Consider the following 144,179-nt stretch of genomic DNA (forward strand, 5'->3'; position numbering starts at 1 on the left):
ACACTTCACTAGACAATCCCATATAGAATTTAAATACTACAACGTTTATCTTACCGTCCACCCGAGTAATTGTGCAAGAGGTGGTAGTGCCATAATTGTAAAGAAAAACATTGATTAATACGAAGAACCCAATATAAGTGCTGATATTTTTCAAACTACCACTATCACAATTAAAACAAAAAACCAGCCTCTCTCAATCACTGCTATATACTGCCCCCCGAGATACTCTATCTCCTCAGGCAAATTTAAAGAACTTATAAATATGCATAAATTTAAGTTTATAATGGGTGGAGACTTCAACGCGAAAAATACCATCTGGGGGTCGCGTTTAACTACGACAAAAGGACGGGAACTATATAAAGCAGCACAAGAAACGGGCTGTGAGTTTCTATCAACAGCTAAACCAACCTACTGGCCGACAGATGTCAACAAAACCCCAGACTTGATCGACTTTTTCTTAGTAATTAAAAAAAAATATCACACAACTATGTTCAAATCAGTGAGGGAACTGATCTTAACTCAGATCATTCCCCAATATATCTAACAATCAGCGAAGCAATTGTCGAAAAAGACCAACCACCAACTCTATACAATAAACACACAAATTGGAAATTCTTTAAAAAAGTCATCCAAGGCAATACATACAATAATTCCTCGATCACAACAGAGGAACAACTAGAAGTAGAAGTTTTCAAGTTTACACAAGATATCCAACGAGCAGCGTGGAGTAGCACACCTCTTTTAAAAAAGAAAGTAATCGGATCCAACTATCCCAAAGAAATAAAGCAACTCATAGCAAGGAAAAGACAACTCCGGCGAAAATGGCAACACACACGATTCCCTGGAGATAAGGCCACTCTTAACAAAGCTTCTCAGGAACTAAGACGAGAAATAAATAATTTAAAAAACGAGTCAATGAGTTGATATTTATCTGAGTTGACAACTGATAAAAGAAATGACTACTCTCTTTAGAAATGCACAAAATATTTAAAAAGACCAAACTGTCACGTTCCGCCAGTAAAAAATGCAAATGACACCTGGATGAGAAGTGATAAAGATAAAGCTATAACATTTGCAAACCATCTATCCAACACCTTTCAACCGAACGAGAGCCAATCCGATGACTTATATCCCTCCTTAGATCAAGAAACAACTCTAATCCCACATATAACTGTGAGCGAACTGAAAAGAGAAATCAAGCAACTAAAAGACAAAAAGGCACCTGGATTTGATTTAATCACAGCGGAAGTATTAAAGCAACTACCCAACAAAAGTCTAGTAAAATTAGCCAATCTATTTAATTCGTCGATCCGACTCCAGTATGTTCCAAGCCTGTGGAAAGTTGCAGAGATGATTATGATTGCCAAACCAGGAAAGGATCCACATATTGTTTCTTTATACCGCCCAATCTCCTTGTTGCCACAAATTTCTAAACTACTAGAAAAGCTCATTCTAAATCGCTTAAAACCAATAATTGAATTTCGCAACTTGATACCTTCACACCAGTTTGGATTCCGCTGTAGATCAGGTGCACAGAATTACAGCTGAAATAGAAAAATCGTTCGAAGAGAAAAACATATGCTCAGCAGTCTTCCTGGACGTCGCACAAGCATTTGACAAGGTTTGGCATGAAGGCCTTATCAACAAATTGAACTCATGCTTGCTTCAATATAGTGCATTTATGAAATCGTATATAACTGAACGGTATTTTCGCGTAAAACAAGGGAATGAGTATTCCAAATTGCAGAAAATAAACGCTGGCGTGCCGCAAGGAAGTATCCTTGGACCCCTTCTTTACCTTATATATACGAAAGATATACCAATACCTCCAAGCACTATAATCGCCACCTTTGCTGACGACACAGCAATCCTCGCAACAGGAAAAACCGCCGAAGTAGCTGCAACTAAACTTCAAACTGCTATAAACGCAGTAGAAAAATGGACGAAAATTTGGCAAATAAAATTAAATAGTAACAAATCAATTCATGTGACCTTTACCAATAAAAAAGTAAACCATCACCCAATAAAGCTACTAGGCGCTCCAATTCCATACGCAAATACTGCCAAATATCTTGGTATAACCCTCGATGCTAAGCTACGTTGGAAGGAGCATATAAAAATAAAACGAAGCGAACTTAATTTGAAAATATTAAAAATGAACTGGCTCATTGGACGGAATTCAAAACTCTCCATATATAACAAAATAATGATATACAATCAAATTATCAAACCCGTGTGGTCTTATGGCGCTCAAATTTGGGGCTGTGCCAGTCAAAGTAATATTAACATAATTCAACGATTTCAAAATAAAATTATCAAAAATATTGTCAACGCACCTTGGTACGTTCGCACTGCAGATATTCATCGTGACCTCTGCATTCCTACGGTCGCTGAAGTTATTAAAATACAAGCAGAAGCCCACTCTATGAGGCTCCAGAGGCACATTAACGAGGAAGCCAGCAAACTTCTCAACACCGCAGGCCTAACCCGACGACTCCAGCGAAAAAAACCATATGATCTTATCGGTAGTTAATGTAAAGAAGAGATTTTAAAATTCTCTTCATAAAAACCCCACATAATTGTTAAAATCGTACTGCTTGTTAGTTTCCCTTAAACTAGTTGTAGTGTCAAGAAACATTGTATACCTATATATAGTTAAATGTTTGTAATCAAAAAAAAAAAAAAAAAAAAATTACATTGGCGTCTTCAACTCGGCTCTAAGAGACAAGTGTAAGTGGTCCGTCAAAACACAACCTAGATGTTCCTACTGGCCCACGTTTGGGCATTATTTCATCTGTAAAATAGATAGATATTGAAGCTTAACACAGGATCATATAGATTACGACACAACCGTTGGGGTGCACTTTGAGATATAACAGATCTGTGCAGACACGCGGCTACGTTTAGTTGGTTTCGAAGTCGATTAGCAATGCCTTTTTTCCTCTAAAACTAACAGGGTCGTCATATTTCGCAATCGGCTACACTTACCACAGTGATGTGTGAGCTTGTGGAAAAATCTGCACAACGACTGAGATTTCCGACAAGCGCAGCGACGGATTCTGCTATTTAGGTGGATCCACCAACTTGATGGCAAATCCAGTCTTCTGAAAAAAAAGCGTTGCCAAAATCGAACAGTTGCACTTGAATAGCATCAAAATTCACAACGCGTTTACAAAAAAACATTAATGCACCGCTTCAAAAGTGATTCCGCATTTCAATTAACGAATTTTGTTTGCATAATAAAATGTAAGTGAAATGCAATTAACTTTCTAATGGAACCTATTAACAGTTTGCCATTTATTTACTCAGCAAGGTTACGTGCAACCGCACATTTCCAGCTAATTAAGTTTTATTAGATATTTTGAATAGATTTTCATTGAATAGAAATCTAATTTGATTTATTCAATGCAAAACATTTACATGCATGCATGCGTATTGCTTATCACAGGATTTGCTATGTAGTTGGAATATTCTAATGTGCCATAGGCTGCCGCAGTGCTCCTCTGAAGGTGGCAAGAGACAATGCGCACAGGTCGCCTGCAGCGACGTGATGAGTGGAAGTGATAGTAACACAAATCAAAATACGTATATTGAAAAAGTTGCAGCTAGTGTGAAAAAGTAAAAATACATATATAGGCATAGACGCAGAGCTATTGAGAAAAGGCAGAATTAAGTATCGATTTTCATGAAAATGTCGCACAGAAGTTTGATCAATTCCAATGGATCGGAGTCCCATTCCAATTCAGCTGTATTTTTACCCGCCAGGTTAGTCAGAGTAGTACACCTCAGGGGTCCCCTCAAGGTCGTGTGTTATCACCGCTCTTATGGCTACTAGTGTTTAATGAGGTACTAAGGTTTAAAAATCGATTTTTTTTTGCATTTTATTGTAGTAAAACATTTCAAAAATACCGTGTTAAAATTTTAAGTCAATCCGAGCAAAACTTTTTAAGTTATAGAGCATAAAGCCGAGCCGCCTCAAACATCTGCCGAGACGCAACAGTTGCGCGCGTAGTCCGTTACAAACTTTAAACGCGGTTTTCTCGAACCTTTTTTTTTTTTAAGTGCGTAGTCATTGGCATTTGAAAACTACTCAACCGATCCTTTTGAAATTTTGCACACGTATTTTACATATAAAAATCCTCCCCCCAACGTTTTTTTTTGCCATTTTTTTTTTATATTAAGGTGGTTTTACACCTACAAAATGGCGGCATTTTTTCGTCAAAAATCACTTTTTACTTCAAACGACTACCAAATGGCTGAAAATGAAAATAAATCATCAAAATAAACGTTGGGAGGAAGTTTAACTCATACTTTATCTAAATTATTCGATTTTTTTGATTTCAGATGATTCTACGCTGAGATATGCTGACTACTGCAAAATGTATTTTTGAAAAGACGTCTACGTAAATGTGCTCTCATTCGCTCATTTTGCAATATTTTTACATGAAAATTTTATCAAATATTCTTGAAATGTTACTTTATAATATGCAACAACTTTTAATAAACTGACTTGAACCGTTTCGCTACAATAAATTCATGAAAAAAGTGTTTTTTTTAGCGTTTATCCCTTACCCCCCACCTTAACTTTTATAGGGATGGTTTCTAAATGACTATTGGAATAGGCGCTGGCATAAACTGTCCAGAGTTAAACCCAAGTAAGAGTCAGAAAGGCAGCAGACCTAGCCTGTGTTACTACTGGGACCAGCTTCAAGACTATCTTTTACAGACATCCAATATCCTTAGATAGTATAACGTGCAAGATCGAGGCAGCGAATTGTAAGCTACATTTCTATTAAGTTCCAGGCCATAAGGGCATTGAAGGGGGCGAAATTGTGGACGATATAGTAAAAAACTGAGTGTCTCTATCTTCGGATCTTGTTAATAAAATTCCAAAGTAAATACGAATATAATGCAACGAAGTAGACGAAAACTTGATCGGAAAATTCAAGACAAGATGGCAGATTCTGCCCACTTGTATGAATGCAAAAGTCATGTGTAAACAAGGCGATCACCGTCGTACTTCATTTATACTATCACTAACACGACGAGATTGTAAATTTATGATAAAAGTGCTGATGGGACGTAGCCCAGTAGCTGTGTATGCTTAGAAGAGAGAAATCTCGGACAGCGATGAATGCAGCAAATGTAGATAGCGAGGCTCAAGCGAAGCTGAAGAGAAACTTCTCTGCGGATGTCCTACGTTGTTTGAAACACGTTTAAAATATTTGGGAGCACCACAGTTTGACGTATTGGAAGGCATCAGTGGGTTGGAAATGTCTGCTTACATTGCTAATGGAAACAGGCACCATGCTGATGGACTACTTCCAACCAATAATGAACTGCATATATCTGATATCACTATGGGTCGAGCCAATGCATGCAAGTCAACCAGGTCAACCTAACCTAACTTTTTAGGCAAGATGGAACTCCGGATGGTACGATAGATAGACAGCAAGACTAATACCCGATCTAAAAAAAGTGGGTGGGAAGAAAGCACGGTGAGATTAACTATTACCTCACACAGTTTGCGTCCGGACATGGGTTCTTTCGCAAGTATTTGTGGCAAATGCGAAAAGTGAGCCTACCAAACTGCATATATGGAGATACTCAGTATGATGATGCGGAGTACACCTTGAAATGCGAGAGGTTGAACATAGAGAGAACAGGCCTGCAATGAGCCATTGGTGTATTTACACCTGTAGAAATAATCGAGAAAATGATGATAGTTGAAGAAAAATGCAATGCCGTCGCAAATTTCGTGGAGGATATTATCCGAAAAAAGAAGCGTGCATTGGAAATTTATGCTGAATAGCATTGATCATAGCCGTCTAGGCCCTCTACCTCGAATCAATGCGGAAGCAGTCCCGGGGTGGAGGGAAAAATCCAAAAGAAGAGGAGAGATATTTTTAGTGGAATCAGCACGCACGTAGTAGAGACGGTTACTATATGGTGCGAAGGCATTTTTAACCCAATCTCAGCGCCAAAAAAAAACCTAACTTTTTTACTAGTTATGAGGGAGCAACATAAATATTGTTGAAAAATCTGTTTATGTTTTTGGCGCAATGTATGACAAAATGTTCTCCTACAACTTTGCAAATTCTTTTTCCGTTTACTACATTTAACTGGTATGAAACAGGGTTTTTTTTGCAGTTGCAGTAATACAGGTTACAAATCAATTTAAAAAATAAATGGGATTAGTTTTATTAACTCTAACACCGATTTGAGAAATTATGATCAGAAAAGCAAACTCAAAACTCTCATGGATTAGACTGCTACATTTATTAATAAATAATAATAATATTAATATATATATACCTAACTGACGCTTACACCCTTTTTAAGTGTTTGTGCGTCTTGATGTTGTTCCCCAACTGGAAGAAATTACAGCTTTAAGCCGACTCCGAACGGCAGATATTTTTTTATGAGGACCTTCTTCATGACAGAAACGCACTCGGAGGTTTGTGATTGCCTGCCGCTACTAGAAAACACTTTTTCTTCATTTCGGTGTTTCACGGAGTCTCGAGCCTACGAACTCCGAATTGTAATCTCGCACCAACTCATTCGGCTACGGCGGCCGCCGTAATACTATTATAAATTAAAAATAATTGAAATAATAAATAAATGTGTCTTCTTTGGAAGGCACTCGCCAAATAATTAGTTAATACAAAAAAAAAAAAGAAAGGAATATCTGTCTTAATCAATATTAAGCATTAATACTAAAGATTTCCTAGGCACAGCGTGTTTTCCACAGCTAATTAAGATGCCAGCTTTAACTTGATTTAGCAGGCAACTCAGGGATGATAGATTACAACAGGATTGGCAGAATGCAGAGATGTGGCTGTTAACCAGCTCTCAGCGATTTTGAAGAAATCATCTGATTTGTTGACTTAACCGGTAATGTGACAGCGTTTTGTTTATGACAAAACTGAGCTGGTGCTGGTGATATACGAAAAAAAATCAAAGCAGTTAATCCCCATATCATAGCGTTGTCAACTGAACAACGATTGACTGGATGAGTGTGTGAATACATGTGAAATGAGCGGGCAGACTTCTACTGTCGAATTCTCGATGACGTGGCAGCCGAATTTACTCTCACAATTTTCTTCGGATGGCCGAACCTAGCATTCAATCATCCTTGCCATTCGTGCCATATAAAGGGTGGTTAAGTTTCAAGGGCCGGTATTGATTTTGAATAAAATATAATTTTTTTAAGAAATTATTGTCATTTCTCTTTATTATGATAATATTGATATAGCTCGCGGCCTCGGCGGCACACCTCCATCCGATGGTTCAAATTTTCGATGACGCTGAGGCATAATTGGGGTTCTATGCCGTTAATGTGCCGAATTATCTCATCCTTTAGCTCTTGAATTGTTGCTGGCTTATCCACGTACACCTTTTCTTTCAAATAACCCTAAAGAAAGAAGTCCAACGGTGTCGTTGACGTTTAGGTGTGGTTCACATTCAACATCGGCCCTTGAAATTTAACCACTCTTATTAACCCATCTTCTGAACTTGGTTGGATGGCTGAAAGCGGGAACTGTGTTAAGCAGCTATGACTCAAAAAAACGTTTGTCCGGTGTGATCTACGGCCAGAGTAAAGATAATTCGAAAGTGAAGAGTCAAACAACTTTCAAATTCAATTCAAATTTTGTCATTTAATAATTTTTCGGAAAGTCACTCACACCTTATTTGCTGCTGATTTTTTGTAAAGAGTTCTATATTGCACGACAGTTTCACCTATTCACCTACCCTATTTCATTTCTCAACATAAAATACAGAAAAGTGTCCACTCATTTTATTGTAACTCAAAAATAAAAGCAAAAACATACAAGTGCGGCGTGAGTTCTCTGTATGACTTTGTTGTAATGAATGGACTTCTGTATTTAATGTTGAAAAATAAAATAAAACAAAATAAATAAAATCTCTGTTTTTCCATATCACAAACTATTATGAAATATAGAACAGATGCTGCTCTATGAAACGTAAACTAAATCTAACCTTAGTAGCTTCGACGTGCATTGGGGTTGAAAAAGCACCTCCAACTCTTTTTTTATTATTAATATGGGAATATAATAACGTTACTTAAGGTTTATATTTTTATGAATGATGAAGTTGAAGAACGAGATGGATATTACTAAAATCTATTACAGCAATACTGAAATCCAACGTAGAATCTCTCTTGCTAACAAGTGCTACTCTGGACTAAGTAGACAATTGAGTAGTAAAGTCCTCTCTCGACGAACAAAATTAACACTCTACAAGACTCTCATCATGCCCGTCCTAACATATGACGCAGAAGAGGGGACGATGACAATATCCGATGAAGCGACGCTTGGAGTGTTCGAGAGAAAGATTCTGGGTAAGATTTTTGGACCTTTGCATGTTGGCAACGGCGAATATCGCAGGCGATGGAACGATGAGCTGTATGACCTCCTCTGCGTTGGAAAGATCAGGAGGAGAAGTACTTAGCTTCACTTGGCGCCGGTTAGCACGAGAAAGAAACGACTGGCGCGCTTTGGTAAACTCGGCCAAAATCGCGTAAGCGTTTATCGCGCCAATTAAGAAGAAGAATACTGAGTCGGTATACACAATTCTAAAAACACTTATTCCGTTCACGGGAACTAAAAATCGCGCCAATCTCTCCATCTTGACCTTCACTATTTCAAGAGAAATCCGTTATGACTGGAAAATCGGCTGCTCGCTGTCATATCGTACAAAATGTTGAGGTCCTTACTTAAGGGGTTAGGTGGGTTTGAAAATTTCAAAAAATCGATTTTTTTTTTGTCTTATTAAATAGTATAATATGTTTAAAATATTCTCCTAAAATTTCAAATTGATCCGAGTAAAGTTCTACGAGATAGACCCTTCAGAAGTTCCGCCCATCAGGCCATGTCAGTGCAGCGTTTCGCAGGTATACGCGTTTATCTCAAAACTCGATTTTTTAAGTCGGTGGACACGATTTCTCGAAAAGTTATGAAGCGATTTTGTTCAAATTTTGCACACATCTTTGGAATAACATTATCAAGTTATTGAACGAAGGATTTTTTTTATTTTTATTACAACTAATTTTTTCGAGCCAACACATGACGAAAATTTGACCAAAACATGTGTTTTTTTGTTCAAAGTCTGTCAAAAATTCAAATTAAATTTTATTTTTTTTTCCTTCGTCCAGTAACGAGATTTATCCATGTACTAACGAAATATTTTTGGTTTTTTGATTTTAAATGAACCAATAATGAGTTATGCTGTCCACGGCAAGAGCATTTTTTTGTGAGACGTTAAGGGAGATGAGGTACCAACGGCTGAGTTTTCGGAATTTTTAAATAAAAATTTCACAAAATACTCTTTAAATACGTATCTTTGATATGCTGAATTGCTTAAATAAAATATATGATTGTATATATTAAAAAAAAAATAGTAAAAATACCCTTTTTTTGAACCTCTGTAACCCACCTAACCCCTTAAACTTGACATCTGACCAGCAGCAGGAGCGGAATTTCAGCTCGATCTGTATTTTATTTCAGGCTAAATTGATACGTTGCTATTGGAAAACCCATTAAATATGCAGTTCTTTGTTGCACATTATTAAAACTCGAAATATGAGTGTGCAATGTAATTTTATTTTTGCTTTCGCAAAATCGCAAAGTTGTTCAATGAGATGTGATAAAAAAATGCAAGAAAAAAATGAAATATCCGCAATTGAGTCATAGAAACGCTCGTCTGAGAATGTAAAGCAAATTTCAACTTCCTAACAATGCGCAATATTTCGCAATTCTGAACTTTTATCCAACTGTCAGCCGCAAATCTGTATCATTATTTTAATAGGAAGCAGATCATAAAAGCCACAGGAACATGAATTCCAGTTTTCTAGGCATAAATTACAAATTTAAAAGCTACAAACTTTTTGCAACATTTTAAGCCGTGAGCGGAAAACTTAATGTGGATGACAAGCGTTTATCTTTATTTTTGAAATAGCAATCCATCAGAAGTTATTTAAATTAAAGTAGACGAGTCAAACCACGTCAAGTGGGCCCCGAATTTTCCATCAAATTCCCGATTTTAAAATCAAATGCATTTTTGGATAGAGAATTTGTCACATAATAATTGCTGTGAATAGTTTTTTTTTATTTCGCTTTTTGTTTATGTTATTAACAATTGAATTTTTTTGCATGATATTCTTGTAAAATCAATATCTCAGAAACTACAACTGATAATTTGATGAAATTTATTTCGGTTGCCGAAAAATGTTTACTCTACCGATTTAAAGTTCAAAGACTGTGTATTTGTAGAAACAATAATTTTTAACAATAATTTTTATGAAAAATCGCAATTATTTTTGCGTTCTTCACGCTCTAAATGGACAATATTACAGTCAGATTAAGCGCACAATGCTCACCTTTAATAATCTGTAAAAAAAACTTTGTTCATCCAATCCGTTCTGAAGATATCGAATTTTTTGTCAGTCGAGGCACTACGCACGAAAACAAACTTGCATGAATATGGCTTTGCAGAGTCGTATCCGTTCTGAAGATATCGAATTTTTTGTGCACCGCGACGCGCTTCATAGTCTTGCATTGTCCCATGGGATCATACGCTAAAACGTATAGCACTTAAAAAAGACATAAAAAAGGATTAAGGATTCAAAAATGAGGTGTTTCATTACTAGAATTTTTATTACATAAACCCATATCTACATGAAAACATTCAAAATTTAATTAGTAATAATAGTCTCGAAACAAGACGTGTCCTCGGAGAAGACTTTACTTCGAATCTTTTTGTTACTTGCAGGTTCGAAGTGATGAAATTGCCGCGTTTTTTTGATAGCTATTGCCTCATTGAAGCGTTTGGAAATTCTTGCTCTTTTTGCGAACAAAAAACAAAATCTATCGATTTAAACGCACCTTTGGCCCACTCGAAAAGAGCTTTAGCATCGCGAATATAATTTCCAGCAACACGCTGCATACTTGCTTTTCGGGCTAGTCTTTTAACTGCTCCGCCGACCCCATCGCAAGCTTCCTTCCCATGGGAAGTCGCGAAGAAATTTCATTCAGCTTCGATTCCGAAATCTTTTTTGTGGTAATATAGGTTCAAAAAGTTAGATTTATTCTTGTACTGCGATGCAGCTCCATCAGAAAAATAAGAGAACTTTTTTATATTTTTGAATACAAATTTGCTTTTAAGATATTTAACAAGTCTTGTGTTGAATAAGTGAACCGAACTTGTGTCGTGGGCTAGTTTTTCAGAAATGATGACAAGGCTTAAATGATGCTGTTTACCATCGATACAATAGTAAATTACATACGGGTGAATGGTCACTTGGGTATTTGACCAGTGATGAGCTTGGATCGCATCTTCGAATTGTGTAGTTTTCTGTAAAATGTAACGTGACAAATTTTGAGAACTAATTGACTTTATTTGCCTAAATAATAACTATTCAATGCACAATATATGTATATAAATATCAAGATTATATCCACTGTGGACTTGGACGTATATACGCTGCACTTTCAGTAACACTTCCATCTCTATATATCTTCATACGACATGATTTGCAAATGTATTTACCGATATATTGTTTGAATTTTACATCCCAGTGAGCGGTTATTTGGAATAAATTATGACGTACGCAATTATGACCTTTTTTCCCCAACGGATTGCAACACTCATCATGTTGAACCATTTTCATAACAATACAAATAATTTTTTTCTAACCTCAAAGCATAGACAACATACTAGGAATCACAACACAATGACACTAGAAGTTGCGGCGACTGTACGACTCGGCAAAGCCATGTTCATGCAAGTTCGTTTTCGTGCGTAGTGCCTCGACTGACAAAAAATTCGATATCTTCAGAACGGATTGGATGAACAAAGTTTTTTTTACAGATTATTAAAGGTGAGCATTGTGCGCTTAATCTGACTGTAATATTGTCCATTTAGAGCGTGAAGAACGCAAAAATAATTGCGATTTTTCATAAAAATTATTGTTAAAAATTATTGTTTCAACAAATACACAGTCTTTGAACTTTAAATCGGTAGAGTAAACATTTTTCGGTAACCGAAATAAATTTCATCAAATTATCAGTTGTAGTTTCTGAGATATTGATTTTACAAGAATATCATGCAAAAAAATTCAATTGTTAATAACATAAACAAAAAGCGAAATAAAAAAAAACTATTCACAGCAATTATTATGTGACAAATTCTCTATCCAAAAATGCATTTGATTTTAAAATCGGGAATTTGATGGAAAATTCGGGGCCCACTTCACGTGGTTTGACTCAGACCACAGTTAGCTTAAATATCTTCTTTGATCAACACACGCGCATACACACATACAACTACTAAGATTCTAAACATCCGCTGTGAGTGATTGCAACTTCCTCAGATTAAAGTTTAAAGACCTGCTTGATTGAAATACTCACGGACAGACAAGTGGGATGTAAACTACTCACTTCCTTTCAGCTACGTATGTACTCGTACATATACTCGTACACCTACGAAGGATTAAGTTAAAGCTCCTTCCTACGACCGACCACAGAGCTTTTACGCATTTGTTTACATCTGCTCAAAATTCATTCATAAATGCGAGCACGCCACAAAAGTTACCAACAATTTTGGTTGAGCAAAAATGCAATGTATCAAGCAAACGCCAGTCAGTCCTGTCGGTTATTTCGTGCGAAACGGTCGCAAAGCGCTGCTGTCGGAAGCAATCGGCCGGAGACATAGGAAGTTTTTGTTTTTATAAGAAAGCGATAGGCACGCGAATGTGTTGAACAAAATTTATACGAGTGATTTATTGGATGTTTGCGACGACAAAGCCAATTTGTGATGTTGCTGTGCTATGATAATGTTTTTGTTATTGCCTTTTTTTTGGGATATGTGACACAAAAACGCGCTGAAAACAGTTAAAAATATCGTGTTTATGCCACGCATTCCAAATAAATATGTCGAAAAAAGAAAACCAGATAAATCATAAGTAACATAATTGTGTACATACGAATTAAGATATTGCACTTAGGTGTGGAATTTAAGCAAGAAATATGGTTTATAATCCCTGCTGTGCAATTTAGCACGCAAATAGAAAAATTTGTGGCTTAACAAAGAGCTTGAAAAATGTGCCAAATATCATTGCGAAATGAAACACAGCAGCATTACGGTAATGGTGAATTGTTTTTGCTGTCGAAAACATTTTGTTACTTAATACTTGTTTTAGAGCTTATGTAGGATTTTTCTTCTTTTTTATTCTATTTTTTTATTATTTATTGGGATACTATTTTTGTGTTCGCTCTAGTAATACCAGGTAGATACCTATGAAATGAGCCTTTCTTGAATTTCAAACGTTTATTCACAAAAAATGGTTACAGATTTAATCTTCAAAATAATAGCCATCGTTAGCGACACATTTTTCCCATCTCTCAGGCAATTTGTGGATTCCACGCCAAAAAAATTGGTCGTCTTTGGCCGCAAACCAATCATCGAGCCATTTTTTGTCTTCTTGGTATACTGGAGATTTGAAGGTGTATACTTATGTGAGGTCTCGATCGCAGTAGTTGGCTTTCGTTTGAAGCGTAAAGATCCTTTACCTGACGTCAAAAATGTCTACGTTCGTCCCGAAAAAAAAAAGTATTTGCGGGAAGTCAGGCTTCATTATTACCTTTTAAAGAAAAGTGAAGCTGGAACGACCAAATTTGAAGATACTCAACTACAACAATTATTGGATGGAGACGCATGTCGAACACTTGATGATATGTCTAAAGAGTTGGATTTTGACAGATTAACCGTCAATAAACGTTTGTACGCGATGGGAATGGTTCAGAAATCAAGTACAGGGTGGCTGATGAATTTTGCTACATTACGAAACTCAAATAACTTTTTTTTTAGTGTATGGAACTCATTTATTTTTTTTCAAGTTGAAGGTCATTAAATTTTATTAAATGTAGCTTAACTAGTTTTAAAAATAATTGAATTTAAATGCCCCCCATGCTCGTTGACACAAGTGCGGCATCTTAGTAAAAAGTTGTTCATTGCTGCTTTGAGAGTTGCGACAGGAATAGCCGCAATTGTTGCCCGAATGGATTGCTTTAGTTCATCCAAATTTGTTGGCTTTGTTTTATAAACTTCTTGTTTACATAAACCCCACAAGAAAAAGTCAGGTGCAGTAAGGTCAGGCGACCTGGGGGGCCAACGAAATTCGGAGTTTCTTGAAATCAGTTTATTGGGAAATTTTCGTCGCAACTCTGTCATAACAGTCTGGGCTATGTGAGACGTTGCCCCATCTTGTTGAAACCACACAGAGTTGAAAGGAATTCTCTTTCGGCGTAGTTCTGGATAGAAAAATTCTTTCAGCATTTTCAAATAACGGTCTCCAGTAACCGTAACGGTGTGACCATTTTCTTCAAAAAAATAAGGCCCGACAATACAGCGTGAAGAAACCGCACACCACACTGTCACGCGAAGAGGATGCAATTCCGTCTCGTGGAGTATCTGTGGGTTAGAAGTACTCCATATTCGACAATTTTGTTTGTTCACATTGCCGTTTAAATCGAAATGGGCCTCATCAGACATGAAAAGGCAGTTTAACATGTTTTGGTCTTCTTCCACCATTTGCAGGATCTTCTAGCAAAATTCCAAGCGAATCGGCAAGTCTGCTGCATTCAGTTTGTTAACCATTTGAATTTTGTAGGGAAATAAGTCTAAATCTTTGTGCATTATTCTTTGCAAAGACTCTCGGCTGACACCAAGTTGAGCAGATAAGCTTCTTGTTGAAACCCTTGGATTGCTTTGTATAGCTGCAGCTACAGCAGCGATCGTTTCCTCCGTCCGAACTGGTGGGTTTCGATGATAAGGCCTTCTTGCGACTGTTCCTTGCTCAGCAAAATTATTCACCAGTCTCATTATGGTCCATCTGCTCGGGGCATCGCCGCCAAACATCCGCCTGTACTCTCTCTGTACCAAAACTACGGACTCCAGTGCGTGATAGCGGCGGACTATCCAAATTCTTGTTTGCGTGTCCCAGTTATCCATTTTAATAAATTTTAAAGATCAATCTGCAAATTAAAACAAAAATGGAACAGATAACTTAAAAAGAAAAAAAGTTATTCAATTTTTTTTTGGTAGCGGCTTTCATCAGCCACCCTGTACCACATCAATTGAAGGAGAGGGATGTCGAGAGATGTTTGGTGACATGTGAGATGTTTCTTAAACGGTAAAGAAAGAAAAGAAAAGGTTTTCTGCATCGCATCGTCACTGGCGATGAAAAATGGATATAATAATGATAAGTCTAAGCGTCGAAAATGTTGGAGCCTGCCCTGTGAACCAGGTCCATCGACAGCGAAAAAAATAATTCCTGCTTCAAAGGTTATGTTGTGCATCTGGTGGGATAAGAAAGGTGTCATCTATTATGAACTCTTTAAATCATCCGAAACCTTCACTAACGATCGTTACCGACTGCAGCTAATGCATTTGAATCGAGCTCTTAAGGAAAAGCGGCCGGAATGGGACGGTACACATGACAAACTGATTTTGTGGCATGACAACGCCAGGCCACACGTTGCTAAATTGGTCCAGAAATATTTAGAGGAACTGAGTTGGGAAATCTTGCTCCACCCGTCGTATTCCTGAGACATTGCTTCTTATGATTACCATCTGTTCCGATCAATGCATCAGCCCTTTTTGGAGAGCGGTTTATTTCTTACGAGAGCATATGAAATTGGTTAATGAATGGATCAAGTCAAAATAACTCGAATTTTTCTTCAGAGGAATCCGTACGCTGCCTGAAAGATGGTCCTTAGTGGTTCCAGATGGAGCTAGACCTTTACGTTTCTCTATAGTAGACATCTTTTAATAATTCTGCGTCTTTTGCGAATCTAAGTAAACTCTGAAGCTCTAACGCCGAGATACATTCGAGCTTCTCATATCGTAGAGCTACTAAGCAATTCATTTGTGTTCTAATGCAGGGCATGAACATAGAAGAAATTCTAAAGCTTTCCTCTCTTCCAGTTCATTGCAAAATCTGCTGTTATCATTGTAATTCCTATTTTGTATGCAAGTGACGCTAGCAAATTGTGGCCTATCAGTATACCTACGATAGTTCTGCTTTTTTTCTAGATAGAGTTGGCACGAATCTGGCGTATTTATCTGCATTCTGTGTACACCTAATTTTCGCAGTTTTGCAACAGGCTAGGCTGTTCCACTTCCTGCCTATCCGTCTTTTCATGTCCGCGGCGATACCATTGTTGATCGTCTTTACTCGTCAACTCAGGTTACTATTGACAGTTATGATTACAAGGTCGTAAAAAACTTCGATTATCTAGCCTGGCATGGCTATAAGACAATAATAGTGCCAATGATCACCAAAGTGGCCAAAAGTTCTAATGCTAAGACTAAGACTCAGATAACACTTAACAACGTATACAGAATAGCCTATCTGAGCGTAACGGGAGCAATGCGAAATTGCCCCACAGCGGCTTTAGGAATGGTCACTGGACTCATTCCACTATATCTTTTAGCCAAAGGGACGGCAATCAGTGCGTGCAGCTCTAAGGTTTCCTAATTTATTCCATCTCAAAGAAAGTAATCTTACAGGACATGTAAGGTTTCTGGGGTCAATCCTGAACTCTCCGTGCCTGACAGTTCACGACAAGATGGAAAGGAAACTAGAATTCTCCAAGAAATTAGTGACCGCTCAGCGTGGAGGAACAATGAAATATTCTTAAAACAGGGCGCACAGGTGTGGTTTACTGATGGGTCTAAAATGGAAGACGGTAGAGCCGGGCCTGGAATTGTCGGACCACATCTCAAAAATGCAATTGCAATCGGAAAAACCACTTCCATTTTCCAGGCGGAGGGTCACACCTTAGAGATGTGTGCCAGAGAATGTCTACGGAGAGGCACGCGCGATGCCAATATTAACATTCTCTCTGACAGTAAAGCAGCTCTAAAATCGCTGGATAGCTTCTCATTCCAATTAAGGTTGGTCTGAATGTTTTAAAATCCTCAACACCCTAGCATCAAGAAACTTTGTTACTTTGATGTGGGTTCCGAGACAGGAGGGGCACGAAGGGAATGAAATTGCTGGCACTTTAGCGAAAAAGGGGGCAAACAAACCCTTCATAAGTCCTGAACCTTTTTGCGGGGTAAATATCAGCTTCAAAAGTGCCTTTCTGCGTAAGCAGTAACAACTAGGCCTAATCGATTACTGGGGAGCTCAATCGGGCATGCGGCAGTCGAAGAGACTCGTAGTTCCAGAACGAATAAAGGCAGAAGCAGTTCTTAACCTAAGCAGAAAGGACGTAAAACCTTACACTTAACTACTAACAGGACACTGTAAACTTAATTATCACATGACAAAGATAGGTGCGATAGAAAACGTTTTTCTGTAGACTCTGCAAAGAGGCACAAGAAACAGCTGAACACGTTCTATACGACTGTCCAGCAGTGACACGACGCAGACTAAATTACCAGGTAGAAATTAAGCCTACAGCAATTTTAGGATTTATTAACAGCCTAAAACTGTTTGAGTAGGCTACATGGCTGCACAATAGATCTATTCAGGTCGCAGTGCAACAACAGCCAATCAATAAGAATAATCTAGCCTTGAAATCCACTTGCCAACAAGTGCTACTTTGGACTAAGTAGGCAATTGAGTAGTAAAGTCCTCTCTCGACGAACAAATCTAAAACTCCATAGGGCTCTTGTCATGCCCGTCCTACCGTATGGCGCAGAAGCTTAGACGATGACACCATCCAATGAGGCGTCCCTTAGAGTCTTTGAGAGAAAGTTTCTGCGGAAGATTTTTTGCACGTTTGGCGATGGCAAGCATCGTAGGCGATAAGCTTAACGACGATATAGACAGAGCGCGGGAATAAAGAACCAGCAGCTTGGTTTGCAAGGTCATGCCAAGCAAATGGTTACAAACGCCCCAGTGCTGAAAGTCTTTGATACGAAACCAGCTGGCGGCCGCCATAGCCGAATGGGTTGGTGCGTGATTACCATTCGGAATATACAGAGAGAACGTTGGTTCGAATCTCGGTGAAAACAAAATTAATAAAAAAACATTTTTCTAATAGCGGTCGCCCCTCGACAGGCAATGGCAAACCTCCGAGTGTACTTCTGCCATGAAAAAGCTCCTCATAAATCTGCCGTTCGGAGTCGGCTTGAAACTGTAGGTCCCTCCATTTGTGGGACAACATCAAGACGCACACCACAAATAGGAGGAGGAGCTCGGCCAAACACCCAAAAAGGGTGTACGCGCCAATTATATATACCTATATATATATTGTTTACGAGCCAATTTTTAGAAAAAGTTGTATTATAGTTTTGTTGTATTTATTGTTTATGAGTAAATTTTTAGAAAAAGCTTTATTATGATTACTTTATTTATTTATTTAGTTTTTTTTATATATATCTAAGTAAAGTTCAGCCCATAAATATTGGCAATCAGTGTCAAAGTTGAACTGCAAAATTGGCTAATTAATTCTTACATTCTCATTCAATCTGTAATTAGCGCTGTTTTATCGGAAACACTAAAGATAAATCAATATGGAATATAAATAACTAATGAACCTGCTTTCTTGAAGCTTATTAATTCATTTCGTTTTCCCAACTAGCCAATAATATCTGAAACGCCAAAGTTGGAAATTCATTTGATTACAAATTCCACTTACAATATTGGTGATATTCAAAGCAATGAGCCTACCTTTGCTCAGTAAAACGTATACATCCATGTGAACCCTTTTGTTACTGCTACATTTATTTATTAGACATACCCGGAAGTGCTTACATCCGTTTTTTGTCAAGTGTGCTAAGCGTAGTAAAAAAGACATCCACACACGAAGATGGCGATATTACAGTCTTGTTGTTTTTGGAAGACAGTACACAAAGGCAGTATGGCAAGTGCGACGTATACTTTGGTGAGTATTTATTTACATTCATAAGTATATGCTCGTGTACCTATCGATATAAGTGAAATCTTGTACTGTATAGTAACAGCAAAGAGCGATTAAACATTTTTCTTTTGATGCTGGGGCTGTGAATGAAAACTTTTACAAAATACATATTTTTATTTTTTTGCTTCTGAGAATTCTTAATATATTTTCGGGAGAATTTTAATTACTAATTTATAGTTGCCGAAGTTCATTAAGAACTATTTAAGATGCCACACTACGACAAAAAAATATGTCAAAAAAAATTGTTTTTGTATACTATCATATTTGATGTCAATAATAACATACTATAAAATCAAAACGATCGCATTTTATTTTTTTTTTTTTAAACCCTAAAAAATATCTATAAAAAATGAGTATTTGACCAGACTACTAATATACATTAACATAAAATCCCGATTAAACATTTTTTTTATGCTGGGTCCGCGAATGAAAACTTTTACTAAATAATTTTTTTTTATTTTTTTGCTTCTGAGAATTTTTAACATATTTTCATAGTTGCCAAAGTTCGTTAAGAATTATTTAATACTGTATGAATAAGTTCGTGCGGTTTTTTTTCGAAATTTGAAACTTTATTGACGTAAAATGGTTACAAATTTAATATTCAAAGTATTGTCCATCGCTTACTACTACTTTTTCCCATCTTTCTGGCAATTCACGGATTCCCTTTGTGAAAAATTCGGTCGGTTTTGCCGCAATCCACGAATCGATCCATTTTTTGACTTCATCGTAATTACGGAAGTGCTGGTCAGCCAGGCCATGTTGCATCGATCGGAAGAGATAGTAATCGGATGGCGCAAGGTCTGGACTATACGGCGGGTGGGGTAGGACATCCCATTTGAGCGTTTCTAAGTATGTTTTGACCACTTGTGCAACATGTGGCCGAGCATTGTCATGTTGCAAAATAACTTTGTCGTGTCTATCGGCGTATTGCGGCCGTTTTTCTCGCAGTGCTCGGCTCAAACGCATCAATTGTCGTCGGTAGACATCCCCCGTAATCGTTTCATTCGGTTTCAGTAGCTCATAATACACAACACCCAGCTGGTCCCACCAGATACACAGCATAACCTTCAGGCCATGAATATTCTGCGCCGACGTCGATGTTGAAGCATGGCCAGGGTATCCATACGTTGCCCGACGTTTTGGATTGTCGTAATGGACCCACTTTTCATCGCCAGTCACAATTCGATGCAAAAAACCCTTTCTTTTGTGGCGTTGAAGCAGTTGTTCGCATGCCATAAAACGGCGTTCAACGTCTCTTGGCTTCAATTCATACGGCACCCAATGGCCTACCTTTCGGATCATTCCCATGGCTTTTAAACGTTTGGAAATGGTTGATTGATCAACTCCCAAAGTTTTTGCAACCTCTTCTTGCGTTTGAGCCGGATCTTGATCGAGCAATTCCTCCAATTCGGTATCCATGAACTTTGGCGGCGCACCCTCGCGTTCTTCGTCTTCCAAGCCAAAATCACCACTTTTAAAGCATGCAAACCACTTCTGGCACGTTCGCTCAGCTAGAGCATGCTCACCATAAACTTCCACCAAGATACGATGACTTTCGGCTGCTTTTTTCTTCATATTAAAAAATTCCCCGCAAAAACACATTATTTGGTACGAAATTCGACATTTTCAAGTGTGGTAAAAATATTGTTGTTTACGCTTCAAATAAAAAACTTATACTGACGTTTGTGCCTTACGACAGTAGCTCTCCAATGAATGTTTGGAAATGTGGATCGATGGAATAATAACCAAGTTACGCCATCTGTTGTAAAACCGCACGAACTTATTCATTACTATTGTAATGTAGAGATCTCGGGTGGAAATATAGTTTTTACTGAATGAAAAAAAAAACAAATAATTTTGAGTGAGGCGCATCTTTATTTCGACTTTAGCACGCTCTGTTTGTATGTGCTAAATATGATTGACGTATGACGCAATTCACAAAAATTACAGATCTTTCGATGGGGTAATTAATGTTGCGCCACCTTTTGAAAGAAAAAGTGGTCCACGCTAATATTTTCACATTTATATTATAGCTATTTACATGCATATACACACATACATACATGAAAAATTTGATGTGCGTGTTGATGTTTTCCCACAAATGGTTATTTACAGTTACTTACATACACACAATAACTGAAAATTAATATATTTTTTACCAAAAGTCCAATTTTGTCTTCCGAAGGCCCATACTCGAATTCGGTTGCTAACTTTGAAAAACTGAAAAATTCCATTTTGACTTAGGATTAATTTTCTTCTAAAAAAATTCGTTTGATCCATTTGCTGAAATGAAAATAGATTTATTATACCACATGGGCTAAAAAGTCCTAAAGGCCTAACAAAGAAAACAAATTTTTTTGTTCACAATTAGCTATATTCATCAACGTTATTTCCATCAAGAATAACGCAATCAAGCCCCGCTGTAACATTTCAATATCACTTTTGTAGAACGATTTATCTCTTGCCTCAAAATAGACCTCGGTTTCAGCGATAACCTCTTCATTCGAGCGAAATTTCTTACCGGCGAGCATTTCTTGTAGGTCCGCGAGCAGCCATCAGTCGCTGGCAGCCAAATCTGGCGAATGCGGTGGATGTGGGGGCAATTCGAAGTTCAATTCATGTATTTTTCTCATTTTTTTGATTGACTTGTGAAACGGTGCGTTGCCTTGAAAGTGAGAAAATGCCGCACTCACTTTGAACAGAGCTTTCTCTTAGTCAAATGCTCATGTAACATAAAGCCAGAACGTGTAATTTTGTACCGCTGGATGGCACGTAGACACCAGCGCCGGCAGCGTGCTCGGTCCTGGAGCCATCCGTGAAAATGTGAAAACAGTATTTGCCTGACTCATTTTCAGAGTTTGACATCAATTGAGCCTCTGGCAGCACCCCACTGTATCTCTTTTCAAGTACGACTCCTGATGGCATGGAATCAAGGAGCATAGAGAATATCGTTGAATCGAAGTCCATGACTTCTCTGTTGTCCAATGCCGGACAGAGGCCGTGCCAATTCCCATTGGATTTCAACCTTCAAGACCTCTCTTTGGATGAAAACATCAAGTTGTGGTAGACCAATCAGCGCATCTAATTCCGGGCCTGAAGCAGTCCGAAAAGCTCCGGCACAACAAATGACAACAGTGAGTTGTAGTCTCGATAAGGCTCTACTGACTCCCACGAGAGAGAGCCTACTCATTCAGACTACTGATACGTAGGTGATAATAGGTCTTATCAGAGCTGTGTAGATCCATAGGACCTTGTTTGGAGAAAGACCCCACGTTTTCCCAAAGACACTTTCGCGCAGTCACGGACTGTGTGCCTTCCTGCAGCATGACAGGATATATGTCATCTGGTTCGGGCGACTTGTAGCCGCCAAAAGATTTGATGGCAAATCGAATAACAACAGATCTGGCAACGTACCAGCCATGCCGAGACGGTGTCGCAGCTCTGACAACAGCCTCTTTCAATAAGGACTGTTGCTGGCCAACGTTTATCTGATTATGGCCACCTATAGTAAATTAGTTATGCCTAAGCCAATAAGCCATTGAGTGAAGTTTTACTTTCAACCGTCAACCAACTGATTGGATCCTATCAGTGTGGCTTTAGACCTGGAAAGTCTACCATCGACCAAATATTCTCAATACGCCAAATCTTGGAAAAGACCCATGAAAGGAGAATCGACACACACCATCTTTTCGTCGACTTCAAAGCTGCAGTCGAGAGTACGGAAAGGAGTTACCTGTATGCCGCTATGTCTGAATTTGGTATCCCCGCAAAACTAATACGGCTATGCAAGACGACGTTGCTCAACACCAGCAGCGCCATCAGAATTGGGAAGGACCTCTCCGAGCCGTTTGATACCAAACGAGGTTTCAGACAGGGTGACTCGCTGTCGTGTGACTCTCAGGCACAATATTTTATAAGAGCGTACAATTGTTGGCGTATGCCGATGATATCGATATCATCGGTGTTAACAACCGCGCTGTTAGTTCTGCCTTCTCCAAACTGGATAAAGAGGCAAAGCGAATGGGTCTGGTGGTAAACGAGGACAAAACGAAGTACCTCCTGTCTTCTAAAAAACAGTCGGCACACTCGCGAATGGGCACCCACGTCACTGTAGACAGTTATAATTTCGAGGTTGTAAAAGATTTCGTTTATTTAGAAACCAGCATTAACACCGATAACAATGTCACCCTTGAAATCCAACGTAGAATCTCTCTTACCAACAAGTGCTTCTTTGAACGAAGTAGATAATTGGGTACTAAAGTCCTCTCTCGACGAACAAAACTAACACTCTACAAGGCTCTCATAATGCCGTACGGAACGTATGACGCAGAATAGTGGACGATGACAATATCCGATGAAGCGACGCTTGGAGTGTTTGAGAGAAAGATTCTGGGTAAGATTTTTGGACTTTTGCATGTTGGCAACGGCGAATATCGCAGACGATGGAACGATGAGCTGTATGAACTTTACGACGACATAGACATAGCGCAGCGAATAAAGAACCAGCGGCTACGTTGGCTGGGTCATGTCGTCCGAATGGATACAAACGCACCGGCTCTGAAAGTATTCGATGTGGTACCAGCTGGTGGTAGTAGAGGAAGAGGAAAGCCTCCTCTGCGTTGGAGAGATTAGGTGGAGAAGGACTTGGCTTCACTTGGTGTGTTCAACTGGCGCCGGGTAGCCGGTTGTTAAACTCGGCCAAAATCGCGTAAGCGGTTATAGCGCCAATTAAGAAGAAGTTTTACTTTCACATTAGCCGATAGGCCTGATAGCTAGTGCGTTTACATTAGACGAATCTATAATTTTATAAATATTATATTTTAATAAATAAATAATAATAATACTTTCATATCGATTAAACACCTTGTGAGCACCTCATATCGCTAAAGTCGTAATAAATGAATTCTCGAGTATTGGTAAATTTATGCGTTAAACGCATCTGTGGCATTTGACTAAAGCACTCACATACACTCGTATATCGCTATGAAAAATAAAAAAAACCAATTTATATGCACTTTGCATATGTTCCCCTGAGTTATGTGCTTATTTTACGACTCATGGGTTTGCTTCGATTTTGATTTAGTATACTAAAGGGTCTTTCGAAAGACACGACTAGATGTTATTTTAAAATAAAATATATAAGAATTTAGATTCTTTCAGGTTTCACTATTTTTATTTAATATACAAAACCTAACAATTGCATGTAAAAAATGACATTATTTAAAACTCCACTACCACGCACGTTTACAGGAAAAATCCTCCAATCAGTCGATTCATGAGTGCTTAATTATTGAGAACGTCGAGATATCGATGTTGAAGATTGTTTTGCAATACTTTGCCCTACAGCAGCAATAATTTCAACATAACGTTCAGTTTTTGGTTTGCCAGCTTTTTTTCTATCCTTGACAGAACCAGCTTCTTAGAACTTTTTCATCAACCATTGAATTGTCGACTCATTCGGACGATTATTTCTACCAAAAAGGCACGAATTTTGCGATCTGTTGTTCTTAAATATTGATTATTTTTAGAACAAGTTTCCATAATTTTAATGCGTTGTGCTATCGTGCCTCTGTCTACCTGACAAATGTCAAGAGTGACATCAAAAATAGGTACCGTCTAGAAATTATTCACTAATGACTTCTAGGCGCGCCTTTTGAAAGACCCTTTATATGCTAGATGCATACACGTGTTCATTGCGCTTATGTTTCAGAAGAAATCAGCACAGCCCTCTGATAATCAAATGGCGTATAATCACAAAATTTTGCAGCGTCATCAAATACCCCTAAGGTGTATGTGTGTATTTATAGCAGTTACTGTTGCCACACCGATTGTTGATTTGAATTTTCACTCGTTTGCTGTTTTTAGCATGCGGCTCCTATTGGTTTTTTGATGTCTACTATTATCAAAAATAAACAGTTTTGATATGGCGAAAATTTACACTGCTCCTAAAAACAGACGAGTTTTGCTAAAATTATCTCGCGCGTTGTGGGGAAAAACCTCGGCAACAGACGTAAAAGCAATTCAACAAGATCCTATTTCACCGATCAACGAAGCGAAAATTTTCAATTTTACAATAGTATTGTGGCTAGGGAATCAATAAAGTGGATTTTCTGCAAAGATTCATCACTACGGATGAGATGTGAGTCTACCACCATGATTCCAAATCAAAAGAAGAGGCGAAAGAGTGGTGTGAACCTGGTGCTTTCGCTTCGAAACTAGTTCGTGTGAGTTCCCTGCGATACGAAAGGAATTTTTTTACGGATTACTTGCAAACTGGTAAAATAATAAATTCTAAATATTATTGTAAATAATCTTTCAGACCAGCTGAAGAAAAAAGTTGGTGAAAAAGACCCAGTTTGCAAAAAAAAAAAATATTTTTTATCAAGCCCCTAGCGACTTCCATCTGTGTCCAGACCTAAAGGAAGGCATGCATGGATAGCATTTTTCATCAAATGATGAGGTCCTAACAGCTGTGGAAGTGATGGATCATTTCCGGGATGGAATTCATAAATTGGAATCTCGTTGGAAAAAGTGCATTGATGCTCAGGGAGATACTGAAGAATAAATTGTATTTCAAGACCTAAAATTGTGTTTTTCTTATGAAACCGCAAAACTTATTGAACTACCTAGTATAAAGTGCGTACATGTCACATATATATATATATATAATTGGCGCGTACACCCTTTTTGGGTGTTTGGCCGAGCTCCTCCTCCTATTTGTGGTGTGCGTTTTGATGTTGTTCCACAAATGGAGGGACCTACAGTTTCAAGCTGACTCCGAACGGCAGATATTTTTATGAGGAGCTTTTTCATGGCAGAAATACGCTCGGAGGTTTGCCATTGCCTCACATAAGCACCTAAAAAATATAGCTTCAATCACATTTTAAGTTCATTGCTCATTGGCATTAAAGCAAGAGCATTTGCTTAATTTTATTAGGTCCTGAGTACTTAAAAAGCCTTCTAACTTTTCATTATTCAAACGATATTTCATTCCTATTCTTCTTCTTCTTCACCTTAATTGGCGCGATAGCCGCTTGCTCGATTTTGGCCGAGTTTAACAAAGCATGCCAGTCGTTTCTTTCTCGTGCCATATGGGCACACCAAACGAAGTCAAGTCCTTTTTCACTTGATCTTTCCAACGCAGAGGAGGCTTTCCTCTTCCTCTAATACCAGCAACTGGTACTGCATCGAACATTTTTATAGCCGGAGTGCTTGTACCCATTCGAACGATTTGACCCAGCCAACGTAATCGCTGCATCCTTATTCGCTGCGCTATGTATATGTCGTCGTAAAACTCATACAGTTCATTATTCCACCGCCTGCAATATTCGCCGTTGCCAACGTGCAAAGGTCCAAAAATTTTACGCAGATTCTTTCTCTCAATTTCATTGCCTAGTTTTATTCAAATATATATCCTTTGACGTAAGTTGAACTATCCGGTTCCCACATTATTGTGGAAAAAATCTCCAAAGAACCCGATGCGTCTCGCTCTACTTCGCACTTGAAATTTATTTCGCAAACCTTCCCATGGAAAATGGTTGCATTTTGTCAAAATTTTAAGGACATAAGCAATAAATGACAAAATTTAAAGTAGTATTGCCTAGTGTGCTCAAATGAGAGTAAGTACACTGCAACCAAATAACACGCTAAGTAGTTAAACTTTCGCAATTCATTGAATAGTTTGTGCATTGAGACAAATCAGTTGGAAGGTAAAAATATAATTTTTGATCCAAAAAACCTCCAAACGTCAGCAGTGTACAAAAACGTCCGTGCCTGAACATCCAACAACCTCAACTCGTCATCGTTCTCAAGAATTGAACATTTCACGCACTTCTTTGAGGAGAATTTTGCATAAAGACCTCGGTATGAAGGCGTACAAAGTTCAATTGGTGCAAGAACTGAAGCCTAATGACCATCCAATGCGTTTTCGGTTCGCTCAATGGGCAGAAAATCGTTTGACCGAAGATGAGCATTTTTACCGAAAAATCATATTTTCTGATGAAGCTCATTTTCACATCGGTGGCTACGTCAATAAGCAAAATTGTCGGATTTGGGGCTCAGAAAATCCACACGTTACTGTAGAGAAGCAAATGCATCCTCAACGAGTCACTGTTTGGTGCGGTTTTTTGTCTGGCGGCATCATCGGGTCATTTTTTTTTCGAAAATTAGCGAGGAGCTGCGACATGCTCAACGAGTTTTTGTTTCCAAAAGTTGAAGAGGATGTCATGGACGACATTTGGTTTCAACAGGACGGTGCAACTTGTCACACTGCCAAAGTTACACTCGAACTTTTAACTACCGTTTTTGAATTCCGATATCAATGCCTCGGACCTGTGATTTAAGCTCGTTGGACTATTTTTTGTGGGGAGCCGTTAAGAACAAATGCTAAGCGAACCATCCCGAGACGATTGATGCTTTAAAACATGAAATCGAAGTTGCCATTCATGAAATTGGAGCCCAAACAATCGAAAATGTGCTTAAAAATTGGGTTGATCGAATGGCCTACTGTAAAGCCAGTTTGAAAAAATATTGATTCGTTTTTTTTTTATAGCCGATTCAAAAAGCAAATTTTACTTGGCCCACCGTATATAAGCCTCTTGCACCTCCTCTTCAGTTGTCTGTTATTTTTCTACAAAGCAGATGGAGAGCATCTCAGTATTTCGAAATGCCTGCATATGCGGCTATTTTTGTACATGTGCGTGTACTTAATTCGCCCCCTAAGCACATTTTGTTTAAAAATCATAGATACTCAGACTTCGCCTAAAGCGCTGTTTGCCTAAGGGTGCGTGCATGTCAGAGATGCGATAAGCGATAAGAGCATCGATAAGAGCAGCGACAAAAGCATAGCGTCGAGCTTTAGTTTTGTGTGGGGTATAAAACAGAGCTGCGATAAGAGCGTTAGTTGCATTTGCATTTTAAGTTTTTGAAAAGTGAAGAGCTATAATATTTATATTAATGAGTGATTCAGAGGAAGAAAATATGTTGTTGTTGACGCCTACTGCTGCATATTATCATCTACATAATACTGTAAGGGAAAAACGTCAGTTTTCGACGCATCCTATAAACCAAGCAAGACTAGAACTCGGAGAATTTCACCATCTCTATAATAGTTTGAGACAAGATCCAAAAAAGTTTTTCGAATATATGAGAATGACAAGCGATACATTCGATTATATTCTGTCTCAAATTTCGGATCGACTGCAGCATAATTGGCAAAACTGCCACAACAGACCAATCTTGCAAGAGGAGCGATTGATGCTTACAATAGACAGAATATTGTGAATCTAAATCGGATATTCATTGTTTTGTGCATTGTCATCACATCTAGCCGTGGTGTTTTCAGTGTTACATTCAATATAAATAGGTATTGATTTATTAACCAGTTCATGTGTCAGCTGCAATACTTTGCCACAATTTATCCAAAATGAACCTGTTGTGGTGATTTGGATCTTTTTGATCCCAAATTGCAAGTTTTAAAAATACTGCACTTATAAAATCTTGTGTGTCCATCATCGATAATAGCGAAGAAATTACTAGCCTACAATTTCTACGCTCTTATCGATGATAGCGAGCGAAGAGTGAGTTAGCGCGCTGCTCCGACATGCACACTTCTATTAAAATGCATGCATTAATATTCTACGCTTCGCTCTTATCGACGCTCTTATCGCTTATCACAGCTCTGACATGCACGCACCCTAAGTAAAATCAGATCACTCATACGCCATGCGCACCGGCAGCATCAAAGCATGAAGTTTTGAATATATGTAAATAATACAGATGTGAGCTTGTTGTATTTGCATCAAACGGCACATTCAGCACGCTTTATGCAAGCTAAATATTTGCTTTCGTGGAAATTAGCAACATTCAAGATATTTTCATATGTACACATGAAATGCATACTCGGGCTTTAGGCATTGTCTGTCGACGCGTGACCGTTATGAGTAAATAATACTCATATAAGTACATCCCAGCCAGTTATTCGATGCTGCATATCTTCCCAGTAGGCTTTGAATTGAAACTCACTCGTGAACCGGTGGTCGATATGTAATTTCCTCTTATGAATATATAAATGTGGGAATTTTTAAATTTGTAGTTCAAACACCCATGAGCAGTTCATCCGATTGCAATGAGTTTAATGAGTTGTTGCGGCCGTGCCTGGTGCTAATATGTTTAAAGAAATTGTATTTGCCGCTCGTTTTGGTTCATACTCGGAATGTATTTATATTGACTTAAAGCAAGGCGAGACATTTTTGCACTCCTACTCTCTCTTCAGTACGAGTCGTAGCAGCTCAAATACGAATGTTCGTTTTCTTCTTCACCATCTTTATTTATTTATTATGCTGTTTCTAGCGAAAGCTTATGAACGATGCAATACAAAAGTGATCGGATGTTGATGCCGATGTCTAGCACTCCTTCCATCTCTTTGGTCGTCTTAATCGCGGGCGTGTAGTGTTCGGTTTTCCGGTCATCAGCAGTTTTGCCAAGTGGCCAATCCTACGGACACGTTGCTTCCAACCTCGTGGTTGTAGCAGCTTACTAAACACTGTCAGCGCAGTGTAGTTACCGGTCGTCTTCGTCTAATTCCTCTAAATGTAGGAACAGCAAACATGCTGTTCCGACAACTTGGGTCCAGACGGAAAGAGATGTTAGATGAGTGGGTTTGTTGCGACATTTTAAAAGGTGGTTAGTGTCGTGCGGGGGCCTTCACATGCTGGATATGTATTTGGTATGTCGGGGTCAATTCTGGATAGGTATGAATTTAGTCTGTTACAGTATCCAGAACGTAATCGTGCCAAGGTTACGCGGGTCTCTCGGGGTAGCTGGAGCTCTTCACCTGTTGTGGGTGGTGGTTGGACTCCGATTACGGCATTCGAGGGTCGGGAGTTTAGGAAGGTGCTAAGTGTTTTCCGATATATGTCGTTGTGTGTATGTCCAAACAATGTCCGATCCAGTAGTTGGCGCTTGGTTTTGTCCTGCATCTCGTCGGAGTAGTTGAAGAGAATCTTCTGACGTGCCTAGGAGGCGGCTCTGGGTCAAGCAACCTATGAAAGCACCCAAGTAAAAACTGTTTGCTGAGCAGTTTGTTGTGCTCTTTGACAGGGACCATCTGCGCCTTATTATGTAAGTGTTGCAAAGGGGACAACGGGAGGCATACCGTGGCTGTCTTAACAGCAGTGCTTTGGCATGTCCGGAGCTTTATCCACTACATAACACTAGTGCAAGGGTATCAGACAGAGGCAGCGTAAATAAGCCCTGACGAGTGCACCGTACCTTTAATTCTCGCCTTCTTTTGTGGTTCCATTTTACTATATCGAGTATTTCGCACAATTTCTCTAATGTTATTACCACTAGAAATTTAGTGCATAGTAAAATGTTTGTAAAATATTTATTACACCTATCTTCGATTTTCTGCTTCAGTAAGGTTTACATTATCAAAAAAATTGTTAGCTCTACAGCCCGGTCCGCGTCTGGACTGATTTATCATTTGTCTCCAGTTCGATTTATTCCTCGTTTAAGGTTTCTAACAACTTGCCAGCATCGGTTCATAGCAAGTATTATTTGATCAATTTCTGTCGTTATGTTGTCTTTTTTTTTTGCAATTTTGATTCCGAGATATTTCAACACCTGAACGATTTCGAAAATATATTGACCTATTTTACGGCTTAGGCCGCTCTGCACTGCTTGCAAATGTGGTGACTACATCATTGCCCGAAGTGATAATTCCTTTTTTTCCCGTTTAAAAATTGTTATAAAGGTTTCTTTAAAGTGAACATGGCAAGTCATCCGCTTATGCCAGGATTTGTAGCGTTTTGAAGAATATATTTAGTTTCCCGTCTATGATTACGCCAGCTTCCCTTATTACTGTTTCAAGGGCGAGATTAAACAGCAAGCATGAAATACCATCAGTTTGCAGTTTACAGTGTAGAATAATCTTGAGGTACTTCACTTTGGTAGCAAGTGCAAATCTCACAATCTTTAATGGGGGCCTGGAAAGCCACTTTTTCTTATTTGTTTGAATATCACAATTTTGGTCTTTGTGGGGTTGATATTCAGTCCACTCAGCCTAGCAGCCTCGTGCGTATCGTATTAAAAACGTTAAACTCGTTTTTATCGAAAATATTTATCGTTGAATTATTTTGCATTCGACATGCAAAAGGAATATCCAAAATTGTTTTTTTTTTCATTTACTTACAGCTGCTCTATTGTGTTTTATTTTATGTGTGCAAGTTTACATACCACGACGGTAAGCAGCAAACACAATCTAAACCTAAGCTTAAGTAACTCAGACTAAGAACGGGGGCGCATGCAGCAAAGCCAAACACAAGCAGTCCAAAAGCGTGGGAATCGCTGATCGAGCTAAGTGGAGCCACACGACAGTCCGCGTGTGACGTTGGCAGTTAGGAAGTCAGGTATTCAGGTGCAGACACTGGTACAAACGGTTGTCTTAGCTCGCTCAGCATTAACAGCTGCGCTTGCAAGGGAAATAAAGTTTAGTAAAAAGAAAGCTGTGCGAGGTTTTTACAATTTTTGGCTTGTAATAAAAATATAAGAAAATAAGCGAAACAACAACAAGAAAGTACATCACTTTATCATTGCAAAAAAAAAAAGAAATTAGCTTTTCTACTGCTATCACCAAGTATAGATGTGCCTTGGTTTTATATTTTAAACAGAATTGTAGCAGTCAGCGGGTAACGCTCTGGCGGGTACCCGCTGTAAAAATCAGAACACATTTAAACGCTGGAAATTGTACAGAACTGTGGCGGGTACGGTTTTCTTGTCATCGGTTATTTTTACGGTGGTGAAATATTTAGATTCAATTCAATTTTCTCCGACGGATTGAAGACTCAGGGCTGGTTGTCTGATCACTTGCTGATAATTTAATTGCTTACAAGCAACGGCAGGCAAATAACAAGCAAATAATATTTATTGGGCAGGACGGCCCACAAAATATCAATAATATAGAAAAAAGTTCTTTTTTGGAATAATGAGCTACAATGAGTTGCTTCACAAATATAGCAAATGAAAAAAGGTCACTACAAAATTAATTTTATGGTAACCACAAATTGTCAGCATAAAATCGCCTCTGTCGGGTTTGTCCTCCCAAATTTTCCGACGGAAGTAGATCAGCTGTTCACCACCCGTGAAACCGTTACCCGCTCTCCGCGCTGCCATTCTGTTCCGGGCATTATGTATGTAGCCAGCAGTTTGACATTTAGCTGGAATATTCCAATTACTTTTCAGCGGAAAATTTACAGTACTTTTTCTTTTTGTACCTTACAACACTTTGCCCCAGCTCTGTACATATATCGACTTAAGTAAGATATTTTGTGTTGTTGCTTTCCACGTAATCGCGTGTTTCCTACAGGTCGGATGCAAGAAGTGAAGTGAAGAAGTGAGGCAGACCGAACTCATAACTCGCAAAAATATCGGCTGACATATCACAATTGTATTGTGCATGGAAGTGAGAATGATTTTTTTCATTTCTTTTTAGCGATAAATCGAAATAACGAAAAAATTATGCGTACTTCTGTAGATATTCACATGTACATCTGCATAACTGCATATACAGCCATGGACAGATAAATAGCACAAATGCGAACCTTATATGTTAAGTTAAGTTTTTAGTACGAACTCTGCTTTGATCAAATAAATTTGTTGGTTTACATTTATTACCGTTATTAAGCTTACATTTATGCGAGGAATTTACCGTTTTTTTTATGGAATTTTTGGCGTTCTATTTTATTTATGCTTATTGCTGTTTTGAAGTGGACACAAAAATAGCACATTTTAACTTGTGCAGCGGAGAGTAAAACTTTAATATTGTTTCAGCGATTTTTAGTATAATTTTTTGTTTATTAAATAAATTTTTAAAGTAATTACTAAAAATGGGACGTGGAAAATATTGCACGCCGGAGAAAAGAGCTCTTATATACCGTATGAGTGAAAACGGGAAAAGCCTATGCAGAAATAGCTTAAATGCTGATGTGCTCTCGGAAAATGGCTTATAATGCTCTTAATGCAAGAGCAAAGCAGATCCTTTTAAGTGGGCACGGCAAATCATGTTTGAAATAAACCAAGATTCTGGTCTACAGGTATCCAGAAAGCTTGTAGGAAGGCGACTTAACGAAGCTCAGCTGTTTGGCCGCATAAGCAGAAAAAAACCACTCCTCTCAAAAAGATATATCGAACACCGACTTGCCGTTGCAAAAGCCCACAAAGACAAATCTATTCAGTTTTGGAAAAACGTACTTTGGACCGACGAAACCAAAATAAATAGGATGGGACCAGATGGCAAAACTACTCGTATTGTACGTCGTCCAAAAAATCAAGCGCTAAATCCTAGGCTCACAAAAAATACGATTAAACACGGCGGCGAAAGCATCATGGTTTGGGGAGCTTTTTTCTGGCATGGTGTTGGGCCGAATGTTCGCGTGGTTGGTAAAATGGATATATTTCAGTATCTGCATATACCCCAGAATAAAATGAAGCCATTTGTGATTGAGTTTATGCCATTAAATTGGACAATGATCCAAAGCCTACTGCAAAGACAGTGAAGCAATGGCTGAGAAAAGAGAAAAAATTAATGTACTGGATTGGCCGGCGCAGAGCCCTGATCTCAATCCAATAGACAATTTGTGGAATGACGTTAAGATCAAAATCACTGACAAAAATTTTAAAAACTTTGATGATTTGTGGGCCGCAGTTGAGGAGGCTTGGTACTCGATTTCAAAGGAAAGATGCCACAAGCTTGTAGGAGGCATGGAGCGAAGGCTTGAAGAAGTAATCCAAAACGGTGGATTTAGTACAAAATACTAATCTGGTAAAACAATATTATTACTTAACTATCTGATTTGTTTACTATTATTGCTTATATTTGGAATTTTTTGGGATGTGCTATTTATGTGTCCAGGAGGTTTCGTGAGTTATCAACGTTCTCGTAAATTAAATCAGAACTGAAATTCTTTTTGAACATTTTTTTGTTTTAAAGTGTTTAAAAAATAATTATTTAAAAACATATTCAACTCTTTGCTTTCAAAGTCTAAATGTGCTATTTATATGACCAGGGCTGTACATATTCACATGTACATCGAAAAAAACCTTTCCTTCACCGTAGAGAAATAGTCTGTTTACTGGCCCACAAAGTTTCATGTACACAACAGTAGCAGTGCGACTTATTGCAAAGTGTTCACTAGTTATTGAATTTTTATTTAACTCTTATTATTTATGCTTTTATACAGGAATATAAGGCAAAGTTTCGAACTCTTTACAAAATTTCAAGAATTTTGACGTGATAACGTCTTATAATTCGATTTAACAGGCTGCACGCACGAAAAAATGTGCCGTTACCTTGCTCATTGCCGTTACTTTGCTAATTAGTGTTACCTTGCTCATTGCCGTTACCTTGCTCATTTGTCGTTACCTTGCTCATTGCCGTTACCTTGAATGAACTGCAAGCGAAAGCGCGGAGCGAACGACAAAGCAAACGAACGGCAACGTTCGACATCTTGCTCTCTCCTACTTAAGTGAGCGTATATGTGTATGTATATGCGCATATGTACATATATAAATTCACGTATTTGTATTTGCATATGCCTTCTTATTGATTATTATTAATTTGATTTACTTGAAGAATTTAAAATAAAACCAAGTTTGTTAATAATACCTGTTGTTTTAATGTTATTATTATTATTTGACGTGATAACGTCTTATAATTCTATGTAGCCGGCTGCATGCACCAAAAAATGCGTCGTTATCTTGCTTGAACAGCATGTTATGTTATGTTATGATATGTTATGTTATGTTATGTTATGTTATGTTATGTTATGTTATGTTATGTTATGTTATGTTATGTTATGTTATGTTATGTTATGTTATGTTATGTTATGTTATGTTATGTTATGTTATGTTATGTTATGTTATGTTATGTTATGTTATGTTATGTTATGTTATGTTATGTTATGTTATGTTATGTTATGTTATGTTATGTTATGTTATGTTATGTTATGTTATGTTATGTTATGTTATGTTATGTTATGTTATGTTATGTTATGTTATGTTATGTTATGTTATGTTATGTTATGTTATGTTATGTTATGTTATGTTATGTTATGTTATGTTATGTTATGTTAAAGTATATTATGTTATGTTAATGTTAACTCATTCTCTATATCCATACAAAATATCTATCAAACAAATAAAATTAAAATTTTCTTTGCAACCATTCAATCAGTATTTTCTTATGACGTTATCACGTTAAACTATCGTCAGTAAACCGACTTTACAGACAACTTCTTTTTTTTATCAAAATTTCAAACTTTTAATCGGAGTTTTTAGAAAAATATCCAATATCCGGTTTAAAGCCTAAGGAATTATGGTTACATTAATGCTCATTGACGCTCTTGCGCACTTTCTGTATATAAAAAAAAAATTCGAGCTTTCGTTATATGGAAAAATACTTTTGTACAAAATTTGAAGCTAATCTGGTACTGTGTAAAAAATTAGAAGACTTTGGTCGCAATTATTATTACAAAATTAAGGTGGATAAATATTATATTATAATAGGCGACCGCCATAGCCGACTGGGTTGGTGCCTGATTACCATTCGGGCATGAAACACCAATTGAGTGTCCAGTATATTTCTGCTATGAAAAAGCTCCTCATTAAAAGCCCTCTGCCGCTCGAAGTCGGCTTAAAACCGTAAGTCTCTCCACTTGTGGAAAAACATCAAGACTCACGCGATTAATAGGAGGATCTCAGCCAAACAGCCATCAAAGGATGTGCGCGCCAATTATTTATATTTATTTATATAAAAATAATATAATACCAAGAAATATAACAAACAAATCAAATATCGGTAAAACAAATATTTACTGCAACATTCGCGCCGGTGCAGGAAGTTTTAATTCAACTTAAACTTAAAAAAAAAAAATAAAGAAAAGCTAACATTTATACTTTTATTCATCCGTAACACTTCACACATTAAGGGGCGAAACCTGTTTAGGAGGCCGAAATTTTGATATTTTTCATGAATTTTTTGAACAAGGAAGGAATAATCAGAAATTGTTTAAACTTGGCTGGTATTTTATTCATGTTTCTAAGTACACTTTTAAATTTTTTCAAGCCATTTCCGCCGGAAATAGTGGCGTTAGAGCGTGCTGTCCATAGACGATCGCCATCCGAGTATCTTGCTGGTGAAAATTCCTGAAGATGCAATTTTTCGCTGTAATCAACAACATTTTTTCTTCATTAACAACATGTTTCCTAAGAATATGAACCTAATTGTGATAAAACAATCTTGAAAATTGCATGCTTTTGAGGCGCTTGAACACAATGCCACTTTTTCGTACCATATTTTTCATCTATTTTTCTTCAAAAAATATATTTGAAATGATAATAATATATAATCCCAGAATTAGGTTCATATGAATTAAAACTAAATAAAGAATACTCAGAAAAATTTTCATAACGATTGGTCGATAACTTTTTGAGCTAGAGTGCTCACCAGTTGAAAAATAGTCGTTTCGAGAAAAACGCTCCGTTCTAACTACCGCGCGCTACAGTGCCGAACCGACGGGCGGTCTCTTAAATGCTCATAGAATCGGAAATAATGCGAACTTCGCTTTAAAATTTTTTCCACTTATTCTTAAGTACCTATACGAGCAATTTCTTCTTCTTAATTGGCGCGATAACCGCTTATGCAATTTACTAGCGATTTATGCAATAAAAAAAGTCGTGTTTTTGATTAGTTCAAACTGGTTTCACCCCTTAAGCTTTCTCCTATAACTTTCGCACTTTCACTTCTCTTGGCTCTTTGCGTTGCTGCATTTAAAAATAGTTTAAAGCTTCCAAGTCGTGAAAACGTTAAATTTATTAATTTGCACTTTAATTGCTCTGTAAATATGTACAGGTGTACTTTGGTTTCTCCACTCTGGTAATGCTTATTTCCATTTACGATGAGCAAGAATTTCTGGCTGGCAGTAGAGATCAACCTGTAGGAGAAAGCATACTGGCCAAAGGGGAGATAACACCCGGTAAGTTTTGCACGCGCAGCCTGAACAAAGCAAACTGGCATGCAACTGTTATTAATCTTGTATTACAATTGTTTCTTTACAGCTATTGTTATTTTCAATATTCTCTTTTTCATATGCTCAGTGTTCATAGTTATATCATCGTTACTGGTGTTCGTGGGACTGAGGCATGTAAGTGAGAGTTTGCAAATACGCACATACACACGTATTGTTTGTTCTATTTTAACTACAACAATACTCCAAGCATACATGATTGCACTAAAGCTAATGCTTTTATTTTCTAGAATCGTAGTGAGCTTCTGCTGCCTTGGATTGTATTTATGCTCTGCGATGTCCTGATTGAGCTATTTCATTTGGGCTATTTATCAGTAACGCAAATGGTCAACTTCGATCCCGTAGTGGGCTTTATATTCACCATCGATTTTTTTATTATGTGCCTGAATGTGAGTATTTGAAAATTTTCCCCTTTACTCTATAATAGGCATATCTATGTATGACTGCTTATGTGAAGTACAAAAATTGAAGCTCATTAAAGTCGCTTTTTTATTTTGATACCGTTAATTTTGGTTTTCAGCTGTATATCACTTTTTAAAATTTTTATACAGACATATTTTTTGAAAAGGTTTAAAGCTACAAGTAATTTTTTGAAATCAACCGAATACAAAACTGTTTCCCATATCCAGTATTTTCAAGTAAAAAACAATTGACTTAAAAAACGTGAATAAAATCAGAAGTAAGGAAATGTAGAAATATTTGTCAGATTTACTTAAAATTTTTAATGCGAAGGATTTCAAAATCGTTTTTTTGAATCTGCTATTTTTTCCAATTTCGCGGCCGATGTAGCCGAATGGGTTGGTGCGTGACTACGATTCGGAATTCACAGAGAGAACGTCGGTTCGACTCTCGGTGAAACACCAAAATTAAGAAAAACAGTTTTCTAATGGCGCTCGCCCCTCTGCAGGCAGTGGCAAACCTCCGACTGTATTTCTGCCATGAAAAAGCTCTTCATAAAAATATCTGGCGTTCGGAGTCGGCTTGAAACTGAAGGTCCCTTCATTTGTGGAACAACATCAAGAGGCACACCAAAAAAAGGAGGAGGAGCTCGGCCAAACACCAAAAAAAAGGGTGTAAGCGCCAATTATATATACATATATTTGATTTCCAAAATTCAAAATGGTGGGTCGATTTCGAGTTCGAAACTTGTTGTTAAAGGTTTTTCAAGAACGCCAACTTCTAAGCCACTTTTATTGATCAAAAAAGCTTTCAATTATTCTAGTGCTATTCCTCCTTGAGGCCATCGAACTTTGAGATTATACGAGGTTCGTTTGAAAAGTTTGAGCAAAAATAAAAACTACTTAATTGTTTGGGGTAAACCTTTTTTTAATTTTCGAGCAAAAATAAAAACTACTTAATTGTTTGGGGTAAACCATTTCTTAATTTTCGACTTGGTCTCCTTTTAGGCTTCTACGAGGGGGGTTCTAAAAGTACCCGTGTTAGAAATGAAGACACCATTTTTTAAAAAAATTGTTTGTATTTTAGAAAGATACACTTCTCCCAACGTTCCTCCAAATATTTGGATTTGTCGAACTCTTCGAAATATGACTCCATCTTGGCGATGACTTCCTTTTTGAACAAAACTTTTTTCCCGTGAGCCATTTCTTCATGTTAGTCGCAGGAAGCAAGATCGGGTGAATACGGAGGGTGCGGCAGCAATTCATAATGCAATTCTTGGCGGCGGCAACTCCGGATGAATGTGCTGGTGGTTATCGCGGTGGAACAGCAGCCGTGTCTCCTTCAATTTGTTGTGAAGGCGGTCCAATAACTCACTGTAGTAGTAGTAGTCCAGTGATCGTTTTTCCTTTTTCTAAAAAATCCATGAGGTTGACGCCGTTTCCATACCAAAAAATGTGTCGCCATGACCTTTCCAGTCAATGGGGCTGTCTTCGCCTTTCTTTCATTATTCATTAATCATTGCACAATTCATTAATCATTCGTGTTTCATTAACGTTGACAATTCGATGCAAAAATTCCTTCAGATCTCCACCTTGTCCCACACTGTTCTAGTTTGTTGATCCCTTCTGAATAATAGGATTTGTCTAAATCGGAAAAATAGCCATTAGTTTCTGCAATCCCCTGCTCGTTTGAACAAAATCCTTTTCCCGCCAGCCACTTCTTCAAATAGTAGACCGAGGGATCCGAGAGAGCCAAGTCTGGAGAATAGGAGGAGTTAAAATCGGCTTGAAACCTCATTTCCATTAGTTTGCGCCCATAATTGCTGCGCCGTGAGCTGGTACGTCGTCGTGATGGAAGAGGAAAAGCACTTCCTCCATTCAAACGAATGCCAAACACAAAGAAATATATCGGCCTGGCTGAAACTTGGCGCGTGTGCTTCCAAGAGATGCTGCTGACTAAACACAAGCTCGATGCGCGCCAGTAGTGGCATCTATTTGACTTTGCACGGACCTATCAAACAACCCTCGCACAAGTTAAATAAGATGGATAATCGTAGGAATCAGACAATGTAGGAACATCGCTCGTTCGGGTCATCATGACTAATTTTTTCTTATATGAACAAATTAAATGAGAGCAAATTATTATTGACGTTTATTTACTTTTAAAGAATTATGAGAATCGCTTACTGAGACGCTGTCCATTGAAAATCTATTGGAATATTTTATGGTGCTGCAATAGGCATGACTCTGAATTTCTTTTAGCTGGGTATATATTTGAATTCCGTTGTTAGGTTCTCCATATGTTGTTGCTGTTCAAGTGGTTGAGAATTCCTATTGAAATAATCCTAATTAGCGTACATGTAGTTTGGCGTCCTCCATATATTGTATAATAGTTTGGCCAAAGTTTCCAGCATCTATGCAATGAACTCCTCGGGGTGCGGTATATTTTTGTTAGCGCCATAAATATCCTTCTTTTTCTTAATTTTAATCATTTAAAATGGCGGATGTACCGTCAATTCTTGCAGGAAGGTCGCAGCGGGGCTTTTCAATCGGCGGGCATTGTAGCATCGGCGTCAGTGACCTGAATACAAAAAACCACAAAAATACCAAAAAAAAAAAAAAATTAAAAAAATCGCGGAATAAAATGCTTAAAAAAAATTGAATTTTGGGGCAAATTTTCCTACTATTTTTGCTTTGAAAAAAATTATTTTTTCGAAAAATTTTCGAAAACTTGTAAATTCACATAGAAAGTAATGTCATAAAAACGATGCACGCAAAATTTTAGGGAGATCAATAACTTTTCGCCAATTCGCAAAATATAGTCTTGAGAAAAACGCGTCTAAAGTTTGAATACAACGTAACTGTACCTCCCCCAGCGCTCGAACGCAAAGAATGACTGTCTACATATAATAAAGGGTAGTTAAGTTTCAAGGGTCGCTGTTGATTTTGCTTAAAATACAATTTTTTGTGGAAATTATTGTCATTTATCTTTATTATGATAATATTGGTATGGCTCAATTACGTACTGAATAAAATATCGGCCAAGTGGCCACCGCGGCCTCGGCGGCACACCTCCATCCGATGGTCCAAATTTCCGATGACGCTGAGGCATAATTGAGGTTCTATGCCGTTAATATGCCGAATTATCTCATCCTTTAGCTCTTGAATTGTTGCTGTCTTATCGACGTACACTTTTTCTTTCAAATAACTCCAAAGAAAGAAGTCCAACGGTGTCAAATCACATGATCTTGGCGGCCAATTGACATCGCTGCGACGTGAGATAATTCGGCCATCAAATTTTTCGCGCAAAAGAGCCATTGTTTCGTTAGTTGTGTGACAAGTGGCACCGTCTTGTTGAAACCACATATCGTCCACATCCATATCTTCCAATTCAGGCTATAAAAAGTTCGTTATCATCTCTCGATAGCGAACACTATTCACAGTAACTGCCTGACCGGCCTCATTTTGGAAAAAATACGGCCTGATGATGTCGCCGGCCCATAAACCGCACCAAACAGTCACTCTTTGTGGATGCATTGGTTTTTCGGCAATCACTCTTGGATTATCATTCGCCCAAATGCGGCAATTCTGCTTATTGACGAATCCATTGAGGTGGAAATGTGCCTCATCACTGAAGATGATTTTCTTCGAAAATTGGTCATTCACTGTTGTCCGTTTTCATAATAAGCCTGAATAACTTTAACGCGTTGTTTGATTATGTATCTTTCTATGATTCAAATTGAGTTAGTCTGAGATTGAAAAAATGTCAAATGAAATGTAAAAAAAAGCTTGATGTTTAGGTGTGGTTCATATTCAACATCGGCCCTAAAAATTTAACCAGCCTTTATAAGAAATACTTAAATTTACGTTCTAAAAATTTTTTGACATATTTTTAAGGGATTATATTAACATTTTATGAAAAAACAAACAAAATTTTTTGAAATTTTACAGGTATCTGTCTCCTTAAAATAATTGCTAATACACGGTGAATATGAATATGAATAAATATGAATATTTATTTACACTTTCTCAGATTCTATCAATGCTTTTTTTCTTTTTTTATTGAATTCTTCTACTTTTTATAGCTTTTATTGAAATATGCCCCATTGTAAATCGAAGTAGCATTTGTTCTGATAATTGTTCAGGGAATAATGTTGATGAATCATGAAGTTTTTTCTCCGATTGTTTATTTAAAGTTTAAAATTTGAACACTCTTTTGACACCAGGCAGTAGAACAAACTCGAAATTTAAATAAAAAATTGCGTAAGCTAAGATTAATGGAATTATTCTCCTATTTGGTATTCTACACTGTTAAGGTTGTCAATCGCATGATGTTCTGAGGTAACAGTAAAAAAAGCCAATGAGCGAAAAGAGTACGAAAAAATAATGTGTATGTGAGTTCGTTATCTCGCAACAACAATGCAATACTAAGCGAAAGTGGGGAGATAATAGGGATAAGTAAGCGCGAGCTCCAAAAAAAAAAATACTGAAGATATCGTTGATTAATAGCAACAATACTGCAGTGTTGCATACATTTGTGCGAAAATAGCAAAAAGTTCCGCTCTAAGTAAACTGAATTGAGTCCGGTTTGTTTTATGCTAAATTGCCTCAACTGTGATTAACATTCTTATTGAAATTTTATCGTCATTGCCAGACATTAGTAAAAGTTACGCCGTCTTGAGTAAATCTACATCTGTACCTATGTGTTTTTGAGTTTTTTACAGTTTAAAAACTGGACATGAATTTGTTTCTATTAAAATTTCTTGCATTAGAAAAAATGAATTCACGACAATATCACTTTTCCGGAATAAACTTGTAGCTTGAATTTTCTTATTATATATTCTGGGAACCGTAGCCGAATGGGTTGGTGCGTGATCACCATTCGGAATTCACTGAGAGGTCGTTGGTTCGAATCTCGGTGAAAGCAAAATTAATAAAAACATTTTTCTAATAGCGGTCGCCCCTCGGCAGGCAATGGCAAACCTCCGAGTGTATTTCTGCCATGAAAAAGCTCCTCATAAAAATATCTGACGTTCGGAGTCGGCTTGAAACTGTAGGTCCCTCCATTTGTGGAACAACACCAAGACGCACACCACAAATAGGAGGAGGAGCTCGGCCAAACACCTAACAGAAGTGTACGCGCCAATTATTTATTTTTTTTTTTTTTATATTCTGGGAACAAATTAGGCAATTAATATTACAGTAGTTGCATTGGAAGTGCAGACGTAGCGATGATGCTAAGGTAACAGGCGTGAACAAATATTGAAAATGAAGCAAAGATGGGAGATACTCACAATAATTAAAATAGATATACTATTGTTTAGATTTACTGTTAAAGCAGAGATGAGAAACCAGTTCCTTTCCATGCATGTTTAGTACATTTTTCAATTATCATAAAATGACATCAAAGAAAAATTTCTCATAGCAACGCAGTTATTGTTAGGGTAAAAAATATATTAGGTACTAAGAAAATATTTGCTTCTGTAACCTTTCACTTACGAAATATATTAAAAAAAATATGTACATACTTACATACATATGTATATTAAAAAGACAGACGCTATTTTGTTTACGCAAATATTTTATGTACACTAGAGAGTAGGCACGAGTAGGAGCAATTTCGCAGCTGATACCTAATAAAGTTTTTTTTATTATTGCATACATATACATATACAGCCATGGGCAGATAAATAGCACAAATGTGAACCTTATATGTTAAGTTAAGTTTTTAGTACGAACTCTGCTTTGATCAAATAAATTTGTTGGTTTACATTTATTACCGTTATTAAGCTTACTTTTTTTTATATTTGTTTATTTATTATCAATTAATATTATTAAGTACTACAATAAACAATAGTATTAGTATATTAATGATGTGTCGTACAATGTCTCTAGACGAGCTCTCAAGACTATGAATAAGTTCGTGCGGTTTTTTTTCGAAATTTGAAACTTTATTGACGTAAAATGGTTACAAATTTAATATTCAAAGTATTGTCCATCGCTTACTACTACTTTTTCCCATCTTTCTGGCAATTCACGGATTCCCTTTGTGAAAAATTCGGTCGGTTTTGCCGCAATCCACGAATCGATCCATTTTTTGACTTCATCGTAATTACGGAAGTGCTGGTCAGCCAGGCCATGTTGCATCGATCGGAAGAGATAGTAATCGGATGGCGCAAGGTCTGGACTATACGGCGGGTGGGGTAGGACATCCCATTTGAGCGTTTCTAAGTATGTTTTGACCACTTGTGCAACATGTGGCCGAGCATTGTCATGTTGCAAAATAACTTTGTCGTGTCTATCGGCGTATTGCGGCCGTTTTTCTCGCAGTGCTCGGCTCAAACGCATCAATTGTCGTCGGTAGACATCCCCCGTAATCGTTTCATTCGGTTTCAGTAGCTCATAATACACAACACCCAGCTGGTCCCACCAGATACACAGCATAACCTTCAGGCCATGAATATTCTGCGCCGACGTCGATGTTGAAGCATGGCCAGGGTATCCATACGTTGCCCGACGTTTTGGATTGTCGTAATGGACCCACTTTTCATCGCCAGTCACAATTCGATGCAAAAAACCCTTTCTTTTGTGCCGTTGAAGCAGTTGTTCGCATGCCATAAAACGGCGTTCAACGTCTCTTGTCTTCAATTCATACGGCACCCAATGGCCTACCTTTCGGATCATTCCCATGGCTTTTAAACGTTTGGAAATGGTTGATTGATCAACTCCCAAAGTTTTTGCAACCTCTTCTTGCGTTTGAGCCGGATCTTGATCGAGCAATTCCTCCAATTCGGTATCCATGAACTTTGGCGGCGCACCCTCGCGTTCTTCGTCTTCCAAGCCAAAATCACCACTTTTAAAGCGTGCAAACCACTTCTGGCACGTTCGCTCAGCTAGAGCATGCTCACCATAAACTTCCACCAAGATACGATGACTTTCGGCTGCATTTTTCTTCATATTAAAATAATGAAGAAGAATTCCCCGCAAAAACACATTATTTGGCACGAAATTCGACATTTTCAAGTGTGGTAAAAATATTGTTGTTTACGCTTCAAATAAAAAACTTATACTGACGTTTGTGCCTTACGACAGTAGCTCTCCAATGAATGTTTGGAAATGTGGATCGATGGAATAATAATCAAGTTACGCCATCTGTTGTAAGACCGCACGAACTTATTCATAGTCCTATTATATTATCTGATGTCTAGTAACTTTTCCTTAGTATTGAAATTAATTTTGTTTTAACACACAAGTTATTAAATATTTTGTATCTTTGATGCAGGGAAAAAGGGAACAAAAACGATGCATAGATTATTGTTTATAATAAAAGGCTTAAAAGTAGTAAAAGAAGGTAGTCAGACTAGAAAGGTGGTATGAATTAGTGTTGCGTGTCATTTGTTAACCACCAACAGTTTTTAATAGTAAGGGTGGATTCGATTTTGTCGCAGCTTGAAATATATGTATCAAAACGTTTATTATTTGCATTAAGTGTTTTTGATGTGATTATTTTATTGTTCGCTCTTATGAATATGTGATATATTATTGGCGTGTGGTTTTCGTTTTGTATAAAGCCATTTTTGTCGAGGTATAAGAAGGATTCGGCAGGTGCAAATCCATTAGAATTAGCTAGTGAGAAATAATCGTCGCTTTCGTAGTAAAACGCTCTTATTAATATGTTTTTGGTATTGTGTAGGCAACGCTGGATATGTTTTCTTATTAAATTAATAATATGACAATCAATTCTGGGCACTTTCGCTGTGTTATAAAGCTTTGAGTTCGGTATGTATGTGGTGTAGTTACTATTTTGTGATCTATATAAGGAAGTACATGATCGTAGTATTCTTCTCTCGAGCTTCCTTAGTCGTTCCATATATGAGGGTGAAATGTTGTACCAAATTGAGCAGCCATATGTGAGTATCGGTCTTACCAGGGTTTGATACATTAATATTTTGACTTTCTTGTGTAGTAATTTCGATGAAAACATTTTTTTATAGATATGGAAGGCTCTTGCGGTCTTCTCGACTTGGAGGTTAGTGTGATCGTTATAGTATAAAAATTTACATTTATGCGAGGAATCTACCGTTTTTTTCGATGGAATTTTTTGCGTTCTATTTTATTTATGCTTATTGCTGTTTTGAAGTGGACACAAAAATAGAACATTTTAATTTGTGCAACGGAGAGTAAAGCTTTAATATTGTTTCAGCGATTTTTAGTGTAATTTTTTGTTTCTTAAATAAAATTTTAAAGTAATTATTAAAAACGGGAATTGGAAAACATTGCACGCCGGAGAAAAGAGCTCTTATATACCGTATGAGTCCAAACGGAAAAAGCTATGCAGAAATAGCTGAAATGCTGATGTGCTCTCGGAAAATGGCTTATAATGCCCTTAATTTAGTTAAGAAAGAGTGATCCTATCTAAGCAAAAAACGGAAAGAAAACCAAAACCGCGGAAAACTGATGCTAATGTGGATCGAGCTCTAATACGTAAGAGCAAAGCAGATCCTTTTAAGTGGGCACGGCAAATAATGTTTGAAATAAACCAAGAATCTGGTCTACAGGTATCCAGAAAGGCGATTTAACGAAGCCCAGCTGTTTGGCCGCATAAGCAGAAAAAAACCCACTCCTCTCAATAAGACATATCAAACACCGACTTGCCGTTGCAAAAGCCCACAAAGACAAATCTATTCAGTTTTGGAAAAACGTACTTTGGACCGACGAAACCAAAATAAATAGGATGGGACCAGATGGCAAAACTACTCGTATTGTACGTCGTCCAAAAAATCAAGCGCTAAATCCTAGGCTCACAAAAAAAAAAAAACGATTAAACACGGCGGCGAAAGCATCATGGTTTGGAGAGCTTTTTCCTGGCATGGTGTTGGGCCGATTGTTCGCGTGGTTGGTAAAATAGATAGATTTCAGTATCTGGATTTACTTCAGAATAAAATGGAGCCATTTGTGTTTGAGTTTATCCAATAAATTAGACATTTATTCAGGGCAATGAACCAAAGCAATGGCTCAAAAGAGAAAAAAATAATGTACTCGATTGGCCGGGGCAGAGCCTTGATCTCAATCTAATAGACAATTTGTGGAATGACGTTAAGATCAAAATCGCTAACAAAAATTTTAAAATTTGATGGTGATTTTTGGGCCGCAGTTGAGGAGGCTTGGTACTCGATTCCAAAGGAAAGATGCCACAAGCTTGTAGGAGGCATGGAGCGAAGGCTTGAAGAAGTAATCAAAAAGATAGAGGATAGAGTACAAAATATTAATCTGGTAAAACAATATTATTACTTAACTATCTGATTTGTTTACTATTTTTGCTTATATTTGAAATTTTTTGGGATGTGCTATTTATGTGTCCAGGAGGTTTCGTGAGTTATCAACGTTCTCGTAAATTAAATCAGAAGTGAAATTCTTTTTGTCCATTTTTTTGTTTTAAAGTGAAAGTAAATAAGTTTTTTATTTTTTACGTTGTTTTTTCCCCAATAAAAAATAATTATTTAAAAAAATATTCAAATCTTTGCTATCAAAGTCTAAATGTGCTATTTATATGACCATGGCTGTACATATGTAAATTCGCAAATATACATCACGTACTAAAACGATAGCAACTCAATATTTGAACTAGTTTGGACTGTTCTGTTGTTTTTTTAATTGTTCAGTATTATTATTTTTTTGTTTTTGAAAGTATAGCTCAGTATACAACAAAAATTAATTTTCTTCGTTTAAAAAAATGTATGCATTTGTTAAAAGGAGTGAATACGCAAGACGGCCAAGGAAAAAAATTTAGAAAATCGACAGGTTTTTTCAACTTCAAACGTGCACATTCTTATAAAGAAGAGGTATCGGATTTTGAACTGAAATAAAACAACGAAAATTCAAATTCTTTGGGCAGTCGTTGATATTTTTGGTGTAGAGCCATTCATTACATTTATTTTTTAAAGATAATCTCTTTCAAATGTTGGCGGTAAATGCGCTATAATTCGGTCATACGTAAGTAAATACGTAAATTTTGAATGAGGAGTACTTCGGTCGGCATCTCGTGAATAACTTTAGTAATGTTTGCTTCCCATGCCCCAATCGAAGATGATTTATCCACAATGCATTTAGATTTTACACACCGCCACAAATAAAAGTCCAAAGGTGAGATATCACATGATCTTGGTGGCCAATCCATTGATCTGAGACGAGAGATAAATTGCTCACCGAAATGACGACACAGTAAATCCATTGTTTCACGAGATCTATGGGAAGTAGTACAGGGTGCGCCATATAGCGTTTGCTTTTTGAACCACCTATTTTTTTAAGAATGGTAACACAAATGACATGTCAAATGTGTTCATAATTTACTTAAAGGTTTGACATTTACGAAATGGGACGCTATACGCTTGAACAAAATAGGGAAATAGTGAAAACCTATTTCCAAAGAGGTGAGTCTTCTTCTTCTTCCACGGTTACAGTAAATGGTGAGCGTTACCGTGACATGCTCAACGAGTTTTTGTTTCCAAAAATTGAAGAGGATGACATGGACGACATTTGGTTTCAACAGGACGGCGCATCTTGTCACACTGCCAAAGTTACACTCGACCTTTTGGCTACCGTTTTTGAATTCCGATATCAATTGGCCGCCTCGAAGCAGTGATTTAAGCCCGTTGGACTATTTTTTGTGGGGAGCTGTGGCAGTCATTTGAACGATATTATTTTTTATTCATAAATGACAATATTCAATCTTCAAAATAAAAAAAAAAGTTTGAAAAAATATTGATTACTTTTGTTTTATAGTCGTTTCAAAAAGCAAATTTTACATGGCCCACCCTATAGAAATCACGGGCTTCAATTTCCGACATCAAAACGCCATTTATTATAGCGCGAAATCGTTCGCCATTCATCGTTATATTGGCGTCAACCTATTATTCGAAGAAATATGTATGGGCCGATGATTTCTCCAGCCCATAGGCCGCACCAAACGGTTGTTTTCAATAGCTGTAATGTCTGTTCTTAAATGGCTACAGGTTGCTCTTTAGCCCAAATACGGCAATTTTTCTTATTGGCGTAGCTATTGAGCCAAAAATGGGCCTCATCGCTGATCGAAATTCGGGTGCCAAAATGCAGATCTTCGGCGAGTTTTTCAAGAAAAGATCAAATTTTTGAAAGATCGATCAAATTCAAATCTTGGACTAGCTGCAGTTTATATGGTTTCAAGCTAAAATCTTTGCGTAAAATCGCCCAAGTAGAGCCATAAGATAGGTTAAGTTTTTGAGATCAACGCTGAATCTATTCTTCCGGGTATTCAGCAAAACTCTCATTTTGAGCCCCGATATTGTCTTCACTTCGGGTTGTACTTGGTCTAGTCGGTCGAGCATCATCTAATTAAATTTAAAATTGTACTCAATTTTGCCGATGGTTTTCCGAATAGGCGTTCGGTAGGACGATTACAGGTATGTGTACCCAAAAGTTGGTTTGAGCAAGGGATGAACACTTTTCATAGAGCCTCGATTTTCGTAATATAATGGTATGATTTGTAAACGTAAGTCTTTCTGTGATAAAATTTCAATGAATACAGAAAAAATTATGTATTTAGTTTGACAGTAGTCTCACGAGATCTGTCAATAAAACCCTTTTGGAAAAAGTACATACAATCTGATAGCCTTTACTAAAATTTAATAATCTATAAAACTGAATAGCGATTTTGTTTTCTAAAAATTCTTAATAAATCCTGTGGAATTGTATTAAAAAGTTTGTATTACATTATTAAATTTTAAATTGTAGAGTTTTGCACTAATTTTTGTAAAAAAGTTTAGCTTGCATTTACATATATAGTTGTTGATCCTTCCTTGAATAAATTTAGAATCTTCACAATAACTCTAACAAGGCATTGTATGTAGATTAAATTATCCTCTTACTACTTGCAAGTTCTGTAGGGCGAAAGTTGAAATCGCTAAACATGAGCTGGTATCGTGCCAAGCAGTGACAAATAAGCTGCACAAAATATGGTACTAAATTTTATTGAGTAGTTTTGGGCTCAGAGAAATACTCTGACTTCTTGAACAGCCACAATAGATCTTTCAGGTCGTCATGCTGAATCCCCTCATGATAATTAAAGTAGTTTTTGATACACCGTGAGCTATGTGTTTACAAAATAAATATTTAACATTAAAAACCCAGAAAAAACAAATTCTGAAAAGCTGAAAAATAGCAAAAACTGGTCCAATTTTGATGTGCTATCGTTTTGCGTGGCCTGCAGGCATACATTTATGGCCACTCCCCTTACCTTATTGCCTTTTCTTATATTCTATACATACACATTTACTTACATAACATATTGTTTGTTCTTTTATTTCTGCTTAGTCCTACTGTCTACTGTGCGTCATATCGCAATATCAAAATTACCAGCAGGGACGTGGCTACGGAGATCAACAGATGCGGGTAAGAATTGCCAACAATAGCACATTATTCGGCTCTCATTCCAATGCGAGTATGTGAGTGTGCTGTGCTGAAAAATTCGCATACTCATATACCAGGGGTATGGCGTTTAAATTTTGTGGGGGAAAAAGTAAATAGGTACATCATGTTTCAATGAGATTATATTAGATATGCTGAAAAATTACCCACTTTTTATCAACCTTTTTATAAGCCTAACCCAGGCTACATTGAATTTGTAGTTGCATATATTTATAAGTATTTGTGTAGGGTAGAGTAACAGTTCTCAGCGCTTTAAACAGGCGTGCAAAGAGAGAATTGTGCACTAACAAATACAATTTTATTTTTGGAAATAAACTAAAATAACAAAATGAACAAATACAATAACAAAATAATAAATGCTTACCGTTTTTATTTTCATTAGAAAGAGCAAATATTCCTATATAAACAAACTTGTATTCATGAGGTTACCTTGCAGCGGCTCATCCTGACAACACAATTTACTAAAAAATGTTTCATGGCTACTGCCTGTACGCCAAGAACGGCTTGAATGATATTAGCCTTAAGGGGTTAGGTGGGTTTTAGAGGTTGAAAAAAAGAAGATTTTGACTATTTTTTTTAGTACATAAAATCATTTATTTTATTTAAGCAATACACTATATATTCGGCCGCCGTAGCCGAATGGGTTGGTGCGTGACTACCATTCGTAATTCCACCAAAATTAAGAAAAAAAAAACCACGTTTTCCTAATAGCGGTCGCCCCTCAGCAGTCAATGGCACACCTCCGAGTGTATTTCTGCCATGAAAAAGCTCCTCATAAAAATATATGCCGTTCGGAGTCGGCTTAAAACTGTAGGTCCCTCCATTTGTGGAACAACATCAAGACGTACACCACAAATAGGAGGAGGAGCTCGGCCAAACACCCAAAATGGGGGTACGCGCCAATTATATATAATATATATATATATATATATCTCAGATACATATGTAAACAGTATTTTGTGATATTTTTATTTAAAAATTTCGAAAACTCACCGTAGGTACCTCATCTCCCTTGACGTCTCAAAAAAAAAAGCTCTTGCCGTGGACAGCATAACTCGTTATTGGTTCATCTAAAATCAAAAAACCATAGGGATTTCGTTAGTACATGGATAAATCTCGTTGTTGCACGAAGGAAAAAAAATCAAAATTTGAATTTCTGACAGGCTTTGAACCAAAAACTACATTTTTTAGTGAAATTTTCGACATACATTGGCTCAAAAAAAAAAAATTGTAATTAAAAAAAAAAAACCTTCGTTCAATAACTAGATAGTATTATTTCAAAGATTTGTACAAAATTTGAACTAAATCACTTCATAACTTTTCGAGATATCGTGTCCACCGACTTCAAAAATGGAGTTTTGAGATGAACACGTATACCTGCGAAGCGCTCAACTGACGTGACCTAATGGGCGGAACTTCTGAAGGGTCTATCTCTTAGAATTTTACTCGGATCGAGTAAATTGAGACAAAATAAAAAATTCGATGTTTTGAAATTTTCAAACCCACCTAACCCCTTAAGAATCTGCCTCTCTTATAAGTAGCTTCTGAAAAGTAGACTTAGAGTAAAAAAAAAAAGAATAGAAAAAATCTAGGGATTGAGTTAGTGTTCTCCAAGTAAATTCAGCTGGCGTTCTCCTCAAAGGAGCACTCATGCCATAGACAGTTTTAGCAATACCCACCAAAAACTATGCATTACAATGGAAAATGCATAGGGGAACATTAAAATTAATTTTATTGAACAGATGCCGCAATCTATTGAGCCCTCACAAATATCAAATCTAAGAGAGACATGAGATTTATTCGTAAGCAGCGAGAGCGATAGAACGGGATAGAATCAACGAATTTCATTGAGCGCAAAGCAAAGCGCACAAAAGCTCTCTGAACAACGTCTAATCTATAAATTTGGACTGCGTGAAACGGGCTGCAAACGAGTACCGCGTATTCTAATCTGGACCGATCTTAAGACGAGAGGATTTTACCAATATACATGCGAAATGTGCCAAATTGTGCAAAGTGGCTTCTCGTTGAAATTTTGTACTAAAAAAAATCTGGGTGCACTACTTTAAGATTATAAATGGAGCTTAGATTTGAAAATAACGTTGTCGGACATGAATTACTTTGCTGGAACTGAAATCGACATAGAATAATACAAAAAAAATCTGAAATATAAGAAAAAGGCCAACATCTAAATGAAAATACGCCTTGTCTAAAAATATGATTTTCCGTAAAAATTCGTCGTACAATTCAAGCTGTTCTAAGATTTGAAGTAAATTCAATCGTACAACTAAATATAGATAGCTTGCATGCTTTTTGGGTGCTTAGCCGAGTCACTCCTCCTATTTGTTTTATGGTGTACGTCTTGATGTTTTCCGCAAATGGAGGCACCTACAGTTTCACGCCATCTCCGAACGGTAGATGAGTTTTTAAGAGAAGCTTTTTGCATTTAATTTTTCCATTGCCTACCGCGGGGCGACCGCTATTAGAAAAAACTTTCTATCATTTGTTGTTTCATTTACGGAGACGCGAACTTACGAACTTCCTAATGGTAGTCATTCACCAACGCATTCGCCTACGGCGCACAGTGATTCAGGTATATGGGCTAATCGGACAAAAATCACTACTCCTGTATTACTTTACCGATTTTAATTTAATAAAAGCAGTTGTGTAGCTCATGTATAGAGTTACAACTGTAGCATGAAAAAAAAGTTCTGGGCTAAGTTAGGAGGCAGGAAGTATAAACGAAAAATTTTAGAATATTAAACATTGAACTTTTAATAATATTAATTTATTTAAAACATTAATTTTTGCTATACATTTCAAAAAATCAAAATTATGTTTCCTCTTTAATTAGCTAGGAATATTTTTAACGTATTCGCCAACTTTATATAATAAACTTTAAATAATAAAAAAAAAATATTTTTCAGTAGTATCTACAAAAAAATATACTTAAAATAGGAAAGGAAGAAAAAGAAAAATTATTTAGTTAGTCACTATCTGAAATATTTTCTAAATCAAATTGATTTACATTTTCCTCTAAAACATAGGTTTTAATATCCGAAAAAGTAAAAGAATGCGAAGTGGTAGTCTTTCTCAGAGAAGATATAAAGGGGTCTGATGTTACTAGTAAATATGTCGTAATATCTTTATTAGTGTTTATTCTAGAATTTTTTCGTGTATGATAAAGACGACTATTTCGTACCTCCTTATGCCTAGTTTCAAGTGCGTCTTCTGCCAGTTTCCCTATTGGTAAATCAAAATGTTTAATGATCTCTTCGCCATGAACTAATAATTTATGGCCACCCTTCTTGCCGTATTCCCATCATTAGTGGACCCGTAACCTGGCTTAGGTTTATCCAAAATGAAGCCTAATTTGTCATATATATTTAAGAGTTCAGCCATTTGCTTTCTTTGGCTAAAAACTGTTCTTTTCTGCGAAAATTTTTTTGCCATTTAATATTTATTTTTCCACAAAAAATGCCAACAGATTTTTCAAATTCCCGCTTAGTTGCTTTCGTGACAGTCTGAAGTCTCATTAGGTTTAGAACCTTTTCAACTAACTTATTTTTCCTTTGTTTTTTGGGCAATGAAATCCATGTATCCACCAAATCTTTATTTTTTATATTTGACAAAGTACCTAAAAAATAAAAATTCGAAATAAAGTACAACTTTGCGCAAAAAAAGACCTATACCTTTAAAAACAGAACAGTTTAAAATATCAAATAACAACAAATTTGGAAAGGCGCCTTTTGGGACCTTTTACCAAAAATAGAGTTTTCTAAAAATAATGACTACTTTACAAAAAAAATTAAGAAAAATACCAAACATATATTAAAATATTTACATAACTTGCTGAATATTTGCCATAATAAACGAGTCAAACTATAAAATATCGAGTCATACTATAAAATATCAGAACGAACTACCATACAATAATAAATGTTGATCAAATCTAAAAAAAACAAAATAGGATTTTATTTAGGTAGACTTTATCATAATTTTACTCATAAGGAAACAAAAAATAAAAATAAACTTAAGGTGATTTTATTTGAGCAATATAATGATTTTATTTCCATTTTAGTTTTTCTAAAATATTGCTTTTCATTTTTTGATTTTTGTCTATTGTTTAAATCACTGTGCGGCGGCTCTGCCCTTAACTAAGTACTTAAGCGAATAATTCGAAAAATTGCTGCAATGGAATGGATGGCGTGTTGATATTCCGTAACTGAGCGGCATATGCCGCCTCCATGAGTGACCTCCAACAACGCGAACAGGCAAAGTGGGTGCTGCATTTTGAACACAATTTCTTTTCATTACACGCACTATAGGGCAGCTAGCACTCACTCTAAAAATAGCTTTGAGTTATTTTCCAACTTTATTAATTTCGCTGCATGATGGTTTGACACCTCTCGATAATTACGAAGCTGAAAAAGAAAGAGCTCTCAGTAGTGTTAAAGCAACTTTTTACAACTAAAGAGACTTGTTTGTTGCTTGGAAGCAGTTGCAAAATACTTTTTAAAATTTTTGGACCAAGAAAATTATATTGATGAAAAATGTAGGATTAAATTTCATTTTTCTCTAGTTTTAGTGTTGGAAACAATTTGGTTCACTTAAAAATATACGACAAATACAATGCCTCCCTTTTTGATTATTTCGAACTAAAACTTCATAATTTCATTCAAATAAATTTTGCAAAATCAACTGCTTTTTATTTACATAAATAGATTTTATCATACTTTACTTTAAACCTAAATACAAATCTGAAAAGGCACTCAAATAGTTAAATCGCCGCGACTGTTTAAACATCGTTTGAGAACATGAAAATATATTTATCGGCAATATAAGGGGAGCTTTAAGGTAAAATATGTGAGTTGAAAGATACTGTTTTACATGCCTTTATTTAAATTTTAAATCATAAGCTCTATTGATGTCACAGAATGAAATTAAAGACAAAGACCTGCCCATACATTTTTAATAGTGTCTTACTTGGGGAAAAGCAATCATTCCAAAGTGTTAACGAATTTTATTCCCGTTCTGCAAATTCTCCTTCCGCAGTAATACATACGCACTTATATAGGATTATTATGAGAAGATTAGGTTAATCAGAAAAAAGTCATAATCTTGCGTGCAAAAACATTTACCTATGCATGGATATAAAACCGTGTTGATGTGTATAAAATGCAAGGAAATCATTTGGCAGCTAATTCACTAGAGCCATAGGAATTCAAACAGCAATTGGCAGCAATTGAATACAATAAAGATTATTATGTAAATAATGGTCATGGAGGGGAATAGCAAAAGTAGCGATACCAAAACTGGAGAATGTGTGAAGAAAAGGTAAAGGAGATATGCTGTTGGTATCCAAGACACTCAGTCTCTAATCGTGATTGGTTGTCATGTACAATGCCTTTATTTACCGTTACTATCAGGTCAGCCCATAAGATCGTGCGTTTTTAAAGGTGGCTTTAAAATTAATAAAAAAGATGTTTAAAGTATTTATTAATCAATAATATACTTTCCTTCATTATATACAATGTCTTCCCAACGTTTGGGCAAATTTTTAATTCCCTGCTAAAAAAATTGTTTGTCCTTGGAGCCAAAATACGCTTCGATATCCCTTTTTATAGCTTCTTTTGAGGAGTAGTTCTTGTTACTCATATAGAATTGAAGTCCACGGAAAAGGTGATAATCACTAGGTGCAATGTCCGGAGAGTATGGTGGATGCGGCATTAGCTCCCATCCGAGCCCGTTCAGCTTGCCTAATGTTTGCCTTGCGGTATTAGGTCTTGCGTTGTCGTGGTGAAACAAAACTTTGCGTCGATTTTCGTTTTTCAGGTTTGATAGCTGATGGGAATAATAATCAGCAGTTATCGTCTGGTTTGGTTCCAGAAGTTCATAATAAACAATACCGGCCGTATTCTACCAAGTAGACAGGATAATCTTCTTGGGGCGAAGGCCACCTCTAGGGATCGGTTCTGGTGTTTCACCTTTATCTGACCATTGGCGTTGTGAACAGGATTATTGTAAAGGACCCATTTTTCATCACCAGGAACGATACGGTTCAAAAATCTTTCATTTTCAAGCCGTTGCAGCAGCTGAGAACACACATTCACTCTCTGCTGAAGGTTGGCGACGGCAAGTCTATTCGGAACCCATTTTCCCAGCTTTGAAACCTTTCCCAACTGAACCAGGTGCCTGTGAACTGTTCCATGCGATGAATTTAACCTCTGAGCTATCATATCGACTGTCAAATTTGGCTCAGCTTCCACGAGTTCGAGCAAGACGTCGGAGTTAAAGACTTCAGACGACCAGCGCGCGGGGCATCCTCCACGTCGCAATTACCACTTCGGAATTTTGAAAACCACTTTTGCGCAGTCCTTACGCTCACGTGAACAGTGTTTATTTCTGCAGCAGCAGTTGTTGCATTTTTACCACTTTTATAAAAAAAAACACAAAATATGCCTCTTATACGTGCTTCTATCCGCGATTAAAATCACTTGTTGAATGCACAATATATCAAAGAAAATATAAATAGTTCCGTTATAATCCGCGAATAATTTTTTGTATGCAAAAATCGTACAAAAGTGAAATTATGGGTAAAATACGCACGAACTTATGGACTGACCTGATATTTCCGACTATGCAACTGAAATATCTTAGATATTTTATTATATAATTATTTGATTTCTTTTCACCTCAGACCACCGTAGTGATAGAATCGGCTGATGGTGGGCCTATACAGAAACAAAGTTATCTGAGGGCAACGGCAGCGAAGCAGTACAGCAGTCGTAATATAGCAAGCCCTTACGTTACGACGAATCCGAACACTCACATTTCTACGATACAGGAAGAGGCGGACCAAAGCCAAAAAATCCACATAAGCTCAGGTAATTAATTTTATTTTTTTTTGTATTGTAAAACGGGGAAATACCTAATGAAGTGTTTATGTAAGCAAGAGTGCAGCTTTTATTTAACTTGCTCTGTAGTAGTAGTAGTAACAGGTGGCGCAAAATTAATCAATTATGGAAAGATTTATAATATTTGCAAATATCGTCCTACGGCAATCATATTTGACACTTGTGAGCTAGACAGCTGCGGCATACAAACAGACAAGCAATGGAGCACGTAAGGGTCAAAATAAAGATTTCCGTCATTCAAAATAATTGTTTTTTTTTAGTAAAAAGTTGAATGGTTAATTTTGCGCCACCCTATATTTATTGCGAATAAAAGTAAAATATACAAAATTTGAAATTTATGTACTTATTCTAATAATAAGAAAAAAAAAGTTTACAATAATTAACGACAATGGCATGAGCCGTCTGTCGATTTATTTTTCGTGCAAGCAATTATTAGGTTTACGGTTTTTAAAACCAGTTAAACTCTTTTATTAAGTAATCTCAGTATCTAAAGGCATATTTAACAAAACGCAAAACTTTATCACAATGATCATTTTCCCCATTGAGGATCTCAATCTGTTGTAAATCATTTAAGATAAATTTTCCGAAAAAGATTTTTCTATATTTTCTTAATATTGGGCAGCGTGCCAGGAAACGTGCTATGTTTTCAAGCTCTCCTAAATTAACACATTGAGCAAGTTTTATTTTCTGTGTCAAATCTGTTGTTATTTAAAATTACTATGCCACTTCTAGCCCTCATTACCCACATGCTTGATTCTAAGTCATATTTTTTTTTAAATAAACCAGACCTTTTGACCAATCTAATTCCCAATATATCCTAATAGTACTTAATGCTTTTTGTACGTACACATTCATCATTGTCTGATTGTTGTTTGTTAAAAGCAATTTTGCATCTTCTATCCAGCTTTTTGATTTTATGTTATCATGACATCGTTTTTATTAAACAAGTTGTTTAAATCTCTAATCCACAAGATTCTGTTTTTATAACAATTTTGGACAGATAATGTGGCAGCCGTTTTTCGTTTTACAAAATACTTTTGCAATATATCAACTTCTTCAAATCACCCAAAACCCCACACCTCTGCTGCGTATGATTGTATTGAACGACAAACTTCAAGAAAAAGTTGCCATGTAGCTTGAATTGAAGTTAAATTAATTTTAAAAGACAAGTCCACGAAGCATTAATACCAGTTTTTGCTGCAGCTGTTCTGTTTTCAACATACACATATTTTTTAAAATTCATCTGAAATGTTACTTCCACTCCTAAGTAAGTATATCGAGATACAGTCCGTATTTCTTTCCTACTATAATACCACTTCTTCTCTTTACTAAGTTTTCCACCGTTTTTGAACATCATTATTTGTGACATTGAGCGGTTTATTCAAGGTTCCATAGGTTGCTGTAACTTTCAAGGTTGTGAAATTTGAAAGCACCGTATTTATAGTATGACTTGCTTCATATTTGGAGTTTTTTGTATTTATAAAAACAAAAAAAAAAAAAAAAATATACGAGGTGTGTCCGAAAAATAAGGTGAATTTTCAAATTTCACGGGATAACAGCAAATCGCCGAACACGCAAAGCACTTGTGATCTGAAATTGTGAAATTTTATAACTTACAAATTAGTCGACTTTAATGAAAGGGGGAGTTGAATAACAAAATTAGAACAGCGGGTAGCTTAATACAAATCAAGTCTTTATTCAACGATATCAACTTTAAAACTACACTCTGTACAACTGAAATTTAAAGTTTATCATCTATTGTTTGAGAGTATCACCACACCTAACAGCACAGTTCCATTGGCGTTCCGCTACCCAACAATACTTTAAAGGAGAATACTACTTTGCTGCTAGTTAAACAAACTAACGAGTACATATGAAAATTATATGAGTATTGCCTTAACATTAACATTGTTATTTTTACATACAGGGTTGCCCATATTCGACGAACCCATGTGGTTTTTTTAAATCAAAGAAAAACACAATTTTTTTGATGTTGACGATAATAATCATTTTATTTGGTTCAACTAGATTTGTTGACATCACTTTTTGAATATGATATCTCTCAAATTTTTTTTTTTTTTTTTTTTTTTTTTTTTATTGAAACGTTATAAAATTTGTATACATTTCATGGTATTACGCCTAGCATAAGCTAACAAGTAACATTATTCTATCCTTAACATTGAAATTTAAAAACAATTATAAATATTTTAAAAACAATTATTCAGCGTTGGCGACTAAATCTCTTGGCTTAGTTCTTCGAAGTCTTCTTGTGCAGACTGTTTTGGTAAGCTCTGCGGCCTCCGGGTTTATGTGCTCTTTCAGCCTGGTTTCATGGTTACTTGCAAGAATTTGGATTATATCAGCGACTTTTTTCACCGACAGATCCTTGTGCAGATCGTGATTTCGCACATACCAAGGTGCGTTGACCACGTCTCTGAGAATCTTATTCTGCAGGCGTTGTATAGCTTCAATGTTTGTTTTAGTGGTACATCCCCATAATTGAATGCCGTATGTCCATACCGGCTTAACTACTTGGTTGTATATTAATAATTTATTCTGTATTGACAATGTAGACTTTCTGCCAATTAACCATTTCATTTTTTTAATTTTTAAGTTGATTTCAGTTGCTTTAATTTTGACATGTTCTTTCCATTTGAGCTTTGCATCCAAAGTCATACCCAAGTATTTTGCTGTATTACTATATGGAACAGTAGCAGATGATATTTTCACTGGGTTATAGGCTATTTTCTTGTTTGTAAAGTCTACGTGAACAGATTTGCTTTCATTTAGTTTGATTCTCCAGTTTTCAGTCCATGCGACAACTTCGTCTATCGATGCCTGTAACTTTCTAGTTGATTCATTTGCGTTATTTCCATAGGCTAAGATACACGTGTCATCAGCAAAAGTGGCTATCTTACTTGTATTTGACACAGGTAGATCTGCAGTATATAGCAAATACAGTACTGGCCCAAGAATGCTGCCTTGTGGTACACCAGCTTCAATTTTTTTAATATTTGAGTATGCTTGTCTTTGTTTCACTCTAAAATATCTGTCTGTGAGATATGATTCCAATAGCAAAGTATATTGATATGGGAGCATCGCTCTGAGCTTACGGATTAGACCTTCGTGCCACACTTTATCAAACGCCTGTGCGATATCAAGGAATATTGCTGAACACACTTGATTGTTTTCTATGGCCTCTTCTATGATGTGTACTATACGATGTATCTGATCTATCGTTGAATGTTTTTCTCGAAATCCAAATTGGTGAGATGGTATTAATTGTTTATTAGAAATTATATCCTTTAATCGTTTGGAAAATAGTTTTTCAAATAGCTTTCCGATGGCTGGGAGTAATGCTATTGGGCGGTAAGATGTGACTTCGTTGGGATTTTTCCCTGGCTTTGGGATCATTTTAATTTCAGAAATTTTCCAGTGCATTGGTATGTATTTAAATTCAATGCATGCATTCATTATTAAAGTGAGTTTGATTAGCGCTTTGTAAGATAAGTTCTTTAGTACTTCGGCTGTGATTAAGTCAAATCCTGGACTTTTCTTTTGTTTTAGTTTGGAGATTTCATTTGCTACCTCATCAGTGGTAAAACTTGTAATTTCAACAGATTCTTGCACAGTATGGGGAAACAAAGTGTAATTTATCGTTTCAAATGGCTTAAAAATTTTTTGGAGGTGATGTGCAAATAACTCAGCTTTTTCCGAATCGGTTTTTGCCCAAGGTTGGTTGCTATTTGGCTGTTTAATTGGGGGATTATGTTGAATTGGTCTTTTCATATGTGCCGTAGTCCGCCATAGAGAGTAATCAGAGGTTTTATCTGGAGATAGGTTTTGTAGCTTTATATTTAAAGTTCTGTTTTTATTTTCTTGAATAGCATATTTCACTGTTTTGGTGAGGTTGTTTAATTGTGTTTTAAGTGATGGAGACCTAATCGACTGCCACTTTTTTCTGATTTTTCTTTTTTCCTTTATGAGTTCAATTATATTCGAAGGATATCTTTGGCGATTAATTTTTTGGACTCTTACAGGTGTACTTAACCAAGCAGCTTTTTGTATCTGTGCTGACAGCTTTATTGTTTCCTTCTCAATTTCGTCAACATTATCGATTTCATTTGTCGTGTTTACATATGTGTCTAGTTTAGTCTTGAAGTATTGCCAATCTGTATATTTATTTGAAAGGAGCAGGTTCCTTTCATTGATTTTTGGTTCACCATCAAGAATCATGAATATAGGTGAATGATCTGAATTAAGATCTAAACCATCCTCCAGAGTTATGATGTTGTATGGTAGTTGTTTGACTACGAAAAAATCAATCAAATCTGGAGTCTTATTAATGTCTGTTGGCCAGTATGTTGGATTGCCAGTTGAGAATATTTCACAACCACATTGTTGTGCCGCTTTCCACAGTTCGCGACCTTTAGTTGTCGTTAGGCGAGATCCCCAGTTAATGTGCTTTGCATTGAAATCGCCTCCCATAACGAATCTTCCTTTATGTTTTTTTAAAAGTTGTGTGTATTCTGTAGACTTTATGTTATGTCTCGGCGGACTATATACTGCTGTTACCGACAGTTGGTAATTGCAAAACTTGATTCCAACTGTTGTCGCTTGAAACTCAGTAGAGCTGATCTTTTCTTCTTCGAAATGTTCAATCGAATTCTTAATAATAATTGCGCTACCTCCTCTTGCGTTGTTTAGAGGATGATTTGAGCAATACATTGTAAATCCGTTGAATGTAGAGTACATTTGGGTGGTCAAATGAGTTTCAGATACTAAACAAATATCAATTCTTTTTTGATTAAGTACAAGCTCAAGTTCATTTTTGTGCTTTAAGATTCCATTCGCGTTCCATGCCATTATCTTTAAACTTTTTCTTATTGTGTTTTTAGACATTTATAATTTGCTCAAGTTTTTCAACGCGATTCAGTAGATCCTGGTTTAAGGTTAACTGCTTTTCAATTTTAAATAAAATTTGTGTCAATATATCTTTATCTGTCGTATTTTCCTTTTGGGCTGCTACGTCTGCATATGTTTGTTTACCCGGTATTAGTGTTGGTTTCTTAGTAGTTCTTGGTTCTACAGAGTGTTTTGGCATAGCTAATGCTTGACGTATTGCTGTTGGGGGTTTTTTGCCAGTTTCTTCTTTGTGTTTAACTCCGCTTTTGTTACGGAGCTTTTGCAACTCCTTGGCAACATGACATCCTCTGTAGCTTGCTGGGTGGTTTTGCCCGCAGTTGCAGCATTTTGGTGGTTCTTTGTCTGGTTTCTTGCATTCAAGAGTTGAATGATTACCAGCGCACTTAACACATTTTGGAGGCTTGCAACAATAGTTCTTGGTGTGCATAAAACCCTGGCAGGACTTGCATTGGGGAATTAAGCTAGATAATTTTAATGGCTCAATTTTTACGATTGTGTTGAGTATGTTTTTAATCTCATAGACCTTTTTTATGTCTTCATTTGGGTCAAAACAGAGGGTAAACATGTTTAAGGGCTCTTTGGTTTTCCATTTCAATTTTCTATATGCGTTTGTAGCCTTTAAACCTTGTCTTTGCAGATCTTCAATGATATCCTCAGGTTGACATGTGTGATGTAGGTCTTTAACCACTACCCTTATCTGCCTTGTTTGCTTGTTTTCGTATGAGTGCCATGGGAACATTAGCTCAGTAAATATTTTTGTAATTTTTCTGTAATCGCTTCCATTCTGGACATTGATTTTATATATATCTTTGCCAATCAGCTTGATTATAAAATCACTATTTATGTTATCTTTCAGTTTTTTTTGAAGTTGTTGGTGATTTATTTTTGGATTTGTTAATATTATTGGCGGTGGTCGTAGCTCTGGCAATTTAACCTGCTCCTTTTGAGTAGGTGGATCGATTTCTGGGGATGATTCCATTTTTCTTTTTTTATTTGCTCTTTTGGACAGGTTGTGTACCCATTTGGTTTCTCTTTCAAGCTGTTCTTCATCAGTATGATATTCTACTTCCGTTAGTATTGGTGTAGTTGACCTTTCAGTTGTAGTTTTTATACTATTCAATTCGCTTTTAAGAACTTTATTTTCTTCTTGCAGAGAAAAGCACAATTTTTCTAGTTCTTGTAATTTAACTAATAATTTTTGAGTTTCAGAATGTTTGCCTCCCCCTGGAGGTGGCGTTTGTTGCGCCATCTAGCGGCCAGTAGCTTGTTAATTTTCGTGTTGAAGAATGTGGCAACTCTACTTTTGCTTACTAGTTTGGCAGAACAGAGCAGCTGATGTAGTTTGTTTACCGATATGATCAATTTGTGTGATTTTCTCTTTAAGCTTTCCAGTCAAAATCCTTTTGCAGTTTTTGTTTTTTCTAATAAAAATATAAATAAATATAACTTTACCAAAAGTGTAAAATTCGGATTGTCAGCAACGAGTCCGCAGAAGGGTCCCAGGTTCCGTCGACTTTCACCCAGTTTACAATTTTTGGCGTTCGCTAAAGATGTCTTTTTGGTGTTTTTCTGGAGCACTTCAATTTCGTACGTGTTTATGAAAACTCACTCGTGTACCGTATGTGTACCAAATGGCCGCCTTGAGCCTGTACGGCGTATTGTGCCCGTTTTGCAGTATTTTCCATAGTTTTAGCTAACATTTCGGCTGGAATAGCGGCTATTTCCTCACGGATTTTGTTCTTGAGCTCTTCTATGGTCTTTGGCTTATTAATATAAACCTTTGATTTTAAATATCCCCACAAGAAGAAGTCAGGTGGCGTTAAATCGGACGAAAGCGGTGGCCAGTCAAATTCGCCATTTTTCGACATCAAACGACAAGGAAACAATTTCTTCAAAAAATCGATTGTGGTGCGAGCTGTGTGTGGTGAAGCGCCGTCTTGTTGAAACCAGAACTGCCTTATACGCTTTCGACGAATAATTGGCATCACAAAAGTGGTTATCATATCGCGATAACGCTCCTGATTGACGGTAACAGTTTGACCATCTTCATTTTCAAAGAAAAACGTCTCAATAATCGTTTTCGCACTAACGTCGCACCAAACAGTGATTTTTTCGTCGCAAAGAGGTACCTCTTGAATTTCGGGAGGATTTTCAGTGGCGTAAATACGGCAATTTTGCTTGTATACCGTCCCATTCAATAAGAAATGAGCCTCATCGGACATGATGATTTTGTTCTTCTTCTTTTGACTTCTTTTATTGAATGTAAATTTCAACAATTTGGGAGCGCGTTTGCGTGGCGTGTACTGTTTCATGGTAAAAATCTGCTTCGACTGACGCTTCCAACGCGGTATGTCATTAAGCGGTCTGACGTCTCTGTCAAAAGATACAGGGTTGCCAGATGAGTCCATCGAATATGGGCACCCCTGTACTTACTTACACTTGCATATGTGAGCACTTGTACATAACGCGTGCACCACTGATTCTAAGAGCAAGGGAAAATGCTCTTCCTAGCTGATTAGCTGATTTCAAGAGCATAGAGAATTATTCACACTTGGTTCTAATGGGAGATCCATTTCTTCGTTTTCTGATCCCTATACTCCATTTGTGGAACAACATCAAGACGCACACCACAAATAGAAGGAGGAGCTCGGCCAAACACCCAAAAAGGGTGTACGCGCCAATTATATACAGCTGTTGACAGCTAATTAGAAACGACACTTATTTCAAAATAAATTTTCCATTTTCTTTTTAAACACGTATTTTCATAACTTTTTGCCAATTTTATTTAAACATATGATAAACTTAAAAACTAGTGGAAAACAATTTAATCGCAATTCTTTATTAAATATATATGGGACATTCTTCGCCAACCGGACACCCCCATCTGCCCAGAACAGTTTTTATAAAAAAAATTTTTCCCTATGCCGAAATAAAAGCTTATGTCATGTACTTTAATTTGTCATGTGGCACTTTTTAAATACTAAAAAGCCATTCCTTCCAAATCTCAAACAAAAAGGAAGTGATTATTAAAAGATTTTCCAATTCTCCAGAAGAAAAAAAAAGTTTTACTGTGAATTCTCCTCAAACATGATGCTCGGGGGTTTCTGGGTTCGCTGCTGAATATAAATATTGAAGGAAATTGCTGAAATTGGAATTTTTTTTCATAATACAGGATTTTTTTCACAGTAAAACTTTTTTTTCTTCTGGAGAATTGGAAAATCTTTTAATAATCAGTTCCTTTTTGTTTGAGATTTGGAAGGAATGGCTTTTTAGTATTTAAAAAGTGCCACATGACAAATTAAAGTACATGACATAAGCTTTTATTTCGGCATAGGGAAAAATTTTTTTTATAAAAACTGTTCTGGGCAGATGGGGGTGTCCGGTTGGCGAAGAATGCCCCATATATATTTTTTTAAAGCATGGGAAATGCACGATTTGGATAGGGCAACTAATTAGAAACAGTAATGTATTATCAGATCTACATAAAGATTATGTTAGTATTTGGTTCCATAACCCTTTTGCTTCAACACTGCCTCACATCGATTGCGCATTGATGTAATGAGATTCTGACAGCGCGCCACAGGTATTGCTTGCCATGCCGTTTTTACTTCGGCAAAAAGGACATCCATATTTGGGATTTTTTGGCACTCACGGCTTTTTTAACGTCACCCCAGAGATGCTCTATTGGGTTTAAGTCCGGACTGGATGATGTCCATTCCAAAACATTGATGGAATTTTCGTCGAAAAACTGTTTCGTCAACTTTGCCGTGTGCTTTGGATCATTATCCTCTTGAAACTTCCATATAACAGCTCCTCAGCCCACGGCAACATTACATTTTTTAGTATATCGACGTATTTCTCCTTATTTAAAATTCCATCAGTCCTATGGATTGGGCCAACACCATTCCACCAGAAACATCCCCACACCATGATTGATCCTCCACAATGCTTCACTACCCGTAAAACGTAGCGAGAATTGAATTCTTTGCGATTTTCTATGCGATTTATCTTGGTTTCATCGCTCCAAACGATATATTTCCATTGATTTGGAGTCCATGACCAATGGGATCTCGCAAAGACTACTCGTCGTCTCCTTTTTGTCTTGGTTAGAAGGGGCTTCTTGCGTGCTGCTCTGCCATGCAGTCCAGATTCGACCAGACGCCGAGCAATTGTCCTCTTGGATATTTCGAAATTATATTGATCCTTAATTTCCCGTTGGATGTCAGTGGAAGTCTTTTTTGGGTCTCTTTTGGAGATGATTGCTATATTGCGGTCAATTTCTGCTGAAGTTTTCCGGGGCCTTTTCTTACGTGGAACATTGTCAACAGTCTTAAAAAGTTGGATATGCTTTAAGGCGTTAAAAACCATTTTTTTGAGCATTTGACTTGTTTAGAAATTTCACTGTACGACTTTGCAGCTTTACGAAGGTCAAAAATGGAGCTGCGCAGGGCAGGTGTACATCTGCTGCTTTTTCCCATTACACATCTTGAAGACGAATATTTTAGTTGCTTTTAAACAACCAATTTAAAATATATACACACCAAAAAGTCGATTATATTACTATTAAAATAACGCAACTTGCCGAATATGCTTCCATTGAACAACTGTTTCTAATTACTCGTCTCAGTTTATTTACCTTGAACTAAGTAACCCATGCACTGCGTTGGATAATATTAACGGTACTTCAATTTCACAACTACAAAACTAGGCGCATTGGGTAGTAAATAGAGTAACAAAAGCAATGCAAATGATTTTAAGAGAAAAAATAACGGTAAATTTAAACAGTTTAATATTATGCTCATCAAGCGTTTATCAAAAGGGAGTGTTTCTAATTAGCTGACAACATCTATATATATATATATATATATATATACTCTCAAACTGTTGTACTGTAACTGTTGATGTGTTTTGTCTTTGATATTTGTGCGGGCTCAATAGATTGTCCGTATCTTCTCAATAAAATTAATTTTAATGCTCCCTCAGACATTTTTCGTTGTAATGAACTGTTTTTTGTGGGTATTGCTAAAACTGTTTATGGGATGAGTGCTCCTTTTAGAAGAACGCTAGCTCAATTTAATCCTTATTCTTCTTCTTTAGTCTTTGATTTCTCTTACTCTAAGTTTACTTTTAAGAAGTTACTTATGAGAATCTTGTCATAAGGTCTTAATTTGTATCCACCTATGTAATAGTCTGTAAACCTCTTGTTTGTTGATTAAATAAATAAATACATTTATTTCTTTGCTCCGATTACGTAGACATTTTTCAAACTTTGGTTAGGTAACCAATGTTGGCAGTGTTTAGATTTAAATCCATGTTATTTAGATGCATAGAAGCAAATCAAGTGTAAGCTGGTTATTCTATCAATTTATAAACTTTAATAAGAAAGTAAGCAATTAAATCGTAGGGTCAGATTTTGCTCAGAACTCCTTTCCATTAACTCACATTCTTATGTACATACGCGTAGGCTAAAAAAGAAATGGTGCACAGCAACTACTTTGAAGGTACAAATAATTTATAACCACAAAGTGTTTTGTTGCTGTCATCTATCAAATTAAATTTAAGCTATTCGACCCCAACTCCCATAATTGAATTACGTTGATAAAATGACTCGTTAATCAAATCATAAGGTGACCCAAGAGTAAAAAAGTTAAAGGAGCAACAACAATATACACTGCTGACATGTACAGGGTGCGTACGGTGTTTGAGGACAACTTGAGAGTAAAACTTGTATACCATGTCGAAACTCTGTAATCGTTGGCCTTTAACTCTTGCGTTGGTGTGTATCGAATAAATCAATTTGCTGAAGATATATAGGGTGATCAATCATGAGGTGCTTTTTTCAATAGTTAAAAAAAACAAAAATGTAAATTATGTTCAAAACCTTTATTTATCATTTGAAAGGACCTTCTTTAACATTTACTTTTTGAATATGACTTCATTCAAATGTTGGCCGCAACTACGCTTAAGGTGATCCATTCTGAAGGTCCAATTTTCAATCACTTGTTCGAGCATTTCGACTGGTATGTCGTGAATAACACGCGTAATGTTGGCTTCCAGAGCTTCAATCGTAGCTGGTTTATCAGCATAGACCTTGGACTTCACGAATCCCCAAAGAAAAAAGTCCAAAGGTGTGATATCACAAGATCTTAGTGGCCAACTCACAGGTCCTAAACGTGAAATCAGCTGCTCTCCTAAATGACTTCTCAATAAAGTCATTGTTTCACGAGCTGTATGGCAACAGAACGCTGATTTTCATAATACAGTTGAACAATTTGTAGACGTTGTTGCGGTGTGAGTCTTTCCATGATGAAATGCCAAACGTTGTTCAACAAATCCACGATGACAGTTTGCCACAACTCGCGCGCGATCTGTAAAAAAAACGCAAATGAAAAAAACTCCTCTTAATTGATCACCCTATAGTAGGTGACTATTAATGCGGCTCACGACGTAACAGATCCACTATTGATTTGCTAGAATTTTGAAACAATTCGATTGATTTGCACTGTCTTTCTATAGATTGTCAACAAGCATTTGATAGCCTGAGCCGCACCAAAATTAAACCGACGCTTACAAGGAGTGGCATTCCAGAAAAGTTGGTTGACTTGGTAAAAACAATGAGCAAAATACTTGTTCAAGACGACCCGTCAGACTCATTTCAAGTAATCTCGGGAATTGAACAAGGCGACGCATTGCTATCCTTGGTTTTCAATTTCATGCTGAATGAAGTAATTTATCATTTGGATGCCCGGACGGACGTCTCCAACAACAGTCTACAATAAGTGCGCACGCAGATGGCATGGTCATAGCTACAAGAGACGCTACAATACCAAAAGAAGCATTCAATGATCTATAAAATAAAGCTCTGCAGTTTGGACTAAAAATCAACCACGATAAAACCTGGTATATATTCTGTCAAAAAAATATCGGGAATTGTTCATTTAAAAAGCGCGCGTTACAAATATGTCTACATTTTTTTTTTGCTGAAATGTTGGTACAACTGTCCTCTAAGGGTCGCGTGTATGGTCTGCGATTTTCACAATGGATAAAAATATCGAGCGATGAATTTGTTTTAAATTTTTACGTTAAGTTTTGAACGGGATTTAGTATGCCGAATCGTTGAAAATGTTGCAGAAAGCCTATAGCGAGGGTGCTTTATCAAAAACACGGGTCCACGAGTGGTATAAGGATTTTGCAATTTTGCAGAAGGCCGAGAAGTCGTGGAAGATTTGCCCCGATCGGGTCGCCCATCAACATCTTCAACAGATGAAAACGTCAACAAAGTCAAATAAGTGGCGCTGGAAAACCATCATTTAAGTTTGAGGAGGTAGCTCGTGACCGTAGCGTGTCTCACGAATCAATTTGCAACATTTTACACCATCAATTGGGTATTAGACATGTGGCTGCTCGACTCGTTCCAAGAGAGTTGAATTTCTTTCAAAAAATACATCGGAAGAAGGTGGCTGAAGACATGCTTGAGCAAGTGAGTTCGGACCCATCATTTATCCAGCGCATCATGACATGTGATGAGAGGTGGGTATATGAGTCTGACATGTAAACTAGTCAGCTAGTCAACAGGCGTCTGAATGGCGCTATCCACATGAGCCAAAACCCAAAAAACCACGTCAAAGTCGGTCAAAAGTGAAAGTCATGCGACCCGTTTTCTTTAATTTTCTTGATGTTGTGCACTCTGAATTCATTCCAAATGGTTCTACTGTAAATAAAGAATTTTAATAAAGAATTTGGAAGTTATACGATGTTTGAGAGGAAATGTGCGTAGCGAAACGGCCCAATTTGCCCAATTTGTGGAAAGAAAACTCATGTATCTTGCACCGTCTCACAAGGCTCATATTGTGAACACTTTTTTGACGAAGAATTCGACAAATATCATCGAAAAACCACCGTATTCACCGAACTTAGCCCCCTGTGACTTTGACCTTTTCCGAAAACTTAAATTGCCACTCCGTGGACGCCGCTTGGAGTCGATAGAGGCTATTAAAGAGAATTCGCTGAAGGAGCTGAAGGAGATGCCTTCAAACGCGTCTAAAAAGTACTTTGATGACTGGACTAATCGTTGGCATATGTGCATTGCTTCAAGTGGAGTTTGTTTTGAAGGCGACAATTATTTTGAGGTACTTTTCGAAACTGTACACTTCGAAACTGTAGAAGAATTTAAATATCTCGGAGTGGTACTTAGAGCCAACGACGGCACAACAATTGCCATACAAGATAGGCTACAAGCACCAAACCAAACAAACCTCTGTTTGACGAGTCCAAATCTCTGTCAAGAAACCAAAAACTGCGTATGTCTCAAGCTCCCTTACGCCCAATCTTGACATACGGCTGTGAAGTGTGGACGAACCAAGTGTGTGACGTGAACCAAATAGCAACGTTCGAAAGGAAAATACTTAAAATACATAAAGATCCAACGAATACGCTGTCTTGGGATGACATAATGCCAGAACAAAAAGCACCAAAACGAGCCTTCAAAACACAACCGTGTGGAAGGCGAACTAAGGGCAGGCCAAAGAAACAAATGGATAGATGCCTTTATCGACGACCTCAAAAAGATGAACGTGCAAAACTGGTGGCCATCGAGAAATTCGGAAGAAGATAGTTGCAGAAGCAGTGGTCCATCCATCCACTGACTTGCTAAGGAAAAGAGAGAGGAAGAGAGTAAAACTAACTAGCTTTTATTTTGTACAAAGTTGAGCAACTCACAACATCAATTTATTATAAAACTATAAAGTCATTCAATAAACTGTCTTCTGCGCATAAATCAGGATTTATACCGGAGATCTGCATGAACAACACGACGGATAAGACCCTCAGAAACATTAAGCGCCCTTACAAGAGCCCTCATTCTAGTTTGCAGTTTCCTCGAGACGGTGTCAGAACGTTGATAGTGTTTTTTGTGTATTCGAACAGATTCCGCATCGCCACCTGCTGCTGCCATTTCACGGCGAACTTTATGGACGAATGAACGGGCGCGCTTAAGAAAATTAAAGATTTCTAAATCGGTGTGATTTGTACATATCGCTACAATAACTGCATGTCTCTTCATTTCTTAAGGTCAAGTTGTTGTACTCCATGTCGGATCTGAAAATAATGGCTTCTGGAGGTTATAGCCACATATGTATGTATATGCATGTCTTCAAATACCGTAGGCACCCTGTACATATATGTATGTATGAAATAAATGCAAGCCGCAATCCTCACCACAAACTAAATATTTCTTGCTTTTGAAGTGGTTGGCTCTTTTGTTTGGCCCCAACTTTGTGTTTCTAGCTCTGGCACGTACGTAATCGCCCAGAGGAAGCCACAGGATGGGTGTAACAGATTGTCGGAATCTTTCCAAAATATTAACTAGGGCAATGCGCGTACGAGTATATAGGTGTGTATTACATATATTTATATGGGTTTGTGTAAACATACATATGTACATATATTTGTATTTATATTGTGCAAGTTTCATAATGGCTGGCTTAGCCATCGTTCGAACAATTGAAAGCTTAAGCGGAAGCAGTAAAATAATTGCGAATCACGCTGAATGGACGAAAACCAACAACAATAAGTAGCGATGTTAAGACATATATACATACAAACATACATATTTGCGAGCGCATTTACCTTTTTGTGTGGGGCGATAACCACCACCGATGATTTGTAGGAAAATTTTTTGATAGGCATGAAAGGTCAGCTGTACCACAAAGCCGAGAAAGTAAATGTAGTGGATGGTATTCATCTCACGTTTTGCTGCATACTCCTCGGCGACAAGCAATATTTTACAATATTTTCAGGCAGTTTAAGTACTTAAGCTATTGCAAATAACCAATACATGAGAAATGAATGAGCATGAAAAAAAAGAAAACAATAATGAATAAATGTTGAACATTTTTCAACGCCTCCATAACGAATGTCCACATAGCCTACAGCGTAGTGCTGGGTATGCATTTAAGATTAATATTTTTTTTTTGTAATTAATATGCAATGAAACTTTGCTTTTAGTGGCATATGTACATAAATACGAGTAAATTGAACATAAGCCTTGTGGTTAGATAAAACGACCGGCTTGTAATCTCTTTAATTCGCCTCTGGTTTCTGCATGTTTTTATTGTACTTGTAGGCAATGAAAAATGATATTCCCGCAAAAACATGACAAGCAAGTGTGTTAATATTAGTGTTTACACAAATTTGCTTATGTGGGTATATGTATTTACATTAAATATAATAAAGGGTCTTCCAATAAGACATGTTATTTTGATGTTCAAAGAAAAATGCTATTTTTCAATATAAATGATCGGATGTTTATTTCATTATAAAGAGGGAGGTATGCCGTTAAGTGTACCCGGGGGTCTAGAGCACGAAAATTTCACCTATTTTCACGATTTTTTTTTTTGCCATTAAAAATTTAAAAAACGATGTTTCAACTTTTCGGGCTTATTAGTACGTTTATTGAGCATACAAAAAAATTTTTTTTTTACTTTTGAAACAATATTTATTATTATAAAAATGCCGCTGAAGATGACCCTCTCGAAAAATCGAACCCGGACGGCGTAAATGATTTCCAAGACTTCTACTCATCTGAAACACAAAATTCAAGAAGATTCTTAATCAGAAAGAGTGCAGTTATGGTCGGAACTAGAACAAATCGAAAAAATAAAAAAATTGGCAAAATGGCGCACTTTTGAAAAAAAAAGTTCGTGAAATCGGGTTTTTTTCACTCGTTTTTTAGTTTAAAAAATAGGAAATTATTTAAATAAAATTATGATTCTAGTTCCGATGATAGCGATACATGTTGTGAACAACATATCTAAATTTCAAGTGATTCGGTGGAATAGTTTTTTTGGGTTCATCCCCGCCTGTCGAAAAAAGTCGTTTCGAGATAAATGAGTTTAAAGTTTGAACTACAAGAGCGCACGCACCGCTCTCTACCTAGTTAATGGACTGTAGAAGCTATACTATTGAGAATTTCCGCACGAAAATTTCACAGTATATTCTTAAGATACTATACTTTCGAAATATCAAAAAAACAAAAAATTGATTTTTTGAAACTTCTACATCCAAAGTGGAAAATAACATCAGGCAAATGACTGCCACGACCACGCTTACAGGACAATATCCTTTTCATGAAATTTTCCATAACCGTCTTGCAAAATGGCTGCCCTATGTCCTCGATAGCCTCACGAATTCCATTTTTGAAGTCTTGAATCGACTTTTTCTTTCTCGTCGCCCCAAAGAAAATAGTCACAAGGTGTTAAATCACAAGATCTCAGTGGCCAATTGTGATCACCTCTTCGAGATATAACACGGTCCGGAAACTTTTCCCCTAAAAAATCAATGGTTTCGTTGCTTGTGTGGCACGTAGCGCCGTCTTGTTGAAAATAAACGTTGTCCAGATTACTACCATCCAATTCCGGCCATAAAAAATCGTTAATCATCTCTCGATAGCGCAATCCATTCACCAAAAACACCTGTTATTGGAAAGCCCTTTATATAATAACAGTAAAAAAGTGATATATGGCAAGCAATACTGACAGAATTAGGCTGAGTAGCTGTTCAAGCTTTCACTACAATTTGTTGTTGGATTCACAGAAACGCACCCGCAGATTTGGCAATGTCTATCCGAAGCAGGGTTTAGGCTAAGTCTATCGTAGTAAACGCCGAAACAACAGTCAGTGATGGTAAATGTAGGGAAAATTCCCTACATGTAGGGATTTTTGTCGGAAAATGTGGGTGTAGGGAAAAGAGGGACAGATTTTTTTCAATTCTGTAAATGTAGGGAATTTTCAAGAAGGACAAAAAAATGTTTAAAAATAGTGGTGTAAAATTAAAAAAGTGCATTTAAAATAAAAATCTGCGGTAAGATTTCATGCCAGACTTCTTTTCCTTATGGCAGCATACTTTTAAAAGCGTTTATACGGCAACATTGCCTGTTTTTTTCTTCGTTAACGCTAGCACGATTTTGTCTTTGCGCGAAAATTGTTAGTTGTCCCACGTTTTCTGGTGCTTTTCACTTTTGAAGTAAGTTTGCAATTATTTTAGTTTTAGCTTTTTTATATTTAAAATGCATATATTTTACAGAAATAAGCTCCTCCTCTTCGACTGACTCTGCGGACGAACACCAGGAAAAACAATGCAAGTATCGGAAACAAAAGTTCAATAACGAGTGGCTTGACGGCGAAATTTTAGTGGCTAGTTTGAAGCTCTGGCTAACGATCCATTCAAATGCAAATGCTCTGCGTGCAACAAAGTTTTGAGCTGTGGCAAGTCTGATTTACCGAAGCACGCCGAAACAAAAATGCACCAAAAAATATGAAGGCAAATAAAAAGACATCTAAAATAAAGCGAGTAAACCAAATAGTTCCAGAAATTTCGAAATAAGACTTAGCATGTTCTTCTGAAATAATAAAAAACTCTGAGCTCGGAAGAAAGAAGTGCACCAGCATAATAAAAAATGAATTGGCAAAAGAGGAAAAAGACAATTTAGTTAAAAGAATTAAAAGTAAACAAATTTTCCATAATGATCGATGAGAGACATCGGACTCAATAAGCATATGTGTCTTATGGTGAGATTTTTCGACGAGGAAAGCGAGTGGCTTGCGGTTAAGCTGCTGGATTTAATTCTAATAAGAACTGATTGCATTGCAGAAGCTCTGTAAGGAATTTTAAAAAAATCTTAAGCAAACAATTTAATTTTGACGTTGCAATTGCCTCATTACAGTGTAAGCACAGGAGAAAAAATGTAGGGAATTTCGTAGGGAAAATTTGTTGTAAGCGTAGGGAAAAGTAGGGAATTTTTTTGGGCTGTGTAGGGATTTTTCAAAAAACCATTTACCATCACTGACAACAGTCACTAATGCAGTCTGGCTAGGCTACTGCGTGCGCTCAGGGTATACTCGTGTTCTATGCGCTGTGTATACCCTATGCTCAAAAAGTACTGGGAAGGTGATGATGACTATTTTCTACGACTGCCAAGGCTTAGTGCACCATGAGTACCTTCCATCGGGCCAGACAGTCAATAAAGAATATTATTTATCCGTTTTGAAGCGTTTCAGAGAGATGCTGTACGTCGCAAACGGCCGGAAATGTAAGCAAACAATTCTTGGGTTTTGCATGATGATAACGCGCCATCGCACCGAGCCCAAATTGTGCTGCATTATTGGATCAAACAGCAAGCAAATAAAGTGTGTTTATTTTAGAGGTTAGGTTTTCAAGATGAAATAAAACGAATATAATTTAATGTTATGGCCAAGAATTTAGCTTTATTATAAAGATAAGGGTTTGCCATTATGTTTTAAAAATGATTTCGGGCAAGTGACTGCAAAAAGTGGTCGAAAATTGGACCTCTCGGCTGGCTCGAATAAATTCCATTTGATCCAATAATTCCATTTTATGGAATTTATTCGAGCCAGCCGAGAGGCCCAATTTTCGACCACTTTTTGCAGCAATCGGGGCCGTATGTCAGCAATGATGCGCCGAATATTCTCTTCCAAGACGTCAATCGTCTCGGGCTTATCTGCGTAGACAAGCGATTTCACATAGCCCCACAAGAAATAGTCCAGCGGTGTTATATCGCACGATCTTGGAGGCCACGCCACAGGTCCACGGCGCGAGATAATGCGCTCACCAAAAGTTTCCTTCAATAAATCGATTGTTGCGTTGGCTGTATGGCCGTCTTGTTGGAGCCAAAGGTCGTCCACATCAACATCGTCCAATTCAGGCACGAAAAAGTCATTAATCATGACTCTATAGCGCTCTCCATTGACTGTAACATTATGGCCGGCTTCATTTTTAAAGAAATATGGACCAATGATTCCCTCTGCCCATAGAGCACACCAAACAGTGACTTTTTGTGGATGTAACGGCGTCTCAGCAATGGCTTGTGGATTATATTATGTTCACTCCAAATACGACAATTTTGCTTATTGACATACCCATTCAACCAAAAGTGAGCTTCATCGCTGAACAAAATTTTCTTCGATGCGTCGCGCGAACCCAACCATTATTTTCGTAATAAATTTGCACGATTTGCAAACGTTGTTCAGGTGTAAGTCTATTCATTATGAAATGGCAAACCAAACTGAGCATAAATCAAGTGACAGCTGTCAAAAAGACCATCTACGAAAAAAGTAGTGCCAACTTGAAAACCTAACCTCTAAAAAAAAACACCCTTTACTATCGTGCAAGCACCGTATTCACCTGATATGGCCCCATGCGATTTTTTTTTGTTTCCCAAGTTGAAGTTAACACTTCGTCGAAGAAGACTTCAGTCTATGGAGAAGATCACAGAGAATGCGACGAAGGAGCTGAAGGCCATCTCTTCGTCGGCCTACCGACATGGGGTGCACGGAGGACTTGGTTAACACAGTTGGCACATGTGTGTTGCTTCAGATGGGTCATATTTCGGAGGAGATAAAATAAATTTGCCTGAAATGTAACTCTATTTTGTTTTATCTAAACATTCCCGATACTTTTTGATCATAGGTTATGTAAATTTGTACATATGTATGTGTGCAGCTATTTCCATATTTAGTGCTGCCTTTTCTGACGGTCTTTTTCGGTTGTTTGTTTGTTTGGGTCATGCGGTCCGACATTTATACCAATTCGCATATGTATGCGTTCCCCAAGGCAAAAATTGTCATGCCTACGCACCATTTAATAGCGCGCCTGTTATTGTGTGTTTTGTACATATTTGAGTGAGCGACTCAACGTGATTAATTTCAGTAACCGTTTGGTGCTCGAAGGCACTTTCCCATATGCATGTATGATGTATGTGTTTGTGTGTACGAGTACATGTGAATTTGGGTAAACAGATTTGTATCAGTTCACAGCCAGGCAGTTTCTGTTGCGGTAAACACCAAAAATAGATTATTATGGGATGTAAATGAACTAAAACTAATTCAGATTGAAAATTAGTTAGCCGCCGGTAATTGCCAATTACACTGCGCAATAAAAAAAAAACTAACAAGGTTCTGACACAGTGGATTATGGTAGAGAGGATAACAAAAAATATGCGTCTATCGACGATTTGAAAGTTTACGTCTGACTTTTAGCAGTCGCTGGGAGCCAAAATCTGCCGAATTCCGTAGATGTGGGTGCAATTTAAAGTTCAATTCATGTAGTTTTGCCATTGTTTTGATTGATTTGTGACACGGTGCATTGTCTTGAAAGTGAGCAAATGCGGCACTCACTTTGAACAGAGCTTTCTCGTAGCCAAATGCTCGTGCAATATAAAGCCAAAACATTATTTTGATAACTCACGCAACTTCACTTTTCGATTATTCAAAACGATTTTGTGGATCTTTTTGATGTTTTCTAGTGTTATCGCCTCATTTGAACGTGCATTACGTTGAGCATCAGCCGTGCCTCTACGACCACGCGACCACGTTTTGAGTCAGAAAACCATCCTTTTATTGTTGTTTCTGATGGAGTGGAGTCCCCATAACATTTTTCAAGCCATTGCTTTGCTTGAAAGGTATTTTTGTTCATCAAGAACCAACTAAAAAAAGAGATGAATGCAATAAAACTAGTGCTATAGAGTAAGTGCTCAATAGTCTCCTTCTCTGAAAGGCCCCCACAGCTTCTGCAATGAGAGTTAAATGGAAACCCTACTTTTTCCGCATGTGTACCGATCGTCCAGTGCTACCGGTCACAGCTGCGAGTTTGGAAATTGAATGGCGATGAGTCTAAAGGACTTTCTGAGTCGTTCGTGTATCGTATTGGGGCCAAAGGGTTTTCGAAATAGCACATGAAGAAATGGAGCCCCATCTTTTCTGCGCTTTCCTGAGAAATAATTTATGCAGTTCCCCATTAACAACTGTCAGGATGCCGATAACCGGGTAGGAGGCCTCTGAGGCCAATTCAGTGCCCGTCCTGGCAATCTTATTAACAATTTAATTTTTCGCTATGTTCCTATGTCCTGGAACCCAGATCAGAGAAATGTTACCTGCGCTCCCAAGAGATTTGATCTCCTCCAGGAGTTTATTAATTTTTTTCTGCACTTTGGCGTCGTCAGAGCCTTAATCGCGGCTTGACTATCGGAGAAAATGTTAATATCTCTCCCGTTTCCCGGCAGTTTAAAGGAGATAGATAAATTGGCTGATTTAGAGAAAATCCCTGCTTCGACACCCGACTCCATCTTGGAACCGTCAGTGAAGACAGGGATGCAAGCTTCGGTAAAGATTTTCCCCTCGTTTTAGTCTTGCATATTTGGACAGATTGCGCTAGCACGACCCTCAAATTCTAGTTTGCGGATAGAGAGATCTGTTCGAAGTTTGGAGAAATACGGTGTTAACTGCCCACAAATGTTACCATAACCCTTGAGAGATTGCCTCTAGTGGCCAATCTCCTTTAACCTGATTGCACTTTGAGCTGCGATGGAAGTGACGGAAAAGTCAATGGGAAGTAAGTACAAAAGGACATTCAGGGCAGCACTGGGGCAAGTTTTACATGCTCCGGTGATGCCAATGCATGCAATCCTTTGCATCCTCTTCAGTTTAGTGATATTATAGCCTTTCCGAAGAGCTTCCCACCAAACTAGGCATCCATACATTAAAATTGGAAAAACCACTGCGTGTACATCCACAGCATGTCCTATGGCTTGAGACCCCATTTTTTATCGAACAAAGATTTGCAGGAGTAGAAGGCTATACTGGCATTCTTAACCCAATTTTCGATGTGTAGCTTCAAATAGAGTTTGGACTCAAGTATCACTCCAAGATACCTAACTTCCGACGAGAGCGGGGAAACGTGGTTGTTTAATTTGGGAAGTCGAAAGGGTGGATGTTTATATTTTCTGGTAAATAGCACCAGCTCCGTTTTGTCAGAGTTGACTCGGAGGCCACAAGTGGCAGCCCAGCGACTGAATACAGCCAGTGACCTTTCCAAAATCTCAGCCATGACTGATATCATCAGGACCAAGTCATCGGCGTATGCTACTACCTCACGTAATTCTGTCAACTGACAGAATAGATTCCAGGGAAACATCGAGTAGCCCTACTTGTCGACTCGTATCGACAATGTCACGTGGGGTAAAAGAATTTTCCGTAAAGGGATTATTCACCAGGATAGTCAAAGATTCATCTGCAGATTCAGCCCACTCCCCATCCTCTCTTTTTACAAGAGTTTTGCAGGAGTGGTCTCTCAAAAGGATCTTGCTTAGCCTGGAAGAATCCTTCACGGATTCAATGGACTCGCAGTACTCCTTCCAGGAGTTGCGTATTGTCAGAGTTGACTCGGAGGCCGCAAGTAGCAGCTCAGCAACTGAGTATAGCTAGTGACCTTTCCAAAATCTTGGCCATGACTGAGGGAAACGGTCCCGATACCATCAGGACCAAGTCATCAGCTTATGCTACTACCTTAGGTTGGTAGGGAGGTAGGGTGGTTGTCGTAAGACACACTTAGACCTTCGGCAGGCCCATTGTGATACCACTGGAGCTTATCTGTACTCTACGTGTTCCTTTTCAAACCATCCGGTTGCTTTAATAAACGAGCAGAGCTTCGTTAGTTTTAGATGGGCTATATCCATCGGTTAGAAATGCTGTATCGAAAGTGCGCAGCCTTCTCATAGCTGGGCTTTCACACTCACATAAAAGGTGTCTGACTCTTTCCTCTTCTTCTGTATTAAGACAGCTTTTACAGAAATCGAAGTAAGGGAGTCCTAACCTTCTAGCGTGGCTGCCAATTAAACAATGACCAGTTAAAACACCTATCATTTTTCTTATAGATTCTCTGTTGAATCTTCGATCGACCGCTGTTCCAGTTCGGCCATGTCTGTCTGCTTAGTTCGCATGTTGTGAGGTTTTGCCAGATTGTATTTACCTTTTTGATGGCTTCCCTGTCTATAAGTAATTTACAAGTGCTACTACCTTAATCCGACTCTTATTTAGCACTATCAGAACTTCGTCAATAGCAACTAGCCAAAGTAATGATTTTAGCCCCTCTTGCGTCCGCAATAACTTCCCTGCAGCCAAGCAGGGGCGAGATCCAGAGACAAATAGGTCTTTCCACTTCAAGTCTATTGTACATATAATGAAAACAATTGTTTCAATGTATGCTGATCAAAATACCCCTTTTTTATTGTGGCGGTGAAGTAGGCTTTAAATTGTTTTCGCACTTACAGGCACCGTCGTCTGCTGCGTTGAGTGGTGTGACATTACAACAATCCCTCCTTTTCCTCTCCTGGATGCTTCCTCTGTTCCGGAACTACGGTAGCATTTCATTGAAGACAGTGAAGATCCAAGTAGGTGTTCCGATAAATGCTGCCTCTTCTACTCTCCTTGCGTCCTGGGTCAACAGTTTTGGAGCCAGCATCTTGCTATGGGCTCTATGGGCTTAAATGGGTGAGGTTAGCATGTCGGTTAAGCATGTCCATGTCAAGTTTTTTGGTCGCTCTAGGTAAGTGTCAACTTTCTGCGCGTATACCCTTTTTTCGATCATTTTGTCTGCTCTTAAGTGCAGCTTTGCAATCTTATTTCCATCTTTCACATTCTTCAAATCTACATCGTCAATATGGGCATCTTCGTGGACGCATTCAGTGGTATCCGTTTTCCCTATTTTGGGATAAGATCTGTGTAATATACAGGGGCAGGCACATCAGCTGTTAGTTGGCTAAATGACAGTACTGAGTATTGTTTACAAGCGCGCGGAAGCATTTTGCCGAGAGTAAACGCAAAAAAGAAAATCAGTAATGGATTTCAAACCTAGTAGTCTGATTACATTATATTTGGCTGGAAAATCACAACCAGCGATTGTTCGTGAGCTCAAGCACTTTAAAGTAAAGTGTTTGTTCATCGCATCGGTAGTATCGCGTCATGGAGATGGTCACCAAAAGACTGCAACGCCCCATGAAATGGTTCAAAAAGTGAAGAAGAGACTTGAGCGAAATCCCCGACGAAGTGCTAATCAAATTGCAAAAGAACTGAAAATATCTGACCATAACGTCCGCCGCATACTGAAAAATGATCTCAAAGTCAAACCTTAAAAGATCCAAAAGGCGCATGAACTCACACCTAAGCAGCAAGAAGTCAGACTTGAGAGAGCGAAAGCGGTCAATTTCCGAAAATTGTGTTTTCTGGCGAGAAAATATTTCAAATTGAGCAATACGTAAACTCCCAAAACGATAGCGTTTATTTGACCGACCGTTCATACGAGAATTTTAGTCATCGATTGGCCACCAGGAGGCAACACCACAGGTAATGATTTGGGCTGATATAACCACAGATGGGCGCTCTCCAACCGTTTTCATCGTTCTCATCTTTGGGCCATTTTGGTGAGCAAGGTCCGAACTAAAAGATTCACCAATCTCAAGGCGCGGAAAAAAGCCAATGTCCGCCAGTGGGCGAAAATACCTGAAAGTCACATTCGGGCAGCTTGCGATTCGTTTCTGGACCGTCTCGAGGCCATAGTCAAGGCAAAAAGTGGTCATATCGAGCAAAAGAAAATTGATTCTTAATTTTGTTTTATTTTCAAACACTTTTTTACTTTGTGATTGATTACACTTCGAGTGCCGGACCCTATAGAGTAACTCAGCAGGCTTTGTAGATTCATAATAAAAATAATAGTAGCAAAAAAATGTAATGGGCTATAAAATTACGTCCTGAAAATTTGTCGAAAAATACGGATTAAATGGTTTGAAATTTTGTTTATTGTTTTTAGTTTCCACATTGGATTTATATAATTTTTTTTAGAATTAATTAATTTTATTAAAAAAATGAATTATAAAAATTAGCAATAAGTTTTTGTGCAATAGTTATTTCACTTACTGTATATGCAAAGATATGTGTTTATGCATAATTAATTTGGGAAAGCTTAAATTATGCGCAGGGTAATACGATTATACGAAACGATTTTATTTGTCATCAAAAAATATATCTGCACGTTACACACACAAGATTACGTTCAACAGCTGGTGATGAAATATTTTTATAAATATGTATGTATACTTCTATGGCTATGGAATAGATATGACTAATCAGTAATCCTCCAAAAACTTCCACTCAAATAAACTCAAAACATCCATTTGATACATACTTGACGGTACATAAACTACTTATATTAGAATCTCCAAAAAGTTGGGATTGATGCAGTCAAAACATGCTCGTACAAGAAAACGCCAAGCATTCATCCAATTTCGTTTTTGAATAACTTTTTTAAGTAACTTTCTAAATCTTTATTTTGAGCTTTACGCGCCTCATTGCTTATCTGTTTGTTTGATCACCATATATGTATTGTAAGCTGTCCAGCAAAGTACGTCTTTTACACTCACAAGTGTCAAATATAATTGACGTACGATGCCATTTGCAAAATGTGTGCCCAATTAGAATATAATTAAAGTAGTCTTTTGCTACATGATTCGATTATTAAAGGTTTGCCCACTTATGACATTAGAATTCTGACACTCTCTTACAAAAGGGCGCATTTAAAAAGGATGAAGAAAATGGAAATATTAATAAATAACTTTTTGCTTAAAATGGTAGCAAAATAGTCCTTTTTTAGTGAAATTATAAAGGAGGTTGAATTAGTTTTAAAGGTGACACACAGATGGCGCTATTTATCACTTTATCGCGTTGGCAATACTGAATATATATTCATGACAAAGCCTCATCCCTAGGCTTTGTTTATCAGTATCTGTCATTTCGCTGAAGTATAAACAACGCAGTGTTTTCGTGCTCCGAGTATGTCAACTTTCGTGCCGTCGAAACGCAATTTGCGGGAAGCTTTGCTTTTCTGCTTCAATTTGAAAAAAATACAGCCCAAGCCCGTGAATTGCTGCAGGAGGCCTACCCAGACCATACTCCGTCGATTTCAACATGTGAGTACTGGTTTCGACGATTCAAAAGTGGTGATTTTCACACCGAAGACAAGGAGCGTCTTGGCCAGCCCAAAAAGTTCGAGGACGCGGAATTGGGGGAATTGGTAAACGAGGACTCGTGCCAAACCCAAGAAGAGCTTGCTGAATCATTGGGCGTTGATAAATCAACCGCTTGCAAGCGTCTAAAAGCGATGGGAATGATCCAAAAGCAAGGACATTGGGTCCCGTACGAGTTGAAGCTGCGCGACGTCGAACGGCGATTTTTTACGTGCGAATTGCTGATCGAGCGACAAAATCGGAAGGGTTTTTTGCATCGGGTGGTGACTGGCGACGAAAAATGGATCCACTACGATAACCCAAAACGCAAAAAATCATGGGGTTTGCCCGGCCACGCATCAACGTCGACGGCCAAGCAGAATATTCACGGCAAGAAAATCATGCTCTGCATTTGGTGGGATCAGGTCGGCGTCGTATATTTTGAGCTGCTCCAACCGGGCGAAACAATCACGGGGGATCGTTACCGACTGCAATTGATGCGTCTAAGCCGGGCATTGAAAGAAAAACGGCCGGAAACGGTAAAAAGGCACGACAAGGTTATTTTGCAACATGACAACGCTCGGCCGCATGTTGCTCAACCTGTCAAAAAATACCTTGGAACGCTTGGCTGGGAAGTGTTACCCCACCCGCCCTATAGTCCAGACATAGCTCCCTCCGATTATCTTTTGTTCCGGCATATGAGTCTCGATTTGGCAGACCAGCGGTTCTCCTCGTACGAGGCTACCAAAATATGGGTTGAGTCATGGATAGCCAAGCAGCGGCCAGAATTTTGGAGAAACGGCATCCGGAAATTGCCCGAAAGATGGGCGAAAGTTGTAGCTAGCGATGGCCAATACTTCGAATAAAATATTTTGTACCGTTTTTTCACAATAAAGCCCCAAATCTTCGAAAAAAACCTTTAAAACTAATTCAACCTCCTTTAAATTATTATTATATCGACGGCAGCTGCCGTAGCCGAATAGCTTGCTGCGTGACTACCATTTGGAAGTGCAAGGATTCAAAGCCCCGGGCCTGAAACACCAAACGATAGGAAATGTTGTTTGTAATAGCGGTCGCTCTTCGGCGGGCAATGGTAAACCTCCGAGTGTATTTCTGCCATAAAAAAGCTCCTCATAAAAATCATCTGCCATCCGGAATCTGTGATTAATTACATATTGCTAAATGGGCTCTTGTTGGTAACTTATGTATTTTTAAAGTAACCTAGTAAGTACTTTCCCAACCTATATTTGAAAGGCATCGGGCTCAAATTGTCAAAACGTTCATCTTTCACGTTCATTGCCCCAAAAAGATGCGATAACTCTAGAAATTTTTTCAAAAGTGGAAGAAAAGTAAAATTTGTAGTAAAAAAATTTTGTTCTGAAAAGGGTTTTTAAGCACAAGAACTTGATCGGTATGTCCATAACCAAAACGATATGGAAAATATCCTGACATACAGCTTAAATCAGGATATGATGATTTTGTAGTAAAAAAAATTTTGTTCTGAAAAGGGTTTTTAAGCACAAGAACTTGATCGGTATGTCCATAACCAAAACGATATGGACATACCGATCAAGTTCTTGTGCTTAAAAACCCTTTTCAGAACAAAATTTTTTTACTACAAATTTTACTTTTCTTCCACTTTTGAAAAAATTTCTAGAGTTAGCAACCCAGTGTCATACTAAGGGAGCCGATTTGTCAAGAGGAAATGAGAAAGCTGCTTACTGAGCAAACCTTTTATTATTGAATCATGCTTTTGCTATAAACATTATCTTACTCATACTCTTATTACTCTTTTTACTCATGCTCTCACTCTACAGACACACTCTTGTTGGTGATTGTCTCGGACCCTAAAAAACAACAAGGCCAATGCCAAGATGAATTCATTAAAAGTGGATTGACATTAGATCAACAACAACGTTTGGTACATTAGAATGTAACAACAAAAAAAACGGATAAAAGAAAAAGGAAAATACAAATTATGTTGAATAACCGACATGCAGTTGGAGGCCGAGCATACGATGAAGGTGAGAGTCGAACGGCTTTCACCATTTCATTTTGTGTTGACAATCTAGTGTATACGGCGAAAAAAAAAAAAATAAATTAGATGGTCTACTGATATCACTTTTAATAGATTCGCCTTGGCTAAGGCTATCGTCAACTAGAAATGCTTTGATTCTCCGCGAATTTTTATAAATGCAGCAATTCATTTAAATTTCGTCAATCAAGTAAAGTTTAGCTTAGGGAAACCGGAAGCCAAGGGTAGATAATGAAGAGTTAAAGAGAGAGAGAAAGAGAAAGGAAGTCGAGTATGATATATTACAAGATCACAAGACTTGGACATCCGGAGCAAAATTGTGAATTGTGACGGCGCACTTGTCCGTATATTGTTTGTGTAATTTCTTCTTCTTCTTGCTTTCTTGTTCGATGCGACGTCACGCACTCTCTGATGAGCGCAATCTCGTTTCTATCATTCTATCGTTTCATAACTCCGGTCACGTTAGCTACTCAGCTGACTCCTTCAAAATCGCTGAGAGCTGATTAACGGTTTAATTCTGGTCACACCTCTGCATTTTGATGAAAAGATTTTAAGAGGTGTGCTATTTAGTATACCGTTATTCGGCTGTAAGTCGTCTAAAAAACTGTGATTGTGTTGTACGAAAAGAAAATTATATTCGAAAAAAAAAACAACCAATAACACTTCGTTGCCGTCAGAACAACAACTGATTGGACGAGTGTGTGAATATTTGTGAAATGATTATGCAGAACTCGGCTGCGGAGTTCCCAAGTGACGCGCCAGCACAAGTTCCCCTCACAATTTTCTTTTTCCTCATAGTTAAAGAGCGAGCATTTTAAGTCTATGGTGAAAAGAGCGACCCGTTTAAGTCTATGATCCATGCCAAGGCGAATTTATTACAGGTGACAGCAAACACATATAAGTAAAACCCTACATGTATTTGTTGTTGCGTTTGGTGCAAGCATCATGTCAATTCAGCAAGCAAATGTAAACATACGAATGTAATACTAATATTACGTTTCCACCAAAAGCAAACACCGTGTTTGCAGGAGTTGTGTTTGGGAGAACTGTCAACTGTTTCCACCGAAATGTGTTTGCAAAGTGTATGGTCTTTGGTATGGTAAGCAGATTTATGATACATTATTTTGCGGCGACAGCACAGCGCGATAGCCCAGCGGCTAGCAATGTGGGCTTCCGATCCGAAATCCTTGGTTCGAATCACAAAACAATTTTTTTTTTTTTATACATTTATTTCATTTTGTTTTATGATATGTTTATGAGCAGATTTTTTTCATGGCAGAAATACACTCGGAGGTTTGCCATTGCCTGCCGAGGGGCGACCGCTATTAGAAAAATGTTTTTATTAATTTTGCTTTCACCGAGATTCGAACCAACGACCTCTCTGTGAATTCCGAATGGTGATCATTGTTGCCATGTTTCGATAAGAATGCAATAATAAATGAGGAAAATGAGCAACATTGCCACCACTTAATAATTAAATTAGACGCAAACCCAACAAAACACGCTTTAAATTAGACGCAAACCCACAAAACACGCTTTGAAAGTGAGTTTAGGTATGGAGTTGTGTTTTAATTTTGTATGGGATTTGACAGGAGTTTTGTTTCGTGTTTGCGCTAAGAACACGATAGCGGCAGAGAACACGATAGCGGCTGCGGTGGAAACTTATGCTAAGTGTTCTTAGCGCAAACACGAAACAAAACACCTGTCAAATCCCATACAAAATTAAAACACAACTCCATACCTAAACTCACTTTCAAAGCGTGTTTTGTGGGTTTGCGTCTAATTTAAAGCGTGTTTTGTTGGGTTTGCGTCTAATTTAATTATTAAGTGGTGGCAATGTTGCTCATTTTCCTCATTTATTATTGCATTCTTATCGAAACATGGCAACAATGATTGCAATTTGTCAATATGACATTTGATTGACGGCCGCCGTAGCCGAGTGGGTTGGTGCGTGATCACCATTCGGAATTCACAGAGAGGTCGTTGGTTCGAATCTCGGTGAAAGCAAAATTAATAAAAACATTTTTCTAATAGCGGTCGCCCCTCGGCAGGCAATGGCAAACCTCCGAGTGTATTTCTGCCATGAAAAAAATCTGCTCATAAACATATCATAAAACAAAATGAAATAAATGTATAAAAAAAAAAAAAAATTTTTTGTGATTCGAACCAAGGATTTCGGATCGGAAGCCCACATTGCTAGCCGCTGGGCTATCGCGCTGTGCTGTCGCCGCAAAATAATGTATCATAAATCTGCTTACCATACCAAAGACCATACACTTTGCAAACACATTTCGGTGGAAACAGTTGACAGTTCTCCCAAACACAACTCCTGCAAACACGGTGTTTGCTTTTGGTGGAAACGTAATATAAACATACCAATACATACAAACAAAGCATATCATTTTGACGTAAGCCATACCTACGGCGAAAAATTCAGCTGGGTGAATGCTGTCACCTTATTAAATCCACCTTGATCCATGCCTATGCACATGGGGAGAGGAAGTATTATTAATACAGGGTGGGCCATATAGCGTTTGCTTTTTGAGCCACCTATTTTTTTGAGAATGGTAACACAAATGACATGTCAAATGTGTTCATAATTTACTTAAAGGTTTGACATTTTCGAAATAGGACGCTTGAACAAAATTGAGAAATATTGAAAACCTATTTCCAAAGTGGTGAGTCTTCTTCTTCTTTTCTGGTTTTCACATCGGTGGCTACGTCAATAAGCAAAATTGTCGGATTTTGGGCTCAGAAAATCCACACGTTGCTGTAGAGAAGCAAATGCATCCACAACGAGTCACTGTTTGGTGCGGTTTTTGGTCTGGCGGCATCATCGGGCCATTTTTTTTCGAAAATGAGCAAGGAGCCGCGGTTACAGTAAATGGCGAGCGTTACCGTGACATGTTCAACGAGTTGTTTCCAAAAATTGAAGAGAATGACATGGACGACATTTGGTTTCAACAGGACGGTGCAACTTGTCACACTGCCAAAGTTACACTCGAACTTTTTGCTACCGTTTTTGAAAACCGAATAATCAGCCGAAATTCCGATATCAATTAGCCGCCTCGGAACTGTGATTTAAGCGCGTTGGACTATTTTTTGTGGGGGTATTCATGAAATTGCAGCCCAAACAATCGAAAATGTGCTTAAAAATTGGATTGATCGAATTGCCTACTGTAAAGCCAGTCGTGGCAGTCATTTGAACGATATTATTTTTCATTCATAAATGACAATGTTCAATCTTCAATATAAAAAAAAAGTTTGAAAAAATATTTATTAGTTTTTTTTTATAGCCGATTCAAAAAGCAAATTTTACATGGCCCACCCTATATTATTAATATCTTTAGTTAATATTACTTGTATATACATATGTATATACATATATACAGTGTTGGAAAAAATAATATTGTAGAAACGATAATCACTCCATATTTCATATAAAATTTTTAGTTTGTAAGTATGTACCTATTTATGCAGATACACACTGTGTAATACTGTTTGATAACGGTACTCTATTTTGTCTTGTTTTTATGTGCATAATGGCAAATATTTAGGCTCAGTATTCTTTTTGGTGCAGAACCGCGTGTTTTAGTTGGAAAAAAAATAGGAACGTTTCTGAAAAATTTGAATAGCTACAGTTAAAATTAATAATATACTGTTATTTTTAAACTGTTTGATATTTTGTTGGAAAAGTATGTAAAAAATTATATTTATTACTGTCCTGTTCATAAAATATTTCTTATCTTATGAATATTGGATTCAGAATGGGACGTGGTAAACACTGTACTGTTAATGAAAGAGAAATTATAAAAAAACTAAAAAGTGATGGCCTTTCTATGTCACGGATTGCCGATTTAATGAAATGCTCAAAAAAAAGGTGTTTTCTGCGATTAATTTTAAAATTACAGAGGAAAAACGAGGACGAAAGCGCGCAACATCAAAGAAGTTTGACCAACTGCTTATACGAGAATCGAAAACAAAACCATTTTTATCCTCAGAAGAATTGAAATATGTTTTACAAGCGCCAGTAAGCAGTCGAACAATCCGAAATAGATTAATATCTGGGAGAGTAAAGGCCTATAGTGCAAGAAAAGTACCATACTTTAGCAGAAAAAAGATAACCTGCAGATTATCGTTTGCAAAGAAACATCTACTGCGTGCAAATTGGAAAAACGTATTATGGTCAGATGAAACAAAGATTAATTTGTTTGGGTCTGATGGCAAGGTACATGTAAGACGACCTAAAAACTCTGCATACGATCCAAAGCACACGTTGAAGACCGTGAAGCATGGAGGTGGTAATATACTACTTTGGGGATGTTTTTCGTGGGCAGGAGTTGGTCCTTTATTCTGGATTAAAGATAAGATGTGCGCTGCGGACTACGTAAATATTTTAAATAATGTTATGCTTCCATATGCCAAAGAAGAAATGCCATTGCTTTGGGAGTTTCAACAAGATAACGACCCAAAACACTCCTCTAAACTGGCGAAGAAATGGTTCCAGGATAACAATGTAAAGTTAGTAGAATGGCATTTATAATTCCCGGACTTGAATCCAATAGAGCACCTTTGGGGCATTCTGAAGAAGAGAATTGCCGCCTATAAGGTAAAAAATAAAGCAGATTTGTGGGAAAAAGTCCAGACAGAATGGTTTAGTATAAACCCATCAGTTTGTGCAAAGTTAGTGGACTCAATGAGCCGGCGTTGCACCGCAGTCATTAAAGCCCAGGGTGCAACAACCAAATATTAATTTGTTTACAATTTTAAAAGTTTTGTTTAATTATCTTAAAGAAAAATACTTATGTTTATTAGCTTTAAGGACGTCGTTTCTATTATTTTTTCCAAGGACAATAAAATGAACTTCATGATTTCTTTTTTAAAAAATGTAGCAAGAGTTGAGTACCTCTATTTGTATATATAAAACTGTTTCTTTATAAAAAGATATGAACTTCAACAGCAAAAATTATTTTGCAAGAAATATACCCAAAAGAAAGAAAAATTCACATCGTTTCTATTATTTTTTTTAACACTGTATATTTATCAACAGTCATGCCGCTTATTAGTTTTCATGTAGTCACCCCATTTTGATCCAATTTGGAAAGCTTTTCCTTTACAGGTACGCGCTTCCTAAAGCCTTCCTAAAGTTTTAGCTTCAGTCGTATGCAAATTTGGAGAAACCCCACTTCAACTACCCTACTCCTACATTTCACTCTATTAAAAAGTGCAATAATTTCCATTTTAATCGATTACGTACACATTTCCCTGAACACAATCTGCATAAAATGGTTTAAGCTCCAAAGTACAAATCGACCATCTATCCCCCGGAGTCTCTCATTGCGTAATCTTTGAGCTCGTCACAGGAAATTTATGTAAACTTGCAGTTTTCTTGCACCTACGCATAAAATAGTGAACTACCTTTAGAATGATGCATTGCAATTCTCGACGCGCGGATTATAAAGCGCGACGCTCCATACACTTTAAAAAGCTTTAATTTAATCATCTTATTAACGCATTTATGCCATATGTTTTTTTAATTAAATCGAAAGAAGCAAAAATTAACAAATAAATTATGTTGCTTCTTATTCACAAATATTTATTTTCACTTATACATCCACACACATACTTATGCATTTATTTAATGTACGCCTGCACATGCATTTGAATTAAAATCATGTAACTTTCGTTTCAGTTGAGCTGAAGAGTGAACCAGCAGAGGACAACAGTTTAGCCATAACCATCAATATCCCGACATCATTTGAAGCATAATTCTACTGAGTTCTGATATAAATTGCCATATAACGCAGAGCAGAGCGGCAGCAGGCAGCAGGCAGAGCCTGGTACAAAAATAAAACACAAATTTTGTTGTTGTATTTGTGTGTGTACAAAATCACTTGCAAAAACCACGGCCACATACAAATATATGTGAGTGCAAGAGGAAGTGTATGAGGTAAAAATGATTACAACAAAGCCGTAAAAGGTACTCTTCAGGAGTACAAGAAATGTGAATGTTGAAGAGAATAAAAAAACAATTCGAATTGCTGTGAGTTCATGTATAAACCATTTCAGATAGAACAACTTTACAGCACTAATATGCATGTATGTATGTATGTATGTGTTATGTGTATGAAAGGTAATGCCACGAAATGGAAAAAAAATCGCAAAAAGGTACTTCCTGTTTCCCCTTTTTTCGAATAAGAGATTTTTCGTTTAACCCCACTTTATCACTCCAATAAAACAATAACAAAGCAAAAGTATGCAATTCAGGTAGATACAAAAATATGAATTTTTTTGCTAAGGTTTTATAACTGGGATCTTACTTTTTTCAACTGCATCAATTTGTCGTACGGCGAAAGCGCCTTTTATTTTATTACGATTTAATGCCCATATATGTATAAACCGGCTTTACTATAATGTTAATGATTTTTTTATATTTAGAAATTTATAGATACCCGCCACTAAAGTTTTTATATTGAAAAATTTCATATCAGTTTATCAATGGGAAGATTTTTCAAATTTTTTCTTTTTCATCGTTAAATAAGACCCCTATATTTTTAATCCTTCAAAAAATCGTCAAAACGTTTGTTGCCGTATTCTGGTTCGTTATTGCTACGTATCACTTTAATTTTTTCGTCCAGTCTGAACCAGCCTCTACCATATTTTTAAATACCACAAACTTATCGAAAACCTCGTTTCTTGAATGCCACATTGCTGCACTACACTGAGTTGCGCTTAAGCATAGAAGGCCGAAAAAAGCGAAATTTCCCGAATTTTTTCTGAGACAACTTTTAAATTTATTGATCTCAAAAATTTTTATCTTTTAACTGTGATTTAAGGCTTAGTATTAGTAAAAATATTTATTTGGAAAGGAGTTACAGCTGATCTCCGGGAGCTTCTCTCAAAAAAGACGGTTTGCGGTGGTCATTATGTCTCTGAACTGGATTCTCTGAAATTAAAAGAACCAAACCGATTTCGTTAAAGTAATGTTAAATCTAGTACTTAATCGAAGGAATAAGCAAAATAAATTTTTTTGACAAAATGGCGGTTTCTAAAAAACAAAATCGATTTTTGACCAAACGCGTTTAAAATTTGAAAAGCACTCTTAAACGCCTTTTCAAATTTGCGTGTCTGTGTGTATTCTTAAATATATGTATATTAAGAAAAAAAAATTTTAATAAGAAAAAATCGGTTTTTTGAAAATTCTTACTGTATATAACCCATTAAGCGTACGTCGCTGCTACTTTCAAATACAAACATTTTTTTCATTCCACTGCTTGCAATATCTGCTGGCCTTGCTGACTTACCACCACACACTTGTTATTGAAACTAACTGTATAACCACGCTCGACGGCTCGACTAATCGAAACGAAATTCCCCTTCATTTGCGGGGCATGCAAAACCTTCTCTCAATTTCAGCTCACAGAAATCAGTTCGCAGAATAACGTCGCCTCTGCCTACTGCACAAATAGCGGTTGTTGTCAGCCTACCTCACATTCTCTTATCGGAAAACATAATTATCATATATACATATTTAAAGTCAAATAGTCCGTAATTTGCAGAAAACATGACATTAATCTTCAACGTCAACTTAAGACTAATCTGTACATTTTAAAATAAATTGCTTATTACCTAAAACAAAGCTGCATTTTATGAACAGTTAAACAAAAATCATCATTTTTCATTTTTTTCCATCCAACATTCCTTTTTACTATTTGTTTATTTGTTGTTACTAGAACTGTTAAATTTAGGTTCCCCAACATTGCTTTTCTATTAACAATCCTTAACATTTAGTTTCTTAACATTTAACACCGTTTTTGTCGTTGAACATTTGTTTAACATCACTAATGTGTTATTGTCATGTTAATAACATTAGCTCTGTTATTTACAGAGGCTTATACATAACTCGCGCAGCTGTTTAGGCACCAACTCGATCCTTCTAAATTACCTATATCTGCTAAAACTGTAAACGATAGATGTGGTTATTGTTGCTGCATTTTTGTCGATTCTTTTTTGATTTTATTTTTGCACTGATTTCTATAATGGCAGCGCTGCCGCACCTGTAGCATTTGACATATTTCTTTTCACCTCTCATTTTTCATAACGATTTTGTATTTGCATAGAATGCCTGTTGCTCGCTGCAATTTACCGGTTTGGATTCAATGCCCCTGCGCTCCTCTTCTTCCAGTAACTTTATTTTTAATACTTCCATGGCTATTACGAAATTCTCATACTGCTTGGGCCTGCTTGAGAGCTCCTCGCTTAGTTTAATGTGCAGTTCCGAGAGCTGTACATAGCGTCACTATCTTTCATCCGCAAACCAAGCAACTGCTTATAAAGAGACACATTTCTTATTGACCCACTGGATTGATGCACCTCTTTGAGCTTTTTCCATGCCCTCGCTATTGTCGTGCAGGACAACTATGAAGGCTTCACACTCAATGTGATCATTGCCAATGTTTTTTCTTCAAGCGCACTCCAGCTCGTCGCATCAGCTAGTGACTGCTCATGGCTGGACCCATAACCTGTTCAAGCCGCTTTATTTAAGTAATTGATTCAGAAATTTGAAAATAGAAAAATGACATGCCAAACTTAAGACAAAATGAATGTGTATATATTAACATATGTCAGTGTGTATGTTTGCAAACAATTTGTATTCTCCTTACTACAGAATCGCATTGGAATCGGATCTATTTTCAATAGCAAAAAGTATCATGGTAAATTTACTAGCTAATTCACTTGGATCAATGCTACTAAAAGGTAGACCAAAATTAATCACCCTTTCGGAAGATTTATAATTTTTACAAATCGCGTCATGAACTAGACATCTGCGGTATACTAACAGAATAAAGATTTCTTTTACTTAAAATATTTTTCTTTTTCTTATTAAAAATTTTATTTAAAATTCAAATTGGATGATTAATTTGGCGCCACCTTGATTAACTGCACACTTGTGGCTCAAGGGTATTTCAAGCTTGTCCACATAACGGTTACATGTAACAGCATAATCAGGAAGGCAGGAATCGCTATAGATATAGAAACAGATTTATGAGAGGAATATGTCTGTCCGTCCGTTGATGTGTGCGATAACTCATCAAAAGTTAAAATATATCAATAAACTTTGTACACAAGTTTTTCTCTGGCCGAGGTGAGTTAATATTAAAATGGGCGAAACCGTCCGTCTACCGGTGATATAACCGTAATTTTCAAAAAACTCAAAAGTGCAATATCCCAGTTATAGATGAAGCCAAATTACTCACATTCGGTACAAATGATACAAAGCCAAAAAAGGATACACGACGCTAGAAAATGTTGAGAAAATTCACGGTAAAACGCCCATTTTTGAATAAGTGCTTATATCTTTAGAAACCCTTAATAAAATTTGGCCAAATTTGGTATACTTGAACTTGTAAACTATATTGCCCCCCCCCCCCCCCCCCCCCCCCCACTTTTGTTAGATTCAATAAAAGTATTCCTGAGCTTGGATAAACTCCAATGCCATTTTCTTATATGTTCAGACTGACTCTCCGATCGTCCGCCGGATTTTATAAGCTATAACTCCTTCTATTTTTATTTTTTTGTTTGATCCCAAAAATTACATCCAGTCCAAATTAAATTTAGCATTTCCTTATTTGTTTCATTAATTCAGCTTTTCTCAAAATTTCTGTCCTTGTACGAGTACATGAAATGTGATGAGATGTGATTTGAACAGACAGAATTTGCTTGGTTTTTTGCTTTCAGATTTTTTCATAGAGATTTCTTGTACTATTTAGTTATTTATGAGTGACAGCCGAAATTTGATCTAAGTGCATTTTGAAAGTAATATCGTGAAACTTACTTTACTTCTTTAAGTGTAATTCTCAAAAACTACAAAAAACAAAAAAAAAAATTAATTCGTAACAATGCAATTCTTTTATTATTGTATAATCTGAAATGTAGCTAAGTGAAAAATTTTAATTATAATATTTTAGTGTAAGTGAAAATAAATAGGTTTAAAAAGATTCATATATGTTTTGTTTCTCGTTGTAAGCAATTTAAAAATCCAACTTTATTATAATACTGATATGCGAATGCGAGTATGTTATAAGTAATTTAGCTATGTTAACTTTGCTCCATTATGTTAAGATTACACTACCCATGTTAACTTTCCACGGAATTTTCTGATACCTTTTAAATAGTATAGGCCTCTTCTATTCGCCACTTCTCTGTTCACTATTTCTCTGTGCGGCTCACTTGATGCAAAATTTGCATGTAAAAGCAGCAACAAAGTTATCGAACAAGACTCGCTGCTTGCGTGTATAACTCACTATCTTACAAACAAATGTAATTTTAGGCAGCTTTATTCCAGCGCTGCAAAGATATGTTTATTTATATCGCCACTTGTTAACGCTTCGCGAAGAGAAGAGGCCTTATAAATTTATTATTTTCTAAGATAATTTATACTTAGTTTAATTGTAATCTTTTCTACTTGATTCAAACGACTAAGTTATAAGAAAGAGATTATTGTATATAAGTATTGACTTCATTCGTACTACGTTCAATAAATTCTACACATCGTTTACTGAAACATCTGTGTTAGTAGTTTTATTTTGTTCATCGCGTTTAACCAAAATTAGCCACAATAGGCTTGACTCTTTCCGCTAGGTTAGCTAAACCGGCGGTATAATCACCATAGAAGGCAACCACCTCCCTACAATACTAATGAATAAATTTTATATTTTACTATATTATTTAAAATAAAATCTGTTAAAAATATTGAGTTTCAACACGCACTCGAAACAAATTTACTAATGTGAAGTTATTATTTTCATTTTTTATTTCTTACTTACTTAATTAACAATAAAAAATTCTTTAAAAATCGTGTTTATTTTACACGTGTACAGTGGTGTTACCTCTTAATCTTGGATTAGTGATGGCGATAGTGAACCTACAGAAAATGATGTGGTGGTAGGTGTAATGCGCATGTCCTTGGCAGTAGTATCAGCGATTGTATTGCCGTTGATGCATGACTGCCCTGGTACCCACATGATTCTGATTTTATGAGGGTGAGAAATCAGGATATTTCTTATGGATCCAATAATGTGATTTTACATAGTTTTTCATAGTATTTCCCCTTGAATTTTGTCGAATACTGCTTGACATCAGAGAACTATTGTTGCTTTAGTGGAGAAAATTGAGCAAAACGGAAGTAGTAGTCCATACGATATAGGCTGTCCACGAGGAAGTGTAATTCGCTTTGGCACTATCGGTGAAGATTAACTGACAACTGGAGCTTTTAAGGTGAGATGATTGTATGAAGTTATAAAATGGAAGAGACCAGGCATGCCATGAATGTGAAGCTATGTTATGCCAATGCTAGTAAACATTGCATTATGCAGTAATTAATCAGAATTTCATAAGCAACATAAAACATTCATACATATCATATTACAAAATTATATTAGAATGATAAGTGAATATTCTCTGTTAGATCTAAATTTGAATTCTTTTTTATATTATGTAGTTAGTTTGGTGACGCTGATGCGGAAAATTAACGTGAAAATTTATAAACTTAAAAAAAGTAAAACTTAGTTCTTTATTGTGGCTGTGCGGGATTATAAATACATACAGATGTTGTTGGAAATATTCTGTGTTGGACTAAAATAGAAGTGCGTTAGGAGGTAATAACAGAATGGGATAAGTCCGTTGGTTGCTGTTGCTGGGCAAGATTGGCGACTACAGTTATCGCTGCGACTGGTGTGTTGGTTTGGTTGAGTTTATTTGAGAATTATTATTTGTTTTTCTATTATAAAAGTCAATAAACTACAAAAATGTTTACTGACTAAAGCGATAATCGGACGGCTGCCATAGCGGAATAGGTTGGTGCGTGAGTACCTTTCGCTAGCGCCTGGGCTCGAAACCGCAAATGATAAAACAAAAATTTTAACAAAATTATGATGTGGATTTAACTTGATTTTGTTAAAAATTTGGTTTGTTTCGTTTTATTACAAATTCTTTTTAAAACTCCTACTCGAAAAAAAATCCTGATTGCGCGCCGCCATAAAATAATAATATTTGGTACGTGCAGTTCTGTTAGGTGTTTAACCAAGCAAGTCCTCCTATTTGTGTTGTGCGTCTTGATGTTGTTCCACAAATGCAGGGACTTGCAGTTTTAAGCCGGTTTCGAACGACAAATGGTTTTTTATAAGTAGTTTTTCATGGCAAAAATACTTTCGGAGGTTTGCCATTGCCTGCCGAGGGGCGACCGCTATTGGAAAAAAAACTTTTTCTATTATTTTGGCTATTTCATGCAAGGAGATTCCAACCTACGCACTCCCGAGTGATAGTCACGCAACAACCCATTTGGCCACGGCGCACACTGGGGATTTTGGGGAAAAAAGTCAAATTTGCAACATACCACCTACGCAATGTTTAATAGTATTTCTAAATTCCAGAATAGAACCAACAATAAAATCAAAAAAAATTAATAAACTCCGACTTACAGTTTTTTTTTTTTATAGATATGTCAAAAGTATAATTTTTTTATAGTATTGAACTGACCAAGAAAAAACTTCAAAGCCCAAGGTGGTTTTTTTTCTTTTTGCTTGAGCCGACTTCCAATTTTTTATTTTTCATTTAGGGTACGATATTTTTATATATTTTAGCCGGAAGAACAAAGGCTGTGAAGCATTTGATTATCTATTTATAATTAATTTTACGAAAAAAAAAAAATCATATTCCTTCATATTCTTGGATCTGCAAGTTGAGCTACATTTACCTACGGTCAGAAACTAGTATCAACGTGTTGCTTAATAACGTCTCTTTCAGTTTTAATCAATTGCAGGTGCCACCAGGCGCCACTGATTATTTTTTGGCAATGATAATAACTAAACGCTTTCTAGTGTGTGCATAATGATAACGAAACACTTTTAATTTTGTTTTGACATTTTGAGGGTAATTCAGAATTATGAACTTACATGTATCCTGTGCGTAAATATTTGCTGGCTTATATTATTGTAATAAAAAAAAAAATTTAAATTTATGAATTAAAAAAAAAAAATTTTTTTTTAAATTTTTAAAAAAAATAGTTTTTAGACATGTTCTTTTCATACACAAATATATACAACTTCGTTAGTAGTAAAAATGTAAATATTTTTTGGGATGTATACTTTTTTCCGCATCTCTGTACAAAAATCCCCAGTGTACGGCGGCCAAACTAAATAGTACCCGGTCGTATGAGTAACATTTTCAACTTCAATTTTCATCAGTGGCCTGCGCGCACTCGTAGCTAATTAAATTCAATTAAATTCAATTTTCTAATAGTATTAGAACCCTATAATAACACTTAAATTTCACTGCCACCAGTGCTGGTAGCATAATAACAGAGTTCTATTGAGTATATAAACAGTGTAATTGGCTCATTAAAATACTTGTTTACAGGTCATGATGATTATGAGTTCAATGCTGTGACTAAGTGAAAAAGCCAACTTTAATTAACTTAATTGCGCCTTCTGTCATAGTGTTCCCCTTTCCTTCTCATTTATACAATGCTACCAACTTAAACTGGGCCTTAGCTATCTCCTTTAACGCCTCCTTATTGGCGCTGACATCAACCTAACCTAATCTAACCTAACAACTTTTGCAACTCTCTTAATGCAGCTGGGTGTGTGTGTGTACGTATGTAACCATTTACAACTAGCTACATTTAGGTATATCTACTTACACTTCCAACAGTTTGTTTTGCTTTTACCACAAAAACAATAAAATAATTCCATTAAAATATACCATCAACATTTTTGCTCCATGAAAATAGTGCAGTGTTAAAAGTATGTACTTATATATAAATACTCAAATGTATAGGGTGCGCAATCTTTTATGTCGGTATGAAAACATTGAATAACTTAAAAAACGGGAGCGTGTCATTATTCTGTTTTACAAAATTCTGGATGACAAAATTCTGTAAATTGCAAAAAAAATCTGCTTTTTTAAAATTCTGCTTTTTAAAATTCTGCTTTTTAAAATTCTGCTTTCTAAAATTCTGCCTTTTCAAAATTCTGCATGTTCAATGCGAAAAATTCTACTTTATTCAAGTTTTGTGATTTTCGTCATACAAGAAGTAACAAAATAAACATTTAATTCATAAATATACATATGTATATGTTTAAGCGATAACAATATTTTAGTTTAGCCAATTACAATATTTTTTGGAATTCTTTTTATATATATAGTGTATATAAAGTTCTACGCAAAAATACTGTGGATTGCGTAGCCGGAGTTGGACTGATGAGGGTTATTTTTTTAAAGCGTAGCCGAAGGCCGCCCACGCGAAAAGAAGTTCTACGCAAAAATACTGTGGATTCTATCGAAACTGAAGAAAAAATTATTATTATTATTTTTTATTTAATATCTCGAATAATAATAAAAAATAATAATAATAATAAATTAAATAATTACATTACCTCTTAACATTGTATTTTAATACAGAATTTTGTAATACAGAATTTTGAAAGCAGAATTTTAGAAAGCAGAATTTTAAAAAAGCAGAATTTTAAAAAGCAGAATTTTGTTTTTAGAATTTTGTACAGACAGAATTTCGACACCAACCCTAAAAAAACTGCTTTGTATAACTGAGGCATTTTTATTTGGTTTGGTTATTTACAATTTATTAAAACAATTTTTTGAATACAATATCAATTAAGTGGCCAACTTTATTAGCAATCACAAACTGCGATCTTTTTTCTGCGTTTGTCAAGCTTTTCGGGTTTTATAGCGTCGATTTCGGCACGAATGTTTGCCTTAAGCAGGTCAATAGTCTGCGGGTTGTTGACGTAAATCTTAATTTTCAGATAACCCCACAAAAAGAAGTCCGGGGGGGTTAAGTCAGGTCATCTGTGGGGCCAGTCGTTGTCGCCTCTTTCTGACACTAGACGTCCCGGTAATTTTCGTTGCAGAAATTCAATTGTTGCATTCGCAGTGTCGCATGGCGCACCGTTTTGTTGGAACCAGTAACCGTCTAAACCTTTCTCAGGCATTTGCGGACAGACATAATGAGCCAACATCCATCGATATCGGTTTCCATTGACCGTTTCGTTTTCTCGGTAAAAATATGGCCCAATAATGGTTTTGGCGCAAATGCCGGCCCAAACAACTACTTTCCGGTCATGCAATCGCGTTTAATGGATCTCGTGTGGACTCTCAGTTCCCCAAATGCGGCAATTTTGTTTATTCACGCTGCCAGAGAGATTAAAATGTGCCTCGTCAGTAATTAAAATTTCCTTCCAAAAATTGGGTTCAGTGTCAACCATTCGAGCGACTGTTTGGCCGTATTCCAAGCGACGCGAATGGTCTGTCGGAAATATTATTTGTGTCAATTGCACTTTATAATTATTATATAAATTTAAATCATTCTTTAAAATGCGCCGCATTGTGGTTTTACTGACGCCAAAATGTTGAGCGCGACGACGATACGACACTGTTGGCTCCTGAGCGAAAGCGTGCCTCACTGCTTCAACAAGTTCATTGGAACGTCTTGGTCGTTGTTGAATGGCATGTTGACGATCTTCTACTGTGCCGTGCTCAGAAAAATTCTACACCAAACGACGAGTAGTATTGTCAGACGGTGCCTGTTTGCAGCGATACTTTTTGCGATATACGCGTTGAGTTAGAACAATAGAATGACTGTTTTCGATGTATAGCGTCACTATTTCAGCGCGTTGTTTCAGTATAAAGCAATCCAGGGTTGAAATCGTGCTGAAGTGACGTGTCGAAAACATGTATGTTGAAGTCGATCGGTTGGTAAATGACAAAGTTATTCAGCTTTTACACACCGACATAAAAGATGGCGCACCCTATATGTGTCTACATATGTAAAGAGGTTATATGCAAAAAAAAATGCGCAAACAGTGGTTAAACTACCTATTAAATCCTACGATTCATATAAAAAGAGCGGGAAGCAAAAGTGCCAGCGAGCGCAATGCAATCAGGAATGCTTAAGGAATATATACCTATGTCCGTATAATTATACTCGTATATGCATATGTGAAACAAAAGAAATATATATACAGGGTGAACGATATGAAGTGTTACCTATTCAAAACACCATAACTTTTTTGTGTGAAATTAGTTTTTATTGATTTCAAAGACAAAATTGTTCAAAAATGATTACAATTTAAACTTTCACTTTAGCTCGATATGACCACCTTTTGCCTTGACTATAGCCTTTAAACGATCAAAAAATGAGTTGCATGCTGCACGTGATCTTGAGGTATTTTGGCCCATTCTCGTATAATCGCTTTTTTCAGCGCATCCATACTGGCATATTTTTTAGTCCTCACTTTGCCCTTCACAATGGATCAGATGGAACAGTCCATCGGATTTACGTCTGACAAATTCGAAAGCCATTGTGTGGACGAGATGAAGTGTGGAACATGATTTTTCAACCATTCTTGGTTCACACGAGCTTTATGAGACGGTGCCGAGTCCTGTTGGAACGTCCATGGTCTACGACCGAAATGTTTGCGTGTCCACGGCTCTAAAGCAGCTTCTAAAACATTTTCCCGATAATAAGTCTCATTCACTTTGACACCAGGCTCAATAAAAACGATTGGAGAGCGTCCATTAGCGGTCACTGCGGCCCAAACCATTACTTGCGATGGGAAATTGCTTCGAGTGGCCATACGTAGGCTCAAATTCTCGTATGAGCGTTCGGCCAAGTAAACACGATCGTTTTGAGTGTTTATGAACTGCTCAATTGGAAAATTTTTTTCATCATAAAACACAATGTTAGGAAATTCACCACGTTCGTGCAAGCGCAACAACTCCTTTGCTCTTTCGCACCGAACTTTCTTTTGCTGGGGTGAAAGATCGTGTGCTTTTCGGAACTTGTAAGCCTTGACCTTGAGCTCATTTTTCAATATGCGTCGAATGCTGTCTTGCGATATTTTCAGTTCTTTGGCCATTTTTCTTCCACTTCGACGTGGATTTGGTTCAAGTCGAGCCTTCACTTTCCGAACCATTTCTGGCGTTGTTGCGGTTGTTTTTGGTCCACCTCCATAGTGTTTTGTTGGTAACTCTTCATATCGTTTACCCTGTATATATAAATGTATGTTTGCTTTGTAAAGAAAGTTCATAAAATCGCTTGGATTCTCTATGTGGCTTTGGCGAACGATTTTACAGTGAGGTTCAGATTACTGGTTCACTGGGGCGGCAGTAAACATATTTGGGCAAAAAACCTAAGTCATTCTGGTACGTAGAACCGCCTTCCATAGGAATACCGTTATTGGAGTCCAACTACCACCTATTGGAGACGAAGAGCTTCACCTGTTTCGTGGGACCCGCGTCACTTTGGCTCAATTACATTCTGGATATTGCAATATGTTAAACTCCTACTTATCTAGAATAGATCGCGAATTCTCAATATATGCCCGGCATGTGAGGCTACACCGCATAATACTAAACAACTATTCACAACCGTCGCCGTAGTAGTATGGGTTGGTACGTGACTACCATTCAGAAACGGAACGGTTCGAAAATCCGGGCATGAAACACCAAAATTATAGAAATAGTTTTTCTAAGAGCGGTTACCCCACTGAGTTTATTTCTACCGTGAAAAAGCTCCTCATAAAAAATATATGCCGTTCGGAGTCAGCTTAAAATTGTAGGTCCCCCCATTTGTGGAACAACATCAAGACACACGCCTCAAATAGGAGGAGGAGTTCGATGAAACATCCAAAAAAGAGGTAAGCGCCAATTACATATATTAATTTATTTATTTATTCATTTAATAGTCTAAAAATTCAGTATTTCTTAGTGGTATGAAAAATGAAGCTAAATAACTCATTATAAAATATTCGAAAATAAATTAATGGCTATACAAATTTCTCTTAGCGGATGCTGTTAAACTTTATCTTTATTCGTTCGCTTTTGCACCGAGCGGCTAACAAAGCTATTTTTAAAAAAGGGGATCAATTTAGAGGTATCGAATTTTAAATTGAAATAAAACAACAAAAATTCAAATTGTGTCGCCAATCTTTATTATTTTTGTGTAGAACCATTCATGAAATTTATTTCTTAAAGATAATCTCTTTCAAATACTGGCCGCAACGGCGCCGTAATTCGGCCGCCTGTAAACATCAATTTTAAATGACTCACGGGAGGACTTCTGTCGGTATCTCGCGAATAACTCTAGTAATGTCGACTTCCAATGCCTCAATCGAAGCTGGTTTATCCGCAAAGCATTTAGACTTTAGATACCCCACAATAAAATCCAACCGGGTGATATCACACGATCGTAGTGGCCAATTCACTGGTCCGAGACGAGATATAAATTGCTCACCGAAACGATGACGCATTAAATTTATTGCTACACGGACTGTATGGCAAGTAGCGCCGTCTTGTTGGAACCAAATGTTGTGGAGATGACGGACTTCAATTTCCGACATCAAAAAGTCATAGCGAGTTTATTATGGTGCGATAGCGTTCGCTATTCGCTGTTACATTGGCACCAGCCTCGTCTTTGATGAAATATTGACCGATGATTCCTCCAACCCATACGCCGCACCAAACGGTTGTTTTAAATAAATTTAATGACTGTTCTTGAATTTCCTGTAGCCCGAATACTGTAATTTCGCTTAGTGATGTAGCCATAGAGCCAAAAATGGGCCTCATCGCTGATCGAAATTCGGGTGCCAAAATGCAGATCTTCGGCGAGTTTTTTCAAGAGCCCAACGACTGAAATTATGACGCTTTGAAAGATCGATCAAATACAAACCTTGGAATAGCTGTATTTTATATGCTTTCAAACCAAGATCTTTGTGTAAAATCGCCCAAGTAGTGTCATAAGATAAGTAACATTTTTGAGATCGACGCTGAATCTATTCTTCCGGATATTCGGCAAAATTCTCATTTTGAGCCGTGATATTCTATTCACTTCGGATTGTACTTGGTCTAGTCGGTCGAGTATCATCCAATACTTAAAAATTGTACTCAATTTTGCCGATGGTTTATAAGTTGGCCTAAGCGCGCGATGAACCCTTTTCAAAGAGCCTCGATTTTCGTAATACATTTGGGCGATTTTTAAACATTGTTGAGGTGTAAGTCTTTTGCTGCTAAAATTTCAGTAAATGCTGAAAAAAATTATGTATTTAGTTCGACAATTGTCACGCGTGATCTGTCAAAAAAATCTTATCGGAAAAAGTGCTTCCAATCTGTGCAGCCTTTACTATTTATACTCCATACGTGTACGGTGCGATTCTATTGCTGGTTATGTAGGTATGTAATAAAAAATATTTACAATACACAGGTCACGGACATAAGTTTTTATGAAGGTAAAGCTAAGTGCGATGTACAAAAATGAAACGAATAAGAGAGAAGTAATGGTTATGAAATTTAATAGCTTAAAATCTTTACTGGTCGGCTGAACCTATTGTCGGTGACAATATATTTATAAGTACTTAATTTGGCGAAATAAATAATAAAATAAAATAAAAATATCATGAAAATTAAATGCTTACTCAATTGACTAATAGCAAATAACTTTCCAAAAAAATATATATACAGTCGAACTTCTCTACAGTGAACTTCCATATAATGAAGCTCTCCTTATAATGAACTGGTTTCGAAGACACTGCATTTTCGTTCTACTTTCGGTGTATTTTTGTCTCCTTATAATGAATTTCTATATAGTGAAGTTTTCTATATAATGAGCAAATTTTTCAGCTGAAAATTCAAGCGTCCTAAGTTTTTGTCTCCATATAGTGAATTTTTTCAAAAGTTTTCTGTTGCAAAAAATTACACTTAGATGTGGACAAACTTTAATGAGGGGGATCCCAAAATTAAAACAGAAAGAGCTGAGCTATTACAGTTTTATTCAGTGATTGAAGTTAAAATGACGCATCGAAGCAGCATTTCGCTTGAAAAAAAAAGTTATTAATGATTAACAAAGTTAATGAAGGAAAGAAAAAAAAAAAAAAGATATTGCCAATGAATTCGGAATTCTTCCCAGCACTTTATCAAATATTTTAAAAAATAAGGAAGTGATTTTAAAAAATGCGGAGGATTTGGCAGTAAATACCAAACGCAAAAGACTTCGACCTTGTCATTTTGAGGGTATTGACGAAGCAATGCTGAAATGGTTACTCGTTGCACGTGGTAAGAATCTCCCTTTATCTGGACTATTATTGAAGCAAAAGGCCAAAGATTTTGCGGAAGCACTAGGACACCACGAATTTGAGGCAAGTACAGGTTGGTTAGACAAGTTCAAAAGTCGGCATGGCGTTATTCAAAAGACATTATGTGGGGAAAGTGCTGACGCCAACATAGAAAACCGTGATGAATGGGTAACGAACGTCTTACCGAAATTAATTGAAAATTACAACATTAACGACATTTTTAATGCCGACGAGACTGCTTTGTTTTTCAAATGCTTGCCAACTAAAACACTGGCATTCAAAAATGAAAAATGCTTTGGTGGGAAGCAAAGCAAGGAGAGAATAACTGTCCTGGTGGGAAGCAATACGACTGGATCAGAAAAGCTAAAATTCCTGGTAATCGGAAATGCCAAAAATACGAGGTGCTTCAAGGGAATAAAATCTGTAGGTGTCGATTATGAGTTTAACAAAAAAGCATGGATGACCAGTGAGATTTTTACGAAATGGATTGTAAAACTCGACAAAAAATTTTGTGATCAAAACAGAAAGGTGTTGTTTTTTGTTGATAACTGCACTGCCCACCCTAAAGATGTATGAGACAAGTTGAGAAACATTCATCTCGCTTATTTTCCTCCCAACATGACTTCGTTACTGCAACCAATGGACCAAGGCATTATCTACAACATTACAGAAAACGAATTTTAACGCATATATTGACTCAAGTGGATGAGGGAAATTCTGTTATGGCCATAGACTTGCTGCAAGCAGTTCGAAATCTTAGCAATGTATGGAATGTCTATGTTACCAACTGTTTTAAAAAGGCTGGATTTTCAAAAGATGCTATGCAGATTCCATTTGAGCATTGGGATGAAGAGGACCTTCTTTCAATATCGGATTTGGCTGCTTTACAGTCTACATTTAAAAAAGTAGCAAATGTCGAAGCATCGTTTGATGACTACGTAAATGTTGATAATGGTGTGCAGACTTGGGACAACCCATCCGAAGAAGATATTCTCAACAGCATTTTTGAAAGTCGCGGAGTTCCAGCTGAACCTGGTAAGCATTTATCTTTTTATAGTCAAACAAAAATTTAATATGTAAATATTATTTCAGATAACGATGAACACGATTTGACCGTTGAAGAATTGGCAGAAACTGAGGAGGCATTACCTACGTTGATACAAGCTGCTTCATCCATTAGCGTAATTAGAACCTTTGTGGAAATGAGGAGTGACGTGCCGATTAATGTTTTCAACTCTCTACATGATTTGGAAGCTTTTATTGAAAATGAAAAATGGAAGACTGTAATTCAAACCAAACTCACTGATTATTTTAAATAAAATTACATAAAAAATCAATGTTTCTTTATAATGAAGTTTCTATATAGTGAAGTGATTTTCAGGTCCCGTGCGAATTCACTATATGGAAGTTCGACTGTATTTTGCAATCTGAAATTGCATAACAATAATTCAATTAATTATGTGGCACGATTTTTCAGACGCACAAAGCCAAAAAGTTGCCGCCATTTACAAGAGTAAAAGCAACAGCAACAGCACCAATGTTAGTGACAGAATACGAAATTATGTGAGAGTCCAAAAATAAAATCGTTATGTGATTTCGTTTGTTGGAAATATTAATCTACAATGCCATAAGTGATTGGCGCCTACCTCCACGGCATGTGAGTGCTCAGCTCATCTGTGTCGCACGGTGCACAAGCACGTGCTTTGCCCCATAGTAAAAGATTAATAAAACCACTTTGCTTTCCTCTTGTTTACTTTGTGGGTTTGCTTCATATTATAAAAGGAGGAATTTGTGCCAGCTGCTTATGATTTCTAGCGTTCGGAATAAAAATACCAGACGTGGCTTTAGCTCAAAAATGTCTGTTGGGGAAAGCTTTAGATGATGAGCTGTGAACTCATTGTTATATTATAGTTTTTTTTTGTATGAAGAGAATGTATTAGTAGTCTGATAGAGATTATTTTCAAAACGAAATCTCTTCGATTCGCCGTAGGAACATGCTTTTGTGCATTAAACGGTATACTAAAGGCATGTGAACATTGGAAAGGGTTGAAGAATTTTAAGTCTGCACATATTTGCTTTTAATTTCATCTTCATCTTCTTGCCCACGTAAAATCAAGAGAAATCAAGCAGAAAGCAAAAGTACGTGGTAAAGCGTTGGCTTAAATGGTAAATAGAAAGTGTTTAGAAGTATAAGCAAATCCTCTCTGGAAAAACATTTTTAACATTTAAGTTCAATTGGATATGCGAAAATGTGCAAGTTCAGCCATCTAACGTCCGCACTTGAAATAGTTTTAAGTAAGAAATGAAAAACGGCATCTGCCGTAGCCGTATGGATTGGTGCGTGTCGACCATTCGGTAGTATTTTGATACGAAACCTTGGTGGGCATGAAACACCAGGTAGGTAGGTAGGTAGGTAAGATGGCAAGAGTACCCCAGGTACACTACAAGTAGCACTTACGTGCCGTTTTGATACCATAAAGTGGACCACTACCTGTGAAAGGATTAAGGTAGGAGATAAGCCCGTCTACAGCCATCCAGTGCTGTTGATGGAGCGGAGGAGAGAAAAGGGATCTAGGCTGGAGAATTTCATCAAGTCATCCCCAAAGGGGACGCTGAGGAATCTCAAACGCCTAGCCGCCAAGGCCGGACATCTGCAGAGAAAGTGCTCCACAGTCTCTTTCTCTGCAGGATCCCCACAGCTTCTGCAATGGGGGTTGTACGGAATTCCAAGCTTCTCCGCGTGAGTGCCGATCACCCAGTGGCCAGTGATCACCGCAGTGAGTTTGGAAATTGAATGGCGGGGAGCACCCATCACCTTAAGCGTTCTGTTTATGTCATATTGAGGCCATAGTGCTTTTGAAATGGCACACGATAAGACAGACCTCCATCTGTCTTGCGCCTTTCTTAGAAAGAAGTTGTGTAGTTTCCCTTTAACGACGGCCAAGGGGATGCCGATGTCTGAGAAGAGGGCAGCTGGACTTGGTTCTGCCGCCCCCTTCCTGGCAAGCTCATCGGCAATTTCATTTCCCTCTATATTCCTGTGCCCAGGAACCCAGATGAGGGAAATGTTTCCTGCACGTTCGAGGCGTTTAAGTTCCTCCTTGCAGGAGTTCACGAGAAGAGAGCTGCAATTTGGCGACGGCAGTGCCTTGATTGCAGCTTGGTTATCGGAAAAAATTTTAATGTCTCCCTCCCAGCAGCGATCCCGAAGCATTTTGCATGCCTGCAGGATCGCGAAGACCTCTGCTTGAAAGACGCTGCTTGTCTCCGGCAGTTCATAGGAGACCGAAATGCTGGCTGATTTGGAGTAGACCCCCGCTCCCACTCCAGACCCCATTTTGGATCCGTCAGTGAAAACAGAGGCATCTATATCCGCAACAACTCTCCCCTCTTTCCAATCTTGCCTGCTCGGAAAGATGGCCCTAGCACAACCCTCAAAGCACAGTTTGCGGATGCAGAGGTCGGTGCGAATATCAGAGAAGGAAGGGGAGATCTGCTTCAAGATGCTGCTATGCCCTACAGGGAGTTGTCTCCAAAGGCCAAACTCCTTCAGTCTAATAGCACTCTGAGCAGCAATGGACTTAACCTGCAGATCCACAGGAATTAAGTGGAGAATAACGTTGAGCGCAGCGGTGGGACATGTTCTACAGGCACCAGTGATGCCTACACATGCAGTTCTCTGCACTCTCTCTAATTTAGTGAAGTTGTAGCCCTTCTGAAGAGCTACCCACCAAACTAGGCAACCGTATGTCAAAATTGGCAGAACCACTAAGTTGTACATCCAGAGTACGACACGTGGCTTGAGGCCCCATTTTTTGCCGAACATAGATTTACAGGCGTAGAAGGCTATATTAGCCTTCTTAACTCGATTTTCTATGTGCGGCTTCCAGTGGAGCTTGGGGTCAAGTATTACACCAAGATACTTGACTTCCGATGAAAGTGTAAGACACTGGTTGTTAAGTCTAGGAAGCTTAAAAGGTGGAGGCTTGTATTTTCTGGTGAATAGCATCAACTCTGTTTTGTCAGAGTTGACTCTGAGACCGCAACTGGCGGCACATCTGCTGAGTGTAGCCAGTGCTCCTCCCAGAATTTCAGCCATTACTGATGGGAAGGGACCCCCCCCCCCCCCCCCTACCAAGCAGGGACGAGATCCAGCGGTAGATAGGTCTTTCCACCCCTAGCCTGTTTAGAGCCGCGACAATTGACTCCGCCGTAATATTATTAAAGACGCCCTCTATGTCTATAAAGGCCGCCAAAGTGAATTGTTTCCCCTCCAGAGATATCTCTACGGTCCCTACTACCTCATGTAAGGCTGACTCGGTAGATTTCCCTTTCAGGTAAGCGTGTTGCGCTGGAGAAAGTCTGGTTTCAGAGTGCTCTCGGATGTGACAGTCGATCACTCTCTCAAACACCTTGAGAATAAAGGAGGTAAGACTTATAGGTCTGAAGTCCTTGGCCAGGACGTAGCCCCTCCTTCCTGCCTTAGGAATGAAGACCACTTTGGTTTTCTTCCAGCTAGCAGGAACGTGGTTCAGCGAGATACACGCCGAGAAGATCTTTTGAAGAACGGGAACCACCACGGTCTTAGTCTTCTGAAGCATTACTGGCATGATACCATCGATGCCTGGAGATTTGAAAGGGGAAAAACTCTCGTGCCGGTTCGCGTCTTCGTTACAGACCGGATCAATAGAGTTTTCCGGGAAATGGGCATCAATAAGGATTTTTAAGGATTCGCCTGCAGATTCAGCCCACTCCCCGTTCTCTCTTTTGACAAGAGTTTTACAGGAGTGGTCCTTGGATAGGACCCTGCTGAGTCTGGCCGAATCTCTTACGGATTCGATGGATTCGCAGTACTCTTTCCAAGAGATGCGCTTCGCGTCTCTAATGGCTTTCTTATAAGCTTTCAAGATTTCCCGGTAATCTTGAAAGTTTCTTATTTGGTAACATTTGTTGAAGACTCTCCTAACCTTCTCTTTCAAGTCGGTCAGCGTCTTGCTCCACCAGGGAGGAAAGTCTTTCTTGCTAAAGGATACTGGACAGGCCACTTTGAAGGCAGTCTGATAGGACCCTTCTAGGTGTCTAACTTGCGTGTCCAGTTGTTCCTTAGTGGAAGTCAAGAACTTACTCCTATTCAGCTTCTTGCAGAAAACCTTGTGGAAGAGAGACCAGTCTGTTCGTTTAGGGTTCCTGCGGGGTAGCAAGGTCTCCTGAACGAAGTCGATTTCGTAGAGGATCAACCTGTGGTCCGAAAACGAGTTCCTCTGGGAGACCGTCCAATTTTCAACCCTAACAGCAGATGAGTTAGTAGAAAGAGAGATATCAAGAACTTCCTCCCAACCACTTGATGTTCCCGATGCCGGGAAGACAAAAGTTGGGGAGTTGCCCTTGTTCTAGATAAGTAAATTACGGCTTAGTATAAAATCAAACAGAGACTCACCCCGTTCATTGATCTCGCTGCTGCCCCAGATGGTGTGTCTGGCATTCGCATCGCATCCGATCAGGATGTTCTCCTTCTTGGGCTGGAGAGTATCCACTAGATGTTGCAACTCCTCAGGAGGCGCCGATCTGTCATGGGCCATGTAGGCAGACACCAGGCAGAAGCAACTGCCACTGGATGGTTCCACCCTGACCGCAGTCACATCCGGTGAACTGAAATTAGACAGCAAAAAGGCATTAATTGTGTTCCTTACTAGGATACAGGCCCTTGGCTTACCATCAGTTTGGAAACACCAACTGACAGAAAAAGTATTTCCTAATAGTGGTCGCCTCTCGACAAGTAATAGCAGCCCCCGAGTGTAATTCTGTATGAAAAAAGCTTCTCAAAAAAAAAAATCTTCTACCAGTCGGGGGTGGCATAACTACAGTCTTATGTATTCTTGTTGTCCTATGTCCTTCCATTTGTGAATAATATCAAAACGCATACTAGAAGGACTTCGGCCAAATACCAAATAACGGTGCTGTCGAATGTGGCTTTCAAATCGGCCATAAAAATGCCGTGGGTCGATTCTCCTTTCATGGGTCTTACACAAAACTAGGCGTATTGTAATTTTACTGGCCTAAAATCACACTGGTAAGGCCAAATCACCTGATTGATGGTGGACTTCAATCTTTCACTCAATATCCTCGCACTCGATAGAAACTTATACGCGAAACTAATTCAGGCACCGTTGCCGAATGGGTTGGTGCGTGACTACCATTCGGGAGTGCTTAGGTTCGAATCTCCGTGCATGAAACAACAAAATTATAGAAAATATGAGGAGGAGCTCAGCCAAACACCTAACAGAAGTGTTAGCGTCAATTATTTATTGGTTTTAATTCTGCGGTAATTGGCACAAATTGCACGATGACTCTTCAGCTGGATAGGGCAGAATGCACTTAAATTTATGCTTTCATCCATATTTCGCATGGGAGCTGATGTATGCACCTTACCAGCTCCTCGCCGCCATGTTTGAAGAGCTCAGGTGGCAGTTCATTGGCTTTCGCGGCTTTGTTGTTTTTTAGCCGCGTTATCGCTATTCTCACCTATCATTATGCGGTAGCGGAATGACAGTTCCGTCGTTGAAAAATGAGGTATCGGAATCTTCATATTCTCTATGGCATACGCATTTGTCACTATTTAGCAAGTTCGAGGAGTGTTCCCTCCATAATTTAAGTATGCTTTGGTTATCAGTCTCCAGATTGGCATCTTTGTTCTTGCAGGAAAACGCCCCGACCTTGAAACCTTCTGTAAACCACCAAACTATCTGATAGAATTGAAGGTACAGTCCTAACGGTTAATTATGCAATATCACTTCATTCGAACTGACTTTCACGGCAGACCTTGCGGTTGTCATTAGGATGAACCCAATTTTTCAGCACAGCGAAGATGTGCTTAAGTGTTCAACCCCTGAGAACGACCGCGAGGTGATGTGCTTGGTTGTTCTTGCACGCCTTCGACAACAGTACAAGCATGATAGCGCGTTGCTGTATCTAGTAGGGATCCAGTTGCACTTTCAAGCCCTTGATCTCCTTGTGTTTGTGACTTGCTTTTTAAGTTGTAAATTAAAACCACTTTTTTAATTTTTTAATTCACATTTTACTCAAACTTTTTGCTCCCTACTTAAATTTTTTTTTAATTTTTCTGAATTTATTTGAAAAGTGTGATAGCTCAAGTCAGTTGTTCAATTTAAATGTTTCTGGTTTTGTTGTTACAAAGGTTTTGCTGTTATCAAAGTCTACTTTTTCCGGTTATAGCTTTAATGCAAGATTTTCAATTTTCATTTACAACAAACGCATTTTTTCTATATAAATACCAGGAAATCACCATTCTCCACAATATTTCAGTTGAACTTTTCCATTTAGAAATACTCACAACTACACAAATTGTGCACTCCACGCGCCGTACCTCAAGCTGTCATTTTAGCCTTAAAATTTTCATTTGAAAATAGTAAAAACTGAAAAACAGCGTGTCAACTCAATAAAATTTCCAGAACACAAGTAAAGAATTTCCAGAAAATGATAAAGCCAATGAAAACTTCGTAAACGACAAAAAGTATTGAGCAAATATTGGTGATTGTTTTAAGAGAATGCAATCTAAATTGAAAATATGTACGTATGTTCATGTAATTGTGTGTCTATATGTATGCAGGCACATCCATGGCCAATGACCTGCTATTGCAAAAATTCGATACTCGGACTCATGTGATTTGTATACTCGTGCGCTCTCATGCACGTTTCTAGGTGTACTACACACCCTGCAGCAAGGGCAACAGGGCAACTACAAAAGCCTGCACATTCTGTGATTATCCTGAGCTGGTTCAAAACGAGTGCAAAGATAAACTTATATGTTGTTGACTTCAGAGGACTGCAGCAGCCTCGACACGATTTACACTATGCAGGCTGCAACCGAGTGCGAAGCGCAAGTAAGGATTAAATTCAGCATCAAAACTGAAAGAAATAGACATAAGTTGACGACTGATTTAGCTGTCTCGGGCTGGACTCGAAATTTGAAACAAGTAAGGAAGTGTTGAATTCGGTCAGGACTGAACTTTGTATACCCGTGCACATTTTAGTGAATGCTCATTTGAGAAAACTGTTAACATTTGAAATTAAACAAACTCGTGGCCAATGAAAATTATGGCTGGTTTCTATGCGATCTCAATAATATTTATAACTAGCAAACCCGGCCCCCTTCGCGGGCACACTAAAATAGAATAGATATGGTTTAGAACAGAAAATATATGGTTTTCATATTATTTATTTCTTTATTCTTTATTCAAGCGCTTTGGCATAAACAATATTTTTTGTTTTTCTATTTGTTTTTGAGTAAATATAAAATATAAATTGAAAATCAGGAAAAAAGAAGATTGTTTTTAAATTTCAAATCAACGCAAATGAATAACTAAGAAACAATCGTCTTTTTTCCTGATCATCCATGAATTTTTCGTTTCAATTTAATGTTTTATTAAGCATTGGAGCTTTTTTAACCATAATCCATTTATATTTTTCAAAAAAAAAAAAAACGAAAAAATTTTTTTTTCCACGAACACATAATTTCATTTGAACATTCGGATTTCACATTAAATTCTCAAATTTCGGAAGAAATTATTCACTGTTCCAAAATCCACTCCAAAAAAATTCACAAACAATTTTTGCATGTTGCACTTACGTTTTTTCCTTATGGCATCCAAATCAGAAAGAAATATTGACACATTGTAACTCACACTGTCAATTTGACAGTTCAGTTCCGCCCCAAGCGTTAAAAAAGTAAGCGACATTATGGCTGGTTCAAAAGAACGCTGTACCCGTTGCCAACGCTCCGAATTACAACCAAACTTTACGAAACCCATTTTCAATACTTACTTAACAATGTGCATAAGTTTGGTTTAATTCGGTGCAAAGACACGGCGGGTCCACGTTTTGGCATATATTTCGAGACCCTAGTCATCAATAGGTATGAAAATTACCCCGTATTAAAGCACTTATCAACAGCTTTCATTTGATACCCATATTGTACATACACAACCAAAAGTTACCCGGGTCCACGTTTTGACCTATATTTCCAGACCCTAGTCATCAATAGGTATGAAAATTACCCCGTATTAAAGCACTTATCAACAGCTTTCATTTGATATCCATATTGTACAAACACATTCTAGGGTCCACGTTTTGGTCTCTATCTCGAGGCCCTAGTCATGGAGCGGCATGAAAAATACTCTGAACTAAAGCATTCACCAACAGCTTCCATTTGATACCCATATTGTACATACACATCCGAAGGTTACCCGGGTCCACGTTTTGACCTATATCTCGAGCCCTATCCACCAATAGGTATCCAAACTATACGGAAACCATCTTCAATACCTTCTTAGCAATGTGTGTAAGTTTGGTTTAATTCGGTGCAGACACGGCCGGTTAGCGAACACACACAAAAAGTTGACTTTATTTTATATATAAGATTTTTTTCAGTTTGTGTCCGAAAAATCCAAATATCTTACGGAACCCTATTTTTTCCAAACTAAAATGTAATCCATGTTACTCTTGGATAATGTAGTTTTCGAATGGTGAAAGAATTTTTAAAACCGGTCTAGTAGTTTTTGAGCCTATTCGTTACAAACAAACAAACAAAGTTTTCCTCTTTATAATATTAGTATAGATGAGTGTTGTTTACGAGCTTGAGACCTTGAAATGATAAAATAAAACAGAAGTATTGTTAGAAAGCATTTTATTATATTAAACTGGTAGATAATTTCATTATATTTATTTTTTGGATATGATATCCGGCATATATCCCCCGCGGCCACGTATTATATGATTTATTCGATCAGCACTACTTTGATACTTTTTCCAATAAATCTGGCCGTATGGCGTCAATGGTGACTTCAATATTGCAACAAATCGATTGTTAAGTGCACTGTATGGCAAGTTGAGGCTTCTTGTTGGAACTTAATGTCGTCGATGATTAGTCAGCATGACTCGATAGCGCTCGCCATTCACAGCGATGGCAGCTCCTTCCCCATTTCGAAAGAAATAAGGGCTGATGATGCCGCCTGTGTTTTAAGAACTTAGCAAATAAATTGGTTTTTTCATGATAAATTTCTACAATTTTTAAGCGTTGTTCTGGCATTACTTAACGGACACAACAACATTAACACAGTGTGCCATGCTCAGCTAAACATCCGATACAGGAGTAATACCATAAGTGGAGAGGTTGCTATTTATAGGTATATCTGGACTTAGGCACTTTGAGTGTTGTCACGGGCCCTCGGACGTTTCCATTGGAAACTTTGGCACATTTTGAAATAAAATCAATCAGAACATTTTGATGTGTGAGCCATGCATGCCATGTTGCTTACAGTGGCTGTAAAAATTCATCTCGGCGATTATTTTTCACAACTGAATTAACAATACGAGAATGCATCAATGAACGAAAATGGTGAGCCAGCACCATCCTTTAGTACCAAAAAAAACTTTTCGTGGTGACTCTTCCCCTGCGCTCATCGTCGATTCCCGAGAAGGTTGTCCAAAATCAGTTGTTGTGCCAGAAAATATCATCACCGTAAAATTGAGGCATCATTGGGCATTAACCCCTTGAACTGGCAATGACGAGCTGTAATTATTGAGTGCTGATGTTTTTATGAGAAAAATATATGTAAGTCGTATCGAGTCGATTGATGCACTTATGTGCATTCTTCCAGGAACCGTTAGAATGTAATTTGTAAATCTATGTAGACAGTAACGTGTAAAAAAATTCCATAAAAATCCACGGAATCAGCCTTACACGAGGTCGTAGAGACTGTGGAAAAATCTCTTGAAGGCAAACAATTCACTTTGGCGGCCTTCATAGGTATAGAGGGTGCTTTAACAACATCAGGTCAGAGTCAATTGTCACTGCGATAGATAGACTAGAGGTACATCTCGTTCCTGCTTGACTGCAGGGAAGTTAATGCGCTCGCAAGAGGGGCTAAAATCATTAGATTCGTTCACAGGGGGACGCCGCAGGGTAGTGTTTTTTCGCCTCTACTTTGGCTATTGGTCTATTGATATTGATGAAGTTCTGGCATTGATAAATAAGGGTTGGGTTAAGGCAATAGTATACGCCGATGACTTGGTTCTAATGGTATCGGGACCGTTTCCCTCAGTCATGGCTGAGATTTTGGAAAGGTCACTGGCTGTACTCAGTCGCTGAACTACCACTTGTGGCCTCCGAGTCAACTCTGATAAAACGGAGCTGGTGTTATTTATCAGAAAATATTATATAAATCTCCACCCTTTCGACTTCCCAAATTAAACAACCACGTTCCCCAGCTTTCATCGGAAATTAGGTGTCTCGGAGTGATACTTGAGTCCGAACTCCATTGGAAGCTACATATGTATTGAAAATCGGGTAAAGAAGGCCCGTATAGTCTTCTACTTCTGTAAATCTATGTTCGTTAAAAAGTGGGAACTCGAGCCACAGATGATGCTGTGGATGTACAACTTAGTGGTTCTGCCAATTTTGTGATATGGTTGCCTAGTTTGGTGGGTAGCTCTTTGGAGGGGCTTTAACACCACTAAATTAGAGAGAGTGCAGAAGACTGGATGTATTGGCATCACTGGAGTATGCAAAACTTGCCCCAGTGCTACCCTGAATGTCCCTTTGCACTTTCTTCCCAACGACATTTACGTTATTTCCATCGTAGCTCAAAGTGCAATCAGGTTAAAGGAGATTGGCCTCAGGAGACAATTTCTCAGAAGACATGGTAGCATTTTCGGGCAGTGAATATCGTATTTTTCCGGACTTCGAACAGATCTCTCTATCGGCAAACTAAAATCTGAGGGTCGTGTAAGGGCTATCTGCCCTAATAGACCGGATTGGATCGAGGGAAAAATCTTTAGCGAAGCTTGCATCTCTGTCCTCACTCTGTCCTGACGGCTCCAAGATGGAATCGGGAGTCGGAGCAGTGGTTTTCTCTAAATCAGCCAATTTATCTATCTCCTTTGCCGAGTACTGCTTGTATTTTTCAAGTAGAAGTCTTTGCAATCCTGCAGGCATGCAAAATGCTTAGGGAATGCGGGAGCAAGGGAGATATTAACATTTTCTCCGATAGTCTAGCCATGATCAAGGTTCTGACGGCGCCATGGTGCACAACGAAACTAGTAAGCTCCTGTAAGAAGGAAACCTCTTTGGTGTGCAGGTAACATTTTGCTCTCGCCCATAGAAGTTATTATATATTTTCTGATATGGCTAAAACCGTGGTAGACTTTTATGCGAAAGTGATAATGGTGATGTTGAATTGAGTGCATTTGTGAAGTCAGGTGAAGAAGGATTCGACAGAGTTACTTTGTGCTCTCTTAATGCCGATAAGGAAAGAGTTAGCTATGATAGTAATACCAGCGCTGTTGATGACGTAGCTGCACCTATTCGAAAACATTTGCAAAAACTAAGCAGCGAACAAAGTATTCAGTGCAGTGAAAACGCATAATGTAGGAATATTTTCGGAAGAGAGGAGTTGAGAAAAGGAGCATAATGTTCAAAAAATACACCTGTTTACAGAATTTCTGGGTGTAAATGCCACAGTTATTCGTAGATTAGATGAAAGTCCTACACCTTGATGTGTGTTGGAAGAATTATTGACTAAGGACATCTGGGAAATTATATCAAAAGAAATACATCGGCATGCGGAAAAAACGTTAGAAAAAACCAGCATACAAATTTTAAAACTGACGAAAAGTGAAAAATAGAAAATTTCTGGCTACATGTCGTTTCCTACATTTTAAAAATAACGCAGAAGGCAATAAAATTTAAAGAATAAATAAGGTTAGAAGTATACTGAATTAATATACGTAAGCTATCATGTGGGGAAATATGTTCGTAGCGTTTTTACCGAAGACTTTTGTTTAAACAAAAAACAATAATTATATCAATAAGTTATATATTCGCCTTTTCCGCCGGAATCGCGTTCAAATCGGCTGTCACAGTTTTTTGGATCGCCTCGATGGAGTCGAAACGCCTCCCCTTCAACTTTATTTTCAGGCGCGGGAACAAGAAGAAGTCCGGAGGGGACAGGTCTGGGCTGTAGGGAGGGTGGGGAAGCACCGGAACCCCCATCTTGGCCAATGCAGAGGTGCAGAGGAAGGCGGTGTGCGCCGGCGCATTGTTGTGATGAAGGGTCCAATTGTTGACGAGGTCGGGCCGAACCCAGGCGACGCGGTTTTTCAGCCGAAGGAGCACTTCTTTGTAAAATGCCGCGTTTACAGTGCTTCTTGGAGGTACAAACTCCTTGTGGACGATGCCTCGAGAGTCGAAAAAGATCCAACAATCATTTTACCCCACCAGCCGATTCGGTTGATCGCTTGGCAGACGCTCCGCGCGGGAAGACTCATTACTTTTCAATCAAACCCTGTACACTGGTTTTGAAAATAAATTTGCAATATTTCCCGACATTTTTCAAGTGTTAAGCGATTCATTTCGTTCTGCCAAGATTTCCAGCGGGAAAGCGCTGCCACTGTGAATATAACACAGGTAAGAAAAATTCTATATGGACCACTAGGCTTAGTCATTTTATCGAAGGCTGTTCAGCCGTACCACACAGGTGGACGCTAATACAAATTCAATAAAAAAGCTTGTAAAGGAGCTCAACTAAAAGCTAGAAGTAACATTTACATAATCCTCGGTCCTTGCCCTAACTGAAATTGAAGTTTCTATACCTACCAGTTTTTATCAAAAAGTTGAAAAAAATATTCAATTAGAGTCTTATTTATGCTACTAGGTAAATAGTCGTCTTAAATTGCAGCTTTTTTGGAAATTTTCCAAAATGAGCTTTCTGTGTTTTTTTCTAAATATTTCTTAACAAAATAACAGATTTTTATTCGGGAACCTCGTATGAATGTGTCTGCTGCAATCAAAGCACAACTAATACTTCTTTACAAATACGTATTGATAAAATCCGTTTGGGAAGCGATTCATACGAAACCACTTCACTTTATTTCACTCATCACGTCAGATGACACGTTTAAAGGTCATACACACATACATACCTACATCTATTCTGGAACACAAAAATGATTTAATATTCAATTTCACCCCACTCTTCCTTTCGTAGTGGCAGTTTATGCTCTTCACATCCTTCACAAGAGTGACACTGCTGTAAATACATTTTGAAAGTTGTCAAAGTCGTGTCGACATCAGAATAAGATTGAATGCTCAACACTAACACACATACATAAATATTTGAAAGAGAGTTTGTATTAGTTGCAGCTGAGGACATCCTTTACATGCACACATACATTTATTTGTATGCATGCTTTCGTGGGCCTGAGTTTTACTTAATTTGATTTATTTAAATCAAGATAAAAGTAATCAAATAGCAATAAATCAGCATTTGCAGCAATCAGTTTTCATTTTATTGACATCACAACTAAGAAGGACGCCAAAATTTCGCACATCTACAATTTATGGTATGCCTCTGACTGTTGTGAATGTATCATTTACAAATTATGGCCTGCTAACCAGTGTTGCCACTTACAAAAAGTTTCTTACCAAAGTAGGTCAAAATATTTCAAAATTCAAATATTTCCATAGCGCTTGAGCTAAGTAGCAGCCTTCCTTCATTATTTCTTTCATTCTTGCACAGTCCTTAGCACTGGGTTATTGACATCGCTGCTAAAGTTGAAAAAGCAGCAACAAATGTTGACTTACGACTCTTATATGACAGCACGAGACGTTTGATGGATGCGCGCTCACATCCCTAAATTTCCGTTAAAGGGAATAATGGAAGGCTACACACTAAAACTGAAAATCAGCTTTTAAGGTGGTTTGAGCATTTTGAGAATGTGCTTAAGGTTCCATCACCTCGGGTTAATGCGCACTGAAACTTGACATACGCACACGAAAAATATAACGCGCGTTATTTCTCACCACCCATCAATTGCTGAGATATCTTTAGCCATGAACGTATGACAACAAAGAAGTATCTGGGAATAGATGGAGCTACAACTAAAATGCTCAAAACTGATCCGAACTACTCCGCGCAATTATTACACCCTCTTTTCAGAAATAACTGAAAAAAGCGAAGGTGCCGAACGATTGGTTACAAGGCATTTTAGTTAAAATTCCAAAAAAGTGCGCTATAACCGTCGAGTGACTGCAAGAGATTTAGTAGAAGCCCTAGGCATCTCATTGGGCAGTGTGAGCAATATTTCGACTGAAGTATTGGGTTTCAGAGAGCTGTGTGTGCAATGGGTGCCGCATTTGGTAACAATGGAACAAAACCACATTCGAGCAACATTTAGAGCATTTTCGAAAAGATAAAGTGGATTTTATACGTCGATACACCACTGTGGATGAGACTTGAGTCTATCACCATGATCCCAAATTAAAACAATAGACGAAAGAGTGGTGTTAACCTGGTTCTCCGGCTCCGAAACGAGTTCGTTCCCTTTGTAAATTAGGAAAACAATCAATTCTGAATATTATTGTAACCTTTCAGACCAGCTGATGGAAAAAAATCGTGAAAACCCCCGGTTTGAAAAAGAAAAAAAAATCATTTTTCATCAGGATACAAGAACATTTTGACAATGACTAAAATCTATGATTTAAAGTTGGATTCAATTTGTTGGAGCATCCATCGTATTCACCAGATTTGGTCTCTAGCGTCTTCGATCTGCTTCCAGACCTAAAAAAAATCATGCGCGGAAAGCATTTTTTATCCATTGATTTTTTTACATTCCTTCCAGATTTCCACTTCAGGGATGGAATTCAAAGTTGGAATCCCGTTGGAGCAAGTGTATTAATGCTCAGGGAGACTATACTGAATAATAAAGTGAATTTCACACGATAAAATTGTGTTTTTCTTATCGAGCCGCAAAACTTATTGAAATACCTAGTAAGTCGACAGTTAACCACATTGCAACTATTCTACTGTGGGCAAAAAGTAAGGTGAATTTATTTGTCAAACTTCGCGGGATTAAAATTTCGCTCTAGTTATTTTTTTCATGAGTTGGCAGCACTGTTAATAACATCTGGGCCAACTTTCATGTGAATGTCATTATCAGTAATATATTTACGGTTGTGTATACCAAACGATCAAGAGTGCATTTTTCGATTTTTACAATGTCTGATTTGATTGAGCAGAGAAGTGCCATCAAATTTTGTTTGCGGAATGAAATTTCGGCTGCGGAAACGTTTAGAATGTTGCAGAAGGCATTTGGTGATTCGACCATGTCGCAGAAAAATGTTTATAAGTGGTACAAAGACTTCAAAGAGGGTCGAGAACGTGTTGATGACTTGGAGCGCTCCGGACGACTATCGACGTCAACAGATGACCAACACGTCAATAAAGTGAAGGAGTTACTGCTCAAAAATCGTCGGTTGACTGTTAAAGACCTTACTGATATGATCGGAATATCAGAAGGATCTGTGAAAACCATTTTGAAAGACCATTTGGGCCTACGAAAAGTCAAATCTCGTTTGGTACCGAAAACTCTCAATTTCTTGGAAAAGTCGTTGGAAAAGTCGTCGCGTTGATGTGTGTGAAACAATGCTTTCAGACTATCAGGACAAGCTCAAATGCATCATTACGGGAGATGAGACTTGGATTTTTGCTTACGACTCTGAAACAACCGACCAATCAAGCGAATATCGTGCTAAAGGCGAGGCCAGACCGAAAAGAGCAGAGCACGTCAAAGTCGTTCAAAAATAAAGGTCATGATGAGAGTTTTTTTCGATTTTCGTGGTGTGGTGCACTATGAATTCCTTCCACCTCGCCAAACTGTTAATAAGGAATATTATTTGAGCGTTATGCGTCGTTTACGTGCAGCAATTCGTCTAAAAAGACTAGAATTATGGGCCAACAACTCTTGGTTTTTGCATCACGATAATGCACCGTCTCACACTGCACTCGTTCTTCGTGACCATTTCGGCAAAAATTCCACGCATATCGTTCCGCAACCACCGTATTCGCCTGATTTGGCTCCGTGTGACTTCTGGCTATTCCCAAAACTCAAGAGACTACTCGGGGGAACGCGTTTCGAGTCGATTGAGGAGATAAAAGCTGAATCGAAGAAGGTGATGATGGCTATACCGGAAATGGACTATTTGGCATGTTTCGGGGATTGGAAAAATCGTTGGCATAATTGTATTTCATCGAGAGGAGACTATTTTGAAGGGGATGAAATTGATTTAGAAGAATAAATAAAGATTTTTCATTTTACAACGAAATTCACCTTACTTTTTGTCCACAGTAGTAGATATAATATTGGGTTGGCAACTAAGTAATTCCGGATTTTTTTTTGGAAAATCAAAGACAATTTTTTCATGGAACTAAATAATTTTATTCTGTAATGTATTGCCCATTTTGATCAATCACCTTTTGCCATCTTTCAGCCAGCATCATAATCCCACGTTCATAAAACTTCTGGTTTTTATTAGCAAAAAACTGGATAGGTACGATTTGACATCATCATCATTATTGAAATTTTTACCATTCAAGGAGTTCTGTAAAGATCGAAACAAAAAGTAATCAGATGGTGCAAGGTAGGGCTATATGGTGGATGTGGCAAAACATCCCAGCCAAGCTCTAATAATTTTTGCCGAGTGGCTAAAGATGTGTGACAAAACTTTTCGATCCGTCAATTCGGGCCGCTTTTCTTCAACTGCATTGTTTAATTTCGATAGTTGTTTAAAGTCGACATCAGAATTGATCGTTCGGTTGGGTGGTAAGAGTAAGAGTTGGGTGGTAGTAAAAGTAGACAATTCCTTTCTAATCCCACCAAACTGATAACAAAACTTTCTTTTGATGAATATCAGCTTTTGATGTTGTATGAGTCGGTTCACCTGGCCTGCTTCACGATTATTTCCGCTTGATATTGTTGTAAACAACAAGTTTTCATCGCCAGTTATCAGTCTTTTTAAAAATGGATCATTTTCATTACGTTTATTTAGGAAATCGCAGCTGTTAATCAGTTGCGTGAAATGCATTTCTTTCATTTCGTGAGGAACCCATGTATCGAGTTTTTGAACGTAGCCAAGTTGTTTTAAGTGATGTATGTGATACATGAAGCTTTTCTGCAATCTCACGTGTTGTACTGTGACGATCTGAATCGATTATTGCAAACCTAAAAATTTGGCAAACCTTAAAATTCAACTGAAGCCATATATGAGTGAAATCCGCAATTACTAAGTTGCCAGCCCAATGGTAGAACTGGGGTATTAAATGGAGGAGTCTTTGGGAATGGTATTTGTGAACTGTTTGATCGTCTGAGACACGATAGCATCTGGCAAGCTTTTCTTGATAAGAGAGTTCTACAAAAAATTCCAATCTTTTCGAAATGGAATACAAAGAATTTCAGTATAGAGTGCTGCACAATGGAGTTCTCTCTGATCCAATAAAGACAACAGCCCGGGGTTAAAAAAGGCTACTCTCTCATCTTTCTTGTTTATTGTGGTTATTGACGATGCTTTGGACGCGGCGTTAGACAGCAACCCTAAAAAGGGCATCGTTTAACACCCACTGAGTATACCATAGAACATCTCAAAGGCTTAGATTACGAAGACGACATTGTGCTAAATTCGAAAAAGTGAAGGATATGCAATCAAAGCTTGATGATATCTCGTTTCAGGCCAAAAGTGTGGTTGTGCGTGCTACGGTGAACAAAGCAAAGGCACGCACTAGGCAGTTGTGCAGTAGAAGACCTCTATTTTACTTTACCTTAACAGTCAAATAACATCTAACGGGGGGGCTAAAACAGACATAGAACACCGAAGAGTTAAAGCAAAAGGCGCTTTCTCGAGCTTACATAAAGTTTGGTATTCGAAGCAGATGACAAGAAAAACTAAGCTTAATCTTTTCAATATATATATATATAATTGGCGCGTACACCCTTTTTGAATAATTGGCCGAGATCCTCCTCTTATTTGTGGTGTGCATCTTGATGTTGTTCCATAGATGGAGGGACCTACAGTTTCAAGCCGACTCAGAACGGCAGATATTTTTATGAGGAGCTTTTTCATGGCAGAAATACACTCGGAGGTTTGCCATTGCCTGCCTAGGGGCGACCGCTATTAGACAAATGTTTTTCTTAATTTTGGCGTTTTCACCGAGATTCGAACCGACGTTCTCTCTGTGAATTCCGAATGGTAGTCACGCACTAACCCATTCGGCTACGGCGGCTGTCTTTTCAATACTAACATTAAAACTATCCTGCTCTATGGCTGTATCCGATGAAGTAACAAACAAAATTCAAACGAATTCTCCGTAACTGGTGGCCCCAAAACTGAATCCTAAATGCTGATCTACTCAATAGATGTAACCAAAGGTCGATAAATATTGAGATTCGAAAGTGAACGAAGTCAGCAGAGCTGCTTTACACTGGAATCCACAGAGAGCACGAATTAGAAGGCGCCCGTAGCAGCATAGATGACCTTGATCATATAGATGAAAACCTGATATGGACACAGGTTAAGGTAAGAGCTGAAAACTTATCGATGGCACTATGCACGCAGTGATCCGCGCGATAGCAATTAATCATCATCATCATCGCTTGAGCACGAAGTACTCGTAATGAAGTAATTATTTTTTAATTTCAATTCAACTTGTTATAACTCCAAAAACTCAGTTTTTATTTAAAAATTTTTTTTTTAATTTTCTTAAAGCTTAATTAGTAACCAATATAGAAATTCGAAAGTAGGTGAATGGAAAGGTAATATTTGTAGAATTTTCGAGAAGGAAATAAAATTCCTAAAATATGACGCGCTACTCAAAATGACTCAACGCTCAAGACGCATGAGGCCCTCGCCTCATTTGAAATAGTGTTTTTTGGCTGTTCCTTTAAAAGCGTGTAAAACGGAAACGAAAAAAGATTTTTTATTTTTAGTTTGATTATTTTAATTCTTTTTTTTATCTCTTGCTAAATAATAAAATTTGTTGTTTTGGCCTTACGAGGTTCGTTCAAAAAGTTGTCAGCCTTCAAAAAATGGTTTTCGAAAACAAAGTATGTCGCTGGCGACACGGATTCCGGGAGTCACAGGTGTCTGAAATCAAAACGACAAATAGGTTCTTGTTCAGCATGAATGTCTTTATCGTGTGAACTACGATCATTTTGGAAAAAAAAATTTTTTTTTTTCGAAACTTTAAAGTTAAAAAAAGGGTCAAAAACGCCTTTCCGTTTTTGAACGTCCGCCATTTTGTCAATATTGTTTTTATTTTTTAATAAATATACGAATGTAAAAATGAATTTCGTTATCGTGTGAAGTACCATCATTCGGAAAAAATGTTTAAGAGTCATAACGGTCAGTTTTTCATTTTTGAACGTCCACCATTTTGTCAAACTTTTTTTTTAATGAATGAATGAATGTCGTTATCGTTTGAACTACGATCATCCGGGGAAACTTTTTTTAGTATTTCTTTCGGACTTTTAAAGTCAAAAAAAGGGTTGAAAAACGAGCTTTCATCTTTGAACGTCCGCCATTTTGTCAAATTTTTTTTTTTTTTTTAATATCGTAGCTCACACGATAACGACATTCTTACTAAACAAGAACCTTTGGTCTTTTTGATTTCAGACACCTGTGAGTCCCGGATTCCGTGTCGCCAGCGAAATACCTTTTCTGGAAAACCATTTTTTGAAGGCTGATTACTTTTTGAACGAATTTTGTATGAAAAAAAAAAATTTTATTTCTTAAAAATGAATCAAGAAATAAAATACTGGAAACAAAAACAAAAAATCTTTTTCGTTTCCATTTTACACGCTTTTAAAGGAACACCCAAAAAACACCATTTCAAATGAGACGAGGGCCTTCGGCCAAACATTGAGAAACTCGATCAAGCCAATTCGGCGTCGATCTCAAAAACATATTTTCAGTCGAACTCTAGTTTTCACAATTTTAGGTGGTAGTGTTTACTTTTTAGAAGTAATGGGAAAACCCAAAAGTCTATTTTAAAAATAAATCATATTAAATTTAATATATTTAAACATATTTAACTTTTACGTGACTATAAAGGGCGATTTTTTTAAGAGCTATTGGAAAGTTTTTCAAAGAAACACACGTAAAATTCAGAAAAATGCATGCAATTTTTATTTAAATCGATGGTACAGTCCATATAATTTAATGTTTGAAGATTATTTTATGCAAATGTTGACCGCGACTGCGCTTCAAATGGTCCATCCGCTTAGTCTAATTTTGGCACACTCTTTCCAATGTTTCGGACCGTATCTTACATATAAATGCTCTAATGTTGTCTTCCAATACGTTAATTGAAGCCGGCTTGTCTAAGCAGACATGAGCTTTAACATAGCCCCACAAAAAATAATCTAAAGGTGTTATATCGCACGACCTGGGTAGCCAATTGACAGGTCCCGAACTTGAAATAAAATGTTCACCGAACTCGCCTCTCAACAAGTCCATTGTTACGCGTGCTGTGTGGCATGTGGCACCATCTTGCAGAAACCACATGTCATGCAAGTCAAGCTCTTGCATTTTGGGCAAAAAAAAGTAGGATATCATTTCACGGTAGCGCTCACCATTCACAGTTACGTTACGATTCGATAGCTCTTGCAATTCTTCTGGTTGATCTTCACTCCAAAATCGACAATTCTGCTTATTTACGTACCATTTGATCAAAAAATGAGCTTCGTCGCTGAACACAATTTTTCGATAAAAAAGTGGATCTTCGGCCAACCATTCAACAAAAATTTTGCATTGCGGTAGGTCGTTCGGCTTCAATTCCTGCACCAGCTGTATTTTGAAAGGCTTCACACCTAAATCCTTTCGCAAAATTTTTTAAGTTGTTGAGTAACAGAGGCCCAATTGCTGCGAACGGCGACGAATCGATAATTGATGGTTATCATTAACTCTGGCCGATACAGCTGCGATATTTTCTTCAGTTCGCACTCTACGTACGCGTGTTGGTGGTTTGATGTCCAATAATATAAATTTCGTTATAAATTTAGTCACAATAGCTCGAATAGCTGCTTCAGTGGGTCGATTAAACTGGCCGTAAAATGGAAGAAGCGCGCGATAAACTTTCATAACAGAACACGCTTTTTTATAATAAAATTCAATGATTTGCAAGCGTTGTTCGTTTGTAAGACGATTCACGTAACGTGCGTCAGCTGTTTAAACTAACTGTTTAAAAAGATAATAGCTTCAAAATCACCCGTTTTATAAAATTGCATAGTATGTTTAAGGCCCATTTCTCCCAAATACCGCATATGTGGCAATAGTGCCCCCTAAAATATGTTATTACAGTATTTTCCCATTAACTGAGTAACGTAATTTGAAACAATATTTTCAGAATAACCTGCGGTGTATTTTATGCTGTTGAGAGAGTTAGCAGTGCGTCATAGTTGCGGTTGCACGGAGTGGTAACAGTCAAAGAACATCTAAACGTTAAATATACAGCCTGCAGTAATAAAATATGCTGCTCACAAAATTTCTAGGTAATGTGCAGAATACCTTTTCTAGGAAGAAAATTTGCTTCAATTTACTTATACATAAAATCAACGGTAACTACATAACCATATTAGCTAGGCATAAAATACCGAGTAAAGGTTTAAGCACTAAAATAAGGGCACAAAATTAAAAAAAAAAAAATGGGAAGTCAACTTTGTTGCGAACTATTAGAAGGGTCATCTTTTGTACTGCTTATGATGAGAATTTAGCTGGTGTTGTAGCCTTCTTGCTGAAAATCAAATCATGATTTTAATTCTTCGTATCAGGATGCCTGAGCTTCCCTCGCCGTTCGTCACGCTTTTCGCGAGAATGTGATAATTTAAATACCGAATTCTATCCAGTTTGGCTAGCAAAAAATGTTCAAAAAATATTCAAAACAACATTCAAATAATGTATTATATTTGTATGTATGTAAATTCTCTAAAGTCTAATAGTTTTGTAACACAGATCAAGTTATTTGTACACCCGCTTTTTCATACCATTAGCTAATCCAACTAATTTGTTCGAATGTTTTACGCTATTTATTTCATCGCACAAGTACAATTTGGCAAGTTTCGTTTTTAAACAAAAAAAAGTTATCCTTAATGAAAATTAATACAAAAAAATTTAAATAAATAGTGCGCATGATGTTTTTCCAACGCAAAGTTCATGGTTTTCCTACTTTATTTTGCGCGTACTGGGTTTTCCATAAACAAAGCACACAAGACCTTTTATATAAATATAAGCGCATATGTGACGTGAATTTATGCATGAATGTGAAATAGACGAGTGTGCAACATATACAAAAATATACAAAAATTCATAGATGAATAGGTATAGATGATTTTCATTTTCGCCGAAACGAATTTTCGACCTATCCCTGTAGCTCTTGGAAGCTAAACAAAAATGTTCAATTAAATGGAATTCTGACGTTCTGTAATAACAACCATGCACATTCCGTTATTCATTTTCCAATATTGAATTTTCAAAATTTTCTAATAATCATTAGAGCCATTTCGAAACCATTAGTGTAATATCGGGTGTATTTTTAAGAGCTTGAGAGCTTAATATGATAATAAAAAATAAAATATTGCTGGAATAATTTGTTTTATTATTAACTGGTAGATAATTTCATAACATTTATTTTTTGGATATGATATCCGACATAAGTCCGCCACGCCTACGAGTTGCACGGTCTATTCGATAAGTCTAATTGATGACTGCTGTTTGCAATAAATTTGGCCGTATGGCTTCAGTGGTGGCTTAAATATTGCATTAAATCGATTGTTAAGGGGTCCCTGTGGTCTAGAGCTCGAAAATTTAGGGTATTTTCAGGAATTTTTTTTAAATAAAAACAATAAAAAACGATATTTAAATTTTTTAGGCTTTTTATTTAACATCTTTTACATACAAAAATGCAAAAAAAAATAAATTGTAATCTTCTTCTTAATTGGCGCGATAACCGCTTATTTTGGCCGAGTTTAACAAAGCGCGCCAAGGACACACCAAGTGAAGCCAATTCCTTCTGAGCTTGATCTTTCCAACACAGAGGAGGCCTTTCTCTTACTCTAGTGCCACCAGTTGGTACCGCATCGAATACTTTCAAAGCCGGAGCGTTTGTATCCATTCGGACGACATGACCCAGCCAATGTAGCCGCTGGGTCTTTATTCGCTGCGCTATGTCTATGTCGTCGTAAAGTTCATACAGCTCATCGTTCCATCGTCTGCGATATTCGCCGTTGCCAACGTGCAAAGGTCCAAAAACCTCTTTCTCTCGAACACTCCAAGCGTCGCTTCATCGGATGTTGTCATCGTCCAAGCTTCTGCGCCATACGTTAGGACGGGCATGATGAGAGTCTTGTAGAATGTTAGTTTTGTTCGTTGAGAGAGGCCTTTAGTACCCAATTACCTACTTCGTTCAAAGAAGCACTTGTTGGTAAAAGAGATTCCACGTTGGATTTCAAGGCTGACATTGTTATCGGTGTTAACGTTGGTTCCGAAATAAACGAAGTCCTTTACAACCTCTAAATTATAACTGTCAACAGTAACGTGGGTACCGATACGTGAGTGCGTCAATTGTTTGTTTGAAGAAACGAGGTACTTCGTTTTGTCCTCGTTCAGCACCAGACCCATTCGCTTTGCCAGCCAGGCTACTATGGCCGCAAATAAACAAGAAAAGGAGAAAGGAATTGCTTAGCCTCTCAAGAGAAAATATCTCGAAGGTCGTGGCTTGTGTCACCGGCCACTGGCTATTTGGAAGGCATTCCTTGTGACTAGGAGTATTCTCTCATAAATATTATAGAAGCTGTAGAGATGAGGAGGAGGAAGAAACAGTAGAGCACTTCCTTTGCAATTGTCCAGCCTAAGCTAAAATCAGAGCAGGTTGTCTAGGTAAACACTTTTTCAATTCTCTTACAAAACTATCTGGCGCGGGGGATTAGACCAATCCTGCGCTTCATAAGAGCCTCAAAATAGTTTCATGAAAGTAAATAAATAAGGTTCCCGTGTCGCACAGTGGTATCACAAGGGATCTGTGAGGTCTAAGTGAGTTGGTCATACGGACTGACTACCACCATAACTTAACCTAACCTAATCCCGTGGTAATTGGCACAGATTGCAGGATCGCCCTTCTTATGGATTGGGCAGAGCACACTTAAATTTCAATCAGCAGGCATGCATTTATCCGACCCAATTTTGCAAAGAAGCTGATGCTTGCACCTTACCAGCTCTTCGCCGCCATGTTTGAATAGCTCAGCTGGCAGTCCGTCGGCGCCCGCGGCTTTGTTGTTCTTTAGCCGCGTTTTCGCTATTCTCACCTCGTCATGGACGGGTAGCGGAGCGTCAATTTCGTCGTCGACGACCTTCTGCCGCCGAACTTTCTGATAGAATTTTCGGACGTTGTTCCTATTGGCCAGCATCTCAAGCTCCTCGCACTCACGTATATCGGCCTCTCGTTTCTTCTGTCGGATAATACGTTTCTCTTTCTTAGCTCTCTGTAGCGATTCCAGCATGATATTCCTCGTCGTACCAACTGTTTTTTCGGGCTCACCGGAATCCGATTTCTTCTTCGACGGCGGTACGTATGGAACGAGAAATGTTGCTCCATTTCTCGTGCATGTCGGTTTGTTGGGGAGTATTCTCTTAATAATTTTAAAAATGGCGCTGAGGTTGACGCTCTCGAAAAACTAAACCTGGACGGTGTGGTCCATTTTGGCTTTTTATTTGAAACACAAAAGCCCGTATAAGAATAAAAAACAAAAATTGACAAAATGGCTGGGTTTTGAGTTTGACACTCTAAAAATCGGGGTTTTGTCAGTTTTTTAATAAAAAAATACGAAATAATTGAAATAATAATATGATTCTAGTACGGGCGATAGCCATTGATGCTGTGAACGACATACATATTAAAATTTCATTAAAATTTCGATTCGGTTGAATAGTTTTGTTTTGTTTTGTTTTTACAAAACCAGGCCGAAAAAAATAGTTTTGAGATGATTCAGAACAGCCGCCGCGCGACGAATAATGGGACCATCTCTACCTGCCAAAACGGCTGTAGAAGAGAAAATACAGAGAATATCCTTCCAAAAATTTGACAGTATATTCTTAAAAGCCTATACTATTGAAAATTCTAGTCCACCGGGACCCGTTAAAACCGCTGTATGGCAAGCTGCGCCGTTGAAACCAAATACCGTCGTTGCTTAGCTCATTAATTTTTGAAAACGAAAATTAAGTCAGCATTAAATTAATTAATTAATTAATTTCACTAGTTTTAAGAAATGAAACCCTTTTGAAAATTTCCATTTTCATTTTTTTTTTGCTTTAAAAGTTCATCATCCCTATAAAGTCAGTGAAGTGATGAGCGTCGTACGAAAGATGAATAAGAACGAAAAGTTTTTTCTCGAAATACGTTTTTTTCCGCGCTGTCGAATATCAATAAAAAAGTAATCAAGATATCAACTTGAAATTTTGCAGAGATATTCTCCAAACTTAAATTTCACAGGGATATTCCTTAATATGGCCTTTGCATGTACCACAAATTATATATGAATTATCACTAAAAGTATTGTTTGAACAATTTATTTATAAAAAAAGAGTAATTTTTTCCTTTTTCCTTTTTTTTCGTTAAAAATAGGTAAGTGCAAAATTGAATAACTTATTTTAATGACAAATTTTTGGCTGCTTGATTTTAGTTGATTACAAAAGGCTATACATTCCACGGCGCAAATTAAAGCAGTCACATTTGAGCAGCTGTAGCGCCGCCATTTTGTTTTTTATTTTTATTTCAAACAATTTTTTGTATATTATTTTAAGTATTAATATTAATATGCAATTTATTTTAAGATAATAAATACTCTCAGTTTTCCGTTTTTCGCAAAAAATGAATGAAAAACTCGTTGTCTGGAGGAGCTGCGCCCCCTAAGTCAACATGACTCGATAGTGCTAGTCATTCACCGTAACGGCAGCTCCTTTCGCATTTCGAAAGAAATAAGGACCGCTGATGCCGCCAATGCTCTATAAGCTTCGCGAGCAGATTTTATTTTATTTTTTTTTCAAACTAAATTTCCACAATTTCGAAGCGTTGTTCTGGCATTAAGTGATTCATTTTGATTTGCCAAACCTTATTGTACGAAAATGCCAACACAGTTTGTCATTCTCAACTGTGAAACCACAGTTATTGATATTGATAGGTTTCATACAGCTAAAAAAAACATATATATGTTAGTAGTTATATGTAGTATTACGTACATAATATTTTTGCAAAAAAAATAATGCCCAATTCAGTTCAAAAATATTCTGCAATGAAAATAAAATCAAATGTTCAGTTCAAGAAAAAATGCGTTGCCACAAAATTTATTTTACATAAAACTTTACATATAAATTCATCATCAATATTGTTTTTGAATATTTGAATTTTTTTACTAAATAAAATACAAGTTTTATTGATGGATAGCTTTGTTTTCGCCATTACGCGCTCCATTGCTTGTCTGTTTTTATACAGCAGCAGTGGAGTTCAAATATGATAACGTACGACGCCATTTGCAAAAATTATAAATATTCCGATTGGGTGATTTATTTTGCGCCACCTTGAATATCAATATACAGCTGAAACTCGATTCTTGTACGTAATGAAAACTCGGTGCAAGTTTCGAGATTGCCGCAAGTACTGGGGTTTTTATCCACACAAATTAAAAAAGTTTTTACTCAAACTTTATTTGCTTTTATTATATTAATTATATACAATTTAAGGGGGCAGATGCCTATAAATTTTCGATTTTTTTTACATAAAATGTTAACATAATCCTTTAAGAATATGTCAAAAAAATTTACAACGTACATTTAAGTATTTTTAACACACTTTTATTAGGACGGGTTGTATGTATGTATGTATGTATGTAGGTATGTAACGGAATCTTTGAGCTTAATTTTCACTGGCTTCTAAACATCTGATCGACTTGAAATTTTGCATACCTATCAAGGACCGATGACAATGCAATAATTTGATAAAAATTTTCCATTATCCTTATTGGGATTGCCAGGATTAATATTTTCTTTTTTTACCTGTGGGCAAAAAGTAAGGTGAATTTGGTTGTAAAATGAAAAATCGTCATTTATTCTTGTAAATCAATTTCATCCCCTTCAAAATAATGCCCTCTCGATGAAATACACTTATGCCAACGAGTTTTCCAATCCCCGAAACATGCCAAATAGTCCATTTCCGGTAGGTCTGGTCTCTTGAGTTTTGGGAATAGCCAGAAGTCACACGGAGCCAAATCAGGCGAATACGGTGATTGCGGAACGATATGCGTGGAATTTTTGGCGAAATAGTCACGAAGAACAAGTGCAGTGTGAGACATGTGAGATAAATTTTCCATTATCCTTATTAGGATTGCCAGGATTAATATTTTATTTTTTTAACACACTTTTATTAGCTCGGGTTGTATGTATGAATGACTGTAACGGAATCTTTGAGCTTAATTTTCACTGGCTTCTAAAAATCTGATCGACTCGGAACACACAACATAGATGACTAGATGGGAAACTCTTTTTCTCGTGAGAGCGCTGAAAAATGTGCATTTTTTATAACATTTGCCAATATTGCCATACCGGTAGAAACATGAATTGGGTATTTTTTTAAACAAAAATTGGGAATTTTTAGTTTCCACACCACCATTGAGGTTAGTATTTAGTGTGCGGTTGTGTAATAGTATATTACTCGTAAACACCTACATATACTAAAAATAAAAAATAGTTAAAAAAAAACTAAAAAACGCGCTTTTTTGCTAATCGAACTAAAAAGTAGAAAATAAAAAATAGTTTAAAAAAACTAAAAAACACGCTTTTATTGCTAATCGAACTAAAAAGTAGAAAATAAATTTTAATGACAAAGGGACCTATAATGAAGTAATAGCAAATCGAAGGATCAGTTATAGTCAACTACCCTAGAACAGAATTATAACAAAAATTAAGATACCAATAGAATAATTCAAATTAGAGTTAAAAGCGTGGGATGCATTTTGCTTCACTTTCATAACCCTCTGTACATAGGTAGTTGCCAATAGAATGATTGTAATATTTACTATATCAAGCATCCCACGCTTTCAACTCTAATTTGAATTACTCTATTTGTATCTTAATTTTTGTTATAATTCTGTTCTGAGGTAGTTGACTATGACTGATCCTTCGATTTGCTATTACTTCATTATAGGTCTCTTTGTCATTAAAATTTATTTTCTACTTTTTAGTTCGATCAGTAATAAAAGCGCATGATTCAATTATTAAAGGTTTGCTCACTTGTGACATTAGAATTTTGACACTCCCTTACAAAAGGTCGCATTTAAGAAGGGCGTAGAAAGTGGAAAAATTAAATACCTTTTTGGTAAAAATGGTAGCAAAAACGTTTTCTTTTTACTTAAATTATAACTGGTACAGACAGAAATTGCCAGGAATGATATTAAAAAAAATGTTATTAAGTTAAGCCCAGATTGATATTTTGTGAATTAATTTTTAAATTGAAAACTGATCACGAAGTTGGGAAGTTTTACCAATATGAAGCTATTATATTACCTAAACAGTATGGCCGTAATGAATTCCTTGCGCCTTGCTTTACTATGCTATGCCCACGTAAGTTTGGAGTTTTGACCCCCAAGTCGCAATTATTCATTCCTAACTACTTGACAAACTACCACGGGCATGTAACACCAAATGATAGAAAGTGTTGTTTGTAATAGCAGAGGCTCCTCGACAGGCAATGGCACACCTCCGAGTGTATTTCTGCCATGAAAAAACTCCTCATAAAAAGCCATCTGCCATCAGGAGGCTACGATTAGTTACATAGTGCTAAATGAGCTCTTGTTGGTAACTTATGTATCTTTAAAGTAACGTAGTAAGTACTTCCCCCACCTGTATTTGAAAGGGATTGGACTCAAATTGTCAAGACGTCCATCTTTCACGTTCATTGCCCCAAAGAGATGCTTTGTGATATCCCGATTTAAGCTGTTTGTCAGTATGTTTTCCATATCGTCTTGGTTATTCACATACCGAGCAAGTGCTTATACACGCTTTTGAAAACGAAATGTTTTTCCTACAAATTTTACATTTCTTCCACTTTTGCTAAAAATTTCTAGAGTTAACAACCCAGTGTCTCGCTAAGGGAGCCGATTTGTCAAGAGGGAATGAGAAAGCTGCTTACTGAGCAAACCTTTTATTATTGAATCATGATAAAAGCGTGTTTTTTAGTTTTTTTAAACTATTTTTGTTTATATTATAGACCGTCAATCGTGACGACTCTATTCTTTGGGTTCGAGGGCTGGGAGAGGTGCAGTTACGTTGTATTCAAACTTTAGACGCGTTTTTCTCAAAACTTTATTTGTCGAATTGGCGTACACGATAACTCGAAAAGTTGTTGCCCGATCTTTCTGAAATTGTGCACATCTTTTTTATGATATTACTTCCTATGTGAATTCACAATTTTGAAAATTTTTCGAAAAAATTTATTTTCGAAGCAAAAATAGTAGGAAAATTCCCCCCAAAATCCATGTTGTTTTTTTAAGCATTTTATTTCTCGATTTTTTTTCCATTTTTGTTTAATTCATATAGAAATTAAGACATTAATAAACAAAAAAATGTTTCGTTTTTTGTATTCAGGTCACTGACGCCGATGCTACAATGCCCGCCGATTAAGAAGCCCCGCTGCGACCTTCCTGGAAGAATTGAGTGCACATCCGCCATTTTAAATGATTAAAAAAAAAAAAATTATATTATTTTAATGTATAAATAAACTGTAAGCGAATTTTGAAGAAAATATATTGACTTCTTTCTTTTAAATAATTTTAATGAAAATCAGGGAAAATATGGAAGTTTACAGGTATCTGCCCTTTTAAAACGATAGGTTTAATTTTAAATTAAAGAAATTTTCGATTTGGGTTTGTTTTGTACACACTCACTTGTTCAGAACCACGCTGTTGCTGAGCTTCTGCAGCATCATAGTACCATTTAACCAAGCATTCTTTGCTCCTCCTAATCCAAGCATATATTGAATATTGCTGATATTGCCTCCTCCGATGTAATTTTATTCGAATTTAGCATCACGTCGTTAGTTTCTTCGCCGATTGTTTCGTCGTCTTCATTACAGTATTTTTCATATAAAGCTGTTGGCTCCGCATGAAGTTCAACAATCCATTGCTCGATTTCATATTGGGAGACTTGCTGCAATGGTTCTACTTTCCGAAACAATGTTGCAATGAATTGAATATTGGATGCGACATCACCTAATCAAAACTTCGAAAAAGGAATGATGTCGTCACAATCCCAGTCATACACTTTTTCAAACAGTTTCTGAAACGATGACTGAATTGAAGTTGCGATAAGAGCAAATAGCATCCTATGCACTAACTAAAACGAGTATTGCATTTTCAGGTCGATATTTCGGAGTGACTCATCGATAGTTTCTCCACGAGCAACAGTGTGACTTAAGAGAGATTTTTTGTAGTTCAATTTAGTAACGTTTAGATCCATCGGTTGTATTAGAGCCGTACAGTTTGGAGAAAAGCACATTACCAATATTTGGCCGACGTAGCTCTTTAACTCGCCTTATTTGTGATGGGATAGAGCATTTTCAATAAGAATAAGTGCTTTTTCCGGGCGATTTTGCGCACAAGGAACTCTTTCACCTATTTACTTAAACGATTTTATTTTCAAGATTCTTTGTTTTGCCAAAAAATTAACATACATCTGGAACAAATGTTCTGTAAAACCATTCTTTAAATAAAGCTCAGGTCATCCTAGCACTTTTATTTCCTTTGTAGATAATGGGCAATTCGCCGACTTCGCAATAACCTTTATTTTTACTTTATGATTTCGAGCGGATTTTATGTACAAGTAAGGCACGTTATACCCTCCTTACTAAGCGTATGCCCCGGAGCCGAGGTTTCTTTTGAGCGCACAGGAGTTTTGTCGGGTAAGAGTATCCGAAATGAGCCAGACTATTCGGCATTGTATATCTGTTTTTTTTGTCAAACTTAAATCCATAACTGTTTTGTTAAATTTGTCCAAAAATGGGTTGATGAAGTCACTCTTATTTGATAATTTTTCTCCGCCAATTTTTAGTGATCTAAAGCTTGCATCCCAACCATTGTTAGCGTAGAAGCATCCAGGCTTTTCTTGAGTTTTGGCATATAATAAATTGACTTTCTCTTTTAGCATGTCACTTGTAGTTGGTAAATTTTTGGCCCTTTGATCCGCAAGCCTACTGAAAATTTTTTTTTGGATACTCAGAAATCTTAAAAGTTTTCCTTTCACCTGGACCGAGTTCAGTTCGCGCAAAAAATTTCTTTGTGGACAGTTAATTTTTTTCAATATGAGTTATTCTTGTTCTACGCACGTTTTTAGCTAATGCAATAATGCATTTAAGTTTTTCTGAATGACAGTTTTTTTCTTTTATTGTGAGCAGCGTAAATTTTCTCTTTGCCAGATTGGGGGTACTTTTTCCAATAGGGGTTTTTTTGGCAGATCACGCGCGACTACTGTCAAACTAAATACATATTTTTTTCTGTATTCATTGAGGTTTCATCATGTACTCAACAACGTTTACAAGTCGTATAGCTGTTCTACGAAAATCGACGCTCTGTGAAAAATGTTTATCGCGCGTTCAGGTTAACTTACGGTGTTCAGCGATGAGGCCCATTTTTGGCTTAATGGCTATGTCAATAAGCAAAATTGCCTATTTGGGTTGAAGAGTAACCCGAATATATTTAAGAATAGACATTACATATGGTGTTACATGGTGTGGCCTGTGGACTGAAGGAATCATCAGCCCATATTTCTCAAAAGACGAGACTGACGGCAATGTAACAGTGAATGACGAACGCTATCGCACCATGATAAACGACTTTTCGATGTCGGAAATTAAAATCTGTGATTTTTAAAACATTTAGTTCAAACAAGACGGCGCTACTTGCCATACTTTCCATACAAACAGTGAAACAAACAATCGTCGATTCGGTGAGAAATTCATCTTTCGTCTTGAACCAGTCGATTGGTCACCAAAATCGTGTGATATCAAACTTTTGAGGTTTTATATGTGGGCGAATATAAAGTCTAAATTCTTTGTGGATAAACCAGCTTCGATTGAGACATTGGATGACGCCATTATTAAAGTTATTCATGGGATACCGATCGAAGTCCTCTAGCCAGTAATTGAAAATTGGAGTTTACGGAAGGCCTAATTACGGCGCAGTTGTGGCCAACATTTCAAAGGGATTTTTTAAATAAATAAATGCCATGATTGGCTCTACACTAAAATAATAAAGATTGGGCAATTTGAATTTTCGTTGCGCTTTTTTAATTTAAAATCCGATACCTCTAAATTAATCACCCTTTACTTCCCCTAAATTCATTCAGCTGATTCAATTAAAAAAAAATGCTATTACCAAAATGGTAAGTACCAGACGGTACTTATCCGAGTTTCATTACCAAAAATACAACGTAAAAATAGAAAAAAGGAAAGAAAAAACAAAAAATATTTTAAATATTTAAATAAAAAAAAAATTGTAGGTGCAAGAATCGAGTAGGTGCAAGAATCGCTGTTCTACTGTATTTTTATTTTTCAACATTGACAAAGCCTACTCAAATTTATTATTACCTGCTAATCTACTAAGCAGACCAATCCAACCTCTTTTGACGGGGGAAAACATAAAAAAGGCAACATCGTTTCCAACTATGAATGTTTTTGCCAAGTTTGCTTCTATCATTCCTCAGTTTGTATGCCACACAAGTACGGCTTTCGATGTGTACATAGTTACGAGTAAGTGGGTAAGTGTGTTCTCACTTACATACAAGTATATATATCCTATTTATTTATTTACCATCCTTCCTGTTGCTACCGGAGGTCTAGTCGCTCTTAACAAATTTTCGAGTGATGTATGAGCAGTCATCGATAATTCCGCTGTGCATACACGTAAAAGTACTGTTTACCCAAGAGACATGGGTTAAGTGCCTGTGACACAAAATTGAGTTCACTCCTCACCTAACTGAACTTCGGCCTTCATTTTATTTTCCAACATACCGGAGTACATCGTAATACAAAAACTTAGTGAGAGATTAGCGCACAGCCGGGGCAAGTGCTATTCGTTTAAGAAATATCAATGCGCTTAGGGGATATTGGCCTTGACATGGTAATAAAGAAAACATATTAGCCTAACAGCATTTCACCTATACTCTAAGGCCTGTTTAATTACTAGTATTGATAGAGATGAAGGTGAATCACTTGCGGCTATTTGTGGCATGTAAATATCTCAACCCTGAGAGTAATTATTATGTACAAAGTAGAAAGAAACTAACTTAAGGGTTGTTGCAAAACAATCATTTAAAGCCACCTGTAGTGAAAACTATTTTATATATTGCTGTATTTTATATGGGCGCTGTACACAAATATAATCAAAGTCAAACTAAAGTGGAGAAGAAATTTCGCTCTTCGAGAAAATATAAAAAACAAAAATACCTCGATCAAGGGTAATATTGGCCAAAATTCTTTCAAATTCTCGTTTAAGTAAAGAATTTCCCATTAGGTTCATTAGGTGAGGAAGTGATGGATTAGGTGCGATTATATATACCCGCGCGCATTTTACTAAAATTTAATTTGTGCTATCTGTTAATTTTTGAAATCGAAGAAACTCGTACAGATTCAGAGTTGTAGTTTGGAATGTATGATTTTTGGGTATTCCAAAAATAAAAAATAAAAATTTTTTAAAGTTAGGTTAGGTTAGATTGAAGTGCCAGTAACCCTACCACTACATATAAAGCGGGCGAATTCAGTATACCACATACGGAGGTCGCCGTAGCCGAATAGGTTCGTGCGTGACTACCATTGAGAATTCGGGGAACGTAGGTTTGAATTTCCGTGAAACATCAAATGAAGAAAACGTTTTTTCTAATAGCATTCGCCTCTCGGCAGGCAATGACAAACCTCCGAGTGTATTTCTGCCATAAAAAAGCTCCTCATAAAAAAAGTATCTGCCTCTCGGAGTTGGCTTAAAATTGTAGGTCCCTCTAAGACGCACACCACAAATAGGAGGAGGAGCTCAGCCAAACACCCAAGAAGGGCGCAAGCGCCAATTATAATATATATGTATATAATCTAATGAAAAGCAGACATTGAAATCAAGGAATCAAGAGCTAATTTTCTTCTTCTTCTTGATTGACGGGTTTGCCTTTCGTGCTAACCGGATCTTTCTAACGCAGAGATTGCACTCCACTTCTTTTGTTATCGCCAGCTGATACTGCATCGAATGCTTTCAAAGCCAGGGTGTTTGTATCCATTCGGACGACATGACCCATCTAAAGAAGCCGCTGGATCTTTATTCACAGCGCTATGTGTATGTCGCCGTAAAGCTCATACAGCTCATCGTTCCATCGCTTCCGATACTCGCCATCACCAACGTGCAAAGGTCCAAAAATATTCCACACAATTTTTCTCTTAAACACTCCAAGCGACGCCTCATTGGCTGTTGTCATAGTCAAAGTTACTGCGTCATACGATAGGACGGGCATGAAGAGAGCCTTAGAACCAGCTCTTTTACTTAACCTAAAACGTTGCTACGTGTTTCTAGCCCTCCAATGCGGGAGTAAGAGTTTGAGCGAATCAATCAGTCTAATTTTCTCTCTCTTATTTATTTAAGAAAAAATAATCTTTTTATGGTTCGATGAAAGAATGTGACCTCTTTCAACTTAGCGATAATATTGGTAATATTTACCTTTCCCCTTCATAGTCGTTTGTTCCTATACAGGAAATACAGGGTTACCGAAGAAATCGTGCTAGGTACCGGGTGATGCGTTTCTCTGTACTCTTGGAAAGTATCTGTAAAAACGTGACTTGGCTTGATTCTTACACAGTTTCCGCTTCTGACTATTTGACTTAGCTCATGAACTGGAGTTTGATCTCTGCCTGTGAACTTGGCAACGAATACCATTGAGGAATACGCTTAATAGTTTACGAACTCTGCGAAGTGGTCTCGTCGTGAGCACTTGATGAATACATGTAACGGTATTCTACTCTCCGAGCACCTGTTGTCAGCGTCTTTGATGGACGTTACCGAAGAGTATGAGAAACAGGTTCTCTTATGGGACTGTGGCCGAACAAGAAACCTTTTTGCATTACTGAAAATACATTTTTTCTCCTGTTTACTTCTTTGAGGAATATAGGGCCTCTACAAGGCTCCTCCAATGTACGCGATTAGATTCTATCGTCTTAGCATTGCCCCAGCTTGTGTTTACGGAAGACATGTCACGCAAGATGGATCTTTGGTACCCAGGTGTTCTTTGCCCGACCGCGGCTTCTGCAACCCTGAGGATTCCAATCTAGGACCCTTCTTGTTCTGAAGTGGGGCGATTTTCTTCGGCTTTTACTTCCTGCATGTTAGCTAGAGTAAGATGGGCTCCTCGTTCGTTTGCTTGCATTACTGATTAAGCGGGGCCAGAATATTCTGCATCTTATCCTCAAGCATTTCTTGGTGAAGCATTGATGTTTTTAAGTGATCGTTTTCGAAACAAGCAACATTTGACTTCCATACAGTAGCGTCGACTTGGCACTTGCGTTGAATATTCTAAGCTTGGTGTTTCTGAAAATTTGGCAAGTTTGACCAAATTTTCCATAAGCACCCGAAGGGCTGCAACTTTGCTCAATCGGTTGTTGACGTCTTTATCTGCTTCGCCGTCCGCTACTATATCGCAGCCCATATAGCAGAACCTATGAACGAACTCCATTCCTCTACCATCTGTTATTACGTGAAAAGACTAGCTAGTTTATAAAACAGTTTGGACAATAGTTCCCATACAAAAATTTATTTCTTAATTATGCGAAGTCGGAAATTCTTTGTTAAAAATCCTATACTCAGAAAAATATCAAGCAGCCATTTTCTCATGGCGTGGTTAAAATTTTATTGATGATTTTTGTAAATTGACATATTCCTTAACACAAAAATTTAAACAAATTGGACTCTTGAACTAGCATTTAAAAAAAGTGGGGGTACACCCAAAAAAAAATTCTTTGTTAAATATTAGGTGTGCAACTAAGTTCTCGCTGTTTTTTAATTAAAATATAACTTTATTCTTTAAAAGTATTGCCCATTGCTGGCTACTACTTTTTCCCCATCTTTCTGGTAGGTCTCGTATACCGTCGCGGTAAAACCGTTCATCTTTTGAGGCTATCCACGGATCAGCCATTTTTGATGTCTTCATATGAATGGAACTGCTGGGCAGCTAGACCATGTGCCATTGATCGGAACAGGTGATAATCGGACAGCGCAATATCTGGAAAATATGGCGGGTGGGGTAGGATTTCTCATTTCAGTGTTTCCCGGTAGGTTTTAACCTGTTTGGCCACGTGAGGTCGATCGTTTTCATGTTGTAGAATCACTTTTTCATGCCCCTCCGCGTAATGCGGCCGCTTCTTGCGCAGTGCTCGTCTCAACCGCATCAATTGAAGTCGATACCGATCCCCAGTGATGGTTTCGCTTGGTTTTAACAGCGCATAATAAATAACACGAACTTGGTTCCACCAAATACATATCATAACCCTCGCAGCGTGAATATTCGGCCAAGGCGACGACGTAGAAGTATGACCGGGCAGCCCCCATGACTTTCTTTTCTATGGATTTCATCAACCGTTACGATGCGATGAAGAAATTCCTTCCTTCTTTGCCGCTAGAGCAGTTGTTCACTGGCGAAAAAGCGACGTTCAAGATTCCTTGGTTTTAACTCATAAGGAACCCAAGACCCCTGTTTCTGAATCATTCCCAAGGCATGCAATCGCTTGGAAATGGATGAGTGGGTAACTCCTAATACTGAAGTAAGCTCGTCTTGCGTTTGACACGGATCCTCATTGATCAATGCCTCCAATTCAGCGTCTTCGAAAGTTTTTCCCGCAGGTTTCTCGCAAATGGGGATTATTCGGCACAAAATCAGACATTTTCACAAAACTAAAAGTATATGATGCCAAAATAAAATCACTAATGTGTCGAAGCAGTTTATTTACTATATGCCTAAGCTTGGTTTATGATGTTTAGGTTATGTTAGAATCGACTAGCACACACTGGTGGCGGTATCTATTGGCAAACAGCGGGAACTTAGTTGCGCACCTAATAATATTTAAAATCGAATACCTCGAAAACGCTTAAGCTTTGAGTATCATATCACATAACCAAATTGATCAGAAATTTGCGTAAATAAATCTTACGTATCTGGAACGGCTTTACCGGTAACCCTGTATAGAACTGAAAAGCTTTTACAGGAAGAGCTCTGCGATAAATTGCTATATTTAAAAATTGCTCACTTGCTGCTTTCCATTTTAATTCAACCGGGCTATTCGGGACATGTTCTTCGATTTTGATGTAACTCAAATATGTTGCTCTCTGGTCAAAATAAAAAATTTTCATCTACTGTTTTGCAATTGTTTGTACATGAAGTCACTCGCGCAAGTAAAGACGATCATTTTGAACCCAGAGTCATTGAAATCAATTAATTTTTGACTAAGTTATGAGCATTTAAAAAAAAAAAATTTCTTATATATTATAATTAAAGAAATCGATTTTGATCGGAAAAACAAAATCGCCGATAAATCTTGAAAAAATGTTTTTCGGGCGAACAAAAAAATACGTGTCTCATTATTTTGACCAGAGAGCAACATATTTGAGTTACATCGAAATCGAAGAACATGCCCCGAATAGCCCTGTTGAATTGAAATGGAAAGCATCACTTCCCATTAATTATTCAATAATTCATAAAACAGCTCAAATCTCTTAGCATTTTCTACTTGCAGGTCACTTAACTGACTGCTTAAAATATTAATCATTACTGGTCTTTTTATCTATTTTTTTTTTTAATTTTATATAATTTTCGAATTAAAATACTATACCAAATTTTTCTATGAATATTCAGCAGTTTTTTTAATGTTCAATATTGAACTTCATTGAACAACAAACAGAGAACCTTTTTACAAAAATTTAAATTTAACTGGCTGCCTCTACTGTGCCAGTTGTAAAACTTTTCCAATTGAATAAATGTTCAACATACCTGTACGAACTAACACACTGGCATACACATGCATATATGTATATTAGGATGGTCCAAAAAAAATTTGTATGTTGCCGCCCCCCAAAATAGTAAAGAATGAAAAATAAAAAGACCCGTATTTTTTTTTTTTTTAATCAGACCATATTTAATGGTGCCGCCGGGGCTTTGAAATATCCCATGTATTTTGCATGGGAAAAAAATACTTTTTCGTAGATTTCATGTAAAAACCTGGAAAATGAATATATTTTAACCGGATAGCTCAGTTTCTCTTCATAATTGGTCAGGGAATAACAACCAATTATGAAATAATTAATTTTTTTGTATTAACTATTTTTTATAGAACCCCAAAAAGCCCCCATAAAACGAAAATCTAAGAAAAAATCGAAAAACAATATTTTATATTACTTTTATGATATTTTTTTTACGAAACTTTGTACACATGTTTTTGGAGGTGATAGAAGTA

The 144,179-nt window shown here is 37.3% G+C and overlaps 1 protein-coding gene across 1 annotated transcript; it reads left to right on the forward strand.

The window, feature by feature from the left end:
- Positions 1–18,842: 18,842 nt before the first annotated feature.
- LOC129242529 (uncharacterized) lies at positions 18,843–90,563 on the forward strand. The gene is made up of 7 exons (XM_054879215.1): positions 18,843–18,917; positions 36,862–36,985; positions 37,068–37,153; positions 37,267–37,425; positions 49,783–49,860; positions 56,594–56,780; positions 90,312–90,563. The coding sequence occupies exons 1-7, from the start codon at positions 18,843–18,845 to the stop codon at positions 90,386–90,388; spliced, it is 786 nt and encodes a 261-aa protein (XP_054735190.1). The 3' UTR covers positions 90,389–90,563.
- The last annotated feature ends 53,616 nt before the right edge of the window (positions 90,564–144,179 follow it).

The sequence above is a fragment of the Anastrepha obliqua genome, chromosome 3, assembly GCF_027943255.1.
Source record: "Anastrepha obliqua isolate idAnaObli1 chromosome 3, idAnaObli1_1.0, whole genome shotgun sequence".
Lineage (NCBI taxonomy): Eukaryota > Metazoa > Arthropoda > Insecta > Diptera > Tephritidae > Anastrepha > Anastrepha obliqua.

Excerpts from the sequence above, each read along its gene's own strand:
- LOC129242529 (XM_054879215.1), top strand. The coding sequence starts at position 18,843 with ATGGCGATATTACAGTCTTGTTGTTTTTGGAAGACAGTACACAAAGGC. Across the intron at positions 37,154-37,266 it reads TGTTCGTGGGACTGAGGCAT|AATCGTAGTGAGCTTCTGCT; the intron begins GTAAGTGAGAGT and ends TTTATTTTCTAG. Across the intron at positions 56,781-90,311 it reads AAAAATCCACATAAGCTCAG|TTGAGCTGAAGAGTGAACCA; the intron begins GTAATTAATTTT and ends CTTTCGTTTCAG.